At 40.0% G+C, this 144179-nt stretch overlaps 4 protein-coding genes, 1 long non-coding RNA gene and 2 pseudogenes across 9 annotated transcripts in view; 3 read left to right on the top strand and 4 right to left on the bottom strand.

Moving 5' to 3' along the window:
- Positions 1-1858, top strand: part of LOC118798203 (fish-egg lectin-like) — a 6129-nt gene extending 4271 nt beyond the window's left edge. The window contains exons 4-5 of the mRNA XM_036557577.1: positions 1218-1345; positions 1717-1858. Of these exons, the coding sequence (XP_036413470.1) occupies positions 1218-1345; positions 1717-1858 (270 nt within the window). The remainder of the gene's footprint in view (positions 1-1217; positions 1346-1716) is intronic.
- Positions 1859-5073: 3215 nt separating this feature from the next.
- LOC118798201 (fish-egg lectin-like) lies at positions 5074-15078 on the bottom strand. The gene is made up of 5 exons (XM_036557575.1): positions 14939-15078; positions 10159-10386; positions 7798-7988; positions 6054-6181; positions 5074-5927 (listed from the first exon to the last, which is right to left on the bottom strand). The coding sequence occupies exons 1-5, from the start codon at positions 14991-14993 to the stop codon at positions 5786-5788; spliced, it is 744 nt and encodes a 247-aa protein (XP_036413468.1). The 5' UTR covers positions 14994-15078; the 3' UTR covers positions 5074-5785.
- Positions 15079-19659: 4581 nt separating this feature from the next.
- LOC118798205 lies at positions 19660-21253 on the bottom strand (annotated as a pseudogene).
- Positions 21254-47442: 26189 nt separating this feature from the next.
- On the top strand, positions 47443-52324 carry LOC118798202 (fish-egg lectin-like). Its single transcript, XM_036557576.1, has 5 exons — positions 47443-47551; positions 49115-49342; positions 51040-51230; positions 51835-51962; positions 52088-52324. Exons 1-5 carry the CDS (start codon positions 47497-47499, stop codon positions 52227-52229), a joined length of 744 nt encoding a protein of 247 aa, XP_036413469.1. The 5' UTR covers positions 47443-47496; the 3' UTR covers positions 52230-52324.
- Positions 52325-66133: 13809 nt separating this feature from the next.
- On the top strand, positions 66134-82600 carry LOC118797692 (annotated as a pseudogene).
- Positions 82601-86825: 4225 nt separating this feature from the next.
- Positions 86826-91609, bottom strand: LOC118798200. Its single transcript, XR_005005983.1, has 3 exons — positions 91458-91609; positions 89293-89324; positions 86826-86908 (listed from the first exon to the last, which is right to left on the bottom strand). It is a non-coding gene; the product is annotated as an uncharacterized LOC118798200 (long non-coding RNA).
- Positions 91610-100050: 8441 nt separating this feature from the next.
- On the bottom strand, positions 100051-137806 carry LOC118798199 (fish-egg lectin-like). Of its 5 annotated transcripts, none has more exons than XM_036557571.1 (5): positions 137581-137804; positions 103538-103765; positions 102968-103158; positions 100495-100622; positions 100051-100366 (listed from the first exon to the last, which is right to left on the bottom strand). In XM_036557571.1, the coding sequence occupies exons 1-5, from the start codon at positions 137633-137635 to the stop codon at positions 100225-100227; spliced, it is 744 nt and encodes a 247-aa protein (XP_036413464.1). In that variant the 5' UTR covers positions 137636-137804; the 3' UTR covers positions 100051-100224. The 5 variants fall into 5 exon arrangements, with proteins under 5 accessions (XP_036413464.1, XP_036413463.1, XP_036413462.1 ...); XM_036557570.1 differs by lacking the exon at positions 137581-137804 and adding an exon at positions 112815-112915 and having other exon boundaries at positions 100073-100366; XM_036557569.1 differs by lacking the exon at positions 137581-137804 and adding an exon at positions 126127-126245 and having other exon boundaries at positions 100107-100366.
- Positions 137807-144179: the final 6373 nt, after the last annotated feature.

Raw genomic sequence — 144179 nt, 5'->3', positions numbered from 1 at the left:
CACAACTGCCACATGGCAATCAAACCATCTGGGTTAGATGTCTGTTTAGCTGTAAGTCATTAATGCTGTGTGTGATTCTAATGAAACTTGGTAGGCTTGTGTGTCAAAAGATTCTAAAGTAGTCTATAAATTGGCATTTTTATGTCAATAGGGGGCACTATTAAGCTAAGTAGCATCTGTTCAGCCAGTCAAGCAGAGATTTTGCACGCTGCATCTTTGAGCTTACTTATAGTTGGGTTAATAAGTAAGGGTAATATTTAGAAAACTGTAGCCACCATGAGCCAATCAGCTTTCAGCAGACATTTGACAGACTTAACATTGACCAATCATCATGGAACTTCATTGGTATGTCTAAGTAGGGACCTGTGGTTACCCTATAAAATTTCAAAACAATTGACCACTGAGGGGCTCAATTTTTCCAACAGTCTAATCAAATATATTAGGGCTGGACCCGAATATTCAACTATTTGAATAATTGTTTATTGGGTAGGTATTTAGTTTTTAAGTCATTTTTTCATTTTTTGGGCTAAATTTATGCTATAATAAAAGGCAAACTACAAAATATAAACATTTCTTCTCTTTTAAAAACTGAACTGCTTACAGCATGGTGCGGCAACACATTCTTGTACTATATTTATACTTATTAATTGCCCTGAAGCGCTGTTTAATACATGCATACACTGTGCTGTTAGCCCCTAGCTGCCACTAAGAGAGGCTAGTGGGATTGGTAGACAGAACGAAGGCACACTCATAGTGTCACAGTGCTCTGCAAGGAAAGCAGCTAGTCTGGAGATTCAGACTTCACAGCAGAAGTAGCTGCAGATGTGCACTGAACACAGGTGTCAGAATTTTTTAAACAACTTTCTCAGTGCCATGTCTCCTTGAAAGAATATCTTATTTGAAGGTCCCTGATCAATAATCATGACATATGAAGTACACTTGATAAAGTCTGACTTCATGAGTATGATTTATCTGCTGTCTGTGAACAGGCCCCAGTCTGGCGCTGTGGACCTAATCAGTGCTTGGACTCCAAGTATTGCCACTTGCATCTATATATTGTGTTGTTTTACTCTTGATTGTACTTTTATTTAAGCGATGACTAAAAATCTTTGTGTTTAGTATGTTTGCTAGTCTTATTATCTTATTACACTATATCATTTATTAGTCTCTGCCGTGTTTTTTTGCCTAGTTTTCAGTCTGAGTCTGCTTTATTTCAGGGCGTGACTCCAACTGCTTGTGGTGGCTCCTTAAACTGGCAGCAGATACCTGGAGGTCTTTCCATGATTGAGGTTTCCACTGATGGAAAAGTCTATGGGGTCAATTCCAATGGAGATGTCTATCAGAGGTAGTTTTCTTAAGTAGTTATTATTGTGTGTAGTGGATGTTTGGTAAGAAATGTGGTAGGTGAGCGGCTCCCGAGTGGCGCAACCATCTAAGCGTTGGCCCTAGTTGGCACTGTCCTCTGAGTGCGTTCAACTGTCCAATGACGTTGCGTTAGCTGCAGTTTGAAAAGATGCGGTACAGCTTCACAGGTTTTGGAAGAAGCCTGTGCTAGCCGTCGCCCACTAGCGCTGGTGGTATTGTGTGATTGGGGGAGTCCTAACTAGTGGGTGGAATTAGACACGACTAAATTGGGGAGAAAAATGGTAGATGAATCTTGAAACGAGATACCTTTTCCTGTGATACCAAATGACCAATTTGATCGGTATTTTGCAGGGATGGTGTTTCACCAAGTAACCCTGGTGGCACTGAGTGGCGCCAAGTGCCGTCTCCTCAGAAAGTCAAGCATGTTTCCTACGATCTCGGCCACCTGTGGCTCATCAGCAGAGATGACAGCATCGTGGACTGCACCGAATAAAAGGAGCGAGACCTCTAGAGCCCTACAGTCAAGTTCAGATCAGACGTCCCATCCCTTCTTAGAGTCTCTGGGGATGAACAGCAGCACAAAAGAAAAAATAAAGTTATGATCTATAATCAACTCTTTCCTGATTAAATTTCCACCTTTTCTATTGCATTTAACCAAATCTTTCACATGTTGCTAGGCTGAAAAAGAAGGTAATATTGAGCCCAATGCAATAAATCTAAACTTTGGTTAACCAAATTTGAATCCAGTGTTATTTTTTCATTTCATATATTCTATGATTTAAGGGCTTTGTTTTGAAAAGTCCATGGTACTAGGACAGAAGCTTATAGAAAATTCCCTTAGAAAAATATTTCTTTTGAAAAAATAGAAGTTCTCTCTTATCACATGTAAAAGTACTGAGTAATTCTAAAGCAGCTAGAATAGCTGGGAATAGCTCACCCAGGGAATCTAAGTCCTGTCTGCTGGATGGAGAGCAGAGGTCTTACCCACTACACTGTACTTGACCACCAGCCACTAGTACTATGCACTGATGGTCTCCTACTATGCAGGTTGGTCTCCTCAGTGAGTCACATCAAATGGCTCAGTTCACCCATAATAATCTAATTAATCTCAAAGTAATTAATGACATTAGTAGATTTACAAGTTCATCATATATATTCAAGACTCCAGATGTGGCCATTACATTTAGTTTTACTTTGATGCTACTTAAAACATAGCTAATGTCAGAGTTGGGATGTAACAAAATACAAGTATTGGGAATATGTATTCAGAAAACAGAATATAAGCATTTGCATTACATCCCAGTTACACTTTGTAAAGGCAGTGTTTACAATACTGTGGTATCAGTCGAAGAAACACCTGGGTAACCAAGATTCTGCTGTCTTTATTGAGCACACAAGTAAAAAGGAGCACCTATAAGACACTGAACTTGAGAGGGAGGTCACCTCTAGCCACCGGCTCCACCCTGATGGTGACCCCCCCACTCACACAAAACCCACACATTAGCCTACTCCCTAACACCAAATAACACAAAGAACATTTACACAACAATTAACAACATTAAACAACACAAACAGTCCCTTTGTTGGAGGCCGCGCGCTACCATGAGCCTTTGCATGTGGTCATCTGCCTAGCCACACCTTCAGTCTCGAGCGTCAGTGCCAGATAGTAGCAGACAAAAAAAGTTGGGACGGGGGCCTGTTTACCACTGTGTTTCATCACCTTATTTTAACAACACTCTGTAAGCGTTTGGGGACTGAGGAGACACTGCTGCAGTTTAGAAAGTTCCCATTTTTGCTTAACACAGGATTTCAGCTGCTCAACAGTTCAGGGTCTCCTTCGTCGTATTTTTCATTTTATAATGCGGCAAATGTTTTCAGTGGTAACAGGTCTGGACTGCAGGCAGGTCACCCATGCCATGTGCACTAATGCCCCCTATACCATCATGAATACTGGCTTTTGAACTGTCCACTGATAACAAGCTGAGTAGTCTTTAGCCTGGAGGACACAGTGTCCATGATTTCCAAAAAGAAATTCAAATGTTGATTCATCAGACCACAGGACACTTTTCCACTTCACCTCAGTCCAGTTTAAATGAGCTCAGGCCCAGAGAAGGTGGCAGCATTTCTGGATCCTGTTTATTTTTGGTTTCTTGTTTGCGTTTTACAGTTTTAACTTTTGTGGATGCAGTGATGAACTGTTTTCACAGATAGTGGTTTTCAGAAGTGTTTCTGAGCCCATGCAGTGATTTCCACTACAGAATCATGCCTGTTTTTAATGCAGTGCTGCCTGAGGGCCCAAAGATCACGGCCAGCATATACTGATTCTTGGCCTCGTCCCTTACATACAGAGATTTCTCCAGATTCTCTGAATCTTTTAATGATATTATGTACCGTAGATGATGAAAAGCAGAAGTTATTTGCTATTTTACAGTGAGAGACGTTATTCTTGAATTGTTGCACTATTTGATGTTGCAGTCTTTCACAGAGTGGTGAACTCCTCCTCATCTTTACTTCTGAAAGACTCCGCATCTCTGAGATGCTCTTTATACCCAATCATGTTACTGACCTGTTGCCAATCAACCACCAGGTGTTTTTTTTCAGCATTACACAACTTTACCAGTCTTTTGTTGCTCCTATCCCAACCTTTTTGGAACATGTTGCTGGCATCAAATTCAAAATGGGCAAATATTTTTCAAAAAACAATAAAATTTCTCAATTTCAACATTTGATATGTTGTCTTTGAAGCATTTTCAATTAAATATAGGGTTTAAATGATTTGCACGATTGTATTCTTTTTATTTACATTTTGCACAGCGTCCCAACTTTTTGGGAAATGAGGTTGTAGTTATGTATTGTTCACAAACAAGTCAACTATTTGAGCAAATAGATTTTAATTTAAGTGAACACCGGGAGCTGACCCGGTTGAAGAGTCCTGTTTTTTTAACACAAGTCACATTGAAAGGTACTATGATCTCACTTGCTTGAAGTGTGAAACTTTCTTTCCTATATGTGACTTTTAATCTTGAGCCAAATCCAGCTGCAGCGTGCCAGAATGATTCAGACGCCTGTAGATGAAAAAATGGAAAAAAGCTTTACTTGTGAAATCATGATCCAAAATCATAGTCAGGTAACAGGCAAAAGTCAAATCCAACAGAGACAGAAAGTACAAACAAACAAACAAACATAACAATCAGCAAACAGAGTCCAGAGGGCAAAGGCAAAAAGGGAAAAGTCCAAAAATACAGAAAAGAATGTGATACCTCACAAAGATCTAAACTAAAAGCCTGGGCTTTATACTACTCTTACTAGGCAAACAAAGACAGCAACAGGTGAAACTGATTAGTATTCAGGAGAGGCTGAATGGTGATTGGAGAGGGGTGGAAGGTCAGGAGTCACATGATCTCCCAGAGGATTCTGGGAGATGGAGTCCATGGAGGAGTCCGGAGGGATGCATGACACCAGCAAGAACAGTCAGATATTTGTCTGAATGCGTGTAGTCTAAGCAACATTAGTAGGTTGCCTCACTGCTTGCTATCTTGCTATGATAATATTTTATATTTCATTGGAGTTACATGCAGTAAACAGACATTGCTTAGAACATGGGTCGGTTAAGAAGAGTCATTTTGCACTTTCAACAAAAATCAAACATCTTGGCTGTAAATATGTCTGTGTGTGCTAATGTACTAAATACGCTAAAAAGTATAATATAAATAAAAACACATACTTATAAAACTGGCAATGCCGTTGAATGAGAGCTGTTTAGGAGCTGAAACAGCCGGTTCTTATTGGTGAACTCTCCATTTGATGTAACTCACTGAGGAGACCAGCCTGGCCATCAATGCATAGTACTAGTGGCTGGTGGTTGAGTACAGTGTAGTGGGTAACACTTCTGCTCTCCATCCAGCAGACAGGACTTAGATTCCCTGGGTGAGCACAATAAAAGTGTCTGTAATAGCACAGCTATTCTAAAGCAGCTAGAATTACTCAGTACTTTTACATTTGATACTTAAATACATTAATTATAATTAAGTATGCAAGTAGAAATCTAAATAGAGGACTTCTGTTTTTTCAAGAGCAACACTTTACTAAAAGTATCTGCTTCTTTCTTAGTACCCTGGACTTTCAACACAAAGCCCTTAAATCATAGAATGTATGAAATGAAAAAATAACACTGGATTCAAATTTGATTAATCAAAATAAAGATTTATTTCATTGGGCTTAATATTACCTTCTTTTTCAGCCTAGCAACATGTGAAAGATTTGGTTAAATGCAATAGAAAAGGTGGAAATTTAATCAGGAAAGAGTTGATTATAGATCATAACTATTTCTTTTTTGCTGCTGTTCATCCCCAGAGACTCTAAGAAGGGATGGGACATCTGATCTGAACTTGACTGTAGGGCGCTAGAGGTCTCGCTCCTTTTATTCGGTGCAGTCCATGATGCTGTCATCTCTGCCGATGAGCCACAGGTGGCCGAGATCATAGGAAACGTGTTTGACTTTCTGAGGAGACGGCACTTGGCGCCACACAGTGCCAGCAGCGTTACTTGGTGAAACACCCTCTCTGCAAGATACCAATAAAATTGGTCATTTGGTATCACAGGACAAGGTATCTCATTTCTAAGACTCACCCACCACTTTCATTTCCAAATATCTAATATACACATTAATAACTACTTAATAAAATTACCTCCTATAAACATGTCCATTGGAATTAACCCCATAGACTTTTCCATCAGTGGAGACTTCGATCATGGACAGAGCTCCAGATATCTGCTGCCAGTTTAAGGAGCCACCACAAGCAGTTGGAGTCACACCCTGAAATAAAGCAGACTCAGACTGAAAATTCAGTAAAAACATGGCAGAGACTAGATCAAGTGTACTGCACAGGTCATGTTTATTGATCAGGGACCTTCATTTAAGATATTTTTCAAGGAGATGGGACACTGAGAAATTCATTTAGAAAATCGTGTCCGACGGCCGTGTTGAACGCAGATCTGCGGCTTCATCTGCTGTAAAGTCCGAATTTCCAGACTAGCTGCTTTCCTCGCAGAGCGCTGCAGCGCTCGCAAAGCGGCTTCGCTACGTCAACCAGGCCCGCTAGACTCTATTAGCGGTGGGCTAGGGGGTAACAGCACAGTGCATGCATAGGTTAACCAGTGTAAATCTAATAATATATATATAAAAATATAAAAACTGTAAATATAGTAGAAGAATGTGCTGACAAAATGTATTGTAAAGTTACCGTACCGCGATGTAAGTAGTTCAGTTTTCATTTTAAGAAAATGTTTATGTTGGGCTGTTTTAGTTTCATTCGTACAAAGACTTTTATGTTGAAGAGCCTCAATACGGATAGAGTGGTAGGTTTTCCAGAGCAGAGAGCTGTGTTTTTAGCTTTTAGCGTGGGAGAGGTTGTGTTTCGTCTTGGCGTGTTTTGCGCTGCCTTTAGCAAATTAAAAATTAAAGCTGCGTTAATAACCTCGATCCGTCTAAGTTTCCCCTGAGAACCCTTAATGTTACAGTATTTTGCAGTTCGCCTCAATCGATAATCTACATTTAACCCCAAAAAAAGAATATCCGAATCCCAAAATTAAAAATCGAATACCTACCCAATGAACCAACATCCAAATAGTCGAATTTTCGGGTCCAGCTCTAATATATTTGATTAGAATTTTGGAAAAATTGAGCCCCTCAGTGGTCAGTTGTTTTGAAATTTTATAGGGTAACCACACGTCCCTACTTAGACATACCAATGAAGTTGAAAAGTGAGCCTGTCAAATGTCTGCTGAAAGCTGATTGGCTCATGGTGGCCACAGTTTTCTAGTCATCATGCCAAGTTGTTTACAAATTTCAATATTTTTGGAAATTATTGAAGTTCAGGCTCTTGCGGATAATTCAACACCAATTTTGTGAGGATTGGATTAAAACAACTAAAAGTCCACAAAAGTAGTTTTTGGCAAAAAATTCTAATTTTTTTTCCCCCAAAAAGGGCCACTATGAGTTTTTTGATGAATTTTGGTTTAGTATGAGCCAATAAATCAGCAGCACAAAGCAAATATTTCTGTAAGCCTCATTGTGTTGGAAATATGGGCGAAGACGTAAAACACCATGCTGCTGTAGCGCCCCCTTCAGGCCAGTCGAACTTGTGAGCCTGAGTAGCGGGAGAGAGTACTACCATTTGACCAAGTTTCATGTCTGTTGGCCTTTTGGTTTGGTCTAGACAATTCATTTTAAGGTCTTTTTAAAAGCTGAATTAAAGAAAATGACAGTAAAGTTTAAAGATTTACCAAAAAACATATTTCAAAGCACAACATGCCACTTTTCACCACCTGGTTAACAGCAGTAATATTCACTTCAAGCCCTGTATGCTGTTTAACAAATCCTCGTAGTTGACATTATTATCTGTTGTATCTTCAGCTCTATTTGTAGATCACCTTCATAATGTAGATGTTGTCTGCAGCGTTGACTCCCCAGCAGCTGTACGGCCCACAGCTGTGGTACTTCAGCTTTCCTGGGATATGCTTCCAGGAAGAACCTTGCCCCCCAGTAAGGCAGTAGATATCATCATTCATGTTGACACCTGCTGGAGAGACCATTCCTCCTGCATCCACCTGTTTCAGCAGGCCTGGGAAGCAAGGGCAGACAAAGATGTAGTTTAGGGGCAGAAACAGAAATCAAAACACCTAAATGTAAAGACGTGGGGAAAAACCCACAGGTTGAGAAACACTGTTCTACAAGATGTTGGAGAGAGTCTGTGGGAATTTGTGCCCATTCAGTCAAAAGAGCATTTGTGAGGTCAGACACTGATGTTGGACGAGAGGGTCTGGCTCACAGTCTCCGTTCTAGTTCATCCCAAAGGTGTTGATGGGGTTGAGGTCAGGGCTCTGTGAGGACCAGTCAAGTTCTTCCACACCAAACTCACCCAGTCAGGCCTTTATGGAGCTGCTTTGTGCACTGGGGCTCAGTCATGCTGGAACAGGAAAGGGTTCTTCCCCAAACTGTCCCACAAAGTTGGAAGCATAGAAATGTCCAAAATATCTTGTTCTGCTGAAGCATTAAGATTTCCCTTCACTGGAACTAAGGGTTCTAGACCAACCCCTGAAAAACAACCCCATATCATCATCCCTCCTCCACCAAACTTTACAGCTGGTACAGTGCAGTCAGGCAGGTAACGTTCTCCTGGCATTCGCCAAACCCAGACTCGTCCATCAGACTGACTGATAGAGAAGCTGATTGGTCACTCCACAGAACACGTTTCCACTGATCCAGAGTCCAGCGTACTTTGCACCACTCCATTGTGCATTTTGATCTTAATATCCATACATATTATGGATGGAGTGGTGTAAAGTGGTGTGCAGCTGCTCGGCCATGGAAACCCATTTCATGAAGTAATTCAACAGAGGATAGGCACTGTGCGCTTCAGCACTCACCAGCCCTACTCTGTATATATGTGTACATATAAAACATACATATAAAACAGTGTAAACACCCCCAATCAATTGACATGTGTTGCACATTTTTCTAAGGGAAACAGCAGAGGTATTCAAACTCTGGGGCACAGGTGAGAGTTGAGATAGAAAATTGCAAGAAATTAATATTAAAAAAAATATTTCATAACACTGTCATTTTTATTTTATTTTGTTAGCCAGTTAATAATAGACAATAAAGGTTCTGGACAAATGGGATGATTTGCCCTGATTGCATGTTATATTGTGTAAGTTTTATCTGAAGTCCTCAAAAACTGGCAAGAGGGCATCGGGAGAAAAAAGTTTGAATACTTCTGCTCTACAGGGGGCACAACTAAATATGGCATCGTCTGCAAATTTGCTGAATTTAACTGCAGTATAAAATGTCACAAATTTTGTGCAGACACATTTTTATATTTTCCATAAGCATCCTGTAGACTGTATATATGAACATACAGGATGCTTATAGTCTCAATCCTGCCACATCAGCTCCTCTGCAACTTCTACAGGTCCACAGTGACCACATCACAGTCTGGTACGGCAGCTCCACTGCTCCACAAGTGAAATCCCTAGTTTCGAGTTGTTAAACTGGTCACCGCCACAGCTCCCACCAGATCACGAAGACAAACACTACTCAAACTATATACAAACTGTATCAGACTCTCTTCATGTTACTGCTGTCTGACTTTACTTGGACTGAGCACTTGAACAAACTTTCATAACATCATTTACTGAACATTTAAATATAATTTACACACTGGACCTGAGTCTATTTGTTGTTTTTGGTACTTATTGCGTGTTTACATATTATGTTATCCACTAGTACATGTGCGCTCATGTCCTCACCTAAATGTTTATGCTTACATGTTTATGCACCAGAGGAGTAGCTTGAACGTGTTTCGTTATACTCTACCCCTGTGTACGTATGATGAAATAGTTGAATTTAATTTAACTTAATTGAACAAGGATTTTTGTTTGTTTTGTTCAATGTTAAATTCAGTAAATAAGTAGTAACTGTGTATTACAGTGTGCAGAAGTGGGTACATTATTACAGTATATCTCCTTTTTTGTTGTTTTTCAGTTTTTGACATAATTTGAAAATACCTGTTGTCCTTAAAACGGCGTGAGAATTTCGCGAAGAATGGACCAAAAGAAACTGACCTAAATGACTTGGAAAAAAATCTGGTTCCATTGACTTACATTAAAAGTAAAGTAGGTTTTTTCCTTCTCCTGTAAAGTTACCATTTTGGAGATACGAGGTTTTGTTCTGACAGCAGCGATATGTTACATTACTGTATGTAACATGTCTGTGAAGTAAGACCAGCCCACCTGGAACAAAAACCCAATCTCCTCTCCCAAGTTTGTAGACGTAATTGTTGAAATCGACTCCCCAGACGCCAGCAGGTCCCACACTGACATGCTTCAGAGATCCAGGAACCTGGATCCAGCTGTTGCTGTACAGGGTGTAGATGTGATTGCTGGAGTTGACCCCAAACACTTGACCGTTCGAAACATCAATCTGCTTCAGCCTGCCTGGAACCACTCTACACTCCAGAGCTGTAACGATAGATAGATAGATAGATAGATAGATAGATAGATAGATAGATAGATAGATAGATAGATGAGAGAGCAGAAATAAGTATATCTATTGCATATTTACAGAGCATATAAGACAGATTTGTTCTATTTACATGAGATGTGGTAATGCACTAAGGGGTATAAGGTAGTTACAACACAATGAATATAAACATAACTATAAATATCAGCAGTGTTTACAGTCTAAAGTGCACAGTGCAAGGGTCATTACAGTTACAGGTTATGATATATTGCACAGTGTGTATTAACAAGAGAGGAGATACAGTGATGTGGTTCAGCACAGTTCAGACAACAATGGCTGTCAACCTAAAAAAATGACTTCATGTAGTAACAAGCAATTGAACTAGTTTTATTCCACTAAAAAATTACATTAATTGAAAGAATTGTTCATTCAAAGCATTTATTTAAACTGAATAAAACTAGCTAATTTAATTTTTACCACATGAAATATTTTTTTAGGTTGATCAGACAAACCATGTTTTACAGTGTAGCTTGATTGACTGATTAAATTAATTGATTGATTGATTGATCCTCAAAGGGAAATTGCTGTGTTGTAGCAGCAATTCACATAAATCCGCCAACACACATAACTTACACAACAGAGGCATGAAGTAGGTAAAAAATTAACAAATTACAAATATATACAACCCCATTTCCAAGAAAGTTGGGATGCTGTGCAGAATGTAAATAAAAATAGGATGCAATGATACGCAAATCATGTAAACCATATTTTAAGGGAAATACTACAAAGACAACATATCAAATGTTAAAACTGAGAAATTGTATTTTTTTTTAAATATATGCCTATTTTGAATTTGATACCAACAACATGTTCCAAAAAAGTTGGGACGGGGGCCTGTTTACCTCTGTGTTTCATCACCTCTTCTTTAACAACACTCTGTAAGCGTTTGGGAACTGAGGAGACACTGCTGTAGTTTAGAAAGTGAAATGTTTTCCTGTTCTTGTTTGATACAGGATTTCAGCTGCTCATCAGGTCAGGGGCTCATTTTTCATATTTTTCATTTCATAACCCTTCAAATGTTTCAGTGGTGACATGTTTGGACTGCAGGCAGGCCAGTTTAGCACCCGGACTCTTTTAATATGGAGCAATGCTGTTGTAATACATGCAGAATGTGGTTTGACATTGTCTTGCTAAAATAATCAAGGCCTTCCCTGAAAAAGACGTTGTCTGGATGGCAGCATATGTTGCCAAAACTTGTCTATATCGTTCAGCATTAATGGTGCCTTCACAGATGTGCACATCGCCCATGCCATGTGCACTAATGCCCCCTATATCATCATGAATACTGGCTTTGAACTGTGCACTGATAACAAGCTGAGTGGTCTTTAGCCTGGAGGACACAGTGTCCATGATTTCCAAAAAGAATTTCAAATGTTGATTCGTCAGACCACACGACACTTTTCCACTTCCCCTCAGTCCATTTTAAATGAGCTCATGCCCAGAGAAGGTGGCAGCGTTTCTGGATCCTGTTTATATTTGGTTTATTCTTTATGTTTTAGAGTTTTAACTTGCATTTGTGGATGCAGTGATAAACTGTGTTCAAAGTAGTTTTCAGAAGTGCTTCTGAGCCCATGCAGTGATTTCCACTACAGAATCATGTCTGTTTTTAATGCAGTGCCCCCTGAGGGCTCAAAGATCACGGCCAGCATATACTGGTTTTTGGCCTTGTCCCTTACATACAGAGATTTCTCCAGATTCTGTGAATCCTTTAATGTTATTATGTACCGTAGATGATGAAAAGCAGAAGTTTTTTGCCGTTTTACATTGAAAAATGTTATTCTTGAATTGAATTTGATCGTGCAGTCTTTCACAGAGTGAAATCCTCATCCTTATTTCTGAAACCACCAGTTGTGTTTTTTTTCAGCATTCCGCAACTTTACTACCCTTTTGTTGCCCCTGTCCCAACTTTTTCAAAATGGGCAAATATTTTTAAAAAACAATACAATTTCAAAGTTTCAACATTTGATATGTTGTCTTTGTACTATTTTCAATGAAATATAGGGTTTAAATAATTTGCACATCATTGCATTTAGTTCTTATTTGCATTTTGCATGGCATAAAAAAAGAATTTAAGATCCCTCTCCCTACACAGAGGAGGATCATTATAAACTACCATTGCAGTGGGCAGGAATGACTTCCTGTAGGAGCCCTTATAACAGCAGAGTTGAAGGAGCCTCCCAGTATCATCACGCCATCACTATTATTTATGTAGCACCTTTTCCATGCTCAAGGACACTTTACAATCAAAAGAACATGAACACATTTAAACAATTAACAGCAAAAGGACAATATAGGTAAACATTCAAGTATAAATGGAACAACAATAACAAAGTGAAAACAAGTAAGTCTTTAATGGAGACTTAAACGAGGATAGAGTGGTGGCATTCTGAACAGACTGGGAGAGACTTGGGAGCTACTACACTAAATGATCGACCACCCATAGAAATCAATTTGAATCTTGGAACACGAAGAAGGCCTAAATTTTGCCATCTTAATGTACGGGATGGCACAAATAGATGATGAAGCTCAGCCAAATACTGAGGTGTCAGAACATGCAAAGCTTTGTATGTTATAAGGAGAACCTTGTACTGAACACAAAATGTAATGGGCAACCAATGAAGACTCTGAAGAACAGGGGTGATGAGCTCATTCTTTTTAGAAAAGGTGACGATCCTAGCAGCTGCATTTTGAACATACTGTAACATTAGTGAGGGTTTTGACAGGGAGGGCAGATAGAATAACACTGCAATAGTCCAGCCGTGATGTCACTAATGCATGCACAAGTGTTTCTGCATCGGCTTGGCTGAGAAACGGTCGGAGACGAGAAATATTACGAAGATGTAAAAATACTGTCTTAACAATGCAATTGATGGGGATGTTAAAAGAGAGTGTGGGGTCAAAAATAACTCCAAGGTTGCGGACGTGGGGAGAAGGTGTTACCAGAATCCCATCAATATTGATGCCACAGATGAGGACAGATGAGCTGGATATCAGTGACTTTGAGCCAATTAAAAGCAACTCAGTTTTGCTGGCATTCAGTTTTAAAAAGTTCAAACTCATCCATGACTTTGTCATGAATACAGTCAGATAAAGCAGGCGGTGGTGTCGTCTGAACAGGGCTGACACTAACATAGATCTGAGTGTCGTCTGTGTTATGACAAAAACTTAAACCATGATAGCATATTATATGGCCAAGTGGCAGAATGTAGATGGTAAAGAGCAATGGACCTAAAACTGAGCCCTGTGGAACACCCTTAGAAACAGACAGCATAGAGGATTTATTATTCTGAATAGCTGCCATCTATCACTAAGATGTGAGGAAAGCCAGGAAAGGGCGGATCCGGTAATACCAATGCTGTGCATTCGAGAGAATCATATATAATGAGATATGGTATGCGCACGACAGTAGGTCATGTAGGGCATGTGAAGTATATTTTACTGAGCAATTTGTGCAACATCCTTCTCTCAACAACCAAATCTAGGGCTTCAAAGCAGTCCCCAGCACAGAGCCAGCCTTCTTCTGCAACTTGTTCCATTTCTTTGTGTCGCTGGCTCTGATGCTGCTACCTCAACAGATTGCTGCGAAGAAAATTGCACTTGCAGCAACAGACTGGTAAAAGATACGCAACATCTTTCTGCACAACATGATCGCAGTGATACACCACGAGATAGGAATGGAAACAATGAGTGAAAAACACATTCATCACCCACGTCAAGAATTGTTGGCCTACATTCACTGTACTGAAATGTCTAGTAAACACAAAACTAAAACTCAAGAGGAGAGGTGGATAGTTTTTCACAGGTGAAATATCTGAGCAGCAGGAGAGACTTGTGCTCAAGTCTCTTTTCTAGGGGAGATTCAGAGTGGTGCACCAACCGTAAGTATCAAACCAAGAGCAAGTCTGGGTCAAAAACTGACCATTGATGGAGGAGAAATAGAGGATAGCTAATACAAACTTTAACACATGTACTGCAGTCTTTAACTGGACACCAGCAAGGTGGAGTGGTTTCTGATAAAGTGGACAATTAGTATACATTTAGGGAAAACAAGTATTCAGACACTTTTGTTTTTTTATTATTGAATATACTACTATTGTATATAACCACTTCAGATTTATATGCATAATGTGTTTTTGACTTTGTACATATAAGGTCTTTTCTATGGCTCTGTAGCTTTTTCTGTTCATGTTGTTTAATGATGCTCTTCTTGAGAACTTCAGGAAGCTCCTTCAGTCGTTTATAATGACACCAGGTGAACATTTTTCATTTTGCTTTGGAGAATTCATATGTAGAACATTTTTTTTTGGTTTATATTAACTTTTACAAATATGTATATTTTAATAAAGTGTCTAAAACAGTCTTTTCTGTTTGAGTACATACTTTTTATTCACGTTTATAAGCACAAAGTCAAAAGACATTATATGTGGATATATGTACTGTATATATATCCCTTACTGTATATGTTCATTTTAAAGAGACACACATACTCACCCAGGGAGGTGATGCAGAAGCTGAGGAGAACAAAGAGGACTGCTGTTCTCTCCATGGTCTTCAGTCAGAGTCAGTGTTCGTCTTGATTAGAACTGCAATGCTGAGACTGAGCAGACCTGGAGAGTATATATAATCAAAGAAAGAGGAACAAACTCAGGTAAATCTGATGAAGGAGCCAAGATAAACCAGAAAGGGCCAATCAGGAGGGGAGGATCCTGGGGAGATGTTGAAGTTTATGACTTTATTGTGTTGTGCTTGACAATAAAAGTGAGAATTACATCTCAGCTTGTATGTCAAGTATAACAATAAATTCATAAATGCATTTCCATTGAAGTCCTTGATAGGTAACAAGGCAGGTGACGGGCAGGTTATTCTGTTAATGAATGTGCCCCTGAATATCCAAGAGACCTCTTACTGATCATGGTACTAAAGCTAACTAAAGTAAGGTCAGCAATATTGTGTCTTGTAAATATGAGAGAAATAGGTTTCCAGATAACTCGGGAGCATCACTGTTAATTTCTCTATGTGCCATATTAATCTTTAACTGTAATTCCACAGGTAGCCCATTAAATCCTTAATCTGACTTTTACCTGCATGGTCTTGAGGAATGAATCCCATCAGTTTATTTTGTGATATTTGTGATTTTTTTTTACTCAGGCCTTAGACAAATCCGCCATCCGGGGGTTACTGAGATAATCAAATTGATACTTAACATCATCACAATGTCCAAGAATTGTGCCTGTCTAGAAAGGAACTTGGTATCTACTTGTCCAAGTGACCAGTCGCGAAATACATGCTTGCCATCTGGAATTTCCCATGTAGAACACAGCTCAGCCCACACCAGAAAAATGTCTCAATCTCATTAAACTCAAATCACAGTTAGCTATATTTAAAATGTGCCTTAAGACAGAACATTAGAATGCATCATTATGCTGGAAGCCTCCTCTCCTTTCTCCTTCTCTGAGCACATTTATAAAACTGACACATCCTTAAAGATAGTGGACTGCAATCAGTTTCTAGGTCACAAGCTGGAGGAAGTAGGAGTGAGAAATCGAGAAGATATCAGTTAATGGAAGTCACCTATAGTGTCATGGAAAAGTATTACTACTATTTTTGTGTGTCAATCTTGACTATTTCTGATCTTTAAACCAAATTTTAAATAAGACAAAGACAACCTGAATCAACAAACAATCATTTATTGAAGGAAAATAGTTATCGAACACCAAGTGGCCCTGTGTGGAAAAAGAAATTGCCACCTTAGTAACTTAATCAACCAAACCAATATTTAGTTGATACGTGGGATCAATTAAACAAGTTAACCCACACCAGCTTGACATACTTCCAGCCCTGCTGAAACTAAACATCACTTAAATAAGACTTTTTCAGCAATGTGAAATAGGCTAAAAGGTGTCAACAGCAGAACACTATGCTGTGATCAAAAGAAATTCTGGTTATTGAAATATAACAGTCCATAAATGGTTACAAAGGCTCTGGGATGCCAGTGAACCACAGTTAGAGACATTATCTCTAAATTGAAAACTTGGTGAACAGCAGTGAATCCTTCTAGAAGTGCCCGGCCTACCAAAGTTCCTCCAAGAGCACAGCAACAACTCATCCAGGAAGTCACAAACATCTAAGGAACTGCAGGCCTTGAACACTGAACAAATTCAGTGTTTATAATTCCACTATTAGAAAGAGACTGGGGGGCAAAAATGATATCCATGGGAGCCAAAATAAACATAAAAGCTCACCTCACATTTTTAAAAAACACCTTTTACAATAAACCAAGCCTTTTGAAATAATGTTCTGTGGACTGATGTGTTGAAAGTGGAACTTTTTGGAAGACAGAGATCCTGTTATATCTGGTGTAAAGCTAATCCAGCATTCTACAATAAGATCATCATACCAACAGTGAAGCATGGTGGTGGTGGTGTGATATTGAGGAGATGCTTTAATGCGTCAGGGGCTGGATGACTTGTCGTAGTTGATGGAACCATGAATTCTGATCTCTACCAAAAAGCTCAAGCCCAGCTGGGTTATACAGCAAAACAACAATCCAAAGCACAAGGGCAAGTCCACCACTGAATGGTTCAAAAGAAACAGTATTAAAGCTTTTGAGTGGCCTAGACAAAGTCCTGAACTCTATTGAGATTTTGTGGTAGGATATTAGGCAGTTTAAGCTCCAATGTGGCTGAATTAAATCAATTCTACAGAAAAATGTGGGCCAATATTCCTCCACAGCGATGTGAAAGACTGATCTGGAGTTAAGAAGTGTTTGGTTGCACTTGTTGCTTCTAAAGGTGGCACAACCAGTTAGTAAGTTTGGGGGCAATTACTTTTTTGACAAAGGTGCTGCATAACCTTTTTCTTCAATAAATAAATGATGAAATTATAATTTAAAAACTTGTTTTGTATTTTCTCATCATTCTTCTTGCCTTGTGTATATTTTATGAGGATCTGAAACCATTTAGTGCGACAGTTATGCAAAAACAGACTAAATCAGAAATACCTTTTCACAGCACTGTGTGTTTTTATTAAACTTGTTTATTGTGTTTTCTATTTTTAGTTTTAGTTATTTCCTTTCTATTTTACTTGGTTCTTCCTTATAAATTGCATATTACACCAATTGCTACCAGACATCTGCACACAAATATTGATTGTGTCGCCAATAGATCCATATATGGCTGATCATGTGTTTTCCTGACTTTCACTGAATGTGTTTTGTAGGTGTGCCCTGACTTGTATTTGCTTAAAACAGAATGTCTGTTATTTTAAGTATATGTACATACAGCTATGTGTATGCTTCACACACAAAAAGTCTGTTGTCCTGACATGGTCTTTACCAGTTGAACCAATAGCTGTAGGGCAAGGGTTTTACAGTGGCGCTAAAACCCAGGAAGGATGGTGATATGGTGTGATGGAAATCTTCCTATTAGGAGAAGTGGTTAACTTCTAAAACTAGGACCTCGTAAACCCCTATCCCGTACTTATGCCCCCCACTTTCTTCCATTCTTCTCTCTCCACTGCTCCCTTCATTTGAATTTTCCGCTCCACATTAAATTGTACTACAGTTACACTGAGGTGCCTTAAACGTCAAGCGAATTTTGAAAAACTGCCAAAAGCAAAGCCAACACCAGCTTTCCTCAATAAATGCATTAATTTACCTTGATAAATGCATTAATTATGCTGATCTAACGCTGCATCCCAAACCGCACACTTCTGTACTTCACCTGCTGAACTAATGAGTGCACTTCTAATGGTATATGCACTAATTAACACACTAGTTAGTGAGAAACCAGGGCTATCGTGGATCTGTCCTGATGGAGATTAAATGTTATATACACACTCACTGTGGAAGCACTGAATTTATGTCATGGCTTGTAATAATAATGGAACCCTTCTAAATAGAACCATGTGAAAAGAACCCTTTATGGTGCTATAATGAACACTTTGGCCCTTTTTAAAATTAGATAGAAAATTCTACTGGAAATCGAAATGCTATTGCATAGATTGCTTCATAAAATGACTGGTGACCATATTATACTCATAGTTGTATTCATGAGTTAACTCATTTAAACAAGGCTGGTTAAAAATGTATTGTGATGTTGAAGAACCCCCCCACACACACACTCACACATACCAGCTGATATACATTAAAGCCAATTCACAGAGAGAACCGAATACTTGTTTCGGTGTAACAGGAAGAAATCGCTCCTCCTTTTTAAATTCAAACAGTTATACTGTATGTATTTTCTTTTGTTTCTTTCTCCTTTTTGTACATACCCGTGAGAGTCCCACAAGAGAGGGAAACACTTACAACTCAAGACTAGAGGATTTTTACCAATTACCAGCTGAGTTAGAGCAACGTGCACATTGCGGCAGGAACACAGGACTGAGCAGAGAGTAGCGTGTGGGCACCCCCTAAAAAAGACACAAAGGTCATAATATTTCTGACTTCAGTTGAGTTTGAACAAACTGCCAATGCTGTTGAATGGAGAGCTGTTTAGGAGCTGAAAGAGTCTGTTCTTATGGATGAACTTAGCCATTTGATGTGACTTACTGAGGAGACCAGTCTGGCCATCAATGCATAGTACTAGTGGCTGGTGATTGAGTACAGTGTAGTGGGTAAGACCTCTGATGTCCATGCAGCAGACAGGTGTTAGGTTCCCTGCCTGGGCGAGCACACCACAGTACACCAGTAAGAGTCCTTGGTCAAGACTTCTAACTCTACATTAACCTACTTCTGGGACAGGATTTAACTGTAAGTCGCTCTGGATAAAGGTGTGCCAAATGCATACATGTAAATGGGTTAGTAATAGTATAGCTATTCTAGTACCTAGAATAACTCACAGTACTTTTAAAACTGATACATACATTAATTATTATTACATATGACACTAGAATAGAGGACTTGTGATTTTTACATTAGTAATATTTTGCTAAGGGTAACTGCCTTGTTTCTCGTTCCCTGGACTTTTCAAAAGAAAGTCAAAATAAAATCAAATAATAAATAAAATGAAAGAATAAGACTGGACTCAAATTTGCTTAATCAAAGAAAAGATTTATTGCAGTGATCTTAATATTATGTTCTTTATACAGCCAGAAAAGTGTGGAATATATGGTTAAATGCAATAGAAAAGGTGGAAACATCCCCAGAGACTAAGATGAGATAATTTGTCTGATCTGAACTTGACTTTAGGGCTCTAGAGGTCTCGCTTCTTTTATTCGGTGCAGTCCATGATGCTGTCATCTCTGCCGATGAGCCACAGGTGGCCATTACCGTAGGAAACATGCTTGACTTTCTTAGAGGACGATACTTGGCACCACCCAGTGCCAGCAGGGTTACTTGGTGAAACACCATCCCTGCAAGATACCGATCAAATTGGTCATTTGGTTCCACCAGACAAGGTATCTTATTTCTATAAGACTCAGCTTCCACTTTTATTACAAACCATCCAATATACACAATAATAACTGCGTAATAAAATTACCTCTGATAGACATCTCCATTGGAATTGACCCCAAAGACTTTTCCAACAGTGGAAACGTCAATCATGGAAAGAGATCCAGGTATCTTCTCAAATTTTAAGGAGCCACCACAAGCAGTTGGAGTCAAACCCTGAAATAAAGCAGACTCAGACTGAAAATGAACATGGCAGAGACTAATAAAGGTATATAGATATAGTGTAATAAGATAATAAGAGTAGCAAACATGCTAAACACAAAGATTTTTAGTCATCACTGAAATAAAAGTACGATCAAAACAAAAACATTGCAAAACATAAAAGGTGCAATTTGTGGAGTCCAAGCACAGATTAGATAAATGAGGTCACAAACAGCAGATAAATGACAGGAAATCAGACTTCACCAAATGCTCATCATTTGTCATAATTATTGATCAGGGGCCTTCAATTAATAAAGTTTTCTAATTTTACAATGATTTACCTTTTGACAATGGCACACTAAGCTGCAGGCTTTGGTCAAATAAGGCAAAATGCTAGACAAATAATTTTTAATTGAATAATTTTTAATTTAATATAAAATTTCTAATTTTCCACCCAGAAGGTCCAGTTTTGAGTTATTGATTAATTTTTGGTTTAGTATGATTCAATAAATCATTAGCAGAGAGAATTATGAGCGTAAGCTTCATGGTGTAGGGAGAATAGGCCAAAACACAAACTAGTATGCTATAGTGCCCTGTTCAGGCAAATGGTGCTCAGCTTTGGTGCTTTGACCCCTAATAAAAACAAATAAATAACATAAATAACTAAAACAAAACTTACAATAAAAAATGACAGTGAAGTTTAACTCTGTATTTACCAAAAAACACCACAGGCCGCACCACTGTAAGTAACTTAGGAGGTGTGCAAAGCCTTTTGGGAGTCGCCACGCTCCCTGGGTAAAAACGTGCTACTGCTGTTATTGTTGATTTTATTAGTGTATATATCCATATGTATATGTTTTCGGCATCTTCTTTAATGCCAAAAGTATTTAGAAGCACCACATTCACTTGCCACCACTTGCTTAAGCGCAGTATTGGCAAAACTGCACTCCAGGCCCAATATGGTGTTTAATGGACAAATACTCATAGTTCACATCGTTATCTGTTGTATCTTCAGCTGTGTCTGTAGATCACCTCCAGAATGAAGATGTTGTCTGCAGCGTTGACTCCCCAGCAGCTGTACGGTCCACAGCTGACATACTTTTCAGTTTTTCTGGGATTATTGTCCAGGAAGAACTTTCACTAATACATGTGAACTCACTGTTCATGTTGACACCTGCTATATACTTTCCTCCGGCATCAACCTGTTTCATCAGATCTTGAAAACAACAGCGGAAATATGACCAAGTATAGCAGCAGAAGCAGATGGACAGAAAGTCAAACACCTAAATGTCTCTCTTGAAATATCACTGAAAAGATTTTACTGGGCAAGATCCCACATTGGTATAGTTAATACATCCTTTTCAGAAAACACACTTAAACCTGGCATTTTTCTCAAACTCCTAGAGCACACTTTCTGTGTATTTGCATTTAACATATTGGAGAAAAATATACAGTACAAAATGTGCCATAACCTTTGCACAGGTTACATTTCATGCTTTTTTTTCAGTATGTTCAATTTAGCCAAAAACACAGTAATTGTGTATTACAGTGAGCAGAATTGAGTATACGACTGTATACATTTCATTACTGTATGCAAAATGTCTGTCAAGTAAAACAAAGACCAGCTCACCTTTAAATTGAAACCATCTTCCTCCCACATTTTTGCAGATCTGATTGTTTGCATTGACTCCCCAGGTACCAGCAGGTCCCACACTGATGTGCTTCCAAGATCCTTCCAACTTTAACCACTGTTTGAACAGGGCCAAAAACTGATTGTTGGAGTTGACTCCATACACTATGCCATTCCAAACATCGATCTGCTTCAGACTCAAACACGAAGTGGTAGACCATGCAGTGTCACGGAGCGAGGCTGCTGAAATTGGATAAAAAGTTCCAAACTGCCTCTGGAAGCAACATCAGCACAAGAACTGTGTGTCAGGAGCTTCATGAAATGGAGCTTCCATGGGTTTCCCATGGATAAGCAGCAGCACACAAGCCTAAAATCACACACCGCTATGGACGGCGGAGCAGTGGAAATGTGTTCTCTGGAGTGATAAGTCATGCTTCACTATCTGGTAGTCTAACGGACTGATCTGGGTTTGGCAGATGTCAGAAGAACATAACGCAGTAAAGTTTGGTGGAGGAAGGATTGATGGACTGGGGCTGTTTTTTAGGCCCCTTAGTTCCAGTGAAGGTTGATGTCAGTGTTAAAGCACACACAGACATTTTACACAATTATGTGCTGCCAACTTTCTGACAGTAGTTTGGGGAAGAGCCTTTCCTGTTCCAGCATGACTGAGCCCCTGTGCACAAAGCGAAGTGCATAAAGACATGGTTTGGCCAGTTTGGTGTGGAGAAACTCCAGCTTTCAGTTTACATACAGAGTTAACAGGCCTGTCGAAGACGTGGTTCCCTGCAGGCACAGGACGTCAATTTGCCGTCAGACAGACGTTGGACTCCAGCGTTGGACAGACGTTGAATTTTGGTTGAAAATGAAAATCGGACTGACGCCAAAACCCAACGTTGGCTTGACGTCAACCCTCCGACGCTGGACTGAAGTTGAATTTTAGTTGAAAATGAAAATCGGGCTGACATCAAAACCCAACGTTGGCTTGACGTCAACCCTCCGACGTTGGACAGATGTTGAATTTTGGTTGAAAATGAAAATCGGGCTGACGTCAAAACCCAGCGTTGGCTTGACGTCAACCCTCCGACGTTGGACTGACGTTGAATTTTAGTTGAAAATGAAAATCGGGCTGACATCAAAACCTAACGTTGGCTTGACGTCAACCCTCCGACGTTGGACAGATGTTGAATTTTGGTTGAAAATGAAAATCGGGCTGACGTCAAAACCCAGCGTTGGCTTGACGTCAACCCTCCGACGTTGGACTGACGTTGAATTTTAGTTGAAAATGAAAATCGGGCTGACGCCAAACCCCAACATTGGCTTGACGTCAACTCCCGACGTTGGACAAACGTTGAATTTTGGTTGAAAATGAAAATCGGGCTGACGTCAAAACCCAACGTTGGCTTGACGTCAACCCTCCGACGTTGGACTGACGTTGAATTTTAGTTGAAAATGAAAATCGGGCTGACGCCAAAACCCAACGTTGGCTTCACGTCAACCCCCGACGTTGGACAGAGGTTGAATTTTGGTTGAAAATGAAAATCGGGCTGACGTCAAAACCCAACGTTGGCTTTATGTCAACCCCCAACGTTGGACAGAGGTTGAATTTTGGTTGCAAATGAAACTCAGGCTGACGTCAAAACCCAGCGTTGGCTGTGCATCAACCTCCAACGTCGGACAGAGCATTTGGGTGCCTTGCTCAAGTGCACTACAGTTGCCAATAGGAAGAGTCTGGGATTGAACTGCTAACCCTGCGATTAGTGAACAACCCGCTCTACCACCTGTGCCATGGCTGCCTCATCCTAGCTGTGGCCACCTTAACGCCTTTCTGAAAGTCACCTTAAATTAAACACACACACACACACACAGACAATAACAAAAACAAAAACACAAAGCAACGACTCCTCGAAAACACATCTTTTTCAGGCTGCTCGGACTGACGTCAAAACCCAATGTTCTTCAGCGACTTGAATTCAACCTAATTTCAACCATGAATTCATGCTTACATATTATATTCATTATATCATATATTCATAATTGTTCTCAAAATAAGACAGCTGACAAAAAAGTACCAATGAAACATTTGCTTATTTATTTTCGTAAGACAACTAAAGACAACATTTTTCAAAGAGACAGAAAAGAAAACATCGTTAAATTGGATAAATATTGTGCTCCTGTTTTGGATTGGACCTGTAGCCTCCACTGCCAAACTGTCCAGGGGCTTGTTAAGGGTGGTCTGCCACGGCACAGGAAATATGTTCTGATCCTTGCTGTACCACTTTTTGACAGAAGCTGCAATGACAAAGAAAAACTAATCAGACTTTGTCTAATGATGATTATAGACTACAATCAGAGGAGCCAATTAACAACATTGTAATGGACCATGACATAGGGTGCAGGTAAGTAATTAGCCTAAGCTAGGGCTGCTTATATGCAATGCAGAAAATTAGGATTATTAACGGCCTATTAAGATGGTACTCGTAACTACACACTGATAGAATCCAAACCCTGGAGACTCAATCTGTTGTCTGGACAAGTGAAGTTTATTTGTTGCACGCACAGGTTCCAGACACCCAGCCAGCCCCTAATACAATGGACTGTCACTGTTTTATAGCTGGACTGGTGCCAAGATTAGACTCAGCCTATACACGACAAGTGACAGGTGTGACAGACATGACCATATAAGGAGAAACACAAAAATAGGCAGCCTAAAATACAACTTCAGCATACACACACACAACACAGCACATTAACTTCCTTCATTCCCCCCTTAGAACATACTACAAAAGGTATGTTCTCGCAAGCTTAATTAATCTATCCTTTTCTCTTCCAGAGAAATATGGCCAGTATTTCCCTCTTTCTTCACGTCCTAAAGACGGGTCTCTTTCCCTTCAGTCTGCATACAGGCAAATTGGGGAAATGAAGTGGTTCCATGGTTATAGGGAACGCCTACGCCGGCGGAGTTCAGTCATTAAGCACCAGAGTAATTTGAGGCAAAATAACAATAGCAACTATTACCGGTGCTACAAAGGGAAGTACATAACGGAGCAGTTGCTGTAAGATTCCAGAAAATATACTTCCAAAAATGTTGCCAACCCAGTTAAAGAACTTATCAAGCGATCCCTCCGGAGCAGGATTTAAAATGAGTCTATGAAGGTCTGCTACGTATTTATCAATATTTTCATAGTTATCTGGGACATAGATACAGCAAGAGGTATTGAGAATGTGACATACAAGTTCATCATTTACTAAGCGGAGAGCTTCACTAGTCTCATTAGCTAGTTTCTGTGTGGAATAAGCCAAATAATTTATCTTCTGTAAGGCATCTACAACACCTCCAAATGGAAATATTCCCCACCCTACTGTCTGCGCTATACTAGACCAGGGGTCCTTTATAATGTGACCATTCCATGTTTGTTTACCTGTTAGGGTAAGGCCAAGTTCTCTTTTCATACGAAGTAAAAGTCCATGAGATTGTCATGTGGTCCATGGGTCGGTATGGACCGTAATAGGAGGCATGACTACAGCCATGTAACAGGAACCGCACCATGAATCAGATGGGAGTGATGGATAAGACTTGTTTTCACAAACCCAGTAAAAACCCAAAGGGAGTGGTTCCCTCATCCAAATACCGCATGGGTTGGTATTTGTGGTGGTAGAATGTTTACACCAAAATGTGCCATTCATAGAGAAGGCAGAGATTGAAACGGAACATGTACTGTTACCAACACTTGTTTCTGAGCAGCGGCAACAGCCTCAGATAATGTCTGGCAGTATTGCAGGAAACTATCAGACATAACATGTATGTCTGCCGCTCTTAAATCAATAGTTTCTGGAAGTGACATAGGACGACCAGTTATAATCTCATACGATGACAGCCGGGTACTTCTGTTAGTTGAAGCTCTGATGCTGCAAAGTACAGCTGGTAAAGCTTCCACCCATGAAACCCCTTCATGATGTAACTTGGTCAGTCTGGACTTTAAAGTTCTGTTCATCCTTTCGACCTGACCTGATGCTTGAGGTCGATAGGGACAGTGGAGATGCCACTTTATCTCCAACAACCTTGCTACTTCTTGACAAACCTTCCCAGTAAAGTGAGTTCCTTGATCACTCTCAATGACCCTTGGGAGACCCCACCTTGGGATAAAATCTTTCACCAGACATTTAAGCGATATGCAAGGCGGTGCCTTTAGTAGTGGCATATCCCTCAATCCACCTTGAGAATTTGCAAATTATTATCAAACAGTCCTGTTTTCCCTGGCATCTTGGCAAAGTGATGTAACCTACCTGCAGTTCTTGAAACGGGCCACTTGGTGGTGTTACAGTTTGGTAGGGGAGGGAGACTGCAAGTCCTGGGTTTGCCTTAAGACAGGTGGTGCAAGCTAGACAATGACTCTCTGCATACTTGCGGAATTTAGGATTCCACCATACTTGGTTGAAACGATGTACCATCTGGGTTACTCCAGGGTGACCTAGACTATGTATGGTAGCCACCAAATAGGGCATCAGGAGCCACATATTTACCCCCCTTTACCCAGATACCATCGCGAAGAGCTGCACCTCGCTCAACCCAAGTCCAAACTTCCAAACCCGGGGCCTGCTGGTATAAAGCAAGTAGATCAGCCAAATTTTTAACAACAGGTTGTTCACAGGGTGACAGGATATATTCAATAGGCAAAAGACAAGCCCTTTTTGCTGCATTATCAGCTAAACAGTTGCCTTGGTGTTCAGCAGATGTGGCAGAAGAATGGGCTTTTATTTTAATAATAGCAACCTGTTTTGGAAGTGTGAGCGCTTCCATTAGGTCTGCCACCTGCTGAGCATTTTTCACTGGGGTTCCATTTGCTGTCAAAAAATGTCTCTGCTTCCATAACAAGCCAAAATCATGGCATATGCCATGGACATGCTTCGAATCGACAAATACATTTGCTTTTAAACCTTTAGCAAGCACACAGGCACGAGTTAGTGCTACCAGTTCTGCCTGTTGTGCAGAATAATGATCCGGCAATCTACCGGTAGCTATTTCTTCATACTGTGTTGTGACAGCCCACCCTGTCCGTCGTCCCTCATCAAGGATGCGGGAAGAGCCGTCTGTGAATAACACAACATCAGCATTTGGCAAAGGTGTTTCAGCATACATGCTCTGCACTGCACTAGACACCAGAGTTTCACAGTCATGATCATCTGAGTCATACTCCAGTTCCACCAAATGATCTGAAATAGCATTCACAGGTGTACTATATTAGGGGCAGTTAAAACTGCAAGCCAGTTACCCCACCTTTGTCCTGTCACTGAAACAATCCTGCCAATTAAGACCAAAGAGGAAACTGAGTGTGGACATTTAACAGTAAGAATCTGATCCAAAACAATTGGGGCAACAGATAAAACAGACAGATAAGTTGCCTGGATTGCTCTCAGGCAAGGTGACATTCCTAGTGCTACCGTGTCTATTTTAGCAGAGTAATAAAACACCGGCCTCTCTCTCTCCATGACTTTGGGTTAAACAGCTAGACACAAATCCTAGTGACTCTGAAACATACAGGGTGAATGGTAGTTCCATGTTCACTAAGCCTAGTGCTGGGGCCTTGCATAGAGCAGTTTTAAGGGAATGGAAAGCTTGTAACTGATCATCATTTAGCTGAAACTCAGGCTTCTGATTTTCTGTTTTGGTTAGATCATATAGCGGTTGAGCCGTTTTTGCATAATCTTCAATCCAAGGCCGACAGTAATTGCACATAGCTGTGCTAGGGTGACAGGTGGTGAAATAGCACGTACCGCGGCACACCGGTCAGGCAAAATTGACCTCTGAGCCTGCGACACCAGCTGTCCCAAATACTGAACAGAGGATTGGTTAATCTGGGCCTTTTTAAAAGAGGCTTTGTGTCCTGCCGAATGTAGGTAATCTAACAAAGCTAGCAAGTCACGTTCATGTTCCTCTGCATTTGAGGAAGCTATCAAAATGTCATCTATATATTGTAGAACCGTACTAGTCATTGTTGGAGCATCAGATGATGCTAACTGTCTACGCAGGGTTTGATGATAAATAGTAGGTGAATTATGAAGGCCTTGTGGCAATCTTGACCACTGGTATTGTTGGGAACCTACAGTAAAAGCTAGCCATGGTTGATAATCTTCATGTAAAGGTACAGACCAAAATCCATTTGCCATATCAATTACAGAGAAAATACAATGTTCTGGACGCAATCCATTAAAAATAGTGGACGGATCAGCTACCATAGGTGCAATTTTTGTTATGCATTTGTTAGCTTCACGATAATCTACAACCAGACAAAATGAATCCCCTTTAGGAACCGGCCATACCGGTGAGTTACTGGGACTTTGGGTTGGACACAATACACCTTGTCTAACCAAATCCTCCACTATAGGTTGAATACCTGCCAATGCTGCATCATTAATTGGATACTGCTTGGTATTTGGGGGAGGAGTACCAGCCAGTTTGACAGATTCAACCTTTAGTAAACCACAATCTGTCATAGATTTGGACCAGATAGGGTGTTCTTCAATGGTAGACAAACTAATGTTAGCTAATGACCATGTCACAGAATTTGGTGAGATTGTAAGCTTAGATGCAAACTGAGTAATTATATCCATACCTAAAATAGGAGATGTGGATATCTGTCCCACCCACAAAGGCACTGACAATGTATGTGGACCACAGTGTATTTCTAATGGTTCAGACAAGTGCAGCTGAGTCTGACCTGTAACTCCAGAAGCTAAGCTTCCTTCTTTTGACAAAAATATTTTTAATGACTCTGTCAGTGTTGAAGGTAAGACAGATATTTTGGCGCCTGTGTCAAACAAAAAATCAACGTCTGTGCCACACACGGTCAATGGTACAAACAAATGATTATCATACGGATTAACAGTCGACTGAGCACCCAAATTGCGTTGCACAGCGTCTATTAGTTTAAAGATCCTGCTGGAGGAACTGTGGGCTGTATGGCATGCTGTTGTACATATTTTAGGATGGCACCTGCTTGTTCAGGAGAAAGAGCAACAGCCTTACCTTGGCCCTTGTTATAATTAGAAGATTTATGGTCCTGATCGCGCTTCCTTTTACGGCAATCTTTCTGCCAGTGGCCTACTGCCCCACAATAATAACAATGGCCCCTACATACATTAGATTGTGCTACAACATTTCCTTGTTTAGCACTGACCTGTTGCCCTGGTATAGTTTGAATAACATGCACTTTATGGGACTTAGGTAGGTCACGTTCTAAACCTGACGTTAAGGTCACAAGGTCCCTAAAATTCCTGACTTTCCAGTCTCTATATGCAATGGGCAACTGTTGTTTAATTTTGTCACTCAAGCCATCAAACCAGCATTGATGTAATGGACTAGGACCTGTAATTCTGTCCAAAGTATCATCCCGATATTCTGTCAAACCAGAATGTGCCAGGAAACATTCACGAAATTGAGTAGTGTAAGCAGGTACAGATTCACCTTTTCCTTGTTTGTATTCAGCTATGGTAGCCCAGGATGTAACATCTGACCCATGCTCTTTAATAAAAGCCTCAATTACTTTCCTGTGCTCATCTATAGTAGATGTTTCATCCACAACTAGTTCATCATGCAATTCTTGGACCTCCCTTTCAGCAATATGTTGGGATAAAATTAACACCTCATCCAATGATAATCATCCAGGTTATATAATCATCTTTTGCGGCACAACGTACTGATGAAAGGAACAGTACCATAACCCGAGGATGTTTAAAATCCTTGCTTAGTTTATCAAGCTGTTCTGGACTAAGGGGTATATGCTGGTCTTTTACATGTACTCCCCCTGTGGCTAAATGCGTAACTGTCCTTACCAGCGGAGCACACTGCAATTGAGATGGTTCATGATTATCGGAATCTGATCCCGACTCACTATCCTGACAATCAGTAGGCAGTTCTGCCCTCAAATCTGGATATAATTTTGGACTACCGGTTGTTGGTGTTGGGTTACAGAGGACTACAGACTGATTTGACTTTACTTTTTCCTCCTGTAAATTAGCTTGATGCTTTTGTTGCAATTTTTTATACGCTGACTCCAACTTATCAATTCTAGTATTAAGGCGTGTTATTTCTTGCTCATAGCATTTTTGCTCAGCCTCCATAAATTGCCTAGCGACATAAGCAATGTGTTTACCACTATTTTTCCGTATTGCATAACCTAGGGCTTTCTTACACTCATCTAGAGACCAAATTTTATTTGGATGAACAGGCAATTTATTTTGATAGTATTTGTCCAAACTAGATGAGTCTATATGTTTACATAACTGTTCATCCAATCTGACAATGAATACATCATCAGGCCAATCAGGTGTCACCCTACCACCCCTCTGTGTGGTAGCCTTCTCTCCTGCCATGGGCTTATGGGAACACTACCACGGTCAACAAGAAGAGGATATCCTACTGGTTACAGGGTTTACTTCGAAATGGGCACTCACCTAGAGATGAGATGTCCAATCCGGGTCACGGCACCACTTGATAGAATCCAAAACCTGGAGACTGCGCACAGGTTCCAGACACCCAGCCAGCCCCTAATACAATGGACTGTCACCGTTTTATAGCTGGACTGATGCCAAGATTAGCCTATACATGACAAGTGACAGGTGTGACAGACATGACCATATAAGGAGAAGCACAAAAATAGGCAGCCTAACTTCAGCATACACACACACAACCCAGCACATTAACTTCCTTCAACACTCAAATGCTCTTAAAGTTGAATTTTTTTTAACGTGACATATTTCCGAGTGAAACAGACTAATTGGGTGGGAAACAACTGTGGGGAAATTTCTGAAATATGATTCATTAACTGCTGAAAGCTTTATTTAAAGTTTGTTTTTTTTTACTTTCAAATACATAGATGAGGCAAAATGCTGGGTAGCAGGCTAGCCTTTTAGCATCCATTTTGCTCTGTGTGTATGTCTGTGTAACTGTGCATGTCACTCCTTTACCAGCTAATTTATATATTTATATCACCAGTTAAAATATATAAATATATTTATATATTTCATGTTCACTGATATACATCACATATTGCAAGAGCAGCCCCACACATATCACTGTATTGAAAATTTCCCAGAAATGACATTTTTAAGCAAAACTGTTCAGTTTTGTTATCTTGCGGGCCTTCCTGCTTTCTAGTGATAAACAGGTGGGCCTTGAGGTGGACAAGGTTGAGAACCCCCGCATTACAATACTTAAGAAAGTAATGTATTCAGAATACATTTGGAATACATATACATTAGAGTATCTGAGAAAACCTCTGCAGTAATTTTTATTTCACACTGTTCTTTACTCTTACTGGTTGGCAGTAAATGTAATTCTTATGTTAATGTTTCATAAAAAAATATAATTTTGCCATATCCCAATAACAAAATCTATTGTATTGCTAATTTGACAGTAACGTGGGTAGCTGTATGATTTTTAGTTAATAATGTTATATGTAACATGGCTCAGCCCAGATCTGGTCCATATACTGTAAAACAAGAAGAACTAATTGATGTGGCCCAGATGAGGCCCACACACTATAAAATTAGTACAACTAACAGATGTAGCCCAACTCTGGCCCATATACTGTAAAGTGAGTAGAACTAATAAATGTGGCCCAGATCTGGCCAACATACTGTAAAGTGGGTAGAACTAAGGGCTCTGGTCCAGCTCTGGCCCATATACTGTAGTACATATAAAGGTGTGGGCCAGATTTGGCTACCCACTTTAGTCCCCAGCCAGGTGTGGCCCTGCAGGATGCCACATTCATTTATTGCAGATCATGCAAAATATTAGTAATATCTGTGATGAGTATCAGTAATATTTCTTCTTAATAATCAATAGGTGTCAAAAGCCATTTTAGAATGAAAACTCCATGTTGATTCTGGTTAAGTAAATAAAAACAGTAAATGAATGAAGGAAAAAAGGCTTCACCTTCAAGAACTTCAGGTCGTTCTTCAGCAAAGTGGAGAGGCCACTGAAATACAGGCTAAATCTGACATCTACCTTGGAGCACTGTTCAAATGGGTTTAGAATGTGATTTCACAGACATTTTAAATCAGAGATGGCAAACATGTCTAAAAAAATCATACTTAAGCGGTCTGTGGAATAAAAATATTTGTGTATGTCCCTGGCATCCAATGTGCCTTCATAAAATACATGCATACATGAGATCAAGCCAACTGTGTATGAGACACTGTTTCACGGTTTAATTTGATAAACAGCTGTTTTCTGATTCTGTCTGCAATAATTCATATGATTACTGGAGAATTTTTTCCACAGTAAACAAATACAAAGCTGGATAAATCAAAACCTGTCCACTTTCTGGTGCCTAAGAAAAGAGGAAATGCATTAAACTATTATTTACTTATTTAACTGATTTCCAGATAACATAGTTTTTGTGTCAAACTGTACAACAAATCCCTTTACCTAGTAATCTGGAATAACACCACAATCAGTATTTCCAACAGATCCCTCTACAGACTGAATGAGCTCAGTCACTTTGGTAGTTGTTTCACTGTAAACAGTCACAGAGCTCCAATAACAGGTCATCTGGAACAGAGGGTTTTACTTTAGAAACTGAATAATGAGGCAAGAACTCCACAACTGTAAGATCTGAGACAACAAGAAAGGTTTTGTTCTAACAAACATTAAGGAACCCATAATCAAAATTAAGCTACTTACAGGTCAAACTAATGTAAAGCACTCCTGACAGTGAACTCTCATATGAACCAGGAAATACTACCTCATTTTAACAATGACAGTTCTACTGACTTATACTGACTTATACAGAAGGATGATGTGTGTGCAGATGAGAGGACCTGCTACTGCTGTCACAAGACAAGGTGCTAGCCCAGAGTAAACGCTCTAGACCCAAGCTAACGTGCTAACTTTGAGCTAATGTCCTAACCGCAAACTAAAGCGCTGTACCAGTATGGCATAACACTCAAAAAGCACAGGCTATTCCTTTTAAATGCTCAGAGTAGTTAGCTAACGTTAGCTAAGGAATAAGTTAATGTTAGCCATGATGAATTAGCAATTAAGGCTAATATAGCTAAACCTTGTGCTGATAGCCGTTACATTAACCTAGCTACTCTGTGCTTTTCAAGTGTTATGCTAAAATGGTACTGTTGGAAAGTTTGTTATAACTTTTCATTTTCCATACTGGAACCTTATAATTTGAAATTATTCAATTATTACTCTTCCATTTGCCTTCTTTTCAAACCTAGCTGCCAGCTTGTCCATATGAAAATGGTGAACTTGTGCTGGAAAATTCATTAAATGAGGGTCTTAACCTTCAAAGGGTGAACTCTAATTGCACTTATGACATGCCAGACTAGGGTCAAAGGTACCGAGGTGTAAATCAGCCAATCTGCTGCAGCATAAAGGTGTGGCCCTCTTCCTTCATCCACATTGTTGGGCCACAACATTCATGTCAGAATTGGCCCTTAAACGTAGATACAAGTTGAGACCATGCACAGCTGTCCAGCATCTGGCCCAATTCTGGCCCACACTTGGGTATGTAAGCCAGAATTGGCCCAGAACTGTCTGCTATTTGGGTGAGCTTCTTATGACATGTCAGACATAGGCCAAAGTACTGAGGTGTAAATCAACAGAGCACAAATCTGCTGCAACTTAATTGTGCCGTGGCCCTCTTCCTTCCTCCACATTGATCGGCCATAACATTCACACTAGAATTGACCCTTAAACGTAAATGTGACTTAAAACCATACACAGCTGTCCAGCATCTGGCTAATATCTATCTGGAAGTCAACGAACACTCACGGATGTAAGCCAGAATCGGCCCAGAACAGTCTGCTGTCTGAGTTAGAGCCAACATGTCATAGTCTATTGATGTTAGAATTTTGTTTCATGAAGGTTAAAACTCTGACACCATGGCCTAAAACCAACATTGGCATAAGACGTGTGGAAGATGTTGGATTTTGGTTACATGGTAGCGCAATTTTAAACCAACAAAATCAACTTCTAATAATGTTAGAATATCATGTCGAATTCACTTTACTCACGACTGCATGTCAGTATTCTATGTCAATATGAGGTTGGCATGTGACGTTTGAAAGATGTTGGATTTTGGTTACCTGACACCACAATTTTAAACCAAGATTAACCAACATAAGATTATGACGTTAAATAGACGTTTTAGTTAGCATACCTCATGACTACATGTCAGTATTCTACCTCAGTATGACATTGGGATGTGATGTTTAGAAGACATTGGATCTTGGTTAGTGAATATCACACCTTAAAACCAACAAAATATCAACGTCTAATGATGTTAGAATGTCATGTCAAATTACAATTAGGTTTTTACGTTAAATATACGCTTTAGTTACCATACCTCATGACTGCGTGTCAGTATTCTACGTCAATAAGACGTTGGGATGCGACATTGGATTTTGGTTACCTGACAGCATGATTTTAAATCAACAAAATATCAACGTCTAATGATGTTAGAATGTTACATCAATCTGACGTTAAGGTTATGACGTTAAATAGACGTTGGGTTTTGGTCACCATACCTCAGGACTGCATGTCAGTTTTCTACGTCAGTATGACGTTGGGATATGATGTTTGGAAGATGTTGGCTCTTGGTTAGTGAACATCACACCTTAAAACCAACAAAATATCAACGTCTAATCATGTTAATATAAAATATACTCAGAATCATAAACTCCTTCAACTCACACACACATATATATACACGCACAGAGTTCTGTCTCTGTACAACAATAATTATCATGTCACAGACACTACTGCTCTTGTTAACATTTGCTTCTCAAGAAATCTTTTGCTTATTTTCTATTCTTCTTCTTATCATTATTATTATTATTATTATTATTTTATTATTATTATGTAATAATAATAATAATAATAATAGTGCCATCAAATCGCTTGGGTGAAAGAAAGCTGATCAAAGACACCTAAAGGTGGCTGTGGTGTTGGCTGTGTAGGTCCAGAACTTAGCTGTGGCTGGATTAAGCTGGTCGTGTATTGTCTGGATGTTGTATATGAGACGAATATGGTGGCAGCTCCTGCTGGGCTCCTAGCAAAGATCCTTGGTTCATTATCACCATCCATAGCTCTTCATTTTCTCTTGTGCTCATTCTGATGGCTCAGTCTTGCTGTCACATTTCAAAATATGTGAGCACAAATGTAGACCAGAACGCAGTGGGAGGTTCTTATATCTAAAGTGGTTTTACTTAAGCAAAACGAAGTAAAACAAAGCAAAATACTTTGAAGGCTAAAATAAAACAAAACCTAAAGTACACAAGAACTAAAGTACACAAGCAAAACATGGAAAAATAGCAGAAAGGCTCACCACATTAGAGTCTTCACACTGGAGACTCATAAAGCCAGTATGATGAGACACAGGTGAACCACATGAGTTGATGAACTCAGGTGTGGGTTTCATTTCCTTTTTAAATAAACTTTATTAAATATTTCAATTACATACATATCAAAAGAACAATACAAGTCACATGAATACCATTGTACACACAAACACAACAAATCCATCTAAAATACAATAATACACAAACTTAAGTCCAGTAGAGACCAGGGATATTTTGATTTTCTGTCCATTGTTCGCAGTCGTTTCAGTTCAAACGTTATCTGTTTAAAAACAACTTCTGCAGGGATTTGCGTCTGTTGTATTACCATTTTGCATCTCGTTTTCCAAAGTTTACAGTTAGTAATACAAACAATCAACCAATAAAAATCTTTAACATTCTTTGACAATCTTTCCTCAAAATTTCCAAACATTATAGACTTAACATTTATATTGAATTTAACACCCAGAGCTTTTAGTCTTTTCCACACATCCACAGATCGTTCACAATGAATTAACAGATGTTCAGTAGTCTCAACTTCATCACAGTTAGCAGCTGGACATAGTTTCGTGGTAACGTAGCAGCTCCACTTAACAACACATCGTACAGCTAATCGACCCACACTGATTGGCCATGCTATGTCCCTCATGTTCTCAGAGATGTGCGTTGATTGGATGTTTCTGATACATATTTTACTCTCTGCTTCGTTGAGATGTTTGTGTTGATAGAGACCTCCATAGATGTGTTCGCTTATAACGTTATAGATCTTTTTACTAGAAAAGTTACACCAGTTAATCTTAAGCTTTGCATATTTAAAAGTAAAATCGCCATATATTAATTTGTGGTATGGAACATTTTTTCTTGCCTTTCCTTTCTTTTTCCCCCAACTTCTAGTGTCCCCCACCCACACTGCACCTCTCTTTATTGCCTGTGCACCCAATTTATTAGTCACCCCAGAAATACGAGGGTGCTGCTTGATTTTGTTCAAAAGAGGACTTAGGGCCATGATTATGGCCATGGGTTTCATTTCCATGCCACATCTAGGAGGTCTAGAAGTTTCCCCTACAGTACTGATACTTTGGCACCACCTGCTGTTTAGATGCAATATGACAAAAAAAGCCTACACGTTCAAAAAGTGGTGGGGACAAAATTTACATTTACAAAATGGGTGGGGACATGTCCACAGTGTCCCCAACATAGATTATGTCTGTGCTTTGTGTTGTGTGTTTTGTATTTGATTCACCATCATGGTAAAATAAAGAGTTTCCATATAGTTACACTCTGTCTATTAGCTGCATGTGGCTACAGAGACCAGGTTACTCGCATTTCAGAAACTGAAGAGAGGCATTTATAACAAATAAAAGAAAAAGCTTTTTCTCCTTATTTACATATAAATCTCTGATTGGTGGAATTATCTCTGATCAGACTTTATTACATTGCTTTTTAATATGTGGGAGTGGAGAACTACACAAACTTAAACACTTAAGAAATGTAACATTTTTCAATGTATAAATCATATCGATAATCAACTCTATGAATTCTCTAGAGCATTTACTGTGGGTGTTGAAGTCAAGTCTAAAACCAAGCTGAGATGTGGAGAAATATGTAGAACTATGCAACACTGTCCTCCAGAAAAATCGTAGAAAAAACTTTGCATGTAACTTTGGTGATGCTTAAGCATAAAAAGCTTATGAGAACATACATCAGTTAATAATAATAGTAATAATTTTTTACAATGATGATAATAACAACAATAACAACGTATAGAATCATATATATATATATGTATATATATATATATATATATATATATCTAAGAGCATAAAATCAGGTTTCCAAATTAATTACGGTACATAAAAAAGTGATACTAAAAACTGAGCAACTAATCTTTTAAACTGGGTTCTCTCAGCATTTTACATAGCTGACGTTAACGTTAGCTTCACGTAACGCAGCTTCTCAGGTTGTCTTAGACAACTGCCTAAGTTTAACCACAGGAGCGATTTCTAGTAATCTACAAACACACACATGTGAAATGTGTTAAACAAATTGGGGAGTCAATCAAAAAAGCAAACAAAGAAGACAAGAAATAACTTTTCATTTGTAAAGTCGTACTTGGCAGAAATGACCACACCATCCGTCATGTTTTTCAAACTGAAGCGATGGAACAGATGAGAGCTGAATTCTTCAAGTGTCAGCAAGAAGCTGAAGAGGGGATGGGTGTATCCTTATTAAGGCTTTGTTAGCATCATTCCATGTGGCATCAAGTGGATGAAGAGGCTGCAAAGGGTGAGGATGAGTGATGCCTGACCAGTTTCTTAATGGAGCTGCATCCTAGATTTGTGAGATGGAAATTACACCACCCCTGCATTGTGACCCATAATGACTCAAGTTTGAGGCAGCTATGGCAGAAGCTCTGGTGTTGGAGACAGAATTAGTGGAATGTATTATATTGTTGCTCAAGTCTAGGTGGTTCATACAGCATAAGCCCCTCACCAAAGCATTAGACAAGAATGTACCCAGTTTGATCTGGAAGCTTTGAAAGAGAGCTTCCGTCAGAGCTACAATAAGAATTGGCTACACAGATGAAGGTTCTTGGAAACAAGCTGGTGGAAGAAGAGAGAAAATTACCCTGTGCACCATCTCCCTCAGCCCCAGGGACCAGCGTATGGGGTAGGCATACCCCATCTTCAGCAACATGACCCCTATGGCGGACCTTGACCCAAGAAAGAATAGATGAGATGAATAAGGAGATCACATTTGTTTGGACTGCAGAGAAGTAGGACACATTAGTGCTACTTCCCCTGGCACTGACAGCCATCCACAGATTTTTAGTGACCCTTTCTGCAATGACCACATCTGACGTACTCTCAAAGCCATCCATGTTAGGTCAGTGCCCTGTGTAGAGGTCAGAAATGTAGTCACCATGCTAGTCCACAGAAAAATGAACATTACTGGACTAAATGACTACAGGCCAGTAGCACTGACCTCTGTGGTCATGAACGTCTTTGAACACCTGGTCCTAGCCCTAGCTCAACTTGCCTCTGCACTTCATGCTATAGCTTCTCAACAGTCCTGCAACCTATGCTAAAGTTCTGTTTGATGTCTTTAGCTCAGCGTTAAAACAACACAATGCCAGAATTACTGCTGGTCACACTGTCTCATCCCATCTGCCAGTGGATCATGGATTTCCTGACAGTCAGGCGACAGCAGGTGCAGCTAGAAAACACACCTCAGATCCCCAGACCCTCAGTACTGGAGTACCACAAGGTTGTGTGCTCTCATCCCTTCTCTTCAGTCTCTACACCAAATGACTACATCTCCAAGGAACCAGCTCTGAGAATCCTGAAGTTTACAGATGACACCACTGTGCTGGGAGATGAGTCTGCCAACAGAAAGGAGATCAGGCAGCTAGTCTCCTGGTGCAGCAGTAACCACCTGCTGCTTCACACACAAAAGACTATAGAAATGGTGGTGGACTTCAGGCACAACCAGGTTTTGGCAAATCATGGAACCCAGCAACTACTCATCTCAATCACCTTCTTAGTACACTGCAGAAAAAAGTGAGAATTAGAGAGAGTTTTTCTTTAGAGGAAGCTGACAACAGGTATGTGTTCTTTGCTTTGGCACCTTGTGGTTCCACTCTGATTTTGTCAACATCCTTCCAGCTCTGCAACTCCTCTGGGCTGCATCCTGGTCTTGTGTGTAATTTTCTGGCTCCATCCTGGTCTTGTGTGTAACTTTCTGTTCCTGCCCTGATAGCTCACATCATCGAAATTGGCATGTCAACAATGATATGGTTATCTTAAGTTATCAGTATCTGTGAATGAAAAACCCCTATTGCGTCATTGTGTCTTTACAAATCCCTACATGTTTTTCTTGGGTAGATCTCTCTTAAACCTTTGGCAACATTTGGAGAACGATACATGAGGCAGGGGTAGTTCAACACAGAACTGGACTGCTTATCAGCTCTCATACACATAATAGACTTTTTATGTTTTCTACCTTTTTCTGTCTGGCTGCTTTCTGGGCTCCGTGTTTGAGGAATCCTCTCTCTCTGGTCTCTGGCAGCCTACTGAGGAAAAACACACACATATGTTGGCCTCCATTAACCGTGTACAGGTGTAAACCGTTACCAATTACGTACTAGTTCCTCGAGACCACTGCCCTACTGGCGAAAATCAACTATGCATCTGCTGCCACACGACCCACCACCTGACCTCTGAAGAACCAAAGGGATTACATATTAAACCAAAAGGCCTTTTTCTTAGAATACTGGAGTCAATGGGAACTGCCGGTGAATGGGAGCTGCACTAACTGACAGAACAGCTCATCAGAGGTAGAACTGGATAGCACTGGATAAGCATCAAATTTAGACACATTGACTTTTTGACTTCTTTCTGATTTGAGGCTGTGCACAACCACATCAAGAGGGTACAACTAGGCAATCTCTGTTTTCTTAGACTAAGATATTTTGACACGTCAGCAACCAGCTCATCACTCCCTGGAATAACGGCCACCTAAGAAACAGGGCTGCGTGTCTTACTATCACTTTAGGAGATGGTAGAATAGATCTGCTCGCCTTATCTCATAGTCGCCCTTTCTGGTATGTGACCTCAAACAGACCTTGGTACTTGGTGAGTAATTTAGAGTTCGATGCGGAGAGTGAAATCAACTTTGTGCTGATGTAAACTGGTGTTGCTGGTTTTAAGAACCCCTGTTGTAGAGTCGAGATTGATGTTTTTGAGCCTGGACCAAATTCTCCGGCATTATAGACGTAGAGTTTTATGCTCAGAAGAAGAAGATATACTGAACTTCACTTTTGCTGACTGAAGGTCCACCCTCCCAGTGTTTGAAGGTTATGTCTACATGTCTACATATGTTCCACCCCTATAGTAGCAAACCAAACAGCGAGAACCCTGAGGAGGACTTTGAGATCTCTTGTTGAAATTCCAACTACTTTCTAGCATCCTTGTATACTAACGTCCACTTCATTTTGTGATTTGATCACAAAATAGATAGTAAAGCATCGACTAAATTTCATACACAACAATTTGTATGATTCAAAAATATGAATATCGTGACCTGATCAGTCAGAATCTCTTTTGGGATGCTAACTTGGGATGATACGTTTAGAAATGGTTGTGATTGGCTGAAAGGTGTATCAGTCTTCATCTAGCAAAGGGTCAGTTCTTTTGAAGGGAATATTTTTTCCTGAAAATCAAAAGTAATAGACACAAACAAATATTCATCAGTGTCCCTGTAAAGAAACCTTCACACAGAGATGGGGTCTTGAGTCGCATGTTGACCCGACTCACATCTTGGGAGGCCTATTAACTGGCTTATAACTCGACTCGTGATTTGACTGGGATTTGAGAATTAAGACACGGAAAAAAGGCACAAACAAAACAGACTGAAGCGTTTTGCCAATCTTTAAGCAGTAAATGCATAAAAGCCTTTACCTCCAGATTTTGCCCTTCATTTTTAATGGTGAAGGAATGTACTGCTGTGTAATGTGTTCAGTGCTGTGTTATATGTTTTTATATTCAGGATTGTGTGTGCATGTGATGTGACTGTACCTAGAACATTCTGTTCTGCCTATTTCTGTTTGTCCTTACATGGTCTGTCACACGTGTCACTCATCATGTATAATCTGGGCCTAATCTTGGCATCTGTCCAGCCTCTATGACCTTCCACTGTTTAACAGACTGTCTAAATGTGTGGGTTCCTGCACACAACAAATAAAAATTCAGTTCCACAGACACAAGGCTGCCTCCCGGTTTGGCGGCTTTGAATTTTTCAATGGTCATTTACGAAGCTTAAGGACATTGAATTATAGGTATTGTGGTGTATTTGCATTATTACTCCGGAATCTTTTTTTCTTTCCTCATTGGCACTCGTCTTTGTTTGTGTTTAATAAATGAGCTATCTATAATAAATGTCAAGTACTTCATCGACATTCAAGTCCAGTTTATCCTTTTGGAGCAGGAGAAGCTCCAAAACATGGAAGTTAAACTCACTCGGACGCCTGAGGTTCTTACAGGAAAGGCTCAACTTCTCAGCTAATCTAGCCGCAGTTTCAGTAAATGGCAGATCACTTTTTTAAAAAATGTACTAAACCTTCAGCTGGATTAGTTATTACACTAGCTGTGATCTGAGTCTGATCTGATCTGAGGAAGATTATCATGGAGGAGGCTCATATTTGGGACCAGACAAAATTAAATATTTAATATGAATATGGACGGAGACTACTGTGCAAAATAAACTGCAGACAAGGAGGCTGAACGGATAAACAATTAGTGATTGGTTGCTACTTAATGAGAGGATTTGCATATTCCATCCCTCACAGCAATCAATCCGTTTAACAATTGCAATGCGACTAACTGGAGATACATTTGACTACCAAATGTAAATGCATGTGGCTAAAATCTTATCAGGATGCAATCCAGATACTAGTCACATGAAGTGACCAGGGGTAAACGGGGTCAAAGGTATGATGTATGTTCGGGGGACAGGTGTGGCTCTGTGGGGATCCAGACCAGGAATTTAACCACCTTTTCTCCTAATGGGGAGATTTCCATCACACCATATCAGTGTCCTTCCTGAGTGTTAGCACAACTGAAAAACCCTTGCCTTCCAGCTGTTTGTTCAACTGCTAAGCACCTTGTCAAGACAACAGACTTTCTGTTTGTAAAGCATACAAGTAGCTGTATGTACATACTGAGAACAATAGACAGTCTGTTTTAAGCACTTACAAGTCAGAGCACACCTGCAAAAGACATTCTACTATAAGTGAGGAAAACACATGACCAACCATTTATGCATCTATTGGAGACATAGACAATCAATATTTTTGTGCAGATGTCTGATAATCATGCGATCAGCTGTTGGTGCAGAATGCAATTTAAAATAAGGAAGAAACTAAAATAGCAAAAAATAATAAAAGTAAATGTAGACAATAAACAACATTACTTCAATAGAAACACATACAGTGCTGTGAAAAGGCCCTCCTCATTTACAACCGTCACACTAAATGGTTTAAAATTGTATAAAAAATATACAAGACAAGGAGAATCTTTTAAAATGATAATTTCGTGGTTAAACGTGGTTATAAATATTTATAAAAAAGAATTACACTGAATTACACTTTATAGCCATGTTTATTATACATTATGAATAGTTAATATAATGCATCATAAATAGTGTTGATAATATGTTATAATGTCAGTGCCAAAGAAGTCAGTCCCAGCTTGGAGAGCATAAAGTAAAGACAAATACCAAGCTAACGGTGGTGTACATTACCTTTCCCACATTGGGTAAACACTGATGGCAGCTCTAGTTTAAACTCTGACATTTGAAGCCTGTAATGTGCTTTACTGTGTATGTTTTAGTGTTTCAGTAAATCCTTCAGTAAATACTTCAACTTGAAGCCTCACTCTGAACACTGGAGGAGGCTTTAGTACAGTACGCTTCACTTTGCTTAGAGCGGACAAATACGGCTCTTATAATTTGTTATGATTAGTACTTATATTGTATTATGTTAACAATTCATAATGCATAATAAACATGGCTATAACATATAATGCATTTTTCTAAATATTTATAGCTCTGTTTATAATGTCTTTGAATGTTATGAATGTGTTTATAGATGCTTACAAAGGTGACATTTCTTAACTAAAGATCAATATTTCACATTGTTGTGGAGGAATTTCTTCTTTAAACAATTGATTTTTCATTTCAGCCATATTGTCGACCTGCTATAAACACCTGAGCTTCAGATCTTGGACTGATCTTCTGCAGGATTGTCTGGTAGAGATCAGAATTCATGGTTCTGTCAAGTATGGCAAGTAATCCAGCCCTCTGAAGCAGTAAAGCATCCCCTCACCATCGCACTACCACCACTATGGTTCACTGTTGGTACGATGTTCTTATTGTGGAATGCTGGATTAACTTTACACCAGATGTTCCATTTTTGACGCATTAGTCCATAGAACATTATTTCAAAAGGCTTGGTTTATTCTAAAGAGAGTTTTTTTTCCAAATGTGAGATGAACTTTTATGTTTTTTTGGGTCATCAGTGTTTTTTGGCCCCCGGGTCCCTCTTTCTAATGGTGGAATTACAAACACTGAATTTGTCTGAGTTGAGCGAGGCCTGCTGTTCCTTAGACGTTCATCTGGGTTCTTTTGTGACTTCCTGAATTCCTGAATTGTCGCTGTGCTTTTGGAGGAATTTTTGGTAGGCCGAGCATGTCTGGGAAGATTCACTTCCTTTCACCAAGTGTTCTCTGCTTTTTGGAGATAATGGCTCTCACTGTGGTTCATTGGGGTCCCAGAGACTCAGAAATGCCTTTGTAACCAATTCTAGAATGTTATATTTCAATAACCAGAATCTCTTTTGATCCCAGCATAGTGTGCTGATCCTTTTTAAGTGTCACTATTGGGTGTGTCGAGTTTAATGGATACCAGTTATCAACTGATTATGGTTTTGGTTGATTGAGTAACTAATGGGGCAATTTCTTTTTTCCACACAGGTCCACTTGGTGTTGGATAACACTTTTTCTTCAGTAAACCATCGTTTAAATCTGTATTTTATGTTTAATCAGGCTGTTATAAAGTTGTCACTGTAAGTAGATTTCCATTTACCATGCACACATGTAGACTATAACTGATTTTCCCACTGGTTCAAAGAGACGACCTCTCTGTCCTGAAGCTAAAAATGTTATTTTAACAATTACACCTTCTTGAATCATCAATTTAGCAATAATGGTTTTTAAATCAATTAGCTATGATGCCAAGCACCACAGAAGAGCTCGTCCTCAAAGTCATGTGTAAAGGCTGAGGCCATATTTTGAAGAAAAAACATTTTTCTGCAATTTTAAATACAATAATCTGTACATGACTATGGAACATATATACTAAATGACATAAAGAAAACAAATGCCAAATAAATATTATAAAATATATAATGAAAGTTGTTGTCCCCAGGAGTCTCAGTGGTGACAGGTTTGGACCGCAGACGGGTCAGTTTAGCACCTGGACTCTTTTAATATGGAGCAATGCTGTTGTAATACATGCAGAATGTGGTTTTACATTGTCTTGCTGAAATAATCAAGAAAAAGACGTCGTCTGGATGGCAGCATATGTTGCCAAAACATGTATACATCATTCAGCATTAATGGTGCCTTCACAGATGTGCACATCGCCCATGCCATGTGCACTAATGCCCCCCTACACCATCATGAATACTGGCTTTTGAACTGTGCACTGATAACAAGCTGAGTGGTCTTTAGCCCGGAGGACACAGCGTCCATGATTTCAAAAAAGAATTTCAAATGTTGATTCGTCAGACCACAGGACGCTTTTCCACTTCACCTCAGTCCATTTTAAATGAGCTCGGGCCCAGAGAAGGTGGCAGCATTTCTGGATCCTGTTTATGTACAGTTTCTTCTTTGCTTTTAGGGGTTTTAACTTGCATTTGTGGATGCAGTGATGAACTGTTTTCACAGACAGTGATTTTCAGAAGTGTTTCTGAGCTCATGCAGTGATTTCCACTACAGAATCATGTCTGTTTTTAATGCAGTTTTAATGATATTATGTACAGTAGATGATGAAAAGAAAAAGTTCTTTGCTATTTTATGTTGAGAAATGTTATTCTTAAATTGTTGCACTATTTGATTGTGCAGTCTTTCACAGTGTTCAGCCCCTCCCCATCTTTACTTCTGAAAGACTCAGCCTCTCTGAGATGTTCTTTTTATACCCAGTTATGTCACTGAACTGTTTCCAATTAAGAGCCAGGGGTTTTTGTAGCATTACACAACTTTACCAGCCTTTTGCTGCTCCCATCCCAAATTTTTTGGAACATGTTGTTGGCATCAAATTCAAAATGGGCATGTATTTTACAAAAAACAATAAACTCTCAGTTTCAACATTTAATATGTTGTCTTTGTACTATTTTCAATGAAATACAGGGTTTAAATGATCTGCACATCATTGCATTTATATTTGGAATAGTATATCAAATTATAGACCCATCTCGAATCTCCCCTTTATATCAAAGATCTTGGAAAATTTGTAGCAAAACAATTAAGCTCCTATTTGCATAGGAATCAAATACACGAAAAATTTCAATCTGGTTTTAGGCCACATCATAGTACAGAGACAGCACTAGTAAAAATTGTAAATGATCTATTATTATTTTCTGACCAAGATCATGTGTCCTTGTTAGTCCTCCTCAATCTTAGTGCAGCATTTGACACAATAGACCACACTATCTTACTAGACAGACTAGAAAACCTTGTAGGGGTAACAGGAATAGCTCTTTCCTGGTTCAGGTCCTACCTCACTGATCGCTGTCAGTTTGTTAATATAAACAGTGAATCATCTGTTCTCGCAAAAGTAAAGTATGGTGTTCCACAAGGCTCTGTTTTAGGACCTGTATTATTTACATTATATATGCTACCACTGGGCACCATTATCAGTAAACACGGCATAAACTTCCACTGCTATGCTGATGACACTCAGTTATATTTAGCAAGCGACCCAGATGATAGAATTAAACTTAGCAAGATTGAAGACTGTATAAAAGACATAAAGGACTGGATGTCGAGTAACTTTCTCCTTCTTAATTCGTATAAAACAGAGGTTCTACTTCTTGGTCCAAAAGCAGCCAGAAACAAACTGTCTAATTTAACACTTAAACTTAACAATTTCTCAGTTGCATCAAGCTCATCTGTAAAAAACCTTGGTGTCATTATAGACCCTGATCTGTCCTTCGACACACACATAACTAATATTACTAGAACAGCCTTCCTGCATCTCCGCAATATTGCTAAATTGAGAAACGCATTCTCTCTACAGGATGCAGAAAAGTTAGTTCATGCATTTATTACTTCAAGGCTAGATTACTGTAATGCCCTGCTGGCTGGATGTCCCAGCAAAAGCCTTAGCAAGCTTCAGTTAGTCCAGAACTTTATCAGCCCTACACTGGTTACCAGTTAAATTTCGGATTGATTATAAAATTCTCTTACTGACCTATAAAGCTCTAAACGGACTCGCCCCTCAGTACCTGAGTGAACTTCTCTCTCACTATGAACCATCACACCTACTTAGATCACAAGGTGCTGGTGCTCACTATTAGTACCTAGAATTAATAAAGTTACATCGGGGGGAGAGCTTTCTCATACAAAGCCCCCCAGCTTTGGAATAACCTTCCTGTTAATGTTCGGGACTCAGACACAGCCTCAGTGTTTAAGTCTAAGCTAAAAACTTACTTGTATAGTCGAGCCTTTGGTGATTAGTTTTCCCTGTCAGTTCTATACCTGCCAGAGTCTCTTTGTGATCGGTCACCCATTACAGAACTGACTCTGTGTGTTTTCCTCTCTTGTGTGTTTTCCTTTCTTTTCTTCGCCGAGTTGAACAGCTGCCCATCCTGTGTGTCTGATGCTGCTGCCTTTTCTGCCTTGATCGGGTGCCACTGCTCGCCAGCCCTCTGGACCGGCTTACCAACATTGAGCCTCCTGCTGTACAACGCCGTACAAACCTCACCCTCACAACCTGACCCCACTGATACTACTGCTGTTGCTACATGAACTAATCAAAATTATTCATTTGAACTAATCAATCATTTAAACGAATTCAAATTAATCAATCACCCATTACAGAACTGACTCTCTGTGTATTTTTCCTTTCTTTCCTTTACCGAGTTGAACAGCTGCCCATCCTGTGCGTCTGATGCTGCTGCCTCTTCTGCCTTGATCGGGTGCCACTGCTCGCCGTGCAAACCTCACCCTCACAACCTGACCCCACTGATGCTGCTGCTGCTGCTGCTTGAACTAATCAATCAAGTTAATCATTTGCTCCTCCTTTTTCCCTGTTTTTGTACTATAATATTTCATACTAACAATGTTTTACCATCTGGTGTCGACCAGAGGAGGACGGGTTCCCCTTCTGAGTCTTGGTTCCTCTCAAGGTTTCTTCCTGTTTCTCTTAGGGAGTTTTTCCTTGCCACTGTCGCCACTGGCGACGCTTATGGGGGCTCAGACACAGATTTTCCTGTAAAGCTGCTTTGTGACAGCACCTGTTGTAAAAAGCGCTATATAAATAAACTTTACTTACTTACTTACTATATTCCTGTTTTGGAAATGGGGTTGTACATAATAATGTGTGGATGCTGTCTGTGGTAACGGAACATGTGGTATCTTTGTTGTTATATCAAGGATTATAATGAAAATATGTCTAGGACTTATGCTTGACAAACAAGCTGTGATGTAATTCTAGCTCATAATGTCAACTAAAGCTCATCTCACCAGGATTCTGCCCTCCTGATTGGCCCTTTTTGGTTTACCTTGGCACCTTCTTAGCAAATTTACCTGACTTTGTTCCTGTTTCTTTGATTATATATACTCCCCAGATCTGCTCAGTCTCAGCACAGATCTGCACAGTTTTCATCAAGACGAACACTGACTTTGACTGAAGACCATGGAGAGAACAGCAGTCCTCTTTGTTCTCCTCAGCTTCTGCATCACCTCCCTGGGTGAGTATGTGTGTCTCTTTACAATAGAAATATACGATGAGATAAACAAGTAATCAGGCAGATTTCTTTGTGTTATGTAATATATTTACAATACATAAATCCATACTAATGTCATTTGACTTTGTGCTTATAAATATCAATAAAAGGTATGTATTAAGCAAAAATGTAAATATAAAATATACAGCCACGTGAAAAAATTAGGGCACCCCATTAAGACCTGTCTTTTTTAACCTATTTAGATTTCTGGACATTTGATTTTCATTTTAACAATATCGAAAGATGGAGGTAATTTAGCTAAACAGATAAAAATGAAGAAGTGTCTTTGAATAATTATTGGTAAAATGTAATTAATAGAATTTTCAGAGAAGATTTTCGAGGAGGCTATCTTATTGAAACCTCAGACCATGGCGAGAGGCCCTCAGAAAGAAGGCTGTCAATGCAAATGAGTCTGAGATATCAAAACAGTTAGAAATCAGCCTTTCCACTGTCCGGAAAATAATTTTCAAGTGGAAAACATTTAAAACAACTGCCACCATGGCCAGGTCTGGTCGTCCTAGCAAGTTTAGGCCAAGAGCAGACCGTAAGATGCATAAAGAAATCTCCAACAATCCTCAAATGTCATCACAAGACCTACATGTAGCTCTTACCACAGTAGATGTCAAAGTCCATACATCTACCATAGGAAGGAGATTGCACAAGTTTGATTTTCTTTTGATGGGAAGTGTGCAAAGAGGAAACTGTTACTGTTTTAGTCTTAGGGCAAGACTAAAGTTTGCCAGAGAACACCTAGAATCCAAAACTGAATTATTTCAGAGTAACAGAAGACGTTAGGCGCAAACCAAACACAACATTTGAGCACAAGAACCTCACGCCAACTGTGAAGCATGGCGGTGGAAGTGTCATGGTTTGGAGCTGCTTTGCTGCAGCAGGGCCTGATGAGCTCTCCATCATAAAATCCACTTTGAATGCCTTATTGTATCAGAGGGTGCTTTCAGGAAAACATGAGACCCTCCTAAATCCACAAAGAAACAGCTCAAAAGGAAGAAATGGAGAGTTCTGGAACGGCCCAATCAAAACCCAGATCTTAATCCTGTTCAAATCTGTGGATTGATGTGAAACAGGCTGCGCATGCAGGAAACCCCTAAAACTCAGCTGAAAGAGTTTTTGCATGGAGGAGTGGGAAAAATGTTCTCCCAGTCAATGTCAGAGAGAGTTATAGGAAACATCTACTTGAGGTTATTTCAGTCAAAAGGGAAAATGCTGTCTATTAGGGCACTTTTCCTTCAGTGAGAGTTGGCAACTTTTTAAACTTTTTGTTAAATAACTAGTAAAATAAATAAAACTAATAAAAGTCAAATTTGCAAAGATGATGCAATTACATTACCTTTATCTATAGATATTGTTGACTGATCTATCTATCTGTCTTTCTATCTATCTATCTATTTGTCTGTCTGTCTGTCTATCTATCTATCTATCTATCTGTCTGTCTGTCTGTCTGTCTGTCTTTCTATCTGTCTATCTATCTATCTATCTATCTATCTATCTATCTATCTATCCTTACAGCTCTGGAGTGTAGAGTGGTTCCAGGCAAGCTGAAGCAGATTGATGTTTCGAACGGTCAAGTGTTTGGGGTCAACTCCAATAATCAGGTCTTCACCCTGTACAGCAACAGCTGGATCCAGGTTCCTGGATCTCTGAAGCACGTCAGTGTGGGACCTGCTGGCATCTGGGGAGTCGATTCCAACAATTACATCTACAAACTTGTGGGAGGAGATTGGGTTTTTGTTCCAGGTGTGCTGGTCTTACTTCACAGACATTTTACATACAGTAATGTAATAAATACAGTCATATACCCACATTATACACACATATACACAGTGTAATACACAATTACTGCTTATTTGCAGAATTTAAATGAACATGAGTGCACATGTAGTAGTGAATAACAGGTAATATGTATACACACAATACGCACAAAAACCAACAAATAGACAATATAAACAGAATAAACTAGACACACTGAGTGCACTGGTGCATAGACAGTGTGTGCAAATATTAGATTAAAGTGCAGTGTGTATATAGTCCAAGTAGTGTTTGTATTTGTGATCTGGTGGGTGCTGCGGTTGTGACCTGTTTAACAACTCAAGGGTAGAAACTAGGTATTCGGAAATCTCCTCCCAGACGGCAGTAGGTAGTAAAGGAAGTAGCTGGGTGTGTTGGTGAGGTGATACTGCTGGCTTTCATATACATCTTTTACTGTAAACGTCCTGTATGGCTGGGAGGGCAGCTGCACTGATGGACTAGGCAGTTCTCACCACCCTTTGCAGGGCTTTCCGTTCTGCAGCAGTGGAGCTGCCATACCAGACTCTCCACTGCGGACCTGTAGAAGTTGCAGAGGAGCAGATGTGGCAGGATTGAGACTGTAAGCATCCTGAATGTTCGTATATACAGTCTACAAGATGTATAAAAACGTGGCTGCGCAAAATTTACGACATTTTATACTGCTTACTTTTATCCAGTACGTTAAAGTTAAACTGAACAAATAAACAGAAACGGTTCAAATTTGCAGATGCTGCCATATTTAGGTTTGCTGAAGTATTCAAACTTTTTCTCCTGAGGTCCCCTTGTCAGTTTTTTTTTTTTTTGAGAACTTCAAAATGAAAATAAACAAACTATATACAAACTACTGCAGCGAGTCTATAAAGAAAATCATGTGAAAAATATACAAAACATGTAAATTGACTCGTGTGTTCAAACTTCTGAACGCTACTGTATCTCGCTGCTGTCAGAACAAAACCTTGTATCTGCAAAATGGTAACTTTACAGGAGAAAGAAAAAACACACTTTACTTTTAATGAAAGTCAATGGAACCAGAGTTTTTTCCGAGTCATTTTGGGCCGTTTCGTTTGGTCCGTTCATCATGAAATTTACACACAATGTAAAGAACAACAGACATTTTCAAATTATGTCAAAAACTGAAAAACGAGGTTTTGTTCCGAGAGCAGTAATATGTGTTTGTAAAAACGCGCGAGCGTCTAAAATTCGCTACAGCTGTCAAGGTTGTTGCTAAAGGCGAAATAACAGCACAGTTTAGAACGCTTGTCAACCAATCAGCTTGCGTGGCCGGAACTAACATGAACACGCCCCACACGCGTAGGAGCTGCTCCCTGGTTCATCACAGCTGAGGCGAATCAGGGGAGGAGCATGGACGCTTTAAAGACTGGCTCTGTCCAGCGTGAGAGAGAGGACGCTGGTCTCCGGGCCGTTCGCATGCAGGCTGGAGAGAGAAAGAAAAGAAAAAGGATGAGAAAGAGGGAGGTTTGTCTTGTTAAAGTTAAAGGCTGAGCAAGCCACGTTTATGTCTTGGTGTTAATAAAGCACTTTGGGTAACTCGCGCTGGTGTTTGTGTGTCTCTGAGCTTATTGTGTGTCTTTACATTGGATTGGACTTCTGTCCATCCTACCTGTTTGTCTGCTTTCGTCTCTAAGGTCTGCTGAAACAGGTGGATGCAGGAGGAATGGTCTCTCCAGCAGGTGTCAACATGAATGATGATATCTACTGCCTTACTGGGGGGCAAGGTTCTTCCTGGACAAATATCCCAGGAAAGCTGAAGTACTACAGCTGTGGGCCGTACAGCTGCTGGGGAGTCAACTCTGCAGACAACATCTACATTATGAAGGTGATCTACAGACACAGCTGAAGATACAACAGATAATAATGTCAACTATGAGGAATTATCCTCGTGTGTGTGTGTGTGTATATATATATATATATATATATATATATAATTAGTAGGTGGACCAAATGTTACAATATTGTTTTAGCTCAAATTCGCATAAATTGCCTTAAAATGAACCATCCAGACCAAATCCTACGGCCTACAGACGGATTTTTGGTCAATAGGTAGAACTCCCTCCCACTGTATGAGGCTACAGAATGTAGTGCCCTGTCTCCATGAAAAGTATCTTCGTTGAAGGTCCCTGAACAATAACCATAACATTTGAAGTACTCTTGATAAAGTGATCATTTATGTGCTGCTGTAAATAGGCCCCAGTCTGGCGCAGTGGACCTCATTAAGCTAATCTGTGCTTGGACTCATATATTAAATATTGCCACTCTATATTTTATATGGTTTTAGTCTCGATTGTAGTTTTATTCCAGTGATGACTAAAAGACTTTGTGTTTTAATGTTTGCTACCCTTATTTTCTTTATACACGATATCATTTATTCGTCTCTGCCATGTTTTTTACTGAATTTTCAGTCTGAGTCTGCTTTATTTCAGGGTGTGACTCCAACTACTTGTGCTGGCTCCTTAAACTGGCAGCAGATTCCTGGAGGTCTTTCCGTGATTGAGGTTTCCACTGATGGAAAAGTCTATGGGGTCAGTTCTATTGGAGAGGTCTTCCAGAGGTAATTTTATTACGCAGTTATTGTGTATAGTGGACGTTTGGTAACAAAAGTGGTGGGTGAGATTTATAGAAACGAGATACCTTGTCTTGTGATACCAAATGACCAATTTGACTGGTATTTTGTAGGGATGGTGTTTCACCGAGTAACCCTGCTGGCACTGGGTGGCGCCAAATCCCATACTCTCAGAAAGTCAAACACGTTTCCTACGATCTCGGCCACCTGTGGCTCATCGGCAGAGATGACAGCATCATGGACTGCACCGAATAAAAGGAGCGAGACCTCTAGAGCCCTACAGTCAAGTTCAGATCAGACGTCCCATCCCTTCCTAGAGTCTCTGGGGATGAACAGCAGCAAAAAAAAAATAGTTATGATCTACAATCAACTCTTTCCTGATTACATTTCCACCTTTTCTATTGCATTTAACCAAATCTTTCACATGTTGCTAGGCTGAAAAAGAAGGTAATATTATGGCCAATGCAATAAATCTAAACTTTGATTAAGCAAATTTGAATCCAGTGTTATGTTTTTTGTCCATTTCATACATTCTATGATTTTAAGGGCTTTGTGTTGAAAGTCCAGGGTACTAAGAAAGAAGCAGATACTTTTAGTAAAGTGTTGCTCTTGAAAAACAGAAGTCCTCTATTTAGATTTCTACTTGCATACTTAATTATAATTAATGTATTTAAGTATCAAATGTAAAAGTACTGAGTAATTCTAGCTGCTTTAGAATAGCTGTGCTATTACAGACACTTTTATTGTGCTCACCCAGGGAATCTAAGTCCTGTCTGCTGGATGGAGAGCAGAGGTCTTACCCACTACACTGTACTCAACCACCAGCCACTAGTACTATGCACTGATGGCCAGGCTGGTCTCCTCAGTGAGTCACATCAAATGGCTCAGTTCACCCATAAGAATCTAATTAATCTCAAAGTAATTAATGACATTAGCAGATTTACAAGTTCATCATATATATTTAAGAGTTGTTTATTTCTTCTAGATGTGGCCATTACGTTTAGTTGTACTTTGACGCTACTTATACTGTAGCTAAGGTCAGAGTTGGGATGTTACAGAATACAAGCATTGGGAATACATACTCAGAAAACACAACGTAGGCAGTGTTCAGAATACTGTAGCGTCAGCCGAAGAAACACATGGGTACCCATGATTCTGCTGTAACAAGTGCTCTTTATTGAAAACACCAGCAGAAAAGAGCACATATAAGACACCGAACTCAAGAGGGAGGTCATGTCCAGCCACCGGCTTTACCCTGATGGTGATCCCCATATACATACATCATCTAAACTGCTTATCCTTCTGGGTCATGGTGGGGTGCTGGAGCCTATCCCAGCTGTCATTGGGCGGAAGGCAGGATACACCCTGGACAGGTCGCCAGTCCATCGCAGGGCAGACAGACATACACATTCACACACACAGTCACACCTAGGGGCAATTCAGCATGTCCAATCAGCCTGACTGCATGTTTTTGGACTGTGGGAGGAAACCGGAGTACCCAGAGGAAACCCACGCTACCCACTCCGCCACCGTGCTGCCCTGACCCCATATATATATATATATATATATATATATATATATTGAGACGAGCAGATAATGTATATATCTCTGCTTGTCTGACTGCTTGTTAAGTAACTATTTTAAAATCAGCACACAGCATGTTACTCAATAAATAGCTTCTTTACAAACACTGAAGATCTTCCTAAAGCCTGAGTAGACTGATAAACCACTGATGAGTCACGTATTAAACTCTCCTAACCTCCAAAACTCTCATCTTTTACAGAAGACTGTAACAATTCTGACAGCACATGTCCCAGCACACAAGCCCATCAGGTTTCATTAGAATCAGACAAAGTGTTCATGAGCTACAGCAGCTCTAATCCAGAAGGATTGATTGGTATGTGGTGGCCATGTTGTTTACAAATGATGATTTTTTTATGTTAAATATTGAGATTTAGGGTGGCACGGTGGCGCAGTGGGTAGCATTCTCACAGCAAGAATGGCCTGGGTTCGATTCCCGGCCGGGCGACCAGGGTCCTTTTCTCCCCGTGTCTGCGTGGGTTTCCTCTGGGTACTCCGGTTTCCTCCCACAGTCCAAAAACATGCAGTCAGGCTGATTGGACATGCTAAAATTGCCCCTAGGTGTGAATGTGTATGTCTGTCTGTCTGCCCTGCGATGGACTGGCGACCTGTCCAGGGTGTATCCTGCCTTCTGCCCAATGACAGCTGGGATAGGCTCCAGCAACCCAGAAGGATAAGCGGTTTAGATGATGTATGTATGTATTGAGATTCAGTCTCTGCAGACATGTTTCGTGAGGATTAGATGAAACATACGACAAGTTTGCAAAAGTAGACTTTGTAAAAAATCGAAATCTTTTTTCCCAGAAGGACGACTCTGAGTTTTTGATGAATTTTGGTTTAGTATGAACCAGAAGTATGTTTCACGGTGTAGGAGGTATGGGCCAAAACATAAAACACCATGCCGTAGGCCTCCTTCAGGCCAATCAGGCTCATGAGCTTGAGTAGCAGGAGGAACTACTACGTTCTGACCAAAATTCATGTCTGTGTCTTCAGCTGTGTCTGTAGGTTACCTTCATAATGAAGATGTTGTCTGCAGAGTTGACTCCCCAGCAGCTGTACGGCCCACAGCTGTAGTACTTCAGCTTTCCTGGGATATTTGTCCAGGAAGAACCTTGCCCCCCAGTAAGGCAGTAGATATCATCATTCATGCTGACACCTGCTGGAGAGAACATTCCTCCTGCATCCACCTGTTTCAGCAGGCCTGGGAAGCAAGGGCAGACATAGTTTAGGGGCAGAAACAGATGGACAGAAATTGAAGCTCTTAAATGTAAAGATGTGGGGAAACGTTCACAGCATAACTCTCTCTCTAAATTCTACTTCAGGCTGCACTCCTGGGAGAAGTTATACTCCACCAGTCAGAAAACAGCTTCCCTTTTGTTTTTCGTTTGATATTTTTTCCTTCTCTAACTCTGAGGATCGTTCCTTTGCTCTGGAATAAAGCTGGCTGATGGCCAGAGTGTTTTTAACTCACTTTTTGCTGTCTGTGTGTTTTTGTGTCTCTGTGGATGATACTTGGAATAAAAACCTTTAATGCAGGTGTTTCTGAAATTTCCATCTTTCACTCCATCTTAGAATTGTCAATCCTTTAAAGCTTAACCATGTAACTTTACCTTCTCCTCTTGAGGTCACCTGCATGTCCTTCATCTACCACCAGCATCTTTCAGGCATGGAAGCAACTTTTATTTACCTTTCTTTTTCAGCTGCGTAACTGGTTTGTTTACACATCACACAAGATAAGTACAGTATGTCTTTGTTTGATTGAATATTTCATACTTTATCCATACGTCAACACACGCATGTCTGTTTCCCTCTCCAATGATTGACTATTGACTGACTGCAATAAACATCTGCAAAGTGCGGTTCTGTGATGTTTTAAAATGTTTTATCGTGGTGTGGGTCGGGGAGGTGGTGGGTGTGGGGGTGTGCATGCATATATCTGCTTCTATGGTACTACCCATCTTATAAATTCACAATTTTAAATATGATTATTTTTTTAAGTCCTGCTACAGGAGCCTTTCGGCCAGGAGTGCACAAACTTCTGAACGTAAGTAAAGGAAGAAATTCTTAAGGGAGAAAGGGAGAATACTATTTTTTACTTCAGTTAAATTACAAAAGCACTTTAACTCAAAGTTGTAAATCAGAAAGTCGTGAATCGGGAAAAAAAGGTAATATTGGTGACAGATTTCTATATTTATTCATTTATTCGCAAAAGTAATTACACTTTTATGGAAGACTGTGGTAAAACAGGAGGTTTGTCATGTGAGGAATTAATAATTAATAATTGAATTCATATTTAATAAAGGAACTGACCATGGAGATCATCGAGATATACACGAACTAACAAAGTTTCATTTTGATTTCGGGTCTGACTTTAAATTTATTTCACCAAGCTATCATAAGTAAAAGTACTGAGTGCAGTACTGTTTTAATGAATATTTGAATGAATGATGAATACTTTCTGTTAAGGAGGCAGAAGACAGTAGAGTTCATGTCTGTAGCCATACAGGTCTCTTTATTGGTGAGTATTCATCAGAATTACATAACTTATGTAATAACATACAGTACTTTTACTTTTGATACTTAAGTAATTTAAAGCAAGTAGAAATATTGATTACTACTTTTATTCTCGTAATACTTTACTAAGAGCATTTCTACTTTTACTCTCGTAATACTTTACTAAGAGCATTTCTACTTTTACTCTCGTAATACTTTACTAAGAGCATTTCTACTTTTATTCTCGTAATACTTTACTAAGAGCATTTCTACTTTTATTCGTGTAATACTTTACTAAGAGCATTTCTACTTTTACTCTCGTAATACTTTACTAAGAGCATTTCTACTTTTACTCTCGTACAGAGGTTGTGTGCTTTGTCTGGCTGCTCTACAAGGAGAGGCCAGGAAATAAACCCTGTCTGCATAAACAGGTGAGGTGCCTTTACTGGATTTGGGAGGCCTGTATGCTTATACAAATGCATTTAGCCAGCATAAATATGCCTGCATCTGTTTCAGATATTAAAGTTAGTATTTTCAACCTTTACTAAATGTTTTGTCTTGCTACAGCCGTCCATCTGCTGCTTCTGGTTCTCGACTGATAAGGTCTTACATCTTGTCCCAGGTACTTTTATCCATAGTGATGTTTACAGTTTTACTCTTTGTAAAGTTACTACATGTCCCACAACGGGGACATTTCACCTCCGCAATCAACCTAATCCGTGCAGTGAAAACACCACATACACACTAGTGAAGACACACACTAGGGGGCAGTGAGCACACTTGCCCAGAGCGGTGGGCAGCCCTATCCACAGCACCCGGGGAGCAGTTGGAGGTTAGGTGTCTTGCTCAAGGGCGCCTCGGTCACGTCCTGTCGGCTCAGAGGATCGAACCGACGACCTTCTGGTCACCTAACCTCCAGCCCACGACTGCCCCAAGTATATACACACCCCCTTTACCTTGTTGCTTTGTGGATTAATTTACCTGGTATATGTTTGTTACTCATTTCACTTACTTTTTTTCTTTATTTTAGATGCAGCCACAATCACAAGCTGCAGGTGAGAAAGAAGTTGACCAGAGACCTCCACATCTGTTAAGAGCCGAGTGCATTTGATGTCATTGGGTAGGGGTCAGATGTTCATTCTCTGTTTGCCTTTCTCTCTCTCCCACGCATGCTCTACGTAAACGGTTACTGACCACTTTTGATGCAGGTAAACTAGCTAAGCCTGTTTGCATATGAAGTCACGTCACTGCAGATGGAGGGCAGGAAGTGATTTTCATAGGAAGCTGTCACAAGTGCTCAAAATGCCTATGGTTTGCATTGTTTACAGTTGCCCAAATCATTCTCAGCGAGAAACAACATGGAATGAGCATTAATTCAAGGTAGCTTATAATGAAGTAGCCAGCGAATGTTTATATCTCAGTCGATCTAGATCTTAATTACGACCCCATTCTCAAAACAATAAGTGATGATCTCCAACAGTGGATAAACCTTCCCATTTCCCTTGAAGGTAGAACAGCTGACAGTATTGATGATATTATATCAGTGATACTTCTGCAACCTCCAATAACCTGGTTTCAGTCCTTAGATACCACTTTCTCAAACTTTTACTGGAAAAATAAACCACACACAATCAAAATGACCACATTATAGAATTCCAAAACCCATGGAGGTTTAGAAGCCCCAAATTTTTACTACTATTTCCTTGCAAATCAATTACAATACATTCTAAAATGGATAAATCCCCACCGGACAGATTGCACATGGATTGATAAAGAACATGCAATATGCAAAGATATCTGGATAGCAGATTTACCATTTATCAGATTATTACCATCTGACATCTTGGTGGAAATTCCATACAATCACAATCTCTGCTCTCTCTCTGAATATTGATCTCCCATTTGGAAACAGCCCTGATCTCCTTACGAATAAAAAACCCTGCGCTTTGCTTCCTGGAGTGATGAAGGCCTTACACACCTTTAACACATATTCCTCAGTAAAACCCTGGTATTGTTCTCATATCTTAACCAGAACCACTGGCAGTGATCAGTTTCTCAATTTCCACCAGCTAAAATCCTCACTGTGCTGCATATTAAAGGGACTGAAAACACGTTAGATCTACTCCTCGCAGTATCTGATTTTTTGAACATATCCTCTCCAAAAATACTCCTATAAAAAATATACAAAACAGATTCTAACCCAGACACAAAATTAATTCTGCCGACTGTGCAATGTGAAGATGATCAGTGCCGATTTCTGGCTGCAATTGTGCAAAAATAATCTGTATGTGATTACCAATCTACAGCTCATACCATATAAAATCATCCACAGAAGACATTACTCTGGACAAAAGATGTTCAAAATGGGATCTACCAGCTCTGAATTCTGGTCTCATTGCTCGCAGAGCACCACAAATAACTATATCCATGTCATGTTGCACTGCGCACCCATAAAACATTTCTGACAAGAAATTATCAATTAAATTATCACTGTCCCCAGAACTGTGTCTGTTAGGAGACACATCAGCAATTGGTAACTTCCACCATCGACTCTAAGCATCGCCAAGAAAACCATCCTCATGAACTGGAAGACAAAAACGCCATGAATGTCACTTACTGGAAAATTCACTAATGGATCATATATCTATGGAAAAAATACCTGCTTACATCAAACACAAACAGTCAATATGGCTTGTTATGGAGACGGTCGTTAACTTTTTACAACAGTAATTGTCCCACTAAACCAGCTTTACTGGAGAAGCTAGTGTACTAAAATCCAATACCCGGGTCTAAACTACTCTGTACATAAAAATATATTCAGAATCATAAACTCCTTCAACTCACACACACACATACGCAGAGGACTGAAAAATAAAAGGGTTTATTAGTTTCACTTTTTTTTGGTTATTTATTTATTTGACTTAATTTTATTACATTTTGTTTATTATGAACATTAGTACACCGTTGTTTATTTTTTGTGACAGTGCTGAGAATGTCAAATCATTTAGTCTTTTAAGACAAAGGAGTATTTATTTCACCCAGTAGAGGGCGCTCTATAACCGACAGGAAAACGGGCTGTGTGGGTAAAAGGTTCAGAATAAACCTTGCCCCGCAGGCTGACGACACATTCACTTTTGTGCTGGTTTTCCTTGTCATTTTAGAGAGAGAGAGAGAGAGAGAGAGAGAGAGAGAGATCTCGACCATCTCCCGCCATCATACAGCCATTCGCTGTTATGATACCATCTTGTGCACGGCTCAGGTTCCCCTAGGCCTGAGGCCGGCAACATACATGCACACGACAGAGTTCTGTCTCTGTACAACAATAATCATCATGTCACAGACCCTGTTGCTCTTGTTAACATTTGCTTCTCAAGAAATCTTTTGCTTATTTTCTATTCTTCTTCTTCTTCTTCTTATCATCATTATTATTTTATTATTATTATTTTATTATTATTATGTAATCTGTCTTTTTTCCTTCTCTTACCATTTTTTGTCTGTCTGTCTGTCTGTCTGTTTACGCTTACACGCCTCCCTCATGAATAAACTAGAAATGAAAACATAGTTTTAACAGTCCTCCGATGAGTGGGGTGGTGGTGGGCAACAAAAAGACATGCAGAAAGTATTTGGACGTGAATGAAGTGAGTACATTTTGCTAGCTGGGCAAGGGAGTGTTAAATATCACAGCGCACGGCATTTGCCCTGGATGTGAGCTGGGTAATTGTACTGGAATCTGCCTTAGTTTCAAACCGAGCTGAGGGTCGCAGCACGTGGTGCTTGGCCCGGACGTGGGCCAATCTAGTAAATATTGGTCTGAATGTGAGCCGAGCATTTGGGCCAGAATTGAGCCTATACTCACAACGAGCATTGGCCGATGAGATTCTGACTCTGTATTCGGCAATCTGGGAGGTCATTTAACCCATTTATAGTGACCATTATATGTTACTGAATGATTGTTTCAATGCATTTCCAGTAAATTTTGAAATACTAAAGGGTCTCAATAAAAGATGGGCAGTGTTACTGGTTTGGTGTAAATTGTCACATGACCAGAGCTGTTTATTTTCCGGTTGTATCATGAGAGGAAGATGGCTGCATCAAAGCTCCCAAATAAAAGCTTAGTAAAATAGGTTAACATAAAGATGGTACACATCATCTTTAAGGTGTATTGATGTATGTATTTGCAGTTACTCAGCTTTGTTCAGTGTGGTTACAGAATGAGTAAACATGTTGACAGGAACAGTAGTGACCGGCGGGATCACACTGTGTATCTAGGTATATGCGTATTTAAATACATATAGTTTTTGTTGCATCTAACACTCTGCTCTGTTCTTTCTGTTTTTCACTTTGAGTCAAGTTCTGGATGGATCTAGGTGACCACCCGAACACTGCAGTTATCCCTCAGAATGAGAAAGACGCTGTCCTTAGTCACTGTGATAGTGATGGGTCAGATATGGAGTATGAGGGGGAGACAGGCCTTTTGCCAGCCAGGCTGTTGAATACATATGCTGAACTTATTCAAACAGATCATGACAGGAACATTATCAGTGATGATGACCTCCCCTTCGCCACCACCTCCTCCCATCCACCCTCCTTCACAGTTGATGTTGAGGAGCCAAGGGCCTCTACTTACCAGAGCGTCCGGCCAGAATCCGGCCACATCTTTAATTACAAATTGACTATTATGAGTTATATTAGAACGAATAATAGTTAAAAATAAGATATCAAAAATTAAAGTTAAGACTACTTATAATAGATTTAAAGATGTTTTCACTGAAGTTTTTGAGATTTAAAATATACAACCCCATTTCCAAGAAACTTGGGAAGCTGTGCAAAATATGAATAAAAACAAAATGCAGTGATACGCAAATCATGTAAACCCTATATTTCATTGAAAATAGTACAAAGAGAACAAATCAAATGTTGAAACTGAGAAATTTTATTGTTTTTTGAAAAATGTACGCCCATTTTGAAGTTGATGCCAACAACACATTCCAAAAAAGTTGGGACGGGGGCCTGTTTACCACTGTGTTTCATCACCTCCTCTTTTAACAACACTCTGTAAGTGTTTGAGAACTGAGGTGACACTGCTGTAGTTTTGAAAGTGAAATGTTTCCCATTCTTGTTTGATACAGGATTTCAGCTGCTCAACAGTTCAGAGGCTCCTTTGTCGTATTTTTCATTGCATAATGTGCCAACCTCGGATTCTGAGGAACAATGCAGATTCCGTGGAACAATGGACCAGCTTTTTACCCTTTCATGGATTGTTGAGGAGGCATGGGAGGTTGCAAACCCAGTCTACATGTGTTTTGTGGGCTTACAATCGTGTTCCCCAAGATATCTTGTAGGAGGGTCTCCAGGAGTATGGGGTGCTGGGGCAACTACTCCAGGCCATTCAGTCTCTGTACTCCCAAAGTGAGAGTTTTATCCATCTACTTGGCATTAAGTCAAGCTCGTTCAGTGTTAGTCTTGGACTCCGCCAAGGTTTTGCCTTGTCTGCACTCCTGTTCGTGTTAATCATGGACAGGGTGTCAAGGCGTAGCCAAGGTCAGGAAAGCATTATGTGTGGAGGCCGGAGGGTGGTATCTCCACTATTTGCAGATGATGTTGTTGTTTTGGCTGGAACACATGGATGCCTCCAGTGTTCACTGGAGCAGTTTGCAGCTGAGTGAATGAATACTGACACTGTACAGATAACTGTCTCATGGCATGACATTCAAATGATTTAGGAGAATGGGTGAGGTATCAGGGCAGACACAGAAAGTTACACACAAGACCAGGATGGAGCCAGAAAATTACACACAAGACCAGGATGGAGCCAGAAAGTTACAGAAGACCAGAATGGACCCAGAAAGGGTCTTTCTCTCTCTCTGAGTTTGAGGAGTGGGTGAACATGCTCCTGTGTGATGTTTTGAGGTTCTTGTCCGGTTTAAAGATTTTCAGGGTTATAGCCCTGGAAGCCCAGCCCAGACAACATCCCTGTTTGTGTGTATGTTCCTGTTTGCTTGTGTATTTAGCATGCAGCGGCAACATGTTTCACACCTGCTTTCCTGCAGCATTGTCTGAATGTGTCCACCACATGCCCTGCTGCATTCCTCAAAAAGGGAAGCGAACCAGAGACCATGACTATTGCGGATCTGTCTTGGTGAAGATTAAATGATTAAATAAATAGAAGATAAAAAGATTAAATAAATACACACTCATTGTGGAAGCACTGAATTTATGTCAACAACGCTGACCTGAAATGGACTGTTTTCATCTTCTGATTGTTTATCGCAATCAAAGCAACCTGGTGAGGTGGAGATCGTAAATTTGTGGGAGAAGTTGATCATCCAGCCCTTTAGCTGCTGGAACACACCCCTGGAGAGCAGTGAAGACGGCTCTGAAAAATGCGAGATCTGTATCTACACTCTTAGCAAAAAGGGTTCTATACAGTACCAAAAAAGGGATCTTTGGCTTGTAATAATAGTGGAACCCTTCTATATAGAACCATATGAAAAAGGTTCTTCAAAGAACCCTTTATGGTGCTATAATGAACTCTTTGGCCCTTTTTAAAATTAGATAGAAAATTCTTGTGGAAATCGAAATGCTATTGAATAGATTGCTTCATAAAATGACTGGTGACCCATATTATACTCATAGTTGTATTTATGAGTTAAATCATATAAACAAGGCTGGTTAAAAATGTACTGTGATGTTGAAGAACCCCCCCACACACACACTCACACATACCAGCTGATATACATTAAAGCCAGTTCACAGAGAGAACTGAATACTTGTTTCAGTGTAACAGGAAGAAATCGGTCCTCCTTTTTAAATTCAAACAGTTATACTGTATGTATTTTCTTTTGTTTCTTTCTCCTTTTTTTATGTACGTGTACCATGTACTAATTACCAGCTGAGTCATAGCAATGTGCACATAGCAGGAGGAACACAGGACTGAGCAGAGAGTAGCATGTGGGTACCCCCTAAAAAGACAGGGTCATAATATTTATGACTTCAGTTGAGTTTGAAAAAACTGGCAATGCTGTTGAATGGAGAGCTGTTTAGGAGCTAAAAGAGTCTGTTCTTATGGATGAACTGAGCCATTTGATGTGACTGGCCATCAATGCATAGTACTAGTGGCTGGTGGTTGAGTACAGTGTAGTGGGTAAGACCTCTGATGTCCATGCAGCAGACAGGTGTTAGGTTCCCTGCCTGGGCGAGCACACCACAGTACACCAATAAGAGTCCTTGGTCAAGACTTCTAACTCTACATTCACCTACTTCTGGGACAGGATTTAACTGTAAGTCGCTCTGGATAAAGGTGTGCCAAATGCGTACATGTAAATGGGTTAGTAATAGTATAGCTATTCTAGTACCTAAAATAACTCACAGTACTTTTACAACTGATACATACATTAATTATTTACATATGACGCTAGAATAGAGGACTGGTGTTTTTTTTACATTAGTAATATTTTGCTATGGGTAACTGCCTTGTTTCTCGTTCCCTGGACCTTTTAAAAGAAAGTCAAAATAAAATCAAATAATAAATAAAATGAAAGAATAAGACTGGACTCAAATTTACTTAATCAAAGAAAAGATTTATTGCAGTGATCTTAATATTATGTTCTTTATTCAGCCAGAAAAGTGTGGAATATATGGTTAAATGCAATAGAAAAGGTGGAAACTTAAAAGGTTTATTATAGATCATAAACTTTTTTTTCTTTTGTGCTGCTGTTCATCCCCAGAGACTAAGATGAGATCATTTGTCTGATCTGAACTTGACTTTAGGGCTCTAGAGGTCTCGCTTCTTTTATTCGCTGCAGTCCATGATGCTGTCATCTCTGCCAATGAGCCACAGGTGGCCATTACCGTAGGAAACATGCTTGACTTTCTTAGAGGACGGCACTTGGCAGGAAATCAGACTTCACCAAATGCTCATCATTTGTCATAATTATTGATCAGGGGCCTTCAATTAATAAAGTTTTCTAATTTTACACTGATTGACCTTTTGACAATGGCATACTAAGCTGCAGGCTTTGATCAAATGAGGCAAAATGCTAGACAAATCATTTTTAATTTAATATAAAATTTCCAATTTTCCACCTATAAGGTCCAGTTTTGAGTTATTGATGAATTTTTGGTTTAGTATGATTCAATAAATCATTAGCAGAGAGAATTATGAGCATAAGCTTCATGGTGTAGGGAGAATAGGCCAAAACACGAACTAGCATGCTATAGTGCCCTCTTCAGGCAAATGGTGCTCAGCTTTGGTGCTTTGACCCCTTATAAAAACAAATAAATAACATAAACAACTAAAACAAAACTTACAATAAAAAATGACAGTGAAGTTTAACTCTGTATTTACCAAAAAAACACCACAGGCCGCACGACTGTAAGTAACTTAGGAGGTATGCAAAGCCTTTCGGGAGTCGCCACGCTCCCTGGGTAAAAACGTGCTACTGCTGTTATTGTTGATTTTATTAGTGTATATATCCATATGTATATGTTTTCTGCATCTTCTTTAATGCCAAAAGTATTTAGAAGCACCACATACACTTGCCACCACTTGCTTAAGAGCAGTATTGGCAAAACTGCACTCCAGGCCCAATATGGTGTTTAATGGACAAATACTCATAGTTCACATCGTTATCTGTTGTATCTTCAGCTGTGTCTGTAGATCACCTCCAGAATGAAGATGTTGTCTGCAGCGTTGACTCCCCAGCAGCTGTACGGTCCACAGCTGACATACTTCAGTTTTTCTGGGATTATTGTCCAGGAAGAACTTTCACTAATACACATGAACTCATTGTTCACGTTGACACCTGCTATATACTTTCCTCCGGCATCAACCTGTTTCATCAGATCTTGAAAACAACAGGGGAAATATGACCAAGTATAGCAGCAGAAGCAGATGGACAGAAAGTCAAACACCTAAATGTCTCTCTTGAAATATCACTGAAAAGATTTTACTGGGCAAATTGGTATAGTTAATACATCCTTTTCAGAAAACACACTTAAACCTGGCATTTTTCTCAAACTCCTAATGAATGAAGTTCTAGTAAAATTAACATCCAGAATGAAGTTCTAGTAAAATTCACATCCAGAATGAAGTTCTGATAAAATTAACATCCAGAATGAAGATCTAGTAAAATTAACACCCAGAATGAAGTTCTGATAAAATTAACATCCAGAATGAAGTTCTAATAAAATTTATATCCAGAATGAGGTTCTAATAAAATTAACATCCAGAATGAAGTTCTAGTAAAATTAACATCCAGAATGAAGTTCTAGTAAAATTAACATCCAGAATGAAGTTCTGATAAAATTAACATCCAGAATGAAGTCCTGATAAAATTTATATCCAGAATGAAGTTCTAATAAAATTAACATCCAGAATGAAGTTCTAGTAAAATTAACATCCAGAATGAAGTCCTAATAAAATTTATATCCAGAATGAGGTTCTAATAAAATTAACATCCAGAATGAAGTTCTAGTAAAATTAACATCCAGAATGAAGTTCTAATAAATTAACATCCAGAATGAAGTTCTAGTAAAACTGACATCCAGAATGAAGTCCTAATAAATTTATATTCCGAATGAGGTTCTAATAAAATTAACATCCAGAATGAAGTTCTAGTAAAATTAACATCCAGAATGAAGTTCTAATAAAATTAACATCCAGAATGAAGTTCTGATAAAATTAACATCCAGAATGAAGTTCTAATAAATTAACATCCAGAATGAAGTTCTGATAAAATTAACATCCAGAATGAAGTTCTAGTAAAATTAACATCCAGAATGAAGTTCTAATAAAATTAACACCCAGAATTAAATTCTAATAAAATTAACATCCAGAATGAAGTTCTAGTAAATTAACATCCAGAATGAAGTTCTGATAAAATTAACATCCAGAATGAAGTTCTAGTAAAATTAACATCCAGAATGAAGTTCTGATAAAATTAACATCCAGAATGACATTGCTTCATTTTTGAAAAGTGATGATGAAATTTTGAAGTAGATAACTTTATTCCGGTGTAAAATTAATGATAATTTGATTCATTTTTTGAAAAATGTAGCAATGTGTCTAGGTTATCAGATTTAAATGTACATTGTGTATGTTATTATGATAAAATGTGGTGTATGTGTGTCTGTGTGCTCATGTTTGTGTCTCTCTCTCCTCAGTATCTCCTTCCAGGTTCTGCAGGGCTTCACCTGCACGCGTGTCCAGTCATTCGAGGTTGTGAAGGTGCGGAGGCTGATTAGAGGCTGCCGACGCCGTGGCAATAAGAAAGTGGTCCTGCAGGAGTCGCAGGTGAGCAACAGCACTTAGAACCATCAGGAGAAGATCGACAACACAGTGTCCACACAAACCGTTCAGTTACTGCATCTTTAGCACTTGAACAGTCGAAGTGAGGCAAGGCAGACAGAGCCGGCCTGCTTTTATTCTGTAGTTTAGACTGCATACTTTATAAAATGTATTTATTGAGATGCATTTCTTATAGAACAATAAATACAGACAAGCAGGCAGTTACACATGGAATAAACAATAGAAATAAAAATAAAAAAATAATTTTTAAAAAGAGGTGGAGGTTTACATCAACCGAACTGCAAAGACGTCCCGTTTTCTGCAGGACTTTTTCCTCCTGAAGTCTCAATATTAGGCTCATGAATTCCATTGGCTGGATTTCCTTAAAAATATCACTGTGAAACATTCATGCAACTGGTTGCATGTGGGGAGTTCGCAACTTAATTTCTGTGCAACTGTGAAGTTGCAACTCCAAAACAAACATTCAGTTACTTCTATCTATCTCTCGGTGGTTCTTTACTACAGACACTTTAAGATGGTTCTACAAGGGCTCTCTAGTACAGACAATTGTTCTGTATAAAACCATGAACACTCAAGGAACCCTTTGCATGATTAAATGGTTCTTTGCATGGTGAAAGGCTCCTTCAGAATGTGCTGTATATAGTTCTATATAAAACCTTTCTGAAAAGGGTTCTATATAGCACCTAAAAGGGTTCTGCTATTGTTACGATGTCATGCTTGTCACAGTAGAAGAACCCTTTTTGGTGCTGTATAGAACCCATGATTTCACCATGAAAAGGACCATTTAATTGTGCAAAGGATTCTTTGAGCGTTCATGGTTCTATACAGAACCATTTCCTAAACTTACTAAAGAACCCTTGAAGAACCATCATTTTTAAGTATGTGGTTATTCAGATTGATGGAGAATGTACAGTTCTATGGAGAACCATTTAAAAAATGAACAAAGATTCTTATATTTTTACAAACTTGACATCATAACAGCAACAGAACCTTTTTGGTGCTACATTTTTAATCTGAAGAGCTATTTCACCATGCAAAGAGCCATTTAAGTATGAAATGGTTCGATATAGAACTCGTGGTTCTAAACAGAACCAATGTCTTTACTGAAGAACCCTTGAAGAACCATCATTTTTAAGTGTGTATGTTTGAGATTATCTGTTGTGTTTACGTCAAGCCTTTGAAAATGAATGTCTAGGTAGCCGTTACGGTTCTCCCTCGTTCTACGTCCATCACGATAACAGCAGCTACAGAGGAGTAAACAGTAGAAGAAGCAGTTGTTTACACAGCGGTTAGCGTTAGCCGGCTAGTTGACACAGCTTCAACAAACCCGTTTTCTAATTCGTTAATAACCATCTTCGGGTTCATCTTCTTGGCCACTGATCCAGCGAAATCGTTTGTTTATAAACAATGTCCTGTGATGTGATCACGTGACGTGCTACAGGCGTTTCGATTGGCTGTCTCACAAAGTTGACATGGGTGCAACTGTTGCGACTGAGTTTCAAGTGAGTTGCGGGACAATTTGCATTATTTAACTCAAGTGCAGTTTAGTTTCATGCAGGTCCCAAGTAGCTAAAGTTGCATTGAAGTTTCACCATTAAAAGCCGGCTGTGGATTGTAGGTTTCAGGTTGTGGTTGCTATGACAACACAGGCACGTACGATAAACTAACGTTAGCTGGAGTTTAGCCAGCGTTTACAGAGACGCAGTGACGTGAGTGTAAGCGAAGACGTTTAAACGTCGTAATAAGGTTTTATGAAGCATTAATATTGATGTCTCTCCTGGTTCTGCTGAGTGAGTCGGGTGTTAATGTGTAAAACATGATGTCTGTGTTTTCAGCTGATCTGCATGTACAACTACATGAGGACTGAAACTGTGACCGTCTTCACTGATTACCCAGCAGACCTGCTCCTCTACTACGAGTACGATCACATTCACTACTTCCGTACATGATAATATATACAATGTAATATCACAGCCAGCTTACACTTATGTGCATAAGACAGCAGCCATATGTTGTGTTAGCTTAGCTAGCAGGATAACAGCTCCATTCACCACTCAACGCTGTTCTACTGGCTGCAGAAGTTCGAACATCCTTTGGTCGAATCTACACGCGACACTCTGAGTGTAAATAAGTGAACACGTCCTCTACAGAGATACACTTCTGTACATTTTAATACACAATTACTGTTTATTTACTTAATTTAATACGCAGCCGCTGTTTATTTACATATATAATACTATAAATACTTACGTATTGTATTTATAGTATTATGTGTATATGTACATGTATATATCATTCATAGATATATTTGTAATGGTGTATATATTGTTCATACAGTTATATATTTTATAATTACATCATATTTATGCTTGTTATTGAACATTTGCACTGTCCGTTTTGGCACTACTGCTACTATTTGCACTTCTGGTAGATGCTAACTGCATTTTGTTGCTTTGTACTTGTACTGAGCAATGACAATAAAGTTGAATGTATCTGTGTGTCTATCTATTTACCGAATTTAAGGCACAGTCGCTGTTTATTTACCGAATTTAACACACAGTCGCTGTTTATTTACCGAATTTAACACACAGTCGCTGTTTATTTACCGAATTTAACACACAGTCCCTGTTTATTTACCGACTTTAACACACAGTCCCTGTTTATTTACCGAATTTAACACACAGTCCCTGTTTATTTACCGAATTTAACACACAGTCCCTGTTTATTTACCGAATTTAACACACAGTCCCTGTTTATTTACCAAATTTAACACACAGCCGCTGTTTATTTACCAAATTTAACACACAGTCCCTGTTTATTTACCGAATTTGAGGGTTTAAAACAATTTATGCTCAGAAAATCATAACTGTCCTGTGTGCTATTAATAAGGACCTCAATAATTAATAATGAAATTAATTAAGCAAGAAAACAGACTGTTTACTGTTCTCTGTTAACATATAAAACAAACGGCTAAAATTGAACCTATGGATTATTGTATGCTGTGATAAAGTGATGAGTGTTTTGCTTTTGTGTGTTTTCCTCCTCAGCTACTCTCTGGTTGGTCCGTCTCTGTGTGAGGCGTATTTCTCAGCTCTGGGATACGCAGATTTCAGCGTCTTCTCCAGCACACTGGCCTTTAAGAAACAGATCCTGTTCAACAATGTCAAGGAGTGTCTAGTGAGTCCAAACACGAAATCAGCATTTAAAAATAGAATTTTAAAATCTATGACGACTTCAGTACGGACTGGATTTAGTACAGTAGCTGTTACAGAATAAGAGTTCCTAACTTCATAATCTCATCATGAACTCCAGATAAGAAAACAGCATCACACAAACATCCTAACTAGACTAAACCTCCTAAATCCTGTCCTAACTTTAGGATGAACCCCAACAGGGTCCTCACTTCTGTTTAAGGTCCGTTTCTATGGTTTTTAGGCAGCTGTGTCAGCAGCATAGTTCACTACCAGCATAATGAGCTCCATTTATTTCTACTGTAAAACGCTGCTTTCACTGTGAGATGATTTTCTTTTCTAACTCTGCGTTTTAAAGATCTCAGACGCTGCAGACTCGATCTCCACCGCCCCTCTGATCACCTTCGTGTGTTAATGTTGATGATGAAATATTACAGTGATGGTGGTGAATAATGAGGAGACGGAGCTGAACGTGTGTCTGTTTATTAGGAGGAGTAACGTTAGCGCGCTCGGCTAAAGCGTTTGGGAAATGGAGACTGAAACTGGGGAGCGGCGACTCTCTGATAAACAGCAGGGGGCGCTCTCACAGTATTCACTACTTACAGTTTTATCACTCTTTAGTTCTGTTTGACCTTTTTTACATCAGTAACAGCAGCTTAACTCACATTTTACCGTTATTCTGATTACGTGTTTACGTTTCAGCTGTGTGTGTATGGTTGGTGGCTAGGCAACAGGTTTAACAGTCGATTCTATGTCTCTCTCTCTCTCTCTCTCTCTCTCTGTAGAGAATCTCAGGGATGAATATCAACCAAACTCAGCTGGATATATTGGGAAATATGACGTGTTTATTAAATAGCACCTACATCAAGAACTCAGACGTGTACGTGCTGGAGAAGCTGAAACTGTGTTTGGATTTGTCTTCAGATCAGAGCACCGCTATGGAGAACGTTCTTCTGACCAAGAACACCTCATTCGGGTACTCAGTCCTACACTCATACACACTTTACTGGAACCACCTAGCAACTATCTGAAATAACATGAACCACTTGGAAACACCTTAGCAACCACCTACCAATACCCTAGTAACACTTTAGCTACCATCTCAGAACCAATACCCTAGCAACCAGCTGGAATACTATAGCAACTGCATAGCAACTCCATGGCAACCACTGCATGAGATTCTACTTTCTTATATGAGCTGTTTGTAGACTTCAGTAAACAAATGGAAAGCTTCCTTTTCAACACTATAGTTTATTGTATTGCGTCATATTTTTGATTCCATAACATAAACAAAGGTAATCTAACAAATAATCGAATACATTTTCAATTTAGGTTTCTTTCTTTTATTCCTCACTGAAACAGAAATATGATTTTAAATAAGTAAGTAAATAAATAATTAAATAAATAAAACATTGTTGATAGATTTACTGACTGTAGAGGCTAATACATCCCTAATACAATTTCAACTGTGGATATGTATGGGTATGTATGTTATATAAATTATATAAGTTATATTGTTCAACCTTTAGGTAAAGATTTATAAACACATAGAGGTCAAGGCTTCAATGACAATGTAGTAAAAAAATAAAAATAAACAAATAAGAATCTTGGTAATAGTAGTAACAGTTATGATAATAAGCAGAATAATAATACAACCAAATTGGTAAAATAATAAAACCCTAAAAAGTTAATGAAATAATTAAAAAATATAACAAACTTATAAATGAAAAAAGTGTTGTTCATTAAGAATATAAATGTATAAAAGTATAAAAAAAATTAGATGTATATAATTCTCCCATATGTTGTTATGGTTGACCACCTAACAACTCCCTAGCAACCAGTTACAATAGCAATGGCCTAGCAATACCTTAGCGACTACCTACCTGGGATAACATAGCAGCCACTTAGCATCATCCTAGCAACCACCTGAAATACTAAAACAGCCATGTTTGATAATTTAATAAGTTCTTTGGGACACGTTAGCAACCACCTGAAACACCAGAGGCAACAATCTAGCAACCACCTAACAACAGCCCAGCAAAGCCCTTACAACCAGCTGGAGTACTGTAGGAACCACTTAGCAACACCCTAGCAACCACCTGGAATTAATGAGTTAAGCCATTAAGTAATGATCAGTTTTCTCTGACTGCTCGAACTTTTTAAGGGCTGTTCATTCACACTTTCCCCTCCCGTTTATTTTACCGACTCTTTGATTTCCACTGCCTTCTTAAACCGCTTATATCTGGAATTAAAGCCGCTGTGCTCAGAGCTTTTCAGTCTTCCTGTGTTAAAAATGTTAAACAAATCAGAGTTAAACTCGTTTACATTTGTACTGTTTTCTCTTTCAGAGCTCCAGCCAGCTGGACCCCAAACACTCTGACCAGTCTGGGGTTTCTGCCTCTTTACCTCAGCTCCAACTTCTGGACCTATTTCACAGTGGTGAGAATCAGCTCCCCTCATAGGGGCAACATGGGCTGGGGACCGCACCACTACTTAATCTGCCCAATTCTGTCCCCACTGCTTCTTAATCTGTCCAATTCTGTCCCCACCGCTTTTTAATCTGCCCAATTCTGTCCCCACCGCTTCTTAATCTGCCCAATTCTGTCCCCACCGCTTCTTAATCTGCCCAATTCTGTCCCCACTGCTTCTTAATCTGCCCAATTCTGTCCCCACCCCTACTTAATCTGCCCAATTTTGTCCCCACCGCTTCTTAATCTGCCCAATTCTGTCCCCACCCCTACTTAATCTGCCCAATTCTGTCCCCACCGCTTCTTAATCTGTCCAATTCTGTCCCCACCGCTTCTTAATCTGCCCAATTACGTCCCCACCGCTTCTTAATCTGTCCAATTCTGTCCCCACCGCTTCTTAATCTGCCCAATTCTGTCCCCACCGCTTCTTAATCTGCCCAATTCTGTCCCCACCCCTACTTAATCTGCCCAATTACGTCCCCACCGCTTCTTAATCTGCCCAATTCTGTCCCCACCCTTACTTAATCTGCGCAATTCTGTCCCCACCGCTTCTTAATCTGCCCAATTACGTCCCCACCGCTTCTTAATCTGTCCAATTCTGTCCCCACCGCTTCTTAATCTGTCCAATTCTGTCCCCACCGCTTCTTAATCTGCCCAATTCTGTCCCCACCCCTACTTAATCTGCCCAATTTTGTCCCCACCGCTTCTTAATCTGCCCAATTCTGTCCCCACCCTTACTTAATCTGCGCAATTCTGTCCCCACCGCTTCTTAATCTGCCCAATTCTGTACCCACTCCTACTTAATCTGCCCAATTCTGTACCCACCGCTTCTTAATCTGCCCAATTCTGTACCCACCGCTTCTTAATCTTCCCAATTCTGTCCCCACCACTTCTTAATCTTCCCAATTCTGTCCTCACTGCTTCTTAATCTGCCCAATCTGTCCCTACCGCTTCTTAATCTGCCCAATTCTGTCCCCACCACTTCTTAATCTGTCCAATTCTGTCCCCACCACTTCTTAATCTGCCCAATTCTGTCCCCACCACTTTCTAATATCCCCAATTCTGTCCCCACCAATTCTTAAATTACACAATTTTGTCTTCATCACTTTTTAAAATTTTGTCCCCACCACTTTTTAAACGCACAATTTTTTAGCCATAGCTTTTTAAAATGTAGAATTTTGTCCCCCATAACTTTTTTAAATACTCAATTTTGTCCCCAACTCTTTTAAAAAAAAGCGTAGTTTTGTCAATGTATAATTTTTCCCCACCACATTTTTAAATGCACCCCCCCCCACTTATTAAAGTGAACAATTTTTTCCCCATAGCTATTTAAAATGTATGATTTTGTGCCCAATCTGTCCCTACTGCTTCTTAATCTGCCCAAGTTTGTCCTCACCAATTAAAATGCACAATTTTGTCCATTTTTTTAAACGCACAATTTCTTTCCCCACAGCTTTTTAAAATATAGAATTTTGTTCCCTATAACTTTTTTAAACACATAATTTTGTCCCCATAACTTTTTTTAAACACATAATTTTGTCCCCAATAACTTTTTTAAATGTATAATTTTGTCTCTCATAACTTTTTTAAATGCACAATTTTGCCCCATGCTCTTTTTAAAAACATACTTTTGCCCCATCACTATATTAAAATATATATTGTATTAAAATATATATATTGTCTTTCATAACCTTTTTAAATGTACAATTTTGTCCCCCTCATTTTTGAAATGTCACAACATTGTCTCCTTTACTCTTCAAAGTGCTCATTTTTCTCCCCACCATTTCTTAAAGTGCCCGATTCTCTGCCCACCACTCTGTGTCTGTATGTGTGATGTGTTCTGTGTTAATTGAGTTCTCCGTGTGTTCTAACAGAATGATAAGACTCAGTTCCTGAAGACGTTTATACCGAGTCTCTTGGCTCGTTCGGTGTCCAAGTCCAAGATCTCTACCATGATGAGTGAAGCGAGGAAAGTGTCGAAAGCTAAAACCAGGACGATCGTCAGAGCTAAGCGGGACACGGGTGAGAACACGGAAAGAACCGCTTTACAATTTAGCTAGAGCCAGTTTACAACACGGCACATCACGGTTCCACTGCACAAGAGCGCCACCTACCTCTGAGGGTGAAAGAAACAGGCACATCCTTATACTTAGCATTGAATTACAGTTACGCTTTCAGGATGCAATAAATTTCTAGCACTGAAAAGTTTCAGCAGGAAATGAAGATGAAATATTCCTGCAACAACAGCAGCTCAGAGATTTCACATATCTACATTCACTTCACTACAGCCAACAGCATCATGACCATAACAACATTTAAATATTAATACGTTCTTATAGATATAGGTAGCTGATGAGGGCACTGGAGAGGAAGTGTAATGCACTTCCCCACTGGGGCGTGTCTGCAGTACTCAGAGCATTAATCTGTAATGGAGCTGCAGATAAGAGAGCATTACAGTCGTCCACTCTAATGGACACAGCAGCATGTAATAGTTTCTGTCTCTCAGCAGAAGAGAGAACCTCATGGACCTTAGAGATATTGTGGAGGTGGTAGTCTGTGTTTGTTGCTCTATGAAAGTAAGGTTATTATTAAAAATACCTCCTAATGATTTTTAACTTCAGCTTTGGCTTTGAAAAAGAAGCCTTTTAGTAAATGTATTGGTATGTTTATCATCTGTGATTCAACTGCAGTTATAGGAACCTCTGCCTTGGCTTAATATCAGAAAATTAGGAGACCTCCACACACCCAGAAAACCATAAGTCAGGTGCTAAAGACAATATATCACCATGCAAATATGTGTCTGCATATTGATTGAAGGAATTATGTAAGAAGCATATCATCTCCAAAATGGTATGATTACAGGAGAAAGAAAAAATAATAATTTTAATGTAAGTTAATATTCAAAAAGTAAAATGACATAAAATGACAAGATTTCAATTTAAAATGGAATTTTGATACATTTCTGTTGGCCCATTCATAATGACATTCTCACAGAAATGTAAAGGCCAGATGACATTTTATTATGTAAAATAATAATAATAATATCAAGGCTTTGTTCCAACAGGGATGATATACTGTATATAGGTTAAATAGGAAAGGGCATAACTATTAGAAATAAAGGCTCCCAGTGCAGTGTGGCTCCGAACATCCACAGTTTCTTCTAAAATGTATAATTTAGCAGAGCTGTGTCTGAATCCCTCTTGTTCATCTTGTCTTTTCTCCTCTCTTCCAGCATGCACAGCAGGGGATATAGCTCAAGTCGAAGCAAGCGATGATTCCTTCCCGTTCGGCTACGACGTGACGCAGTTTAACGTGTGTTTAAGCGTTCAGACGCTGAAGGACAATCTGGCCGCCATTTCAGAAAAAGCCATGGGGAGCGACTACCAACGGATCGTCCTCGACAAACTCAACCAGGTAAAAACACAGAAAGTTCTGTATTTAAAAAAACTGTAGAATATATTCCATTTAAGGCAGCAGCACCCAGTTAGAAGGGGAAAGTTCATGAATCATTTATAAGCCATTGCTATGGTATCCCGGGTGGTTGCTAAGGCGTCGCTAGGCCATTGTTATGGTATTCCGGGTGATTGTTAAGGTGTTGCTAGGCCATAGCTATGGTATCCTGGGTGGTTGCTAAGGAGGAGCACAGTTAGAGGAGCACTGTTAGAGGAGCACTGTTAGAGGAGCACAGTTAGAGGAGCACAGTTGGAAGAACACAGTTAGAGGAGCACTGTTAGAGAAGCACTGTTAGAGCAGCACAGTTAGAGGAGCACAGTTAGAGGAGCACAGTTAGAAGAACACAGTTAGAAGAGCACAGTTAGAAGAACACAGTTAGAAGAACACAGAAGAGCACAGTTAGAAGAACACAGTTAGAAGAACACCGTTAGAGGAGCACAGTTAGAGGAGCACAGTTAGAAGAACACAGTTAGAGGAGCACAGTTAGAAGAACACAGTTAGAGGAGCACAGTTAGAGGAGCACAGGTTTGGTTCCTGACTGCTCACTGCTCGTCAGACCTCACACGGGTTTGTTCAGTTCCATCACCTGGTTTAATGAAGGATTGACTAGATGAACCAGGTATTAGATGGGCTTCCTCTGGCATGTGATTTCAAACAGTTCTGACGGAGCTGTTGGTGGACGGGGACGGTGTCTGTTGAACCATGTGTTTTTAGAAACTGTGGATGAATCTCTTGGCATGAACTCCAGAATGATTAGCGTTTCACTCCGTTTCTCAGGCTTACCCAACGAACATCAGCGATGAGGTTGTGCAGGTTCTCGGCCCCGCCTCCCGCGCCGCCACAGTTACCGACATCAGCAAGTGGAACATCACCAAGATCGATAGCTCTCAGCCCTGATGAGGCCCAGCGATGGAGACTGGAGCTCGGAGCAGGTACATATTCAGCACTGCACAAGCCAAGAACACATTTATTTATTTATTTATTTATATGGGATTTTAAACAACATTGATGCAACAGGATGTATTGATCTGAAGGTGCTGATTCAACTGCATCAATTTTAAGTGTCCATTGCAATCAATTAGAATAATATTCAATGAAATAATAACTCACTTTCAAACATACAAAACCCTGCTCCCAAAAGTATTTATGCATTTTGTATTTATTGTAGTACATGTTACGACCCAATCTAGGGTTCAGGTCATAACAGAGGATGAGAGTGGGTTCTCTTTCCAGACCTGCTACCAGACCAGACACTGGACACCATTTAAACCAGAAAACTGCAGGTTTTTATCTTCAAAGTCTCATTAGCAAGTTTGGGATGACGGCTTTGGGGACGAGCCTCACACCAAAATAAACTAAACAACTAACACTTTTAAACTAAACCTGAAAAGTAAATGAAACAAAAATGCAAAAAGCCACCATAACGTGTGTCTGTTTATTAGGAGGAGTAACATTAGCGCGCTCGGCTAAAGCGTTTGGGAAATGGAGACTGAAACTGGGGAGCGGCAACACTCTGATAAACAGCAGGGGGCGCTCTCACAGTATTCACTACTTACAGTTTATCACACTTTAGTTCTGTTTGATCTTTTTTACATCAGTAACAGCAGCTTAACTCACATTTTAATGTTATTCTGATGACGTGTTTACGTTTCAGCTGTGTGTGTGTGTGTGTGTATGGTCGGTTGCTAGGAAACAGACATGACAGCTGATTGTCGACTTTGATCGAGTAGGTTAAGATTTCCTAACTGGAGATAAGATGCTTTAAGATCAGATAAGATTCCTAAATTAAGATCAGATTTGATTCTGTAATAGGAATCAGTTTCAAATCTTGACCGGTCAGATCTTAAGACTGAAGAGAGGAAGGTTCTGTTATACACCCACTGGATTCTAGACGGCCGCTGCTACTGTTCTATGCTAATGTACCTTTATCTGTTTGTAGAGGTGCCAGTTTAAGGAACTTGTTTGTTTGTTTGTTTGTTTGTTTGTTTGTTTGTTGTCAGGTCAGAGCCATCGTCAGTAAGTATCTGAGCGTCAGTGGAAACTCTCTGGGCAGCTCGGAGCTGAACTCTATTGGAGGAACAAACCTGTGTGCACTGGACCTCAGCATCATCAACACAATCAACTACACCAGCCTGCAGTGAGGTATACACTGTAATTAATTAGGGGTCTTTATATCAGTGTAGTTTCAGGTAGTTTTAAAGGTGCCTTCATAGTTTTGTTTTTGTTTTCTGAAAAGCAGAAGCTCCTGTTTTATATCAGTTTGAGTTTTAGGGTGATGAACGCTGTGATGGGGGGTATTTGACAGCGCTGTGACGATGCATATGGATTAGGTTTCAAGCGTGTTGTGGGCAGAGCTTGCGAGTGGAGTGGAACAGCAGATGTTTCCACTCCTCGCTCAACTCCATTCCAGCTCCACTCTGGGTTTTCAATTCTTGCTCCAAATGATCCGTTCTTATGATACTTATTTCATGTTTTAAATATCCAGGGTGTCCCAAAAAAAACGACATCATTTGAGATGTGAGTATCTGAGTGACTACATGTCCTGGCAAACGAAATTAAACAGGCTTCATGTTGAACAATACAAGATTTATTTATCAAAATTCGAAGAACAAATTCAGAGGGATGTAGATTTTATAACCGATTTCACAGCTTCACAAATGTTCAATATGCGCACCGCCTGTGACACGACACACATCAAGTTGGTAGTCCAGCTCCTGCCAAACACGCTGTAGCATGTCTTGCGTAATCGTCTCCAGCGCAGTTCCAGTTGGTGCATTTTTATTGAATTTTCTGGAAAATGCCGCTGCACACTCCTGTTTGACTGTGTTCGAGCATATTCTAACACACAAAACGCCTTTTCATTTCTAGTGAACGCCATTCTTCAACCTGAAAAACAACATTAATAATTAAACTTGGTTAGTTTTTACACACTTTTTGAGATCATTTGAGGGAGAATTGGCTGTTATTAGACTGTGAAATGATGTCAGTTTATTTGGGACACCCTGTATATATACACTACACACTTTATTTCATTCATTTTAGAATTCATGACCATTATTAAAAGAAAAACTAGCTAAGCATTCTGTGCTACACGTTTGAAAAAATAACAATCTTTACGGGTTCTATGGTAAAGACAATGCTTCTATATAGAACCATAAAGACTCAAATAATAAGTGAGCTTTATTAGTCCCACAGCAGAGAAATTTCATCTCTGCATTTAACCCATCTGTGCAGTGAAACACCACACACACACTAGGGGGCAGTGAGCACACTAGCCCGGAGCAGTGGGCAGCCCTATCCATGGCGCCCGGGGAGCAGTTGGGGGTTAGGTGTTCTGCTCCAGGGCACTTCAGTCACGTACTGTCGGCTCAGGGGATTAAACCGCCGACCTTCCGGTCACAGGACTAGTTTCCTAACCTCCAGCCCAGGACTGCCCCCTGTAAATAACCATTTGCAGGATTAAAGGTTCTTCAGATTGATGGAGAATGTGTTGTATATGGTTCTATATAGCACCAAAAAGCGTTCTGCTATTGTTTCAAGCTGGACACCAAACCGCGGTGTGAACCAAACCAGACTTCTGTGTAAACGTATATCTATGTATTTACTCACATATACGCACTGACTGCTGTGTGTTCTTGGCGTATTTCAGGAGTGCGAGTGCTCTGTCGCTGTCTAACTGCAGTCTGGAGCAGACGCAGGCTATATTCAGCATCGCCCTGAAGGCCTTCAGCAACACGGTGCTGACCAAAAACACCAGAGCTACCAGCACCGTGTCCTCCAACGAGTACCAGCTCATCATGAGCTACCTGGGTAAGAATGTACGCTCATTCACACAGTGCTGGATACAGCTGCAGCCGCCAGCTCACAAAGGCAGTGCTGATGTTGATTTTTATTGATGACTATATCAGTTTGATTAAGAAGCTGTGAGCAGGAACCCTGCTTTAAAGAAGATCAGCGGCCCACCGACAGTTCAGTTCTTGTGAAGGGAATGAATGTGTGTATGTTTGTTAAGAATAACATTAGCGCAATGTCTGATAAACTGTAAGCAGTGAATGCTGTGAGAGCGCCCCCTGCTGTTTTTCAGAGCGTCGCTACTCCCCAGTTTCAGTCTCCATTTCCCAAACGCTTTAGCCGAGCACGCTAACGTTACTCCTCCTAATAAACAGACACACGTTCAGCTCCGTCTCCTCATTATTCACCACCATCACTGTAATATTTCATCATCAACATTAACACACGAAGGTGATCAGAGGGACGGTGGAGATCGAGTCTGCAGCGTCTGAGATCTTTAAAACGCAGAGTTAGAAAAGAAAATCATCTCACAGTGAAAGCAGCGTTTTACAGTAGAAATAAATGGAGCTCATTATGCTGGTAGTGAACTATGCTGCTGACACAGCTGCCTAAAAACCATAGAAACGGACCTTAAACAGAAGTGAGGACCCTGTTGGGGTTCATCCTAAAGTTAGGACAGGATTTAGGAGGTTTAGTCTAGTTAGGATGTTTGTGTGATGCTGTTTTCTGATCTATCTCTGTCCCTCTGTGTGCAGGTGGTGCTGATCTTTCATATGTGTGGACGCTCTCGGCCTCCAACCTCAACATGGACCTGACCACCTTCACCTCCCTGAACCCCACCGTGGTCAATGTAAGAGTGCTCTCCCTCCAGGATAGTTCACACAGAGACTGAAGACCCTTGTCCTTTGCTTCAGTGTCCAAGACATATGCTAATGATGCCCATCTGATTGAAACAATCATGTAGTCATTTTTATTAAATTCCATTGAATAATCAGTTATTAATTAAAAATATATATATAGAGCCCTTAATGTAGATATGCCAGGACTGACTGTCCCACCCTTTATTTCAGCCTAGTGTAACTCCAGTGTTAGACGTCAGCTCTAGTTTTAGCTATTAGCTCTAGTTTTAGCCTAATGTAGTGCTAGTATTAGCTTCATTGCTTGATCTTAGTGTTAGCCTTAGTGTGAGCTCTGATGTGGCCCTAGTGTTAGCGACTACCTCTAATATTAGCACTAAATTTAGATTAGTATAGCTCTGGTGTTAGCTCTAGTTTTAGATTAGTGTAGCTCTGGTGTTAGCTCTAGTTTTAGATTAGTGTAGCTCTAGTTTTAGATTAGTGTAGCTCTGTTGTTAGCTCTAGTTTTAGATTCGTGTAGCTCTAGTTTTAGATTAGTGTAGCTCTGTTGTTAGCTCTAGTTTTAGATGAGTGTAGCTCTGTTTTTAGATTAGTGTAGCTCTGTTGTTAACTCTAGTTTTAGATTAGTGTAGCTCTAGTTTTAGATTAGTGTAGCTCTGTTGTTAACTCTAGTTTTAGATTAGTGTAGCTCTAGTTTAGATTAATGTGGCTCTGTTGTTAGCTCTAGTTTTAGATTCGTGTAGCTCTAGTTTTACATTAGTGTAGCTCTGTTGTTAACTCTAGTTTTAAATTAGTGTAGCTCTGTTGTTAACTCTAGTTTTAGATTAGTGTAGCTCTAGTTTTAAATTAGTGTAGCTCTATTGTTAGCTCTAGTTTTAGATTAGCGTAGCTCTGTTGTTAACTCTAGTTTTAGATTAGTGTAGCTCTAGTTTTAAATTAGTGTAGCTCTATTGTTAGCTCTAGTTTTAGATTAGTGTACCTCTGTTTTTAGCTCTAGTTTTAGATTAGTGTGGCTCTGTTGTTACCTCTAGTTTTAGATTAGTGTAGCTCGTTTTAAATTATTGTAGCTCTATCGTTAGCTGTAATTTTAGATTAGTGTAGCTCTGTTGTTAACTCTAGTTTTAGATTAGTGTAGCTCTGTTTTTAGCTCTAGTTTTAGATGAGTGTAGCTCTGTTTTTAGCTCTAGTTTTAGATTAGTGTAGCTCTGTTTAAGATTAGTGTAGCTCTGTTTTTAGCTCTAGTTTTAGATTAGTGTAGCTCTAGTCTTAGATTAGTGTAGCTCTGTTGTTAACTCTAGTTTTAGATTAGTGTATCTCTAGTTTTAGATTAGTGTAGCTCTGTTTTTAGCTCTAGTTTTAGATTAGTGTAGCTCTAGTTTTAGATTAGTATAGCTCTGTTTATAACTAGTTTTAGATTAGTGTAGCTCTAGTTTTAGATTAGTGTAGCTCTGTTTTTAGCTCTAGTTTTAGATGAGTGTAGCTCTGTTTTAGCTCTAGTTTTAGATTAGTGTAGCTCTAGTTTTAGATTAGTGTAGCTCTAGTTTTAGATGAGTGTAGCTCTGTTTTAGCTCTAGTTTTAGAATAGTGTAGCTCTAGTTCTAGATGAGTGTAGCTCTGTTTTTAGCTCTAGTTTTAGATTAGTGTAGCCCTAGTTTTAGTTGTAGTTTTGGATTTTTGTAGCTCTGTTTATAACTCTAGTTCAGATTAGTGTAGCTCTAGTTTTAAATTGGTTATGTCTCCAGTGTAACTCTTGCTCTAGTGTAGATCTTCGGATAGCTCAGAGTTATCTTGGTGCAGTGTTTGTGTTTTGTGTTTTGTTTTATTCTCTCTCAGACAGGCCGGTTCTGTTGTGTGTAAAGTGGACGTGGGTCACCCTGCAGCTCTGTTTATCTGTGTTTGTAGGCGCTGACTGTGACTGAGGTGAACAGTTTGTTGGGTCCTAATCTGCCGTCTCTGAAGACGTATGAGAATAACACGGTGGTCCAGAGCTGGATCAGCCTGCAGCTCCAGTCTGCGCTGGACACACTCCAGATCGGCCTTACAGGAGGACGTGCTACCGACTCCGCTGCAACCACTGCAGCAGCAGCAGCTCCTGCTGGTGTGGGTTCATTGCTGTTTCTTCCCTTCAAATGACGCACACTAAAGTGAACTGCATGCTAATAGTGCCCCTCTACTGGAGAAACTCCAGACTGCTTCACGTTGCTATAACTACAGCTATGTTGCTATGACTGCTGCTGTCTAAACTCTCAGCAGAGAGAGTGGAGAATTTATTGTGACCTGACAGTTTATTAATAATCCACTGTTTTAACACATTTAATATTATTTACCACGCTGATTAAATTTATATTAATCTTCTTTAGTTTATATCAGTTCTCTTTCTCAAAAACAGCAATTATTGCCTTTGAAGCATATCTGATTATATCGCCCAGGACTAACTTTTTATTCATCTGTGCCAAAACAAACGATGTAGAATTTAATTAGAGGTCTTAAAATCACCACATTTAACGCAGAAAATTGACAAAAATCTAATCAAATCTTCACATTTGAAAATGTTATTGAACCTGATAAATCTGTATTGTTAGAGCCCTGCAGCCTCTTCATCTGTCCTCCTCTGGAGAGAAGCTCCTGTAGTCCTCAGTCTCTGCAGAACCCGTAATCAGTTTAACATCTCTAACATTTCTCTCTCGTTTCCTTCCTGAACTAATTACGCCTTTAACATCAGCCATGCAGCTCTTTCTCTTTCTGGGGAAAATGCAGCTGAATTTAGGTGATATACCAACTACATAGATGCCTATTAGTCCAGACTGTTATTATTATCAGCACAAACATGTGCGTTCTCTGTAAATAAGAGATTATAATCACTAATAAAGCATTGGTGTCTACACACTTCAGCAGAGGCGTGTCTTGGAAGCTTTAAAGGATACATACAAGGAAAACATACAAATTTTCTTACTTATTCTGTAATTGAATTTGTCATGGTTGTGATCTCACTTTATATATATAATATAATATAATTATATATATATATATATATATATATATATATATATAAAATGTGTGTATAATAATGTGTGTGTAATGTGTGTATAATGGCCCATAGCAGTTTAGCCCCACCTGTTCAGTGCACTGCTTTCAGCTCCACTTACTTTAGCTCTGTTTAGAAGTGCTTCACTGCTTTTTTGACTGAAGCAGCCAATCAGATCTCAATCTCGTTATTGTAAGGTATGAAGAGAAGCTGGAAAATAATTATGTAAAATATGTAAATTATGTAAAATCACACAAACATTATAAAACAACAGAAGTAGAATCGTATAAAATTAATGCTTTGTTGTTTATTGGGGCAAAAGTAAATGATAAGACATTTACTGCACAGTACACATTAATAACAACATTTTGCATGCGTAATATGGAACAATGTGCCAGCTTAGTCCACTCTCAGACAAACCCCCTCATACCAGCTTATAATGGCAGATAATAATGTAGATTTCCACTGAAGGAGAGTTAGATATAAACATAGACATAGATATAGATTTACATATATAAATACATATAGATATATAGATTTCGAGTACACATGAAGAATAATAGAAAAAGAGTACATGCATCAGTGTGGCCACTAGAGGGAGTAAACCTTGGAGATCACAACCAATCAGAACAGGATTCTTTAGGAGGTGAATCAATTTACCATGATTCAACTCAACTATGGTTCTTTGGGAAATGATTCAGTGTATTATGAAAGCTGAAATTTTACCACGATTTGAGGACGTTTTTGTATTAAAAAATATTTTTTGAAATTACACTGAATGCTGAAATGTTGCTATAGTACACTGTAGTGGATTATAGACCATAAAAACAAGATTATTTATTTATTGGGTTTCCTGTTTATGAAAGCATTAAGAAAGAATGAGTAAACGCTTTATTCAACATGGAACCTTTTAGATTTAGATTAAAATGGAAAGTCGATTTTTTGGAGGGGGGACTTTTACATTTCAAACCTATTATTTTAATACAGCACCGTCATTTTTTGTCAAAAAAAAAAAAATGAGCGCATACATTATTAAATGTTATTATGATTGATTATATAATTTCCGAAATCACTCTAGTCTTGATGGATATAGTGTTGCTCCCTCTAGTGGACACTCAGAGTAAAGCCAGTAAATTTATTTACATTTGAAAATAACATAAGTGCAGTTTTACATGTCTACTCCCCCCAGTGGACATTCAGAGTATATACAGTTAAACCTTTGTTTCTTAGTGAAGAACACTGTAATAGTGTTATAAGCATTTATAAACACCCAGAAGAGCCTTGCAGTTGGAGCAGGTGTGTTTAACGTCCCTCAGACGGTCACCATAGAACGGAATCAGACAGCAACCCAGAGAACATCTACAGAGAGAGAGAGAGAGAGAGATACAGAGGGATGTTTAAGCATGTGAATATATACTACATGGCCAAAAGTATGTGGACACCTGATCACCCCTGTATAAGCTTATTGGACCTCCCATTCCAAAACCACAGGCATTAATATAGAGTTGGTCCCCCTTTGCGGCTATAACAGCTTTTGCATTGTGTAAAATGTCTTTGTGCTGTAGCATTAAAATACCCTTCACTGGAACTGAGAGCGCAAACCCTGAACAACAGCCCCGCCCATCATCCCTCCTCCACCAAACTTTACTGTTGGCTCTGCATTCCGGTAGGTAACATTCTCCTGACATCCACCAAACCCAGATTCATCATCAGACTGACAGATAGAGAAGCTGAGTCGTCACTCCAGAGAACACGGTTCCACTGCTCCAGAGTCCAGTGGTGGCGCTTTACACCCCTCCAGCCGACACTTGGCATTGTGCATAGTGATCTCAGACTTCCCATATGGGAAGATATATTTGAAATATATATCAAATACATGGGCTCGTTCTGGTGGTTAATTTGTTTGCTGCTTGTGGCACAAATGATTCATTCAGGTGGCGTTATTGTTTAGGATGTGTGCACACAGGTCGTTTCAGGCCACAGGCTGAGTCCCTTTCCTACACAAATGTGAAGGTAGAAGCAGAAGATCGGAACTGAGCAACGAAGCTTGTAATGTGAACCTAGCCAAAGGCTGTGTTCAGACTACAGGTGAATCAGATCTTTTGAGTCGACTGTCCGCTCTGTTATCTCAAGTGATCAGATCAGATTTGTGTGTCCAGACATCACCAGTCTATCTGCATGGGTTGCCATGGTAACAACGTAGGTGTCAGTGACTACGTAGCTATGCTGGATGCAGGGGAGATGGAGAAGCATCATCTCCCCTCCAAACTCTTCAGAACTCTCTTCATCATGAATCTCTGGAGCTCTTCTTGAATCCCAGCACTTCATCACTCTGGATTCCACATCATCGCTGTTTGTAAAAATCTGAATCGTATTTCAAACCTCTTCCAAATGTGGTTTGGATCTGATTTGCAAAATTCAGATTTCATGTGTTTTTGCTGTCCAGACTATCAAAAATCAATCTGGATATGTCAAAAATTGGATTTGGCGGGCCATCTGAACATAGCCAAAGTGGCTCAGATCTGATTTGAAAAAATCTGATTTGTGGATCCACACTGCTTTGAAAACATCAGATCTGTTCACATTAAGGAGAAAAAAAAACGGGAAAAAAAGAGCTGTATAAAGCACATCCAGTAATGTACCCTCCAGAACACTCTTAACCCACAATTTGAATGCAAACAGCAGGGGGTGCTCTGACCACGTCCCTTCACTATAACCTGCTGTATTAGAAAGTGTGACTGTGCCCAAAAGTAGTGAGTAGTATGTGAAGCCCCATCTGCTTATCAGCTGGTCTTCCGGCTATCACAGCATTCATCATAACACTGACCACTAAAACTGAAACTGAAACTAAATATAAACTGATGTAAAACTGTTACTTTTCAGGAAGCAAAAACTGAAATTCTTCATGCTCCCTTAAAACTACACACTTATAAAAATGGTTCTTCAAGGGTTCTTCAGTAAAGGTGATGGTTCTGCTTTTTCTATAGAACCCTCTGCATGCTTAAATGGTTCTCTACATAGTGAAATGGTTCTTCAGATTGATGGAGAATGTGTTGTATATGGTTCCACATAGCGCAAAAAAGGGATCTGCTATGGTTACAAGCTTGATTTTGTATCAATAGACGAACCCTAGGTGCTATATAGAACCGTTTTCAAAACATTTCTACGTAGAACCATCTACAGCACGTTCTCCAACAATCTGAAGAACCATTTCACCATGCAGAGAACCATCTAATCAAGCGAATGGATCTTTGAGTGTTTTTGGTTCTATATAGAGCCGTTATCTTCACTAAAGAACCCTTGAAGGACCATCTCTTTTAGGAGTGTAAATAAAAATAAAAACTAAAGAAAATTAAAAATTGTATGAACTGAGATTTTTACGTTTTATTCTTCATTTTTCATTTTCAACAGGACCGTCTTTAAGCAAAATACAAATGTAAATGATGAAAGACAGCTAGCAACGGTTGCTAAGCAGTGATTGGAGAGCTGAGAAAAATGGGGCGGTTCTTGAGATGGTCTGATTGGCTCAGTCCCTGATGTTGGCAGGCTAGCGGCACCTCTGGCTGTCTATATACTGGATAAATACATACTGAATATGAATATTCATATTCTTTGTAACACAGCCTGAGTTTTACCCGCAGAAGAACAGTCCTCCACAGAGGAGGTAGGTGAGGAGTCCAGCTGAATGCTCCACATTAGTGAGTCCAGTGTGGTGACAGGTGGGACACATTACCTGTACTGGACTGTCCCCGAATGGACTCAGGACTGCACAGAGAGAGAGAGAGAGAGAGAGAGAGAGAGAGAGAGAGAGAGAGAGAGAGAACAACACCAGGGAAACCTGCTCAGCTTAATCCACTCACAGGAAGTGAGGCAGTTGCTCAACATTGCTATCCAAAACAGCTAGAGTGTTACAGCATTGCTGTTACAGACTCACTAGTAACCATGTTACAGTGATGCTGTTACAGTCCCTGTTACTGATTAGTAACAGTGTTACAGTGATGCTGTTACAGTCCCTGTTACTGATTAGTAACAGTGTTACAGTGATGCTGTTACAGTCCCTGTTACTGATTAGTAACAGTGTTAGTGATGTTGTTACAGCCCCTGTTACTGATTAGTAACAGTGTTAGTAATGTTGTTACAGCCCCTGTTACTGATTAGTAACAGTGTTACAGTGTTGTTACAGTCCCTGTTACTGACTAGTAACAGTGTTACAGTGATGTTACAGTTCCTGTTACTGACTAGTAACAGTGTTACAGTGATGTTACAGTCCCTGTTACTGACCTGTAACAGTGTTACAGTGATGCTGTTACAGTCCCTGTTACTGATGAGTAACAGTGTTACAGTGTTGCTGTTACAGTCCCTGTTACTGATTAGTAAGTGTTAGTGATGTTACAGCCCCTGTTACTGACTAGTAACAGTGTTACAGTGATGTTACAGCCCCTGTTACTGACTAGTAAAAGTGTTACAGTGATGTTACAGTCCCTGTTACTGACTAGTAAGTGTTACAGTGATGTTACAGCCCCTGTTACTGACTAGTAACAGTGTTACAGTGATGTTACAGTCCCTGTTACTGACTAGTAACAGTGTTACAGTGATGTTACAGCCCCTGTTACTGACTAGTAAAAGTGTTACAGTGATGTTACAGTCCCTGTTACTGACTAGTAAGTGTTACAGTGATGTTACAGCGCCTGTTACTGACTAGTAACAGTGTTACAGTGATGTTACAGTCCCTGTTACTGATTAGTAACAGTGTTACAGTGATGTTACAGTCCCTGTTACTGACTAGTAACAGTGTTACAGTGATGATGTTACAGTCCCTCTTACTGATTAGTAAGTGTTACAGTGATGTTACAGCCTCTGTTACTGACCTGTAACAGTGTTACAGTGATGTTACAGTCCCTGTTACTGACTAGTAACAGTGTTACAGTGATGTTACAGCCTCTGTTACTGACCTGTAACAGTGTTACAGTGATGTTACAGTCCCTGTTACTGACTAGTAACAGTGTTACAGTGATGTTGTTACAGTCCCTCTTACTGATTAGTAACAGTGTTAGTGTTACTGTTGCAGTCACTGTTACTGATTAGTAAGTGTTAGTGATGTTGTTACAGTCCCTGTTACTGACTAGTAACAGTGTTACAGTGTTGTTACAGTCCCTGTTACTGACTAGTAACAGTGTTAAAGTGATGTTACAGCCCCTGTTACTGACTAGTAAAAGCGTTACAGTGATGTTACAGCCTCTGTTACTGACCTGTAACAGTGTTACAGTGATGTTACAGTCCCTGTTACTGACTAGTAACAGTGTTACAGTGATGCTGTTACAGTCCCTGTTACTGATTAGTAACAGTGTTACAGTGATGTTACAGTCCCAGTTACTGACTAGTAACAGTGTTACAGTGATGTTACAGTCCCTGTTACTGACTAGTAACAGTGTTACAGTGATGTTACAGCCTCTGTTACTGACCTGTATGAGTGTTGCAGTGATGCTGTTGCAGTCCCTCTTACTGATTAGTAACAGTGTTAGTGTTACTGTTGCAGTCACTGTTATTAATTACTAACAGTGTTACAGTGATATTGTTACAGTCACTGTTACTAACTGGTGAATGTAGGATTAGGAGTTTTGCCCAGCTGATGTAGCATGGTCCACTTGCCAACCCCAGTTGGCCATGTGTAGAGCAGCAGTATTACACCCTTCTCTTTATCATGTGGAGGTGTTCAGTAACCTTGATTATGTGGTGTCTACGTTGTATGATGCTCTGTTATTGATGAAAGTGGACTAAAGTATAGAGTTTAGCTGTGCTAATGTATTTTAGCGCATGTTTATAGATAACAGTGTTTCATACAGTGTCAGAAACCAAAGAATCAAGTATCTCAGAGACACTGAACACCTCCACACAGTGGAGTGCTATTTTTCATATGTTTAAGCCTCCTTATACGCGTTAGCTACATTGGCCTCATAGCTCCAGGGCTAAAGCCAAAGCAGCAAACATCAGACTCCAAGTCTTGGCTGATGTAGTACGTTTGGGAGTACATCTGCTTTGCCTCCTGTTCCTGCCATGTGGATGTGTTCAGAGTCACAGGATGTGGGAGATGTCGGAGAGCGGGGGGAGGTTTTCTCTCACTGTTTAACAAGATTACAGGCCCAACTCACCCACAACCTGACCTGATACAGTCGCCATTCCACTGAAAACACAAACAAAACAAACAGGATAAACAGTTTCGTATCAGATACACAGCGCAATCTGATCGTATCTGAACTGTTTACATTACAGAGACGTTCAGACTTCAGCACTTCTACTTCTACCACAACACAGATACAGAAAGTGGAACCTAACAGTGTCTTTAGTGCATTTCAGCACTTACAGTATTTATGTTTAACACAAATCACATCTGTTACTTAACAACACACACTACGTCATGAATAATTCATAGAAGATACTGAATAATTCATAGAAAATAATGAATAATTCATAGTAGATACTGAATAATTCATAGTAGATACTAAATAATTCATAGTAAATACTGAATAATTCATAGCAGATATTGAATAATTCATAGCAGATGCTGAATAATTCATAGTAGATACTGAATAATTCATAGCAGATATTGAATAATTCGTAGAAGATGCTGAATAATTCAAAGAAGATACTGAATAATTCATAGTAGATACTGAATAATTCATAGTAAATACTGAATAATTCATAGTAGATAGTAAATAATTCATAGTAGATACTGAATAATTCATAGTAGATACTGAATAATTTATTAGCAGATATTGAATAATTCATAGTAGATAATGAATAATTCATAGATGATACTGAATAATTTATAGTAGATATTGAATAATTCATAGTAGATACTGAATAATTCATAGTAGATTCTGAATAATTCATAATAGATGCTGAATAATTTATAGTAGATATTGAATAATTCATAGTAGATACTGAATAATTCATAGTAGATACTGAATAATTTATTAGCAGATATTGAATAATTCATAGTAGATAATGAATAATTCATAGATGATACTGAATAATTTCTAGTAGATATTGAATAATTCATAGTAGATACTGAATAATTCATAGTAGATACTGAATAATTTATAGTAGATATTGAATAATTCATAGTAGATACTGAAAAATTCATAGTAGATACTGAATAATTTATTAGCAGATATTGAATAATTCGTAGTAGATAATGAATAATTCATTGATGATCCTGAATAATTTATAGTAGATATTGAATAATTCATAGTAGATATTGAATAATTCATAGTAGATACTGAATAATTCATAGTAGATACTGAATAATTTATAGTAGATACTGAATAATTCATAGTAGATATTGAATAATTCATAGTAGATACTGAATAATTCATAGTAGATACTGAATAATTTATTAGCAGATATTGAATAATTCATAGTAGATAATGAATAATTCATTGATGATCCTGAATAATTTATAGTAGATATTGAATAATTCATAGTAGATACTGAATAATTCATAGTAGATACTGAATAATTTATAGTAGATATTGAATAATTCATAGTAGATAATGAATAATTCATAGTAGATGCTGAATAATTTATAGTAGATACTGAATAATTCATAGTAGATAATGAATAATTCATAGTAGATACTGAATAATTCATAGTAGATACTGAATAATTTATAGTAGATAATGAATAATTCATGGTAGATACTGAATAATTCATAGTAGATACTGAATAATTTATAGTAGATGCTGAATCATTCATAGGAAATAATTCCCACACATTTCAGCTTTATCAGAAAGAGTTACAGACAAACTTTAAAAGCTCTCTGATCCAGAAACTGAGTGATTAATATGATTAATATGAGTGAACTATTAATATGATTAATATGAGTGAACTATTAATATGATTAATATGAGTGATTACTCATATTAAACATTAGTGGAGACACATTTCAGTCCAAACATGACACCATAGAAAAGCTGCATTAGACAAAATCCATTTGCAGTACAGTAATAACTCACACGGTAAAGCTCTGATTTCAAAATGATTCAGTTCTGACCACTGACTAAACGATTCTGTACATCATGAACTCTCAGACTGTTCGGTTCAGTTATTTTAATAAGGAATCCTTTTTACACTTTCTCATGCTCTGAGTATGTGAGTGGAGGAGCTGTGAACGCTGCACTGAAACTCGATACACTGAGCAAACACTGTTTCATATTCAGCCTCCACCCTCAGACCGTTACACAGCGGAACAATAACCATAACCATAACCATAACCATAACCAGCTCAGTAACATTAATAAACAGCTGTACTCACAGGTCTCGGGCTGGAAGTGCTGGACTGAGTCCTGAAGTGTGGATTTTTAAACAAACACTGACAAACACTCAGCTGGACGGTCCTGACTACACCCACTTCCTGTCACAGCTCTTTTCTGCCTCCCTCTCTCTCTGTTTCTCTCTCTCTCTCTCTCTCTGTTTCTCTTTCCCTCTCTCTCTCTCTCTCTCTCTCTCCCTCTCTTCCTCTCTCTCTCACCCACAAACAGACAAACACATTGTGAGAAAATCTGCTCTGTTCCAGCACAAAGAACAGCTGTCCGCACTTCTGTACAGTCAGATACTACTTTGAGTTCAGTTTCTAATCAGATGTTATTGATCTGTCGGATGTTTATGAGCAGATCAGATATAAAATAATCCATCGAGAGAGAACAACATCAGTGTAAAAGAACAGGAGTTTCCAAAACTGACAGAGAAGAACTGGACTCCTAACAACCACCTGGAAGACCAGGTAGACCACATAGTACATACTGAATAATTCGTAGCAGACCCTAATTAATTCGTAGAAGACTGAATAATTCATAGAAGATACTGAATAGAAGGTACTGAATAAGTAGATACTGAATAAGTAGATACTGCATAATCCATAGTAGACACCAAGGTGCAAAATGCAGGGGGTGCTGAGGGGTCTGGGATCCATTAATTAACCCCCTGAATGTCTCAAAATGTAAAATTCTGGAGGGTCTTTATGTCGTTATGCTGTCCATTAGAGAAAGACGCTCAAATCCAGATTCAGTGAAGCTGATTGTTTACCTGCTTCAACCACAATCAGCTTCTGTCTCTGGTGTTCTTAACTAACTAGAGCTGCAGCACTGCTCTGCCTCAGGGTGGCGCTGTAGCAGACTGGCTCACCCAGTTGGTCCTTCACAGCCTAGAAACTGTAACTCTGCCCGGATTCCTCTGAAACACAATGAGCTGCAGCAGATCTGTAAATCTGAAAACTCGCCCAGATTCCCAAGAGTTTGGAGTGAAGAGTGACTGTTCCTCATTTCTCACACTGAAGACAGAAGAGGAGACGAGGAAGATCTCAGTTACTGTGAGGAAGAGCGCAGAACCGCACTAGAACAGAGACTCTACAGAAGAGGAGACGAGGAAGATCTCAGTTAATGTGAGGAAGAGCGCAGAACCGCACTAGAACAGAGACTCTACAGAAGAGGAGACGAGGAAGATCTCAGTTAATGTGAGGAAGAGCGCAGAACCGCACTAGAACAGAGACTCTACAGAAGAGGAGACGAGGAAGATCTCAGTTACTGTGAGGAAGAGCGCAGAACCGCACTAGAACAGAGACTCTACAGAGGAGGAGACGAGGAAGATCTCAGTTAATGAGAGGAAGAGCGCATAACTTGGACTTTAGACTAAAATCCTTTTGCTCTGAGTGACTCTAAAGTTTATTTTATTAAAACTAACGATTAAACATTCCATTTTATCACTAGCAAAACAATCATAACTCTACCAAACTTTACCAAGTGTTTCGGTAGCGTCTGTTTCGCTAGCGACTGTTTCAGTAGCGACTGTTTCAGTAGCGTCTGTTTCAGTAGCATCTGTTTCAGTAGCGACTGTTTCAGTAGCGACTGTCAGTAGTGTCTGTTTCAGTAGTGGCTGTTTCAGTAGTGACTTTCAGTAGTGTCTGTTTCGGTAGTGACTGTTTCGGTAGTGACTGTTTCGGTAGCGACTGTTTCGGTAGCGTCGGTTTCGGTAGCGACTGTTTCGGTAGCGACTGTTTCAGTAGTGACTGTCAGTAGTGTCTGTTTCAGAAGTGACTGTTTCAGAAGTGACTGTTTCAGTAGTGACTGTTTGAGTACTGTCTGTTGCGGTAGTGTCTGTTTCAGTAGTGACTGTTTCAGTAGTGACTGTTTCAGTAGCGACTGTTTCAGTAGTGACTTTCAGTAGTGTCTGTTTCAGTAGTGACTGTTTCAGTAGTGACTGTCAGTAGTGTGTTTCAGTAGTGTGTGTTTCAGTAGTGACTGTTTCAGTAGTGTCTGTTTCAGTAGTGACTGTTTCAGTAGTGACTCAGTAGTGTCTGTTTCAGTAGTGTCTGTTTCAGTAGTGACTGTCAGTAGTGACAGTTTCAGTAGTGACTGTTTCAATAGTGACTGTTTCAGTAGTGACTTTCAGTAGTGTCTGTTTCAGTAGTGTCTGTTTCAGTATTGTCTGTTTCAGTAGCGACTGTTTCAGTAGCGACTGTTTCAGTAGCGTCTGTCTCAGTAGCGACTGTCTCAGTAGCGTCTGTCTCAGTAGCGTCTGTTTCAGTAGTGATTGTTTAAGTAGTGTCTGTTTCAGTAGTGACTGTTTCAGTAGTGTCTGTCTCAGTAGTGACTGTCTCAGTAGTGTCTGTTTCAGTAGTGATTGTTTAAGTAGTGTCTGTTTCAGTAGTGACTGTTTCAGTAGTGTCTGTCTCAGTAGTGACTATTTCAGTAGTGTCTGTCTCAGTAGTGTCTGTTTCAGTAGTGATTGTTTAAGTAGTGTCTGTTTCAGTAGTGTCTGTCTCAGTAGTGACTGTTTCAGTAGTGTCTGTCTCAGTAGTGTCTGTTTCAGTAGTGATTGTTTAAGTAGTGTCTGTTTCAGTAGTGACTGTTTCAGTAGTGTCTGTCTCAGTAGTGACTGTCTCAGTAGTGTCTGTTTCAGTAGTGATTGTTTAAGTAGTGTCTGTTTCAGTAGTGACTGTTTCAGTAGTGTCTGTCTCAGTAGTGACTGTCTCAGTAGTGACTGTTTCAGTAGTGTCTGTTTCAGTAGTGATTGTTTAAGTAGTGTCTGTTTCAGTAGTGACTGTTTCAGTAGTGTCTGTCTCAGTAGTGACTATTTCAGTAGTGTCTGTCTCAGTAGTGTCTGTTTCAGTAGTGATTGTTTAAGTAGTGTCTGTTTCAGTAGTGTCTGTCTCAGTAGTGACTGTCTCAGTAGTGTCTGTCTCAGTAGTGTCTGTTTCAGTAGTGATTGTTTAAGTAGTGTCTGTTTCAGTAGTGACTGTTTCAGTAGTGTCTGTCTCAGTAGTGACTGTCTCAGTAGTGTCTGTCTCAGTAGTGTCTGTTTCAGTAGTGATTGTTTAAGTAGTGTCTGTTTCAGTAGTGACTGTTTCAGTAGTGTCTGTCTCAGTAGTGACTGTCTCAGTAGTGTCTGTCTCAGTAGTGTCTGTTTCAGTAGTGATTGTTTAAGTAGTGTCTGTTTCAGTAGTGACTGTTTCAGTAGTGTCTGTCTCAGTAGTGACTATTTCAGTAGTGTCTGTCTCAGTAGTGACTGTCTCAGTAGTGTCTGTCTCAGTAGTGTCTGTTTCAGTAGTGATTGTTTCGGTAGCGTCTGTTTCGGTAGTGACTGTTTCAGTAGTGTCTGTTTCAGTAGTGTCTGTTTCAGTAGTGACTGTCAGTAGTGTCTGTTTCAGTAGTGACTGTTTCAGTAGTGTCTGTTTCAGTAGTGACTGTGTCAGTAGTGTCTGTTTCAGTAGTGACTGTGTCAGTAGTGTGTTTCAGTAGTGACTGTTTTGGTGACAGTTTTAGCTCATTTTGAGCTCAGAAATTCAGCAGTACAGACCAGCAAATACAGCTTTGAACAGCTGGTCACACAAAATCATCATATTTTACATTAAAACACTAAAAAGTGCTGAACTGCAGAAAATATGATGATTCTTAATGTTCCACACTGATTTTCAGACATTGGGACACATTTACTTCAAAACAATGGGATCTAACTGCTCACCATGTGGCCACGAGGGACAGGGATGCAGCCTCACTTCCTGCTCTAAAATACAGGGGTGTAAAATACGGCTCCGCCCACAGACTAAAACGCCCTGTAGTGACGTGAAAACGGTGCACGACTGTTTTTATTTCAAAATTACATTCATGATAAATCTAAATCTTTCAACCTCACTTTTAGAGAAAAAAGAAACTGCATTGTTTACACCTATAAACACATACATGGTGTTATATACTCCTCCTGACAGAAGGCACTGTGTAAGTGCTGAGTGTGTGTACATTTAGTTTATTACTGTCTTTGGATTAAACAGATCAGAACAGAATCACTGTAAATCTCTCACTGAACTTTTACAGTGTTTCACTGCAGGAGTCCAGACTGAACTAACTCAGCAGAGCTGCCCAGATATTTCACCACGTCTGGCATTCACTAACTGGGGCGTCTGTCCAGAGAGAGAGAGTGAGAGAGAGACAGAGTGGGAGGGGGGAGAAAGAGAGAGAGAGAGAGAGGGGGAGATAGAAAGAGAGTGGGGGGAGAGAGAAAGAGAGAAAGGGGGAGAGAGAGAGGGAGAGAGAAAGAGAGTGGGGGGAGAGAGAAAGAGAGAGGGGGAGAGAGAGAGGGAGAGAAAAAGAGAGAGAGGGGGAGAGAGAGGGGGGAGAGAGAGAGGGAGAGGGGGGAGAAAGAGAGAGAGATACAGAGAGAGAGAGGGAGGGAGAGGCTTCAATGACATTAGCAGCACATGATTTCTAAATCGAGTTTGCTGTAAAATGGTCAGCTGGCAGAAACACAATCTCTCTCTCTCTCTCTCTCTCTCTCTCTCTCTCTCTCTCTCTCTCTCTCTCTCTCCTCTTCTGTCCACTATGTACACTATGGTCAGTCATGTGAGAGTGTTGTAAACTACTGAGTGGATCAGACACAGCAGTGCTGCTGGAGTTTTTAAACACCTCAGTGTCACTGCTGGACTGAGAATAGTCCACCAACCATAAAAATCCAGCCGACAGCGTCCTGTGGGCAGCGTCCTGTGACCACTGATGAAGAACCAGAGGATGACCAACACAAACTGTGCAGCAGCAGATGAGCTATCGTCTCTGACTTTACATCTACAAGGTGGACTGACAAGGTAGGAGTGTCTAATAGAGTGGACAGTGAGTGGACACAGTGTTTAAAAACTCCAGCAGCACTGCTGTGTCTGATCCACTCATACCAGCACAACACACACTAACACACCACCACCACGTCAGTGTTACTGCAGTGCTGAGAATGATCCACCACCCAAATAGTACCTGCTCTGTGAGGGTCCATGGGGGTCCTGACCACTGAAGAACAGGGTAAAAGGGGGCTAACAAAGTATCAGAGAAACAGATGGACTACAGTCTGTAACTGTAGAACTACAAAGTGCACCTATATAGTAAGTGGAGCTGATAAAGTGGACAATGAGCGTAGAAACAAGGAGGTGGTCAGAATGTGACAGGCACAGACTGAGGGGCTGAGGAACAGAGGTTGTTACAGGGAGAAAAAATTCAGTCGGTCAGAGCCTTATACTACACGCAACCAGATGCACTGGACCATGTCTCCAAACTAACACACACACATATGATTACATATTTAAATTATGTCACCTAGCAACCACCCCTGGGTTTTACAAAGCCACGTTCAGTCACATTTCATTATAGAGCGCTTTATATTACGTTACATATGGAAACCGCTCTGTACATTAAGCTATTATCATTATTATTATTATCGTTATTATTATTATTATTATTATGTTCTCAGCCTTACAGCATCACCAATGTTACATCAAAGATTTTTAACATTTTCTAGGAGGAGGGGGTCAGATAGTTCTAGTTATTTCTCCACATCTCAGGTGGGTTTTAGACTTGACTTCAACACCCACTGTAGATGCTGTAGAGGATTCATAGAGTTGATTATCGATGTGATTTATACATTGATTTATAGTTCTTAAGTGTTGAGGTTTGTGTATTTCTCCACTACCACATATTAAAAAGCAATCTAATAAAATCTGATCAGAGATAATTCCACCAATCAGAGGTTTATATCTAAATAAGGAGAAAAAGCTTTTTCTTTTGTTATGAATGACTCTATTTGTAACGTTTGAGGCATGGAGGCGGGATGCAAATGCGAGTTGCTTTTATTGATTGTAGAGCTAATAGGGTCCAGAGTTGCAGAGGTTTGAATAACTGACAAGTTCATGATGAAAGCAAAACCAAACTACAAAATGTACAAAACCAAGGGACAAAGCAACATCAACAGAGTAACATCCACAATGCAAGACAAAGACTGAACAAACACAGGGGTATAAATACACAGAGGGGAAATGAGACACACCTGGGACTAATGAGGGGCGGAGCTACAGGCAGGTGGAACAGATAACAAGGGGGCAGGACCAGGGAGGAGACACAGAACAACAACAAAAAGCACATGTCACAAGAAAACAAAAAGACACATGGCTACCGTAGAGGGGGCGAAAGATGCACCGAGAGGGACAAAGGGAGAATCCGTGACACTATTCAGTTTCTAAGTTGCGAGTAACCTGGTCTCTGTAGCCACATGCAACTGATAGACAGAGTGTAACTATATGGACGGTTTCCTTATTTTTACCTTGACAGTGAATTAAATACGAAACACAAAACACAAAGCATAATCTATGTTGGGGACACTGTGGGCCCTCCCCTTTTGTAAATGTAAATTTTGTCCCCACCACTTTTTTGAAAGTCTAGGCCAGAGGTCACTAAAACGCAGACCGTGGTCCGAGTCCGGACCCAGGCGCTGTCCTATGCGGACCTGGACCTGGACCTATAACATATATGGTCCTATTTTAATGGGTGTAACATTTCTAGTTACGGTGCCGCTTTAGTGGCCCAGGAGACTCACAGACCAATCGCATGCGTTGTAAATATCACACGTGATGCTACTCAGCCAATCAGATCTGTGCACTACGATGAGCACTGAGACTCAAGTGAGGGATGCTCACACAGGAGAGGGACGAGGGGAGAAACAGCAGTCAGAGAAGAAAGTGAGTCAGAGGGAAGTTATTTCACATGGCGTGATCTAAAAACAGAAAACTGACGATAAATATTGTTGAAATGTGACTGAACTGTACTTTATTTGATTTGACATTCAGTTGTTGACTGTATAAGATGTTGATATACCTACTAGGCTCCTTCAGTAAACAGTATATGGCACTGAATCATGATACAAGTTAGACATTATGATGTTCTGGACCTTCGCTTGAGGAAACTTTCTTTAACTGGACCTTATTGAATTTTAAATAAAGACCCGTGGTCTGGGCTTTTTTCTTGCCTGTCATATTGCGTCTAAACAGCAGGTGGCGCCAAAGCATCAAAACTAGAGGGGAAACCTCTAGACCTTCCTAGCTGTACCTTCTTGCTGTTTGTATTTTTTTCATGTTTTACTTTAGTTGTCTTGGGGTCAGCGTCAGGGTGAAGCTGGCGGCTAGAGGTGACGTCCCTCTCGAGCATCTTATGCGCTCCTTTCTGCTGGTGTGTTCAATGAAGAGCATTCCTTACAGCACAATCTTGGCTACCCAGGTGTTTCTTCTGCTGATACCACAGCATTCTGAATGCTGCCTTTACAAAATGTAGCTTGGACTGAATACAAATGCTTATATTCTGTTTTCTGATACTTGTGTTCTGTTACATCCCAACTCTGACATTAGCTATGAATGTAATGCTGACATCCAGGAGAAATAAACAACTCTTAGATATATGTTGAACTTTTTTGTCACAAAAACATGTAAATGTGAGTTTTCCTAGATGGCCTCTGAATAATTCGTTTTTATAACAAACATTCAATAATGTCATTTTATTAAATAGAAGGTACAGCACGATACACCGATCAGACATGACGTTCTGACCGCCTCCTTGTTTCTACGCTCATTGTCCATTTTATCAGCTCCACTTACTATATAGGTGCACTTTGTAGTTCTACAGTTACAGACTGTAGTCCATCTGTTTCTCTGATACTTTGTTAGCCCCCTTTTACCCTGTTCTTCAGTGGTCAGGACCCCCATGGACCCTCACAGAGCAGGTACTATGTGGGTGATGGATCATTCTCAGCACTGCAGTAACACTGACATGGTGGTGGTGTGTTAGCGTGTGTTGTGCTGGTCTGAGTGGATCAGACACAGCAGTGCTGCTGAAGTTAAACACTGTGTCCACTCACTGTCCACTCTATTAGACACTCCTACCTTGTCAGTCCACCTTGTCGATGTAAAGTCAGAGACGATAGCTCATCTGCTGCTGCACAGTTTGTGCTGGTCATCCTCTAGTCCTTCATCAGTGGTCACAGGACGCTGCCCACAGGACGCTGGTGGCTGGATGTTTTTGGTTGGTGGACTATTCTCAGTCCAGCAGTGACACTGAGGTGTTTAAAAACTCCAGCAGCACTGCTGTGTCTGATCCACTCAGACCAGCACAACACACACTAACACACCACCACCACGTCAGTGTTACTGCAGTGCTGAGAATGATCCACCACCCAAATAGTACCTGCTCTGTGAGGGTCCCTGGGGGTCACCACACCATAAGACCACTCTACACCATAAGAGTCCATGGTCAAGAGTCCTAACTCTAAATTCACAGATGTCTGTAACATGATTAGACTGTAAGCTGCTCTAAACAGTGTCAAATGCATACAAGTAAAAGTGTCAATAATATTATAGCTGTTCTACAGTACTTACAATAAATTAAGTACGCAATTAGAAATGTAAATAGAGAACTTCTGTTTTTACTAAGGATCTGCCATGTTCCTAGTTTCCTGGACTTTTCAAATAACGCTCATATATCAAAGAAAACATCAAATGAAAAATAACACTGGATTCAAATTTGCTTCATCAAAGTAAAGATTTATTGCAATGTTCTTAATATTATGCTGTTTTCTCAGCCTAGCAATATGTGGAGACTTTGGTTAAATGCGATAGAAAAGGTGGAAAGTTAATCAGGAAAGAGTTGATTATAGACCATAACTTTTTTCATGAATGAGACGTCTGATCTGAACTTGACTGTAGGGCTCTAGAGGTCTCACTCCTTTTATCCGGTGCAGTCCATGATGCTGTCATCTCTGCTGATGAGCCACAGGTGGCCATTACCGTAGGAAACATGCTTGACTTTCTTAGAGGACGGCACTTGGCGCCACCCAGTGCCAGCAGGGTTACTTCGTGAAACACCATCCCTGCAAGATACCGATCAAATTGGTCATTTGGTATCACAGGACAAGGTATTTCATTTTTATAAGACTCACCCACCACTTTTATTGCCAAACGTCCAACATACACAATAATAACTGCCTAATAAAATTACCTCTGGAAGACCTCTCCAATAGAACTGACCCCAAAGACTTTTCCATCAGTGGAAACCTCAATCATGGAAAGACCTCCAGGTATCTGCTGCCAGTTTAAGGAGCCACCACAAGCAGTTGGAGTCACGCCCTGAAATAAAGCAGACTCAGACTGAAAATTCAGTAAAAAACATGGCAGAGACGAATAAATGATATCGTGTAAAAAGATACTAAGAGTAGCAAACATACTAAACACAAAGATTTGTAGTCATCACTGAAATAAAAGTGCAGTCAAGAATAAAACATTATGAAATATAAAAGCAGCAATATGTGGAGTCCAAGCACCGTTTAGCTCAATGAGGTCTAATGTGCCAGACTGGATCCGATTTATAGATTGAAGATAAATGACAGGATGTCAGACTTTATCAAGTGTACTTCATATGTCATTATTATTGAAGTTCAGGTTGTGACTTTTTGACATTGTTATGCCAAGCTGGAGACTTTGATCAAGTAAGTCAAAATTCCAGATAAGTATTCCAATTCCTTGGAATATTTATTTTATTGAACTTTTGAGGTTAACACAAAAGAAAATTAAAAAAGGGCAGTAATGAATAAACAGAAAACGTATGTGATTGAGCGCAGACTATAAAAAATCATAACGCAAAGAAAACAATATCAGGAAAAAAGAACCAAGGAAAAAGCATGAGCAAATAAATACATAAATAAATAAAATATAGCAACATAGATAGGTCTCAAGTACTACCTTTACATGTTTCAGTACAACAGTGTCTACATATTAAAGAGCGATCAATAACTAGCCCATCAAGGAAGTTCTAGGGAGGACAAATTTTCTACATATTTAAGAAAAGGATTCCAGACAATATGGATACAAAAGATTCCAATTTCTGACAAAACCTACGATTGAAACAATGTTCAGCTAAAAAAAGTAAATTAAAAAATCAACATTGGGCCTCATTCACCAACAGTTCTTAAGAAGAAATTTCAGTAACACTTTCTATGAATGTCACCTTTGTAAGCATCTATAAACACATTCATAACGTGTTATAATGCATTCATAAGGCATTATAAACATAGCTATAAATATTTATAAAAATGCATTACACATTATAGCCATGTTTATTATGCATTATGAATTGTTAATATAATACATTATAAGTACTGTTCATAACTAATTATAAGAGCTCATAAGTGGTATTTGTCCACTCTAAGTAAAGTGAAGCGTACTGTACTAAAGCCTCCTCCAGTGTTCAGAGTGAGGCTTCAAGTTGAAGTATTTACTGAAGGATTTACTGAAACACTAAAACATTCACAGTAAAGCACATTACAGGCTTCAAATGTCAGAGTTTAAACTAGAGCTGCCATCAGTGTTTTACCCAATGTGGGAAAGGTAATGTACACCACCGTTAGCTTAGTATTTGTCTTTACGCTCTCCAAGCTGGGACTGACTTCATTGGCACTGACATTATAACATGTTATCAACACTATTTATAATGCATTATATTAACACTTCATAATGTATAATAAAAATGGCTATACAGTGTAATTCAGTGTAATTATTTTTTTATAAATATTTATAACCATGTTTATAATGCCTTATGAATACATTATAACATATTATAAATATGTTTATAGATGCTTACAAAGGTGACATTCATAGAAAGTGTTACCGAAATTTCTTCTTAAAACCCACTTACGCAGTTTAGACGAAGACTCTGACATTCACCAGTGTTCTCTTATCTGGGATTTGTTCTTAGGTAAGAACAGAATCTACACACAGTCAAGAGCACAAAGGTGAGAACAGTTCTGCACTTTAAGAACACGTCATGAATCTGACTTAGACTTTTTCTTAGGACCTTTCTCAGCAACACACTTAAGAACAAACTTAGGAAGATACTGGTGAATGAGGCCCAGTGGTTCAGTTATTGAATTATTTTTAGTCTCATTCTGCACTGCAGTGCTCCCTGAAGGCCAGTTGTGGTCAGGTTTTGCATGCTTCATCTGAATCTCAATTCATTTAAGTGCTTTAAGTTTTGAAACAATGACAATGTTGCTAGCCAGCTAAGCTAGTTTAAAATGGGCTGTTTCCAAATGATTTACAATAGAATAAATACAAAATACATTTTATGAAAACACATGTAATTACAAAGTTTTAAGACGTATTAAATTGAATTATTTGGATCCAGTTTCATGTCCTCAGGTGAAATTATGTATATTTGATTAGACTGTTGGAAGAATAGAGCCATCAGTGGTCAATTGTTTTTAAATTTTATAGGGTAATTACAAGTCCCTACTCAGACACACCATTAAAGTTCCATGACGATTGGTCAATGTTGAGCCTGTCAAATGGCTGCTGAAAGCTGATTGGCTCATGCTAGCCACAAGTTATTCACTTTAAACTGAATATGTTGTTTAATGGACAAATACCCAGAGTTGACATTATTATCTGTTGTATCTTCAGCTGTATCTGTAGGTTACCTTCATAATGTAGATGTTGTCTGCAGCGTTGACTCCCCAGCAGCTGTACGGCCCACAGCTGTAGTACTTCAGCTTTCCTGGGATATGCTTCCAGGAAGAACCTTGCCCCCCAGTAAGGCAGTAGATATCATCATTCATGTTGACACCTGCTGGAGAGACCATTCCTCCTGCATCCACCTGTTTCAGCAGACCTTGGAAACAAAGGCAGACAAAGACGTAGTATAGGGGCAGAAACAGATGGACAGAAATGGGCAAACTTCACAGTACAACTTTGTCTCTCTCTAAATTTTACTGGAAAGATTTTACTAGGTGGGTCACAAAACAGAATTCCCAACATTTGTATCTTTTAGTGCACAGTTTTAATTTATTTTCTGAGTTTAACATATTGGATGAAAATATGCAGTTACATCTACTCACATCTACATCTTCAACACATTTACCTCAATGTATTCAGTATGTTATATTTAGCAAATAAGCAGTAATTGTATATTACACTGTGCAGAAGTGGCTATATGACTGTATATATTAAATTACTGTACGTAAAATGTCTGTGAAGTAAGACCAGCACACCTGGAACAATAACCCAATCTCCTCCCACAAGTTTGTAGATGTAATTGTTGGAATCGACTCCCCAGACGCCAGCAGGTCCCACACTGACGTGCTTCAGAGATCCTGGGACCTGGATCCAGCCGGTGCTGTACAGGGTGTAGATCTGATTATTGGAGTTGACCCCAAACACTTGACCATTCGAAACATCAATCTGCTTCAGCTTGCCTGGAACCACTCTACACTCCAGAGCTGTAAGGATAGATAGATAGATTAAATTGATTGCTTGGTTGGTTAGTTGATCCCCAAAGGGAAATTACTATATTGCAGCAATTGTCCATTCACATTAATCACCCAAAACATGTAACTTATAGCATGATATATCCATAATGTAATTTACACTAGCCATATGTTACCATTGATTTACCTGGAATTTCAGTGTCTTATCTATAATTACATATTTATTAGTAAACAGTAGAATTACATATATCTACAATTACATTTGCACTAGTAGAAATTCTAATTACAGAAATGTACACTTTAATTTTAACTAGTAAAAAATCCAGGTCCACAAATCCATAATTGAATTTTGACTAGTAGATAAAATAATTTAAGATATCTTTAATTTAGTTATGAATAGTTATAACATGAATTAGAGATATGTATAGATTTAGATTTTGTCATGCATCCCTCTGCTTCTTACTCAATCTCCCAGAATCCTCTGAGATCTGCCTCACCGGATTACTGATTCTGTTCACTTGTTATATGTATCGTCTGACGTAGTTAGGATAGTATACACCGATCAGGTATAACATTATGACGACCTCCTTGTTTCTACACTCACTGTCCATTTTATCAGCTCCACTTACTCTATAGGTGCACTTTGTAGTTCTACAGTTACAGACTGTAGTCCATCTGTTTCTCTGATACTTTGTTAGCCCCCTTTTACCCTGTTCTTCAGTGGTCAGGACCCCCCATGGACCCCCACAGAGCAGGTACTATTTGGGTGGTGGATCATTCTCAGCACTGCAGTAACACTGACGTGGTGGTGGTGTGTTAGTGTGTGTTGTGCTGGTCTGAGTGGATCAGACACAGCAGTGCTGCTGGAGTTTTTAAACACTGTGTCCACTCACTGTCTACTCTGTTCGACACTCCTACCTTGCCAGTCCACCTTGTAGATGTAAAGTCAGAGACGCTCGTCTGCTGCTGCACAGATGGACTACAGTCTGTAATTGTAGAACTACAAAGTACTACTACAAACTAGCTTGTTTTACTCTTTTTATCTGCAAGCATCTGACTGATTCTGTCCCATTAGAGGATATCTTGCCTCTGATGCAGACAGCAAATGCAGATGCTTTCCAAAAGGCATGTCAATCAGGGCCAAGTATTGGGGCAATATCAGCAGGTACTGGCTGGAGTAACTCATTCACTTGATTTATTTATCTGATAGAGCTCTTGAACGGGCTACTGCTAGCTGGTCTCATATGTATCATTTGACAATAATTTCCACATCATTGACAAACAGTTCTCAAAAGAATTTCACATAGTGTTTGATCACACTCATGAGAGTAAAGTAAGTGGGGAACTGTTAACTAAACTTCGACAAGGAAGGTGTTCCTTTGACCTTCGTTCAAGGAAGGAGTTTTGCACTCCTGCTGCTAGTAGTGGGTGGAACAAGCCAACGGAAGTCTGAGGGCCCAAAGATCACAGCCAGCAAATACTGGTTTTTGGCCTAGTTCCTTACATACAGAGATTTCTCCAGATTTTCGGAATCTTTTAATGGTATTATGTACCGTAGATGATGAAAAGCAAAATTTCTTTGCTGTTTTATGTTAAGAAACGTTATTCTTGAATTGTTGCACAATTTGATCATGCAGTCTTTCACAGAGTGGTCAACCCCTCCACATCTTTTTTTCTGAAAGACTCCGCCTCTCTGAGATGCTCATTTTATACCCAATCATGTGACTGACGCGTTGTCAATCAATTACCAGGTGTGGCATTGCACAACTTTCCCAACTTTTTTGAAATGTGTTGTTGGCATCAAATTCAAAATGGGCATATATTTTTCAAAACATTATAAAAATTCTTAGTTTCAACATTTGATATGTTGTCTTTGTACTATTTTTAATAAATACAGGGTTTAAATGATTTGCACCTCATTGCATTTTGTTTTTATTTACATTTTACACAGAGTCCCAACTTTTATGGAAATAGGGTTGTAGTTTAATCTATAATTCTGATTCTTTCTGGTCAGAATTGTTTCAGATCTCTCCAATTGTTTAAGGAATACATAAACAACTATGAAAGCATTCATGTATATTTATGAGAGCTAAATAAGGTGGGAAAAGGCTGGCTTGTGTGCGGAAAGTCAGTGCAGGGCACAAGGTGGAAGGTATCGAGAAGGAGAGGAATGAAAGGCAGAGGAAGAATCTGACCCATTCAACAGAGTACTGAATGTGGTCACATTGGTGAGAGAGTGACTGGAGCACTCCAGGAACATTGACAGCATTTCAGCAACCAGACAATCAGTTAATTTATCCACAATTATCAACAATTTAACTAGCTAACAGGTAGCTTAACTAGCCATAACATTTTTATGGAGGGTTGGACCCTACAGTTTGAAATAATTTTTACGTTTTATTTTATGGTGTTTTACCGCACCATATAGTTTTAAAAGTAACTTGTTATCTGACCTGTTCTTAAGTGTGCCTGATGGATGCACCACTGTAAATAAATAGAGCAGTTATTGCATATTTGTAGCCCGAGAAAACACACACGGGACGACAGCTCATAAGCTATTTGGTCTGTTTATTCTCTATCAGGATTTCAAAGATTTGGTGTAGCGAGAGAAATTCAGCTCACTGTCACAAAAGTATAACAGCCAACTGAAACAAAGAAATAAAGAAAAACAAAAATACAAATTTTAAATGGACCTGGCTTAAATACTTTTTCGGTCCGTTACAGCCTCGTATGTATACAGCACAAAGAAAACAATTAGGCCAAATAACATAAGTATGTACAGTACAAATAATACGGTAGTGGTTTGCTTGTGTGCGAAACACCAAAAACACATGTAGCTTAGACCACCTAGACCAGTTTAGCTTCTCTCACTCACGGTAACTTTTCTCCCACAACTAGCACATCGCAGCTCTAACCAGCTTCTTCTGGTTCCTTTGAATGCACTCGCTCGTTCTGTGCTCTGCACAGCGCCCCCGTGAGGTCTTAAAGGCACAGGAACCTATTTATGCTTTTAGATTAATGTAGGTGAAACTGATAGGATCTGATTATCATCTGGCTACATTTCTCCCCTGCGAGAGGGTAAGCGCCCTCGATTACTCATTTACTCCAATCGTACTCTTAACCTCTTTGACAGCTTCGCGGTATAGAGCACTACTCAAACTAGCCAGAATCTGTGTAACTGCTGCAGGGCTTATGGTGGTTGTATCTAGGACTGACTTGGGCTCATGGTGCAGATTTGAGTGCTGTCCCGCATTCAGTCTCCTACTTTTACGGGGTGCAGCTACAGGAGCATCCAGAACAGGTTTCGGAGCTTTTACCACTGACAGTGACATTTCCTTCTCCTCTTCAGAGGCCGCTACCGTTTCCGAAGTCCCACTAACAGGAGCAGGGGCAACATTCTGCACTCCTTGTCCATTATCAGTTACAAACTGTTTCTCTTCTGGGTATGCATTTTCAGTGGCTGGGTCTCGACATGGCATCAACCTCTGAGGCCTGCTTTCCATAAATATAACACCACCTTCTGAGTCCTCTGAATCTGATTCTGATCCCAGGGATGGACTGAACTGAGTCTGTGGGGTCTGAAGTCCCCGTCGAGGAAGTGGAACAGGAGGATTTGCACATTGCCTAATGTCGACTCTGTTCACTCTTCTTGTCGGTCCTCCTTCTACAGGCTCCACTGTGTAAGTGGTGTCTACTTTATCCACAACTCTGTAGACAACAGGCTGCCAAGCGTCCTGTATTTTGTTACGTCCTAATGGTCTGTTCCTTAGGTAAACCAAGGCACCAGTTTCAATTTTAGGACAATAGACTTTGTCTTTCTGCAAGGCAATTCGCTCAGCGGCCTTCAATTCTGAATACTGTTTTGCTCTAGCATGGGCATCACTTAGACATCTCTGGTGTACCGCTAACCAGTCAGTTTTCTTGTCGCTAGGTTGTTCCCTCCCTAGAAGAGCATCCACTGGCAAGTGGGGCTCAACACCAAACAGTAAATAATATGGGGAATTCCCCGTGGTTGAGTGGGGTGTCGCATTATAGGCATATACTAATTCAGGTAAAGATTCAGGCCACCTGCGTTTCTTTTCTGGTGGCAGTGAGCATAACAGGTCATGTAATGTCCTGTTAAAGCGCTCGCATTGGGCATTACCAGTAGGATGATGCGGGGTGGTTCGGCTTTTTTTTACTCCATACAGTTTACACAGCTCAGATATCACCTCGCTTTCAAAGTTACGACCCTGGTCCGAGTGTAGCCTCTCAGGAACACCATACTTCAGGAACCACTCCTTCAGGAGTACTTTAGCTGTGGTATCTGCCTTTTGATCACGAGTTGCAAAAGCCTGAGTGAACTTAGTGAACACATCAGTGACTATCAGTACATTCTCCCGACCATCAGTAGAAGGCTCCAATGATGTAAAATCTACAGCAATAACTTCTAGTGGCCTAGAAGCCAGAAATGATTTCATAGGGGGGCGAACTTTAGGCTGTGGCATCTTCGTCAACACACAGCGCTGACATTCTTTAATCCATCTCGCCACATCCTCATAAATGCCTATCCAAAAGCATCTGCTTCGTAACAACTGCAGGGTACGTTCGATGCCCTGATGCCCCATCGAATCATGGACATACTCCAACACCTTTTCCTTCAAGCGGCAAGGCAAGAGCAGTTGGAAACATTCCCCAAGTCGCTCATCATCAATAACCCGATACAACAACCCTTTCAGTTCCTGAAAGCTGTCCCAGTGTTTTAACAGTGAAAGGACAGGTTTAGGGAGCATCTTACGTTCTTTCCAATTAGGCCTACTTTTCCTTTCCCACCATTCTCAGAAAACACTCAGCACTGGGTCCTGCTGTTGGAAAACATAAAGGTTCTCATTAGAGTAACCTGGGAACGTCAGAGTATTGCTCTGATCTTGGCCTACATCACATCTGCCAGCTTCAAGAGTCCGTATCTGCCTGACTTTACAACTTTGCAGCCCCGCTGTTACTAGGGCTGGGTCAAGAGCCGTGCCTTGCTTAATCAAACTGCAAATCGCCACACAACCCTCAAACTCAGCATCCTCCGAGATAGGCTCAGGCTCCCCTGCGAAAGACCGCCTAGAGAGCGCATCAGCGGCCGTGTTGTTCCGGCCTGGCTGATACTGTACATCAAAATCAAAAGCTGACAACTGAGCAATCCATCTCTGCTCAATCGCTCCAAACTTGCCTGTTTCCAAGTGACATAGCGGGTTGTTGTCCGTGAGTACAGTGAATTTGGAACCCAACAAGTAACTACAAAACTTTTCTGTTACCGCCCATTTGAGTGCGAGTAGTTCCAGTTTAGTGCTACTGTAGTTACTGTCATTCTTTTCTGCATTTCTCAATCGTCTGCTTGCATACGCAATTACCCGTTTCTCGTCACCTTGTTCCTGGTACAGTACCGCCCCAAGCCCATGACTGCTAGCATTAGTCTCCACTATGAACAGTTGTGTGAAGTCGGCAAAACCCAGGATAGGTGCACTGATGAGCTTTTCTTTAAGCAGATTGAAGGCTGCTTGACATTCTTCCGTCCATAACTGTTTCAGCGGTTGATTGATTTTACTAGGGCTTCCAACATTGAGACACAAATTTACTACCTTGTGCAGTGGGCCAGCTATTTTTGAGAAGCCTTGAATGAAGCGCCTGTAATAACTGCAGAAGCCAAGGAATGACCGCAGATCTTTCAGGGTGGATGGCGCTGGCCATTGCTCCACTGCTGACACTTTTTCTGGATCTGTGCCTATACCTTGGGCGGATATCTGGTGTCCCAAAAACTTCACCTATGATTGGAGGAAGTGGCATTTCTCCAGCTTAACTTTAAGGCCAGTCTCTTTGAGGCGCCTAAAGACAGCTTCAAACCTGTCTATGTGTTCGCAGAATTTCTTTGAATACACCAAAATATCGTCCAGGTACACAAGCATAATCTGAAATATTAAATCATTCATTGTGGCCTGCATCAGCCTTTGAAAAGTTGCAGGTCCATTACAAACCCCAAATGGCATCCGGAGAAATTCATATAGCCCAAACGGTGTTGCAAAGGCAGTCTTGTGTCTGTCGCTTTCCTCTACTGCTACCTGATGGTAGCCACTGGCTAGGTCTAGGGTTGAAAAGTACTGCGCTCCACGCAGGGCATCAAAACTTTCTTCGATGCGTGGTAAAGGAAAAGCATCCTTTTTGGTCTAATGATTTAATTTTCAGTAATCAACACACAACCTTATGCTGCCATCTGATTTCCGTACCAGCACTATGGGGGATGCATAGGCACTGCTGCTCTCTTGTATAACACCTTTCCTTAACAGCTTGGAAATGTGTTCTTGCACTTCCTGGTACTGATTGGGTGGAACCCGGCGGTATGGCTGTGTAACTGGCTCGTCATCAACTAGATGTATTTCATGCTTAACTTTGTCAGTGTAGCCAAGGTCTTCATCCTCTACTGCAAAGATATCAAAGTACTTAGCCAGTAATGCTCACAACTGGGTCTGTTGATCAACACTACCACCAATGTCAAGCTTGTCCAGAATAGATTGCAGTTCACAGTTACTAGGCCCTTCACCCAACTCCAGCATGATCTGTTCGATGTCAGCTGAAATCCTTTGAAACTTCACTGCACACTGTGGTTCATTATCCATGCATTCTACTTTTGACAAGATACCCAGCCGAGTACGAGGGGAGAGCCAAACATCCTCCAGTGAAAAATTTAATATCTGTACTGGAAATGTGCAGTCATTAGGACCAACGAGTGTGGGAACAACTATAAGACCTCCTAGTAGTTGCACACTAAGTCGTTCGAGCAACATTGATTGATTGTTACCCGCACTCTTTGATGCTCTCTTTGCTAGGAGGGTCACCAACGATCCTGCAGGGATGTGCTCCATGTTTTTTCCTGCTACTCGGGCAACCTCTTTCCGATCGACCTCACACTTCTGCATTTTCTGGAAAACACTTCTCCAGTCCGAATCCAACTTTCCTCCTAAGGTAGTGTCAAATTCTGCATACACCAGTTGTCTGCATTGGCTGATAATGTTCATACCAATGATACATGGAACTGACTGTTCAGTGTCACGAGGATCTTTGACTACCAAGAAACCACAATCGGGCATCCTTAGACCCATGGCCTGAACCTCCAGCTCCAGATATCCAAGGTAGGGTATCTCAAGGCCGTTAGCGGCTGTCAACTTAAGCCAACCAGCAGTGAGCAACATATCATCTTCTCCTGACAGGTGCTTTCTGAAGAACTGCTCAGTAATAGTGCTCACTTGGCTACCTGTATCCAGTAAGCATGGAGTCTTTACACCACCAATCTCAAGTTCAACTATTGGACATGTTCCTATGGCACGCTGTAGTAAGTGGTCACGAGAAGGCTGTACATTATCTGAGTCTATAGGGCTCCCCCGAATTGCCCGACTCACAACTGGTACCAAAAATTGTAGCCCGGGAAAACACACATGGGACGACAACTCATAAGCTATTTGGTCCGTTTATTCTCTATCAGGATTTCAAAGATTTGGTGTAGCGAGAGAAATTCAGCTCACTGTCACAAAAGTATAACAGCCAACTGAAACAAAGAAATAAAGAAAAATAAAAATACAAATTTTAAATGGACCTGGCTTAAATACTTTTTCGGTCCATTACAGCCTCGTATGTATACAGCACAAAGAAAACAATTAGGCCAAATAACATAAGTATGTACAGTACAAATAATACAGTAGTGGTTTGCTTGTGTGCGAAACACCAAAAACACATGTAGGTTAGACCACCTAGACCAGTTTAGCTTCTCTCACTCACGGTAACTTTTCTCCCACAACTAGCACATCGCAGCTCTAACCAGCTTCTTCTGGTTCCTTTGAATGCACTCGCTCGTTCTGTGCTCTGCACAGCGCCCCCGTGAGGTCTTAAAGGCACAGGAACCTATTTATGCTTTTAGATTAATGTAGGTGAAACTGATAGGATCTAATTATCACCTGGCTACATATTGGTTGCTTTTCTTCTTCCAGTTTAAGTGAAAATTATGCTGGTGACAGAAAAAAGAGGCATGTTGTCTTTTACAACCTAGCATATGTAGAATATTCTGTTCTGACTAGTAAGAAGTCAGTTTTAGATATCTAAAATTGAATTTATAACTAGTCAGAACACAAATTTGACTAGTCATAATTATCTTTCAACGAGTGACGTTTCATAATGGAGATCTCTATTATTTATTGTTACTAGTAAAAAGATAGATGTTGATATCTGTAATCATGTTGAATGGTCCAGCAACCATAAATATCCAGCCAAGAGCAGCTCTGTGGTCAAAAACTGACCATTGATGGAGGTTGGCTAATACAATCTTTAAATTAATACAATGTACTGTAGTCTCTTACAAGGTAAGGTAAGGTAAGTTTCTAAAAAAGTGGACAAGTGTACAAATAAATAGATAATAATTTGTATTCATAAGCATAAAAATAGTTTCATAAATGCTTGCGTAAACAAAAACAGGTTTAAAAAAAAGAAACTGATAGGAAGAAAGTAGGTGCCACAACCTCAAGATATTAAAAATGTATAGTACTTTATTGCAAAGCCAGTGTTGGTAATTACAGTAATAAGTAATTCACTTTTTGAAGCATTTTGGTTCAAGTTTGAATTTCACAGCCTCACACTCGCAATTTCAAAATTTCCTTTCTGTGGCTCTTTAGCTTTTTCCATTCAAGTGTTGTTTAATAATGCTCTCCATGAGAACTTCAACTTCACCATGATTGCTACTTCTTGCATAAAATTCTTCCAAACAATTGCAGTGTCTTTTATAATGGCACCAAGTGCAATTTGCAATTTCAGTTTTTTTACAGTTTTATTTTAATTTTTACAAAATGTATATTTTTTTATAAATTGTCTAAAATTAATCTTTTTTGCTATAGAATGCATACTTTTTTTATATCATATTATAAGCACAGAGTCAAAAGACATTACATGTTGAAATATGCACAGTAAATTAATTACTTAAGAAAAAGAAATGAGTCTAAATACTTGTTCATCTCTTCCTGTGTATTTCCATTTTAAAAAGAAACACACTCACCCAAAGAGGTTGTACAGAAGCTGAGGAGAACAAAGAGGACTGTTGTTCTCTCCATGGCCTTCAGTTAGTGTGTCAGTGTTAGTCTTGAATAGGACTGTAATGCTGACTCTTAGTTTAACTGGAGAATATATATAGTCAATGAAGGAGGAACACAGTCAGGTGAATCTGATAGGAGGTGCCAGGGTAAGAAAGGGCCAATCAGGAGTGGTGGATCCTGGGGAGATTTTGAAGTTTATGACTTTATTGTGTTATGCTTGAACATATTTTTTTTTACATATTTCCATAAGTAAGTCCTTGATAGATAACAAGGCAGATGACAGACAGGTCATTCCATTAACATTTACATAAAATTTCAAAGAGAATTTTTACTAATCATGGTATTAAATCTAAAGTAAGGTCAGCAATATTGTGTTTTGTATTATAAATGAGAGGGAATTGGGGAATGAATCCAATCAATTTATTTTGTGATACTTGTGATTTCTTTACTCAAGCCTTAGACAAATCAACCATCCAGTTACTGACATAATCAAAAGCAAACTTAACCTGCTTTGATGGCAACATCATCAAATGTCTAAGGATTGTGCCTGTTTAGCAGGGAACTCATCCGGCATTTCCCATGTAGGACACGACTCAGCCCACAATAAGAAAATGTCTTAGTCTCATGAAATGCAAATCATCATAAGCTGTATTTAAAAATATGTCCTTATCTACAGTGCTCTGAAAGAGTATTTCTGCTATTTTTGCGTGTCACTCTTAACTGTTTAAGATCTTTAAACCAAGTTTAATACAAGACAAACATGATTTGTGTAAACAAAAGATCATTTATTCACAGAAAAAAGTTATCTGACACTAAGTGGAAAAAGAAATTGCCCCTTTAGTTACTCAATCAACCAAACCCATATTTAGTTGAGACTTGGGATCAGTTGAACTAGTTACCCAGTTTGATTTGTTGCCAGCCCTGCTAAATCTAAACATCACTCCAGTAGGACATTTTCAGCAATGTGCAGTAGGCTAAAAGGTCTTAAAAAGCAGAATTCTATGCTGTAATCAAAAGAAATTCTAGTTATTGAAATATGACAGTCTAGAAATGTTTACAAAGGCGTTTCTGAGGCTCTGGGACCCTAATGAACCACAGTGAGAGCCATTATCTCTAAATGCAGAAAACTTGGTGAACAATGGTGAATCTTCCCAGAGGTGCCCGACCTATCAAAATTCCTCCAAGAGCACAACTCATCCAGGAAGTCACAAACCCAAGAACCCAGATGAACATCTAACCCTAACCCTAACCCTAGAACCATTAGAAAGAGACTGGGCAGCAAAATGATATCCAGAGCCACTGCTAACCAAAATAATCATAAAAGCTCATCTAACATTTGTCAAAAACCACCTTTTAGAATAAACCAAGCCTTTTGAAATAATGTTCTGTGGACTGATGTGTTAAAAGTGGAACTTCTAGGAAGACAGAGAACTCGTTACATCTGGTGTAAAGCTAATCCAGCATTCTACAATAAGGATATTACAGCAAGACAACAATTCAAAGCACAAGAGCAAGTCCACCACTAAATGGTTCAAAAGAAACTAAAGTTTTGGAGTGGCCTAGACAAAGTCCTGAACCCTATTGAGATGTTGTGGTAGGACCTTAGGCAGTTCCTGCTTAAAAGCCCTCCAGTGTGGCTGAATTAAATCAAACGTGGCACAACCTGTTCGTAAGTTTAGGGAGAAATTACTTTTTCACGTAGACTATATTGGTGTCGCGATTTAAATTATGAAATTAGCATTTAAAAATGGTTTGTGTTCAGTTATGTTGAAACAGAGTAAACTAGGAATAATTTGTCTGCACAACAAATTATTGATCCAATAGATGCACACATGATCATGTGTTTTCGTGACTTGCAACAAATGTGTTTTGTAGGTGTGCCCTGACTTGTATTTGCTTAAAGCAGAATGTCTATTGTCTTTAGTGTATGCACACACAGCTACTTGTATGCTTTACCAGAGTACCAGATGAACCAATAGCTGAAGGGCAAAGGGTGCTAAAAGGACAGTGGTGTTAAAACACAGGAAGGATGGTGATATGGTGTGATGAAAATCTCCCCTTTAGGAGAAGTGGTTACATTCCTGCAACAGGCCCAAAACGAGGCCCTAATAACCCTATGGGAAAAGAGGAAGACTACTGTCCATAACTGCTCCCTCTACCCCCTCTGTCTCAGCCAGCTGATCTTACAAGGGCTAAGTTAAAGCTTGGTCAGCATTTATATTTACAGTATTTAGCAGATGCTCTTATCCAGAGCGACTTACAGAATGTGCTTTGTCTACCTAGAGAAAGTATCTTTGCTAGTTACAAATAGGTTAGAGAGAAAGCCAGTCCTGAGCTCAGATACTACTAGAAACAAAAGCCCATGTTGATACCCAGAGAAAAAGGAACAGAATTAAACACAGCACAGTGCAGTACATTTCAATAAGTGCAGTACAATACGGTGTTCACTTAAGTGCTGTATAAAGAGATATGTCTTCAGTCTGCATTTGACGACCGCGAGAGACTCTGCTGTTCAGACAGCCAGTGGGAGTTCGTTCCACCACCTGGGCTCGAGGACAGAGAAAAGTCTTAATGCTTGTCTTCCACGCGTCTTGAAGGATGGCGGGTCGAGCCGAGCTGTTTTTGAAGCTCAAAGGGCTTGAGGTACAGTTCGAGTTTTGTAGGGAGGGGCTGATCCATTATGGGCTTTGTAGGCATCAGGGTTTTGATGTGGTTTTGATCTGATGCATGCAGCTACAGGAAGCCAGTGAAGGGAGCGCAGCAGTGGAGTGACATGATTAAACTTTTTGAAGATTGAAGACCAGCCATGCTGCTGCATTCTGGATGAGTTGCAAAGGCTTGATAGCTGCATAGGAAAACCAACGAAGATCAAGTTGCAGTAGTCAAGCCTTGAGATGACGAGACTGAACTAGCATCTGGGTGGCTTCTTGAGAGAGAAGGGGTCGAATCCTCTGGATGTTGTACAGGAGAAACCTGCATGACCGAGTTAGGTTCGCAATATGAGCTGAGAATGATAACTGGCCATCCAGAATTACACCAAGACTTCTTGCAATTTTAGCCAGAACAATCAGAGAGTTCTTGATTGAGATGGCAAGATCATGACTTGTGGGACACCAGTGGAGAGCCTGCATGGAGAGGATGTGGACCCTCTCCATGTTACCTGATAAGAGCAACCCTCCAGGACTTAAACCACTTTCATGCAGAGCCAGTGATTCCAGTGTTGGTGAGGACAGCAAGAAGGATTCTATGGTTGACTGTGTCAAAAGCTGCTGAGCGGTCAAGAAGAATCAGAACAGATGATAGTTTGGGTGATCTTGCTGCCTGGAGCTTCTCAATCACTGCTATAAGGGCAGTTTCTGCTGAGTTCACCAGTTTGAAGCCAGACTGGTTGGGGTCCTGGAGCTGGTTTTGAGTGAGAGACAGTTGATTATAGACTGCACATTCAAGAATTTTTGAAAGGAAAGAAAGGAGTGATACCGGTCTGCTGTTGACATCAGAGCTGTTAAGCATGGGCTTCTTTAGGATAGGAAGCACTCTTGCAGTCTTGAAAGTTAATGGAACTTGACCTGATGACAAAAAAAGAGTTGTTTATGAGTAAAGTGATGAAGGGCAGTAGATCCATGGAGATTGACTGGAGCAAAGTGGATGGGAAGGTATCCAGTGGGCAGGTGGTTGGATTACTGGATTTGATCAGTTGTAGGACATCATCTGTGGAAAGAGAACAACAGTTCAACAGAAAACAGTTTAGGGGATTGAGAACAAGAGGACGAGGTCTAGTGGAAGGAGTGGAGACAGAGGGAAAAGACTGGAGGATTCTATCAACTCTCTCCTCAAAGAAGGTGACAGAATCCTCAGGGGTGAGAGAAGAGGGTGGAGGAGGAGGAGGAGGATTGAGGAGAGAGGGGGAAATGTCGAAGAGCTTGTGTGGATCAGATGCTGATGTTTCCAGTTCCCCCTTTGTAGAAAGATGGCTTTGCAGCAGTAACTTCAAGTGAGAACTTAAAAAGGAGAGATTGGTAGGAGAGAAGATCCAAGTCAAGCTGGGATTTCCTCCACCTTCTCTCAGCCTTCCTTAGCTCTTGCCAGTTGCTGCGCAGGACACCTGTAAGCCTGGGGGCATGTGGGGAGGATCTTGCTGGCCTGGAGAAGAGAGGACACAAAGTTAATTGCAGATGAGAGTGAAGAAAGGAAAACGTCTGTAACTGCGTCCAGCGAGAGTGATGAAAATGAATCACGATGGGGAAGGGTCTTGCATGATGGGGTGGTATGGACAGGAGTAGCAGGGAGGGAAAGTGTCAAAGATAGAAAGTGGTGATCAGAGTGGTGAAGGGGAGTTACTACCACATCCAGCGCAGAGCGTTGCCTGCTCTGTGCGTCAAAGGAGTCTGGTTGAGGCTGAGAGCAAAAGGACGATAGCAGTGGTAACAGGCATGATGACTGCAACTTGTCCAATGGCAGGTTGAAGTCACCCAAAAGTATAAGTGGTGTTCTGTTGATGGGGAAGAGACTCAGGAATGTAACTCATCAATAAAGTTGCCTAGAGGAGAGGGAGGAGAATAGGGGAAAATGATATGAAGTTTAGTGTCCTACTGGAAAGAATTATGTACCAGATCTATCAGACTCACAAACTCTTCCTGGATCGGGGCCCTTCCTGGATCGGGGTCCCTTCCTGGATCGGGGCCTTGCCATGGCAAAAGGGCTTGTGTGGTCTAGAGATCTTCAGAGCTAAGTCATCAGGAGCAATATGCTCCTGTTAGGGTTTCCCAGGTCGAACAGGTCTGAAGTGGGAGATGGTGGGGAGGCCCTTGGCAGCATCCCTGCAGCAGAAACTGGCTCTTGGTACATGGCATGTAACCTCACTGGGGGGAAGGAGTTGGAACTTGTGCAGGAGGTTGAGACGTACCAACTAGATCTAGTTGGGCTCACCTCCACCCACGTGTTGGCTCTGGAACCAAACTGCTTGATAGGGGTTGGTCCTTCTCCTACTCAGGGGTTGCACAGGGTGAGAGGTGCCACGAGTCCCCGGCTAGCTGCCGTGCAATTGGAGTTTGTCCTGGTGGACGAGAGGGTCGCCTCAATGCGAATTAAAATCGCAGAGAGGAAAACTCTGACTGTTGTGTGTGCTTTTGCACCAAACAACAGGTCAGAGTATTCGGCCTTCTTGGAGCGAGTGGGTGGGGTTCTGGAAAGGGCTTTGCCTACAGACTCCATAGTCTTACTGAGAGACTTCAGTGCTCATGTTGGCAATGAGAGTTGAACCTCAGATTTAGGAGGAACAATGCGGATTCCATCCTAGCTGTGGAACAATGGACCAGCTTTTCACCCTTTCACGGATTGTTGAGGGGGCATGGGAGTTTGCCAACCCAGTCTACATGTGTTTTGTGGACTTGGAGAAGGCTTATGACTATGTTCCCTGAGATATTTTGTGGGAGGTCCTCTGGGAGTATGGGGTGCCGGGGCTGCTATTCCGGGCCATTCAATCTCTGTACTCCCGGAGTGAGAGCTGTGTTCGTATACTCGGCATTAAGTCAAGCTCGTTCAGCGTTAGCGTTGGACTCTGCCAAGGTTATGTCTTGTCTCCACTCCTGTTCGTGATAATCATGGACAGGGGGTCAAGGTGTAGCTGAGGTCAAGAAGGCATTATGTGTGGAGGCTGGAGGGTGGTGTCTCTGCTATTTGCAGATGATGTTGTTCTTTGGGCTGGATCACATGGATGCCTCCAGCGCACACTGGAGTGGTTTGCAGCTGAGTGTGAAGCTGTTGGTATGCGGATCAGCACCTCCAAGTCTTATTCCATGGTCCTAGCCCAGAAAAGTATGGCATGCCCACTCCAGGTAGGGGGAAAGGACTTGCCCCAGGTGGAGAAGTTTAATTATCTCAGGGTCTTGTTCACAAGTGATGGGAAGAGGGATTGTGAGATCGGTTGCAGGCTGGGACAGGTGGCAGCAGTAATGTGGTCACTGTACTGGACTGTAGTGGTGAAAAGGGAGCTGAGCCATAAGGCGAAGCTCTCTGTTTACCGCTCGGTCTACATCCCGATCCTCACCTATGGTCATGAGCTGTGGGTAATGACCGAAAGAATGAGATCACGAATACAAGTGGTGGAAAAGAGCTTTCTTTGCAGGGTGGTGGGCTACACTCTACTTGATAGGCTGAGGAGCTCGGTCATCTGGGAGGAGCTCGGAGTAGAGTCACTACTCCTCCGCATTGAGAGGAGCCAGTTGAGGTGGTTCGGGCATCCCCTCCCAGTGGGGGTGTACCAGGCACAGCCTACTGGGACAAGACCCTTTGGGTCGTCCTAGGACCTGCTGGAGGGATTACATCTCCAAGTTGGCCTGGAAGCGGCTTGGGGTCCCCGGGAATGAGCTAGTTGCAGGGGACAGGGTCGTCTGGGTTTCTCTGCTCTCCCAACTGCTACCACGACCCTATCTGGACTAAGCGGTTAATGATGATGATGATGACTCACAAGGTTTTACTACTATTCTCACAATAGTGGACAGATTTTAACATAGTGTCCTGTTTGTTAAAAAAATCCTATTGGCTTCTCTCCCCACAGCAATTCAAATGGCTTAGACATTAGTGAATCAGGTATGTCAATATTCAAATATTTTGAGTTCCTGAGGACATTCTCTCAGATAGGGGTCCATGGTTCACGTCACAAGTCTGGTCTGCATTTCTCGAATACATGGGGGTGTCCGTTAGCTTGACATCAGGGTATCACCCTCATTCAAATGGACGATGCAAATGCATTAACCAAGAACTTGGAAAGTTTTTGAGATAGTTTGGCCACAATAACCCTATGGACTGGTTACGGTTTCTCGTGGGCTGAGATCGCCTGTTACATGTCAGCACACCTGTGTGTTTTCTCTCTTCTCTTCTGTCGATCATCGTGTTGTCAGCTGGCCAATCAAGCACAGTCTTGCGGCAAAAAGGGGATGAGCCTCCCATTCAAGAGCGGCACAGACAAGCTGTGCATCAGCCTTCCGGCTCACTCATTTGCCATTTGGTCTTGCGTTTGTTTGATATACTAAATTATTGAAACTGTCTAATTTGTTTTTGCTCTTGTCTGTCTGTTGTAGTGCTAGTGGTGTGGTAGTAGATTGTGACAGTGTTGTTGGATCTCTCTACCCTCTCTCTCCCTTTTTTCCCTGCTTTTCACATGCTTATCTCCTCAGATTGAGAACAGGTTTGATTGTGCGCACACCTACATTCCACCACAAAGGTAAACTCTGCTGTCTAGACACACTAGGTTAGAGGGTTGGTGCTGCGCCCTGTATTTCTGGGAAGGTTAGTCTAATGTAGTTAGTTTTGTCTCTGGTGGTGGTAGTTAGGTTAGATTTCAACAACAAAACAGCTTAGGGTAGTTTTTGTTTTATTCTGTTTATTTCTTTTTTTCTTTTTTTACAGACAGCATGTACTACAGGTCGCTCATGATGACCCCTGGTTAGGACATTTGGGCATTACTGAAACATACTCTCATATCTTGAAACATTTCTTTTGGCCTGCTCTCAAAAAGGGTGTTGTACAGTTTTGTCAGTCCTACCATACATGCCAGTGTACTGGAAAACCTAATAAGGTTATTCCTCCAGCCCCTCTTCGTCCTATTCCCATAAAAGGAGAACCTTTTGAATGTGTACTAGTTGAGTGTTTGGGCCTCTGCCCAAAACAAAGTCTGGTAATCAGTATTTGTTGACAATGATGTGTGCAGCTACTTGTTTTCCAGAAGCTATTCCCTACATAAAATCCCTTATCCTGCTGTGGTTCAAACTATCATCAAATTCCTTACTACTTTTTGTTTGCCTAAGACTAAGTACTAACTTTCTGTCCAAGCTGTTTGTACAAGTGATGAAAACACAGAACATAGAACATAGCACATAGCTCACCACGTTTCTAGTCCAAGGGTGAACATCTCCAGTCCTGGAGGGCTGATGTCCAGCACAGTTTGGAGGTTTCCCTACTTAAACACAGCCACTCAACCTGCCAATTAACAGACAAATGCTATCAGGTGTGTCTTAGTAGGTAAATCACTAAACTATGGTGGACACCGGCCCTCTAGGACCAGAGTTGTGCATCCCTGTTCTAGTCCCTATCACCCTGAGTCTCAGGGAGCTCTTGAGAGATTTCACCAGTCTTTGAGGTCTACGCTTAGAAAGTACTGCTTAGACACTGTAAAAGATTAGGATGAAGGTGTGCCTCTTGGGCTATTTGCTGTACATGCAGCTGTCCAAGAATCCCTGGGATTGATTCGTTCTCAGTCAGTCTTTGGACATTCTTTTTAGGGTCCTTTAAAAGTTCCTAAAGAGAAGTTCTTAACTGAAGGTGATAAAGAACATGATGTTTTAGATTACGTGAGCAAGTTTTGTGAACATTTACACGAAGTTTGTACTCCAGCCCATGAAGCCTTGGATTTGTCCCAAAAACGTATGAAACACAATTTTTTGACAAGAGGGCAGTCCCTAAGAAATTTCAATGTGGCGAGCAGGTGATGGTTTTACTTCCTGTTCCTGGCTCTGCTCTGTCAGCCAAATTTTCATGAATTTCAATGAATGAATACACTAATAAACTGGTATGTCTGTAGTGAACATCCTGTAAAGCTTGTTTGTAAAGTGAGGAAGTTATCCTTTGTGCTGCTAAGCTTTTTAGTCAGTTAGCACAAATGCTATAGGTGATGCTGTTGCTATTCAGAGCTCAGGCGGTGGGGCATGTGGCAGCGGGTGCATACTGTCAGCTGTAGGGCGAAAAGGTGGTCTCGCTGAGCTAGTAGGTAATGAGTAATAGTCTACACTTGTGCTTTGTTAATGGAGATCAACTAATGTGTGCATAATAAGTGTAAGTTTGTGTGTGAGAGCTGATCAACTTGAATCTAAGTAATTTAAGCAATCCAGCTCTGAACTACTCCTGTCTTGTTTCCTTCTTCCAAATGTGGCCAAGAGGTTTATAGAGATTCACCTCAGAAATACATATAAGGATTTTCCACAGCACAATAGGCACTATTCATCCACAGATACTAATAACACAAGATAACTGTCTCATGGCACGACATTCAAATGATTTAGGAGAATGGGTGAGGTATCAGGGCAGACACAGAAAGTTACACACAAGACCAGGATGCAGCCAGAAAATTACACACAAGACCAGAATGCAGCCAGAAGGTTACACACAAGACCAGAATGGACCCAGAAAGGGTCTTTCTCTCTCTCTGAGTTTGAGGAGTGGGTGAACGTGCCCCTGTGTGATGTTTTGAGGTTCTTGTCCGGTTTAAAGATTTTCAGGGTTATAGCCCTGGAAGCCCAGCCCAGACAACGTCCCTGTTTGTGTGTATGTTCCTGTTTGCTTGTGTATTTAGCATGCAGCGGCAACATGTTTCACACCTGCTTTCCTGCAGCATTGTCTGAATGCGTCCACCACATGCCCTGCTGCATTAAATACACACTCATTGTGGAAGCACTGAATTTATGTCAACAACGCTGACCTGAAATGGACTGTTTTCATCTTCTGATTGTTTATCGCAATCAAAGCAACCTAGTGAGGTGGAGACCATAAATTTGTGGGAGAAGTTGATCATTCAGCCCTTTAGCTGCTGGAACACACCCCTGGAGAGCAGTGAAGACGGCTCTGAAAAATGCGAGATCAATTACCAGCTGAGTCAGAGCAACGTGCACATAGCAGCAGGAACACAGGACTGAGCAGAGAGTAGCATGTGGGTACCCCCTAAAAAGACAGGGTCATAATATTTATGACTTCAGTTGAGTTTGAAAAAACTGGCAATGCTGTTGAATGGAGAGCTGTTTAGAAGCTAAAAGAGTCTGTTCTTATGGATGAACTGAGCCATTTGATGTGACTGGCCATCAGTGCATAGTACTAGTGGCTGGTGATTGAGTACAGTGTAGTGGGTAAGACCTCTGATGTCCATGCAGCAGACAGGTGTTAGGTTCCCTGCCTGGGCGAGCACACCACAGTACACCAATAAGAGTCCTTGGTCAAGACTTCTAACTCTACATTCACCTACTTCTGGGACAGGATTTAACTGTAAGTCGCTCTGGATAAAGGTGTGCCAAATGCATACATGTAAATGGGTTAGTAATAGTATAGCTATTCTAGTACCTAAAATAACTCACAGTACTTTTACAACTGATACATACATTAATTATTATTACATATGATGCTAGAATAGAGGACTTGTGTTTTTTTTTTACATTAGTAATATTTTGCTAAGGGTAACTGCCTTGTTTCTCATTCCCTGGACCTTTTAAAAGAAAGTCAAAATAAAATCAAATAATAAATAAAATGAAAGAATAAGACTGGACTCAAATTTACTTAATCAAAGAAAAGATTTATTGCAGTGATCTTAATATTATGTTCTTTATTCAGCCAGAAAAGTGTGGAATATATGGTTAAATGCAAAAGAAAAGGTGGAAACTTAAAAAGAGTTTATTATAGATCATAACCTTTTTTTTTCTTTTGTGCTGCTGTTCATCCCCAGAGACTAAGATGAGATAATATGTCTGATCTGAACTTGACTGTAGGGCTCTAGAGGTCTCGCTTCTTTTATTCGCTGCAGTCCATGATGCTGTCATCTCTGCCAATGAGCCACAGGTGGCCATTACCGTAGGAAACATGCTTGACTTTCTTAGAGGACGGCACTTGGCGCCACCCAGTGCCAACAGGGTTACTTTGCGAAACACCATCCCTGCAAGATACCGATCAAATTGGTCATTTGGTTCCACCAGACAAGGTATCTTATTTCTATAAGACACAGCTTCCACTTTTATTACTAACCTTCCAACATACACAATAATAACTGCGTAATAAAATTACCTCTGATAGACATCTCCATTGGAATTGACCCCAAAGACTTTTCCATCAGTGGAAACGTCAATCATGGAAAGAGATCCAGGTATCTTCTCAAATTTTAAGGAGCCACCACAAGCAGTTGGAGTCAAACCCTGAAATAAAGCAGACTCAGACTGAAAATGAACATGGCAGAGACTAATAAAGGTATATAGATATAGTGTAATAAGATAATAAGAGTAGCAAACATGCTAAACACAAAGATTTTTAGTCATCACTGAAATAAAAGTACGATCAAAACTAAAACATTGCAAAATATAAAAGGGGCAATTTGTGGGGTCCAAGCACAGATTAGATCAATGAGGTCACAAACAGCAGATAAATGACAGGAAATCAGACTTCACCAAATGCTCATCATTTGTCATAATTATTGATCAGGGGCCTTCAATTAATAAAATTTTCTAATTTTACACTGATTGACCTTTTGACAATGGCATACTAAGCTGCAGGCTTTGATCAAATAAGGCAAAATGCTAGACAAATAATTTTTAATTTAATATAAAATTTCCAATTTTCCACCTATAAGGTCCAGTTTTGAGTTATTGATGAATTTTTGGTTTAGTATGATTCAATAAATCATTAGCAGAGAGAATTATGAGCGTAAGCTTCATGGTGTAGGGAGAATAGGCCAAAACACAAACTAGTATGCTACAGTGCCCTGTTCAGGCAAATGGTGCTCAGCTTTGGTGCTTTGACCCCTAATAAAAACAAATAAATAACATAAATAACTAAAACAAAACTTAAAAATAAAAAATGACAGTAAAGTTTAACTCTGTATTTACCAAAAAACAACACAGGCCGCACGACTGTAAGTAACTTAGGAGGTGTGCAAAGCCTTTCGGGAGTCGCCACGCTCCCTGGGTAAAAACGTGCTACTGCTGTTATTGTTGATTTTATTAGTGTATATATCCATATGTATATGTTTTCTGCATCTTCTTTAATGCCAAAAGTATTTAGAAGCACCACATACACTTGCCACCACTTGCTTAAGCGCAGTATTGGCAAAACTGCACTCCAGGCCCAATATGGTGTTTAATGGACAAATACTCATAGTTCACATCGTTATCTGTTGTATCTTCAGCTGTGTCTGTAGATCACCTTCAGAATGAAGATGTTGTCTGCAGCGTTGACTCCCCAGCAGCTGTACGGTCCACAGCTGACATACTTCAGTTTTTCTGGGATTATTGTCCAGGAAGAACTTTCACTAATACACATGAACTCATTGTTCATGTTGACACCTGCTATATACTTTCCTCCGGCATCAATCTGTTTCATCAGATCTTGAAAACAACAGTGGAAAAATGACCAAGTATAGCAGCAGAAGCAGATGGACAGAAAGTCAAACACCTAAATGTCTCTCTTGAAATATCACTGAAAAGGTTTTACTGGGCAAAATCCCACACTGGTATAGTTAATACATCCTTTTCAGAAAACACACTTAAACCTGGCATTTTTCTCAAACTCCTAGAGCACACTTTCTGTGTATTTGCATTTAACATATTGGAGAAAAATATACAGTACAAAATGTGCCATAACTTTTGCACAGGTTACATTTCATGCTTTTTTTCAGCATGTTCAATTTAGCCAAAAACACAGTAATTGTGTATTACAGTGAGCAGAATTGAGTATACGACTGTATACATTTCATTACTGTATGCAAAATGTGTCAAGTAAAACAAAGACCAGCTCACCTTTAAATTGAATCCATCTTCCTCCCACATTTTTGCAGATCCGATTGTTTGCATTGACTCCCCAGGTACCAGCAGGTCCCACACTGACGTGCTTCCAAGATCCTTCCAACTTTAACCACTGTTTGAACAGGGCCAAAATCTGATTGTTGGAGTTGACTCCATACACTATGCCATTCCAAACATCGATCTGCTTCACACTGCCTGGAACCACTTTACATTCTAGAGCTGTAAGGATTGTAGTGGTACACCATGAGATAGGAATCTAATGGAAACCATGAGTAAAAAAGCACACCTATCCACTTCAAGAATCATCTACCTTGTACACTCGCTGTATTGAGGCCTCTACTAAAACTCAAAAGGAAAAACAGGTGAGATGACTGAGCTCTTTTTCTCAGGTGAAAAATCTCAGCAGCAGGAGAGACTTAAGCTCAAGTCTCTTTCCTATGGGAGATTCAGAGGGGTCTGCCAACCATAAATATCCAGCCAAGAGCAGCTCTGTGGTCAAAAACTGCCCATTGATGGAGGACTTGAAGATGGCTAATACAAACTGGAAATTAACAAATGTAAACTGTGCACCAGCAAGGTGGAGCTACAAGGTAGGAGTTTCTGATAAAGTGGACAATTGCACTGTAGTGGATACATGCACTGTAAATACATTACATAACAAAACAAATGTCAATAATTGTTCATCCCTTACTGTATATGTTCATTGTAAAGAGACACACATACTCACCCAGGGAGGTGATGCAGAAGCTGAGGAGAACAAAGAGGACTGCTGTTCTCTCCATGGTCTTCAGTCAGAGTCAGTGTTCGTCTTGATGAAAACTGTGCAGATCTGTGCTGAGACTGAGCAGATCTGGGGAGTATATATAATCAATGAACGAGGAACACAGGTGAATCTGATGAGGAGGTGCCAGGGTGAGCCCAGAGAGGACCAATCAGGAGTGGAGAATCCTGGGGAGATGTGGTTTATTTGACAATAAGGCAAGGCAAGGCAAATTTATCTAGAAACCACATTTCATACACTGTGGTCATTCAAAGTGCTTTACAAATAAAAAATTCAAATTCAAATAAAAATAAGGAAAATTAAAAACATGATTCGAATCTGATTATAAGCAATCAGATATTCTGAAGAAATAAACATTAAATATCAGAGGTTAAATGATGATAACAGAGTGCTGTTACAGGAGAGAAGTGCACTAGAGCTAACAGTGTTTAAACTGAGCTGAAAGCTGCTCTAACAGGATCGTTTTCAGGCTGGTTTAAAGTGTCCAGTGTTGGGGCTCTTCTAATGCTCTCTGTCCACTGGGTCCATTTAAGAGTAGCATAGTAGCCAAACGCTGCTTCTCCATGTTTAGTCCTCACCTTCAGCAGGACTGACTGACCAGTTCCTAATGATCTGAGAGTTCTGCTTGGCTCATATCGCTGCAGCAGATCAGATAAATATGCTGTTCCTGCACCATTAAGACATTTATAGACCACTAACAGCACCTTAAAGTCTATTCTGGAACAGACTGGTAGCCAGTGTAGGGGTTTAAGAATGGGGGATCCTTCTTTTACTCCTAGTGAGAGTCTGGCAGCTGCATTCTGAACCAGCTGAAGCTGTTTGATTGTCTTTACTGGGAGTCCAGTTTGGAGACCTTTACAGAAATAAAGGCGTGAATGAGTTTCTCCAGGTCTGCTTTAGTCAGAACATCTCTAATTTTGTTGATGTTTTTAAGGTGATAAAAAGCTGATTTAGTAACTGCTTTGACACTACTGATAAAACTGAGATCAGAGTCCATCAGTAAACCAAGGTTATGTACTAGTTCTTTAGATTTTAGGGCTCTTGAATCCAGATAGGCAGCTAGTCTGTGCCTCTCATTGCTATTCCTCAATAAAATAATGTTTTCATAGATTTTCAATCCTTATTCAACTGCAGAATGTTTTGTTCTATCCAGTGATGAGCTCAAGGCTCTTAGAAAGTGAGTCAAGGTGGGCCAAAGTTGTTGGGGGAGAGAGTGAAGTAGAGTATCAGAGTATCATGTGCATAGCTGTGGTAAGATCTCCCATAGTCTTTCTAGTATTTGGCCAAGAGGCAGCATGTATAAATTGAAAAAGAGTGGCCTAAGAATTGAACCACTGGTCACTGGGACTCTCTCAGAAACATAATTTTCTATTTCCACAAAGTAGCCCCTTCCTTGCAGGTATGAACTGAACCATTTTAGGACAGTTCCTGAGAGCCCTGCCCAGTTCTCATGTGTATCTATGAGAATTTTAAGGTTAGTGGTATCAAAGGCAGCGCTGAGATCAAGCAGTAATAGAACAGATGTTTTTCCAGAGTCTGTAATAAATGAATGTCATTAGTAACTTTAATTAGAGCTGTTTCAGTGCTATGATTAGGCCTGAAAACCTGACTGAAATTTGTCTAGACAGCTATTTAAGTACAGAAGGGCAGCAAGTTGCTTAAATTCAACTTACTATATTTTTCCAATTAAAAGGTAGATTTGAAATCGGTCTGTAATAACTCAATAGACTTGCTTCTAGATTTTTCTTTTTTAAGAGAAGCTTCACCAATGCAGTCTTTAATATGTTAGAAAAATGCCCGACAGGAGTGAGGTGTTTACTATCTGAAGTATGTCCGCTGGTATTGACTGAAACACATTTAAAAAGTTGGTTGGTAATGTGTCAAGACTACAAGTGGAGGATTTAAAATGACTCACTGTATTGATTAAGATTTCATTATTGATAGCTCTAAGAGGACATGGGCACTTTGGCAGATACAGATGTATTAATGACTTGCCTGACATTATGGATTTTAGTGTTAAAAAGGTAGCAAACTCATTGCAATTTTCATGTGACACTAATTCAGGGTCCGTATATGTAGGTGATGTAGTTTGTCAGCCATGGCAAAGAGTATTCTGCTGTTGTTAATATTCTTGTTGATACTAGAGAATAAGGATTGTCTAGCTTTGCACATTGTTGTGTTGTAATCACGCAGCCTATCTTTGAAGATTTCTTTGTGGATCTGATGGTTTTACGCCATAGTGGATCTGATAGTTTTAGCTTTAACTGGTGCAAACTCAGCTGTGCTGTCATTTATAAGTCTTTTCTCAAAAGCAGATGTGCCTGGTCTTGATGTTTAGTGAGGTCCATATTTCAAAGAAAACACAGTAATGATCTGACAAAGCGACATCCTTAACAGTGGCTGATGTGTGGAGACCCATTGAGATAACCACATGACTGTCCCTGGGGTTGTTAATATGTTATAATATGTATATGTTAAAATCACCAGCAATAACAAATGATCAAAATCAGTAGAAATAAAAGATAACATACACTATATGGCCAATAGTATGTTGACACCACTCCTAATTATTGAGTTCAAATGTTTCAGCCTCACCCATTGCTTGCATGCATATAAATCAAGTACATTGTCACGCAATCTCCATAGACAAATATTGGCAGTGAAACTGAAGAGCTCAGTGACTTTAAACGTGGCACTGTCATGAGATTCCTCCAAAGAGGGGGATAAGACAATTATTTATTATCACCCACTCCAATTATTTGGTGATATGAAGCTGAAGTCATCTGTTCGCTAGCTTGTTGTTTGAATTTTCCCGTTCCACCTTAAATGGTGCAGCAGTTACATTCTGGTGCTCCTGGCATCAATACTGCCGGACTATTTAAGGTGGAATGGGAAAGTTAGCTAGCTACTGAGAAATTAGCATGCTATTAGCGATTTTTTTTGTGCTTGTTATGAAGAAAACGACCATAATACATTGAAACGACATTAAACTAAGATAATACAATAGTTATCGTAATTTTTTAAAGGAGAAAATTCTCACATTTGTGGTTTCTTTGGTCGCTCGCGCAGCCATCTTGCCGGTTATTCTTTTTTTTCCATAACACTCCATTTGGAGGGCCATGTAGCCCTAACACTTCGCCCTACCCCTCCATTTCAACAAAAATCGGGACACACTTACCCTAGACGCGAACGCGCAAAACAGAGGGCTAAGGGCTAAGTGGTAGGGGCAAGGGGTGAAATGGGATTGGGCCTAAGTGGTAATCTAGGAGCAGCAGTTCAAACACGAAGTGGTAGACCATGCAGTGTCACAGAGCGAGGCTGCTGAAATTGGATAAAAATTGGCTTCCCATGGATAAGCAGCTGCACACAAGCCTAAAATCACTACACACACTGGCAAGCTTTGGTTAGAGTGCTGTAAAACACACCGGTATGGACTGCGGAGCTGTGGAAATGTGTTCTCTGGAGTGATAAGTCATGCTTCACTATTTGGTAGTCTAATGGACTGATCTGGGTTTGGCAGATGTCAGAAGAACATAATGCAGTAAAGTTTGGTGGAGGAAGGATTGATGGACTGGGGCTGTTTTTTAGGCCCCTTAGTTCCAGTGAAGGGTGATGTCAGTGTTAAAGCACACACAGACATTTTACACAATTATGTGCTGCCAAATTTCTGACAGTAGTTTGGGGAAGAGCCTTTCCTGTTCCAGCATGACTGAGCCCCTGTGCACAAAGCGAAGTCCATAAAGACATGGTTTGACCAGTTTGGTGTGGAGAAACTCCAGCTTTCAGTTTACATACAGAGTTAACAGGCCTGTCAAAGATGTGGTTAACTTGGCCCTGCACCTCATGCTACAGCATCTCAACAGTCCTGGAACCGACGCTAGAGTTCTGTTTGTGGTCTTCAGCTCGGCATTCAACACCACAGTGCCAGAGCTGCTGCAGACCAAACTGTACCATAGTCTGTGCCAGATCCCATCTGTCGGTGGATCATGGACTTCCTGACTAACACCAGGTACAGCTTGTAAAACATACGTCAGACCCCCAGACCTTCAGTACTGGAGTACCACAAGGTTGTGTGCTCTCACTCCTATGCAAATGACTGTGTCTCTAAAGAACCAACTGTGAAGAGCCTCAAGTTTGTAGAAGACACCACTGTGGTGGGCCTAATAGTGAGCAGTGATGAGTCTACAGAAAGGAAGTCGAGCAGCTGGTCTTCTGTTGCAGCAGTAACCACCTGCGTGGATTAAGGCACAAGGGTGTTAATTTTTTAATAATAATAATTTTAGGATTTGAACTTTACTGCATTTTTGTGTGTTATTGTGCAAATTAAGATTACTCCCTCATTTGTGAAAAGAAATATAGGAGCCAAAGAAGTTACTTTTGTCTTTAATTTAATTTCTTTCTATGAATCCAAACCCAGGATATTACCTAATTAACTGGTGGCAATCCCAGGCCCTGCAGAATCATTTTATAGCAGTTGGTTACCTATGTTTAATTACACTGGGTTACTCACACAGGGCACTTCATGTGTTTACCTGACAGAGTGTCTTTTGTGGGAGTGCCTTGACTTATATTTGCTTACAAAATAATGTCTATTGTCCTTAGTACACACACCAACTGTTTCTTGTAAGCTTGACAAACATTTGAAAAAATGTCTGTTGTCCTATCATGATCCTTAGCAGATGTGCTAATAGCTGCAGGGTGAATACTCAGTATAAAGACCTGCATGGAGACATCATTCATGCAAATCTTGCTGTTTTGAACTCTCTTTGTTGGAACAGAAAAAGATTAACAACAGTTATCCAGCTCTGCATTGAACTAGACCCGCATGTAGTCCCGTGTCCTTCCTCTAAACACGTGAGTTTTACAGTGTTGCCAAAACTCAGGAAGCAAACTGATATGGTCTGAATGAAATCTCCCCATTAGGAGAAGTGGTTAAGTTCCTTTCCAGCCTGCAACAGGCCCAAAACCAGGCTCTCCTAGACCAAGGTTTCTCAACCACTGGGCCAGGGCCAGGGACCACAAGTGGGCCGCAAAGCACTCCTTGGTGGTCCTTGGACCCTTATTGAGAGGGCCAGTGTTCCATAGTGGGCCTGTGATGGCACTCTGTCAGAAAAATCAGTGGAAAAAATAATTGACTTAACAATAACAATGAAAATATAAAATGTTTTCAGACAGTAAGCAACATTAATACAAACCCCACAATAACAGTGCACAAAGACAGCTTTGTCAATTTTTTTGCCCTTTGTCTCTAGATAAACCTGACCTTTCAGTGGTCCACTGTGGGAAGGAACAAAATGTTACTACAAGACCCAGATGGAGCCAGAAAGTTACATACAAGACCAGCATGGAGCCATGAAGTTACACACAAGACCAGGCTGGAGCCATAAAGTTACATACAAACCAGGATGGAGCCAGAAACTCACAATCCCCTACATCGTAGTTGCTTTCAGGTGGGGTGAGTCGATAGGAGTAGAACGCACTGAGGTGGAGCTTATGATCTTCAGTTGACCTTTGGGAGAAAACTGCTCGTACACCTATGTTAGATGCGTAAACTGTACCATGGGATCAGGGAGATGCAGTACCGGGGCAGTAGACAAAAGAATCTTGAGTTTTTCAAAAGCCTTCTGGGCTTCCATAGAAAGTGCCCAGTAATCTTATCATCAAGCCGGTAAGCGGGGCAGCTACCATGCAGAAATACTGTATGAACCTATGGAAGAAATTGGCGAAGCCCAGAAAGCTTTGAACCAAGCAAACAGATGTGGGGCAAGGCCATTTAGTGATAGCCTGAATTTTCACAGGGTCCATGCTCAGCAGATTTCTGGATACCAAAAACCTGAAAAAACTTGTAATAACCAGATGGCATGATGAACGCTGTCTTCCATTCGTTTCCCTAGCATACTTTATTTAGATTATAGGCACTGTGTAGGTTTAACTTAGTAAAGATGGATGCCTGCTGCAGTGCCCCAAAGGCCGAGGTAATCAGAGGTAATAAGTAGCGATCCTTGACCATGATCTTATAAGTCCCCCATAGTCTATGCAGGGTCAAAAGCCGCCATCCTTCTTTCCTACAAAGAAAAAAACGGCTCCGGCCGGGGAGGTCGACAGGCAAATAAAAACAAGAGCTAGTGCCTCCTTGATGTACTCCTCCATGGACTCCACCAGACCGGTGCAGAGGTAGGATTTAGGCCTTGCCCTTACTAAAAAACCCTGACAGGTCATGATATTCAGAGGGGACTTTTGACAAATTGGGACATACTGAGGAGGTCTTAGTTGGATTTGGGGTTGGTATGAGAAGCTCAGTGCAAGACCCCTTACACTGAGGGCACTGACAAGATCAGCTGGTCCAGGCATGGATTGTGATGTTGCAGTGAGGGGAACCCTAGGACTAGCTGCAAGTCTGGCGCTTGGAGGATTAGAAACAAGGTCAACTCAGTATGCTATCTGAAGGGTGACATTCATGGTCTGCTGGGTAACCTGCCCACAATAGGGGCACCGTGAGAAAGAATCCGGACATCTGGGGAGGTTGTACTGTGTCTGTTACAGATTCCACTTTCTGCAAATGGACCCCGGCTTTTCCCAGAAGCTCATACCACGTTGCTCAGAAATGACAGGTTGCCCACAGCAGAGACACCGCCCCTCTCGCATACAAGCCTCTCACTCTAATCGAGTACCCAAGTACAGGTTGCTTGGGCGACTCGGAAGGCAATCCGTGAGTAGCGAGATGATGAAAGCTACTTTAGAGCACTCTGGGGAATATTGAGGGCTGCTGCTCAAAAACTAAGGTGCATTGAAGGAAACTACCCCCCTATAACAACCAGGTTCACCATTAAACCTCTCAAGGGAGGGTGAGCTAGTTTCAGCTCTGTGACTTGAATGTAGAGCTTCAGGAGGAGGGGTAACCACAGAGGCTGGAGTTTCCACCGGTTGGGTTGCAGTTGGTTTAATATCTGTTGCAGGACCTGCTCATGGCGACCAATTGCCACACCCTGACTAGTCAGCATGTTTTGCACCTGTTCTAGCTGTGATTGCTCCATGTTATGACACAGTCCTGCTGTTACACACCAGGTGGCTGTCCTTTCATAAGGCATGAACCCACAATCAGACATTAGGCAGTGACCTAATAAAGGCATGAGACGAAGAAGATAAAGCAAAAAGGGAGTGAGTATTAGAGAGAAAACTACAGTAAAGGAGAACACAATAAAAAAAAGAAAGAATTAGCCAAAGATGGATTGAACTCTCAACCTCGCTGTTGGCGAACCAACATGCTAAACAGCACACCACCAGAGAGAATTGTGGTAATACCAACTGAAGAGTTTACCAACGATATTCTAGTTTTTTTCTTTCATTTTTTTCTTCTTCTTTTTTAATACTTACACTGGAGAGTTCCGCAAGACAGGGAAGCACTTAGAACTCAAAACTAGAGGATTTTTACAGATTACCAGCTGAGTCAGAGTAACGTGCACATAGCAGCAAGAACTCAGGACTGAGCAGAGAGTGGCATGTGGGTACCCCACATGCTACCAAGGTAAGGCGCCCACAGCTGTCACTGCTCAGCCTTAATTAGCTCTTCCTCCAGCCTGTTCTAATGGGTGAAGTGAGCCATTTTATGTGACTCACTGAGGAGACCAGTCTGGCCATCAATGCATAGTACTGGTGGTCAAATACAGTGTAGTGGGTAAGACCTCTGCTCTCCATCCAGCAAACAGGAGTGAGATTCCCTGCCTGGGCGAGCACACCACACTACACCAATAAGAGTCATTGGTCAAGACTCCTAACTCTACATTCACCTACTTCTGTGACATGATTAAACTGTGGCATAAATGTGAAAGTGCCAATATCTGCCATAGCTATTCAATAGAAGCTATAATAACTCACAGTAGTTTTACAAACAATACTAAAGTACTTTATTATTATTATGTACACATTTAAAAATCTAAATAGAGGATTTCTGTTTTCACATGAGTAATATTTTACTAAGGTTTCTGCCTTGTCCCTGTTTCCCTGGACTTTTCAAAACAAAGCCCATAAATCAAAGAATACACAAAATAAGAAAAAATAACACTGAATTCAAATTTGTTTAAAGAAAGTAAAAATTTATTGCAGTGTTTTCAATTTTACATTATTTTTGCAGCTTATCAATCTGTGAAATATTTGGTTAAATGCAATAGAAAATGTGGAAAATAATCAGGAAAGAGTTTATTATAGATGATAACTTTTTTCTTTTTTGCTGCTGTTCATCCCCAGTGACAAAGATGAGATGAGACGTCTGAAATGAACTTGACTTTAGGGCTCTAGAGGTCTCGCTCCTTTTATTGAGTGCAGTCCCTGATGCTGTCATCTCTGCTGATGAGCCACAGGTGGCCGCGATCGTAGGAAATATGCTTGAATTTCATAGCAAACTTGATATGGATCCACTTAGTGCCAGCAGGGTTACTCGGTGAAACACCCTCCCTGCAAGACACCAGTCACAATCATCATTCGGTACCCCAAGACAAGGTATCTCATTTTTATAAGACTCACCCACCACTTTTATTGCCAAATGTCCAATATACACAATAATAATGTATGTAAATTAATAAATGCTTTATAAAATTACCTCTGATAGATATCTCCATTGGAATTGACCCCGTAGACTTTTCCATCAGTGGAAACGTCGATCATGGAAAGAGATCCAGGTATCTGCTGCAAGGAGCCACCACAAGCAGTTGGAGTCACACCCTGAAACAAAGCAGATTCAGACTGAAAATTCAGTAAAAAAAAACATAGCAGAGACTAATAAAACATATAGTGTAATAAGATAATAAGAGTAGCAAACATATTAAACACAAAATTCTTCAGTCATCACTGAATTGAAAGTACGATCAAGAGTAAAACATTATAAAAAATATAAAAGCGGCAATTTGTGGAGTTACAGGAGGTTAAAGACAGTAGATAAATGATAGGGAATCAGACTTCATCAAATGCCCTTCAATTGTCAGAATTATTTATAAGTGGCCTTCAGGTAATATTTTTTCAAATTTTGCACTAATTGACCTTTTGACAGTAGTATACCAAGCTGCAGACTTTGATCAAATAAGTCAAAATGCCAGACAAGCATTTTAATTTCTGAGTTAACTTGTAATTGAAAAGTTGTTCAGCTAAACAAAACCTAATCCCACAAGACCTGTTATTTATTTGTAGGAAAAAGAAAATTAATTTGGATTTTTAATTAAGTCTCATTGTGTAGCGATCCCCGAAGGCCAATTCTGGTCAAGTTTTGCATGCCTCATCTGAATCTCAATTCATGTAAGTGGTTTAAATTTTAATAATAATGTAACGGACAATAGGAGGTTTTAGTCCTACAACAGCAATATATAGCAGATAATTTGATACCAGTTAGTTGAGGATAGGATGAAAACCCAATGACAAGTTGGCCAAAATAGTTTATGCAAAAGATAGAAAAAATATAAAATTTCTAATTTTTCCCCCCAGAAGGGCCATTTCTGAGTTGTTTATGGGTTTTCATTTAGTATAAATCAGTAAATCAGCAGCAGAGAGAATTATGTGTGTAAGCCTCTCAGTTTAGGGGGAATAGGCCAAAACATGAAACACTATGCTGTAGCGCCCTCTTTAGGCAAATCGTGATCACTTTTGGTGCTTTGACCCCTAATAAAAACAAACAAATAACATAAATAACTAAAACAACAATTACAATAAAAATGACAGTGAGGTTTAACTCAAGCTACTACTGCTGCTGTTATTACAATTGATGTTGTTAGTGTATTTGTTTTGCTTGGAGTAACTGTGACCAGTGAAGGTGGGCTTGCAGTGTGTTTAGGTTGCCCCACCCTCTCCACAGACGTTGTGTCCTTCTGCATTACCATTACATGTTTTGTGTTGGAGTAGCGCTGGGCTGGGCATTTCTTACTACCTTTTGAAGTGCCTGCTCAAAATAAAAGAGCATTTGTCTACATGCACTATGTTTTTCGTATCTTCTTCTACACCCCGACAATACTTAGAAGCACAACATGCCACTTGCCACCACTTGCTTAATAAGAGCAGTATTGGCAAAACTGCACTCCAGGCCCAATGTGGTGCCTAATGGACAAATACTCATAGAATACATTGTTGTCTGTTGTATCTTCAGCTGTGTCTGTAGATCACCTTTACAATGAAGATGCTGTCTGTTGAGTTGACCCCCCAGCAGCTGTACGGTCCACAGCTGTAGTACTTCAGCTTTCCTGGGATTTTTCTCCAGGAAGGGCTTTTCCCCCCAATAAGGCAGTAGACCTCATTGTTCTTGCGGACACCTGCTATATACTTTCTTCCGGCATCAACCTGTTTCAGCACAACTTGAAAACAACAGCAGAAAAAAAAAGCATAGCAGCAGAAGCAGATGGACAGAAATTCAAACACCTAAATGTAAAGACATGGGGAAGAGTTCATAGCACAACTCACTTCCACTCTACATTTTACTAGAAATATTTTACTGAGTAAAATCCAACATTAGCATCTTAGGGCACACTTTCTGTGTATTTCTTAGAGTTTAACATACTTGGGAAAAATATACAGTATAAAATGTGCCATAACTTTTGCACAGGTCACATTTCATGTTTTTTTTTTTCAATATGCTCAATTCAGCCAATAAACAGTAATTGTGTATTATGGTGTGCAGAATTAAGTATTCGACTGTATACATTACATTACTGTATGTAAAATGTCTGTCAAGTAAAACAAAATCCAGCTCACCTAAAGCTTTATGCCAAATTACTCCAACACGTTTGTAGATGTAATTGTTGGTATTGACTCCCCAGACACCAGCAGGTCCCACACTGACATGCTTCCAAGATCCTGAAACCCGTAAAAATCTGTTCCACTTCAGAGTGTACATCTTATTTTTGGAGTTGACTCCAAACACTCGGCCGTTCCCAGCATCGATCTGCTTCAGCCTGCCTGGCACCACTTTACATTGCAGAGCTGTAAGGATTGCAGTGGTACACCATGAGATAGGAATGGAAACAATGAGTGGAAAACACACTTATCTGCTTCAAGAATCTGAGCAGCAGGATAGATTTAAGATCAAGTCTCTTTCCTATGTGACATTCAAGAGTGTTCCAGCAACTATAAATATCCAGCCAAGAGCAGCTCTGTGGTCAAAAACTGCCCATTGATGGAGGACTTTAAGATGGCTGATACAAACTGGAAATTAACAAATGTCCTGCAGGCTTTAACTGTACACCAGCATGGTGAAGCTACAAGAGGTAGATGTAGCTGAGGTAGGTGGAGGTAGGAGTTTCTGATAAAGTGGACATTTGCACTGTAGTGGATACATGCACTGTAAATATATTCAGTGACAAAATAAATGTGAATAATTGTTCATCCCTTACTGTATATGTTCATTTTAAAGAGACGTACACTCACCCAGGGAGGTGATGCAGAAGCTGAGGAGAACAAAGAGGACTGCTGTTCTCTCCATGGCCTTCAGTTAGTCAGATTTAGCAGAACCTGGATAGTGTTAATACTCCATGAATGAGGAACACAGTCAGGTGAATCTGATGAGGCGGTGCCAGGATGAACCCAGAGGGGACCAATCAGGAGTGGAGAATCCTGGGGAGACGTGGTTTATTTGACAATAAGGCAAGGCAAGGCAAGGCAAATTTATTTATAAACCACATTTCATTCACTGTGGTTATTCAAAGTGCTTTACAAATAAATTCAAATTAAATAAAAAAAATAAAGAAAATGGAAATTATTAATATGATTCAAACCTGATAAGAAATACATTCAAAAGAAATAACATTAAATGTCATAAGTGCAGTAGAGCTAACAGTGTTTAAACTGAGCTGAAAGCTGCTCTAACAGGATCGTTTTCAGGCTGGTTTAAAGTGTCCAGTGTCAGGACTCTTCTAATGCTCTCTGTCCACTGGGTCCATTTAAGAGCAGCATAGTAGCCAAACGCTGCTTCTCCATGTTTAGTCCTCACCTTCGGCAAGACTAACTGACCAGTTCCTAATGATCTGAGAGTTCTGCTTGGCTCATATCGCTGTGGCAAATCAGATAAATATGCTGGACCGACACCATTAAGCCATTTACAGACCAGGGGCTGTGTTACAGAAATATCTCAATTTAGAAATCTTATCTGTTGAAGGCTGAATTATGGACAAGGCATTCCCAGGTGGAGGCTCTTATAGTTGCAAAGAGAAGAGAAATTCCATATTAATGCCTATGTCACTTGATTGAGATGTACAACGCGCTCACATGGGTGCAATGAGCGGGTGTCCATGTACTTTTGGCCATATAATGTATCCATAAATTCATCAATAAAAAAAGCATTGTACTTCGGAGGCCTTTAGGCAATTACTAGTAATATTCTTGGTGCCCCTTTCAGACCTGCACAGAGATCCTCAAAGGACGTAAAGTCAGCAAATATTAATGGCTCATATTGGAAAGAACCATCAAATAGAGCAGCTATACCTGCACCTTTGTTGCCGGCACATGAGACATATATAAATGTTAAGTTTGGTGGAGCCGAGTCAATAAATACAGTTTCAGCATTACATTCATTTAAACATGTTTCCATTAAAAATGATAAAATTAAGCCCATGGGCTGTTATATACGTTTAATCATATAAGACTTAAGGCTCTGGATGTTGTGGGGCTGTCATGGCTGACAGGCCTCTGCAATGTCGCATGCACCTCAGGAAAAGTACCCTTTCTCCAAGTTGGCCTGGTAGTGGCTCGGGGTACCCTGGAATGAGCTGGAGGAAATTGCGGGGTACAGGGCCGTCTGGGATTCTCTGCTCTTCCAACTGTTTCCACGACCCTATCTGGACTAAGCGTCTAAAGACGATGATGATAATAGATCTATATATAGATCTATATAGATCTATATATATATATATATACATATATATATATATATATATATATATATATATATCATTAACAACAAATCATTAACAAAACATGTTTTGTTAAGGATTTTAGTATGTGCTGTAAGCTTCACTTGTACTGTCAGCCCAAACTATTTAATGTAGAAAATCACATGTTGTAGTTGCTTTTGCATTTTTCCATCATGTTCTTTACGCAGTTTGGTATCAGGAAAGTAGAAAGGTGTGGTGGCTTCTTGTAGAAACTCACAAACTGCCACCACCCAGAGCACCCCTGGATTTGCTTTTGCTACAGTTTGGTTCCTTATCTCCAAAGGGGCTTCAGGTATCCTACATCTCCACAGCAAGACTGTTCTGCATTGCAAACTGCTTCAGGACACCCAATCTAACATGAAATGACCTTTCTGATGATACTGCTGCTGATGCACAGACTCAGACCATTTAATTATAACCACCTGCTTCACCTGTTTTTCCCCGTTTGCTGTTTGCTATCCGGTGTTGACCAGAGGAGAATGTCTTGTTTCCTGTCAAGGTTTCTTCCTCTTACTCTTAGGGAGTTTTTCCTTGCCACTGTCGCCACTGGCGACGCTCATGGGGGCTTGGACCCGGATTTTCTGAAGAAACTTTGACTTGACTTGACCTGAACAAATGTGGTCCACCTCAGACAAGGAAAGGTCAAGCTGTAGGATAGCTGTTCATGTTTACATGCATATTGCCACAGTTTTTGTTTGGCCTCAGCTGTTGTTATGAAGGAGCAATAATTAAGGAATAAGAAATTTCCAATATGATCTTTACCACTGTTGTGTTTGTTATGGTGCAAATTACGATCAATCCCTCAGCCATGAAAAGAAATATAGAAGACATAGAAGGTATTTTTTGTCTTTAATTTAATTTCTCTCTATGAATCCGAACCCAGGAAATTACCTAACTAACTGGTGGCAATCCCAGGCCCTGCAGAGTCATTTTCTAGCAGCTGGTTAAAAACACTCGCAGGGCTCTTCATGTGTTTACTTCACAGAATGTCTTTTGTAAGAGTGCCTTCACTTGTATTTGCTTACAACATGATGTATATTGTCCTTAGTACGTGCACCAACTCTTTCTTCTAAGCTTTGCAAACATAACGTCTGTTGTCCTGACATGATCCTTAGCAGATGAGCCAATAGCTGCAGGGCAGATACTCAGTATAAAGACCTGCATGGAGACCTGTTGTCAGACTGTGTTTTGTGCAGATAGACAGGAAGCTTTTTGAATAAAGACATAATTCCTACAAATCTTGCTCTCTTGAACTCTGTTGGCACAGACAAAGACTAACAATAGTTTTTGAACTACATCTCCATGTAGTAATGTGTCCCTCCAAACATAGTCAAGAGTTTTACAGTGTTGCCAAAACTCAGGAAGGACACTAATATGGTCTGATTGAAATGTCCCCATTAGGATAAGTGGTTATGTTTCTTGCCAGCCTGTAACATGCCCAAAACCAGACCCTCCCAGACCCTCCTGAACCACTATCCCATATCTTTTCCCTTTCTTTCAAGCATTAAAAGAATGTGAGATTAAATTGAAAAGATTCAGTTCTCAAAGCCAATGAAAAAACAGAGTAGCTCCCAGCCGCAAAACACTAGAGACGTCGAGATTAGATCAGAAGAGCAGAACTTTACCAGCACACACAAGTATCAGACCTTATCCAAGCAGTTATCTTCATCGGTTTTCAACTGAACTGAAGAAAACAGTGTTATTATCAGCTGCTAAATCTGCCTCCTGAAACCTGCCAAGATCTCTGCTTTCACAACTTAATATCAACCCTGAGCAGTTCCCTAGCCAACTAGCTGACATTAGCTAACGGGTGCTGTGTTTACTATTTTTTTTCTTATGTTGATGTTTCAACATAAGAAGACAACCTGTTGCGATTTTTTTTATTGTGAGTGCCTGTCAGCTAGCCAGCTATTCTAGTTAACATTGCCTGTGGCTTACCTGTTTACAGTAATTTATGGTTTTATCGCAGTGTAGGAGGTAAATGGCTATTGAAGCTTGTGATACGGAAAATCTAGTCAAAATAGTCCCCATAAACTCACTGCACAGTTATTCTGTCAACCTCAGATTTGTTCTTCACTTAAGTTAAGTTACCCTTTATTAGTCCCACAATGGGGAAATTCACCTCCGCATTTAACCCATCTGTGAAGTGATGCACATGCACACTAGTGAACACACACACTAGGGGGCAGTGAGCACACTTGCCCGGAGCAGTGGGCAGCCCTATCCACAGCGCCCGGGGAGCAGTTGGGGGTTAGGTGCCTTGGCCAAGGGCACTTCAGTCATGTACTGTTGGCTCAAGGGATCAAATCAGCGACCTTCCGGTCACAAGGCCAGTTCTCTTCCTTTTTAGATTTATTGTTCTAAACAGTGATCTGATCTGACTGCAGGTAGTACAGTATGAAGTTCTTTTGTCATGTGCATACTGTACACAGACTATTTAGAGCTCACCTCACATCAATAGAGAGCTATCAGAGAGCATTAACCCAACTGAGTTTGAACAGTGTTGTGCTGTAATATTCAAACCATTGTTCGGTCTGATTGTAGGGAAAAAAAACTAAAGTTATAACATCTGGACTGTCATCTACTTAAAATGAATTTACAAAAATACATTTTTTTATTGCAGTAATAAGTATAATATATAAATAATAATATACAAACACAGGAATTGTAAACACAGTGTTTGCAGTGTTTGTATAAAGGATTAGATTTAGCATATAATCATAGTTTAAACATGGAAAGCATATGGTAATTGATATGACAACATGAAATAGAAATCATTCAATAATACTTTATATCAGGTATCTACATCAGGAAAATACCATGTGTAAAAAATCATAGAAACCATTAAGGCATCTGTTGGTTTCTGGTGGTGTCCAGAAGTCACTAATGGTTTTTACAGCTTTTTCTGGGTTTTCATAGATTGATATTACAGTGTAAAGGATTCTCATGGCTTAACAGGTGTTCTGGAACTGACTGCAGATGCATTTGATTATTTCTCAATGGGACCTAATTGTGTTCTACAGGACCAGGGTGTCTCTAAGCCATTTCCCATAAGAAAACAAAATAATCAGGTCTTAATCCTAATTGTTCTAATGGTCCTTTTTAGCAGGGTAATTCCAAGCAGAGAAACAAAACACTAAGGATCAATAGTATATGTATAAAGAGAGATTTAAAAAATGCAGGAGAGGTTCACCTTTATAGAGTGTCGAGAAATATTTCTTCATATATTTTTAACAATAAATTGTTTTTTCACATTTTACTTCTTTATATAAGTTAAATGTGTGAGTGAGTTCTTAAAGGAAGTAGTGCAGCTTGGGGATGGAGTTACTAAACTTCTGTTTGTGAACTTATTTGGCAAAAAGAATAAAGAAATTAACTAAGTGCTCTTACTCATACTCATCGTCTATCTTTTTGTAATACAAAATAATATCTCAGAGAGTGAATGGGTGGCCAGAGGATTTAAAGATAAGTTGGCTATGTTTTTCCAGAAAAAAGGCAAATGAATAAACTTACAGATAAAACAACATCACCTGAGACTTTATTCAATCAATTCATTTGATTTCACTTAATATTTGTTTGTGCCTGTTACGTTTGATTTTCAGGGGAAAAAGCACCATTTGCACACCTTCCATAGGTCCCCTTCCAAAGAATTGACCCTTTGCAATTACAACCCCTTCTATACAATCTTCCCTCTGTCAAGTACAAAAATAACATTAACAGAGCTCCTGAAAACAAACCTGCAGTGAGAACAGTGGTGGCAGTAAGTCAGTCAAAATTATTAGAGTAAGAAAAGGTTTTAGTGACGAGTGCATAATGCCTGACTCACACTAAAACGGGGTAAAGCTGTTTTTATTTCATTCCTGAAGCTGAATTTTTTTTCTGAGTTAACAGTTTTGCAAAAAATTGCAAAAAACTCACATCTCAATGACAAAACTACTAACAGACAATCTAATATTAATAAAAACTTCATCTGGGTTACTGTATTTGCTTAAAAACATTTTAATATGATGTCTCATGCTGACAAAAATCCTGAGAAATATTAAATCAATCATATTGAACTGGAATGTAAAGTGCTCACATTAGTGATTAAAACATTGTGTGTAAAGATAAATATTAATACACATCTCTTTGTATTTTATCATTAAAGTTAAAACAAAAAGGTTTTAAAAAGTTTAAACAAAACCACTGGTGTAGATAACTGACTTGCTCTTGTGCTAGCTTTAACATTAGCTCATCTGAAGGTGTAGCTTCTGTCACTATAGCCTCCTCCTTATTAAAAATGAAAACATATCACTTCAACGATGAACTCAACAATTTCCCTCATTTGGTTGTCAATGTGGTTTCCAGAATGCATTTTTTTATTGCTTTAAGTTACCTTACTTTCAAACTGTCCATTCTTCGACAGGTATGTCTCAAGTGAACACACTGTAAAAGCAGTTTATTTATAAAATAAAGTAAAAAACAAGTAAAGAGAGATGCTTTTCCCTGTGTTTCAAAGTGCTCCTTTGTGCTGCTGAGCTTTTCAGTCTATTTGCACAAGTGCTACAAGTACTGCCAGATAATCTGCACTGAAAGTTTGGTATTGCAACAATAACTAATTAAGGTAAAAACTAACTGAATGATATGAACTGTTGTAGATTAAATTGTTTCTTTACTATGCCCAAAACAGATGGTCTCCTCAAAAGATTCATTTAAACCCTCATGTGACCAAGTCACAATATGGAAGTTGAATATTGGAAGTCAGTGTACAAGGATGCTAGAACTGGCTGCCACTTCAACAAGAGGTCTCAAAAGCCTCCACAGGATTCTACCTGTTTTATTTACTATATGGATGGAAACCCTAGGTATTCTAGGAGGGTGGATTCTTGATTAGCAACAATGACATCTATATCCTTCATTTGAGAGCAAACCTCTACATACACTACACAGGTGAATTTGCTCCAGACTCAAGAATGTCATCCCGACTGCACATCGTACTAAACAGGACTGGCAAGTGGCAAGGCTCAGATCAGCTCCATTGCGGATCAGCCCCACTTCTGATCAGCTCCACCTCAGATCAGCTCCATCCCAGCTTGGCTCCACCTTGACCTACTCCAT

The sequence above is a fragment of the Colossoma macropomum genome, unplaced genomic scaffold, assembly GCF_904425465.1.
Source record: "Colossoma macropomum unplaced genomic scaffold, Colossoma_macropomum, whole genome shotgun sequence".
In the NCBI taxonomy this organism is placed as follows: Eukaryota; Metazoa; Chordata; class Actinopteri; order Characiformes; family Serrasalmidae; genus Colossoma; species Colossoma macropomum.
The sequence above is the reverse complement of the archived record's forward strand: the minus strand, read 5'-3'. Positions and strand labels throughout refer to the sequence as shown.

What these genes read in the sequence shown, in the direction of transcription:
- LOC118798201 (XM_036557575.1), bottom strand. Translation starts at nt 14,993, where the DNA reads ATGGAGAGAACAGCAGTCCTCTTTGTTCTCCTCAGCTTCTGCATCACC. An exon ending in CTTCTGCATCACCTCCCTGG is followed by an intron (nt 10,387 to 14,938) that starts GTGAGTATGTGT and finishes CTATCGTTACAG; the next exon opens with CTCTGGAGTGTAGAGTGGTT. An exon ending in ACAACATCTACATTATGAAG is followed by an intron (nt 6,182 to 7,797) that starts GTGATCTACAAA and finishes GCTTTATTTCAG; the next exon opens with GGTGTGACTCCAACTGCTTG.
- LOC118798202 (XM_036557576.1), top strand. Translation starts at nt 47,497, where the DNA reads ATGGAGAGAACAGCAGTCCTCTTTGTTCTCCTCAGCTTCTGCATCACC. An exon ending in CTTCTGCATCACCTCCCTGG is followed by an intron (nt 47,552 to 49,114) that starts GTGAGTATGTGT and finishes CTATCCTTACAG; the next exon opens with CTCTGGAGTGTAGAGTGGTT. An exon ending in ACAACATCTACATTATGAAG is followed by an intron (nt 51,231 to 51,834) that starts GTGATCTACAGA and finishes GCTTTATTTCAG; the next exon opens with GGTGTGACTCCAACTACTTG.
- LOC118798199 (XM_036557571.1), bottom strand. Translation starts at nt 137,635, where the DNA reads ATGGAGAGAACAGCAGTCCTCTTTGTTCTCCTCAGCTTCTGCATCACC. An exon ending in CTTCTGCATCACCTCCCTGG is followed by an intron (nt 103,766 to 137,580) that starts GTGAGTGTACGT and finishes CTATCCTTACAG; the next exon opens with CTCTGGAGTGTAGAGTGGTT. An exon ending in ACAACATCTACATTATGAAG is followed by an intron (nt 100,623 to 102,967) that starts GTAACCTACAGA and finishes GCTTTATTTCAG; the next exon opens with GGCGTGACTCCAACTGCTTG.